Source organism: Micromesistius poutassou (assembly GCF_964030765.1).
Source record: "Micromesistius poutassou genome assembly, chromosome: 9".
Lineage (NCBI taxonomy): Eukaryota > Metazoa > Chordata > Actinopteri > Gadiformes > Gadidae > Micromesistius > Micromesistius poutassou.
Window position 1 is genome coordinate 19,699,511 of NC_140279.1, and position 142,500 is coordinate 19,842,010.

Consider the following 142,500-nt stretch of genomic DNA (forward strand, 5'->3'; position numbering starts at 1 on the left):
ATCGCTTTTCTGTTTTAATGAAATTAAAGCACAGAAGTATCTGTCTGATGTTTGCTAAAATATTCTTGTTTGTATCTTAGGGGACGTTGTAAACTAAGAAACACATGATAAAGAATAACACAATAACTTGGTTACAACCCAAAAAACATTCAGACTAAAACAAATCCCATGCTAATACTTTGTGAACAGCATCCCAGAGACTCCATTTGCAATGTAGATGTCCTTTCTCGCTCTCTCTCTATTTCGTTCTCTCTGTCTCTCCCTCCCTCTCTCTATTGAATTGTTTTCTTAATCACTTCCTTTGTGCCAAGAAGTAAAGAAAACAGATTGTGTCTGAAGACCATTGAAAGTACCTCTGACCCGGTCGGGAGGGCCAGCAGTGGATCAACAGAGCCAGGGGGTCAACTGCTCTGTCTCTCCATGAATGCTAACACCAACATTTTCTTAAAGGGCAGGGACATACAGCATGGACGCCCCTCTGAGCAGGGTGACATTTATTCAATTTCGGATTCAATTGCATCACTCCAACCCCGCACCGTGTCCTCACTTTAGGACTCATATGTAAACATTCACAATATCATTAAACATACTTCCTGCCCTTATGTTATAGAAATGATTAAAGTACAAATAAATCCCCCCGATGTGAGCAGTCTAACCTCAGGCTAACCTCAAACACAACGCCTCACACCAGAACCCACCGCAGAGTGCCTCAGATAAAGGCCTCTGTTAGATAGTAGATATGATACATCTGAGCCAGGCCTTACAGCGGGGATCTGTAGGCCTGACCGTCCATCCTAGCACCGCTGCTAGTCTAAAAACCTAATTGCCTTTCAAAACTCGGCAGCCACTCTCCCGGTATTAATCTACAAGCCTACCAATCGTGGGCATAATGGAAATCTCTTTTATAAATATGTATGCATTGGAGTCACAACATAATGGGGGCCGGGTGAAAAACAGGAGGCAGCCAGGAGGTTGAGGGATGAGGTGGAGGGGGGAGCCTGCAGAAACCAATGTTCCCCCAGCAGAAATTGGTTTAATTAATCGGACATTTTACATAATGATTACAGCATAATTGCGCCGACTAGCAGAGTGTCATTAAATATACCCTTGTTCCTTTACAACACCCTCCAGCTAAAGAGAATGAGTTCCATTGGAAATCACTATGCAACAGGTTCATAAATAACATTTAAGCCCATACAAGGCAAGTACTTATAAATAATAAATATTTGCCTTTTGTAATTGAAGGAAAAATGACTGCGTCTTTCCCTCCCTCCCTCCTGTCCTGCAGTAGACGTATAAAACATCTTCCCCCATTCCTTCTCCTGTTAGCGCTGAATAATTTATTTGTTTTCTAATAGTCAACACTGTCAACATGGGGTGGTAAAAATATATCTGTGTCCGGATAAATAGATTATAGCCGGCTTCCAGATATTTTGTTGGATTCAGTCCCTGTATACACTGCAGTAAATCACACTCTTCCAATTACCTCCCTCCATAAAACAAGGCTCATATTCAAATCAGAAGACAGACAGAGATGGGGACTTGCCTGGAGGGTGTGTGTGTGTGTGTGTGTGTGTGTGTGTGTGTGTGTGTGTGTGTGTGTGTGTGTGTGTGTGTGTGTGTGTGTGTGTGTGTGTGTGTGTGTGTGTGTGTGTGTGTGTGTGTGTGTGTGTGCATGTGTGTCTGTGTCTGTGTGTCTGACATGCATGTGTGGCTGTATGTGCGTCTTGTGTGTGACGTCCGTGTGTGTGTGTGTGTGTGTGTGTGTGTGTGTGTGTGTGTGTGTGTGTGTGTCCCTGTCTGCCTCTTTGTGTGTCTGTATGCAGATATAGACACATGTTTCAGTATTTACAGATTGGTTTGATTGAATGTCTTTCTTATGCATTTGTGTCTATGCGGAAATATGTCAGTTTTGCATAGTGTTTGTTTGTAGGATAGTTATCCCAATTTTGTTTGCGTGGCTTTGTATCTGTGTACAAAATGTGTCTGTGTGTTTTTTGCACATGTGCATATGCGTTTGTATGTATATGTTTATTCGTGAATTATTGTGTATGTGTGTGTGTGTGTGTGTGTGTGTGTGAGATGCATGCATGTAAATATTATTAGTCAATGATCACATATCAACACACATCAATGTGTGCTGTTAATAATTAGGAATAAATGGACAAAATTAAGATCTGAATTAATGCATTGTAGCAAAATTGCAACACATACAAACATTTAAAACAAAAAAATGTGTTTTCTGTTTGGTAGGAACGCTATACATTTCTTTTGAATAGCATCCAATACATAATGAGAGTGTTATATATGGCGCGATCATACGCCATGATTGCAGAATGAGCACAGCGGTGGTGTAATTGTGCTCAGGGGACTGTTGTGCGGTAAGTGGATCTATCCATCACCTTTATGAGCTGGCCCTTGGAGGCGTACTAAAGGATCCCTTGTTTATAGGTCATTTTGCGATGTCCAAAGGCAAGCTTTTCTATTTCAACAACATCAACCTTTAGGCGCTGACAAAACAGAATATTTAGCATTTCCTAGGCCAGTTTTTATGTGTTAAGAAGAGATTTTATGAATCAAAAGTTTAGGATTTCAAAGCAGTAAAAACATAGACATTTTTCAGTTGGTGCAACAAAGAGGGGTGACATTGAATGTTATGTGAGGCCGGTCACCTCTAGCCTGTGGTGTCTGGTCAACCATTACCAGAGCCACAGATTTCCCGGGGATCTTATGCTCATATCTGGGCATCAGATTATCTTTTGAGCCTCAGGATTATCAAGGCAAAGCTGTCTTGGCCTTAGTATAGCTAGGTGTGTGTGTGTGTGTGTGTGTGTTGCCATGATTAATGTTTGTTTGCATGTAATGTTTGTATTCCATTATCTGTACATACTGAAAACGTCATACATTTGTGGACATAAATCTAGCATTGATGTTGTGTATAAACGTTTGTATTTATGCAGAAATAAGTAAAATAAATGAAATAATTAAAATGTTTTTTTATGTGTGTGTGTGTGTGTGTGTGTGTGTGTGTGTGTATGCTTGCGTGTGTGTGTGTGTGTGTGTGTGTGTGTGTGTGTGTGTGTGTGTGTGTGTGTGCCTGTGCATGTGCTTGGGCTGTGTGTGCACGTTCACGTGCACGTGTGCAGAGCTGAGTAGAGTGTGTATGTGTCCATCCTCACGGAGCCTCCTCTGAACCACCCCGTCCTCACTGAGCCTCCTCTGAACCACCCCGTCCTCACTGAGCCTCCTCTGAACCACCCCGTCCTCCCTGAGCCTCCTCTGAACCACCCCGTCCTCACTGAGCCTCCTCTGAACCACCCCGTCCTCACTGAGCCTCCTCTGAACCACCCCGTCCTCACTGAGCCTCCTCTGAACCACCCCGTCCTCCCTGAGCCTCCTCTGAACCACCCCGTCCTCACTGAGCCTCCTCTGAACCACCCCGTCCTCCCTGAGCCTCCTCTGAACCACCCCGTCCTCCCTGAGCCTCCTCTGAACCACCCCGTCCTCACTGAGCCTCCTCTGAACCACCCCGTCCTCACTGAGCCTCCTCTGAACCACCCCGTCCTCCCTGAGCCTCCTCTGAACCGTTCCCATTCCCTTTGGATCAGCTTCTTGTGCAACGCTGGATAAAAAACATACAGGATCTTCTCCCTGCTGCTTGCCAGCGTCTCGAAGTGTATTAAACTGGAGTAAATGTCCCCCCCCCACCCTCCTCCCATCACCATCCTACACACACACACACACACACACACACACACACACACTCTCTCCCTACACCTCTAATCTGCCAACAAGACACCGTCAATGAATTGCATTTATGCAGAATGCATCAATAACCGGAAAACCTAAGAGGACTTGTCGGAGAGGTGGGGGGAGGGGGGGGGGGGGGGGAGAGGGTGGGGGAAGTTGTCACAGGCGTGAGCGAACCATTCTGCCCGGCACTCATCTGGAAGCTGCAATCAGAGCATAATCTGGATATACATCAGGCCTCGTCGACAATCTCCTGCTCCTCCGCTCCCGTTCTCCTGGCGCTCATCCCCGACCCAAAATGTATAAATAATTTTCATTCAAACGTATTAACAATGAAAATATCCGGAGCCATCACGGCCGACAGCGGGACGAGAAGCTCCCTTTCTGGAAGCAATCAGGGGGCTGCCTTGCGTGTGTTCTTTGTCTGTGGCAGGCTGAGAGACAGCGGCGCAGATTACATGCGCAAGATCTGCTTTGCATAATGGCCATTCCCCCTCGTCCCCCACACCCCCACTTGGCGCTTTTTAACTTTCCTACCGATCCATTACGTTTACCGAGAGCACATTCCTGGTTGTATTTAATCTCATGCTTCCCTGAGAAGGAGATGTGGACGGGGGTTAAAAGAGCCTTTTATGAAGGCTGGGGATGTGGGCCTCCATCCATCTTTACAAACCAGCAGACACGTTTATGTTCCATGGACAGGTTATGTCCCGCCATCTTAAAGAGCAAAAACTTGCCCCTTTTCTTTTTTACTGTATCGGCGAAAAAAGAGAATATGGAACATGGCGGAATCGAATCATCCTTTGCCTTGAAGCCGAGAACCAGATGTTGGGGTTTTTGACCGGGTGATTGACCAGGTGAAATTGCAATTAATTGACCTACATGAAAAGTAAATGAGCAAACCTGCTCTACGTGTTGTTCTACAGAGGAAACAACATGTTTAAACCCTGCAGGAATAAGCAGCCAGTCATCCAAGTGAGTCGTTCTGTTGCCGTAGGAATCCGACTTATTTGTTTGCCGTGTGAGAGTATAATGCGTTCAAGCACACTTAGATCTATAAAGATGTAATGCAGCATAATTCAGCCAGCCAACCATCTCATTAATGGACATGGAAATATACCTTTCCCTGCCAGGGAGAAAGAGAGGATATCATCACTATTCATAGGATGGGAAAATTAAAGGCAGTTTGAGCTGGGAAGCCAGCAGAGCTTGACAGGACACAGGCTGCGGTTTTATGTCATGTCGTTAATCTGCAGTTTGTATTTTCTATGACCGCATTGTCTCTTTGGAAAATACACAGGCTGTAAAAACAGCCACCCTCCTCAGCCTCGGCTTGTCTTATAAATGCTAATGTTTTTGTAACAGTTGCAACGCTTCTTAATGATCCACAAGCACATTTTTTCCACAAACCTATCTCTTTTTAATTTTGCTTCACTAACGTTCCCGAAAGCCATCCTATGCCGGGCCAGTCGGAGAGCAGACTTTAAGGAGGAATGAGAGAGTAAGGAAACATTGTAGATGAATGGGGGAAAGCTAGCGAAGGATGCCCCCGTTGGCCAGCGATAAAGCACAGTGAGGCAAGACGCATACCTATGGATCACAAGCCGTTTATACTGCAACATTTAACAACTGCAAGAGGGCCCCTAACTCACTGCTTTCTGCTGCCGATGCTAAATGAATAAAGCCAAACTCTGTTTAAGGATTATGATAACGCGCAACACAGGGGCTAATTAATGGCTTGGATCTCAGCTGCAAGAAAGCAGAAAACTGTGTGTGTGTGTGTGTGTGTGTGTGTGTGTGTGTGTGTGTGTGTGTGTGTGTGTGTGTGTGTGTGTGTGTGTGTGTGTGTGTGTGTGTGTAAATTCATTCTTGACCACTCTCAGTTGCAGAATGTGAGAAACCCAATATTGGCAATGATGTAAGAGACCATCATTTTCTATTCTCAGAGACAAGAATATATATTTTTTTTCATAATGCTAAGATATATATTTAGTGTATGAAATATAGAATGTTAAATGCATATGTTGTTCACATAGCACTGTGAGCAGGACATCGGGAGGTTGGGGCCGTTTCCCCCACGGCCCGACGCTTTCAGGCCGAGCCGGCCGGCGCTCATTTTTCAATTTAAGAAAAATAAAAAAAGTAGTGTAGGCCGTGACTTTGGCTGGTCTGCTGGATATTAGCATAGAGCGCAAAACGTAGCTCGGGCCTGGAGGTAGGATGGGGCCGATGTATAACTGTCAGTTTAGAAGGGGGGATAACTTTTAACTCCCACTTTTTTCATTCCACTAAAATACTTTTATCTTGCACTATTTGGAACCTTTTCACCCTTGATTTACCTTTCTAGGCACATGCCATTTCTAATATGTTGTACATGGACAAGATTGCCTATAAAATATTTACCTGTGATCTTCACAAAATTCTAACACATTGACATGTATTTGCAATGCACGTATGCATGGGTCAGAACTAGTTTCTATTATTTTACACAGTGGCAAAATTCTACACACGCTATTCCCACGCTCTCATTAAAGGCCTCTCCATCCCAGAGTCCCGGGGCAAGTCTTTGTCCCGGTCCATCCCTGACTGTCAGCTTCCACTGTGGGGAGTTCACCAGGGACCAGACGCGGCTGACGTCGGGCAGATGTGTGCACACCGTCGTCGTGTTTATAAAATGTAAAATCAGGATGTTCAACTGAAAAATGCTTTCTCATGTCACAGCCCTTTACTGAATATATTTTCCCCTGCTGCGGTTCCGGGCCCTTTAGTGTGCAAGGGCAGTAGGCGACTTATAGCTCAGCAAAGTGCACCGCCGGAAACCCCTGGAGATTCATAGACATTAGAAATGATAAAGTCTGGTGTGGGAGAAAGTGCTACTGGTGCAATAACAGCCGAAGAGGGTCACAATAAAGTTTAGTGTAATGACAAGAACAAATACCTTCAGCGTTTGGCCCTAGCCGGTGTTCCTGTCTGATACATCAGCGGGAGCAACTGGCCGTGACTGCCGGGGCAATTGTCCTCGCCGCGCCGCGGCTAGCGCTACACCCTGGCTCCCGCGGTGGCAGGTGTCCATTTTATAGAGTTATTCATTTGGAAACGCCGGACATTGGGCCAGGAATGTGGGGGAAAGGGACTGGTGGGATGGGCTGAGGCCAAGAGCCAGGTTCCCGGGTGCAGGAGAGGTCTGGCTACATTATTGTTACTGCACAGCCCACGCGTCCCGGCTTGTCGCTACGCTAATCTCCCCAGCTGCCCCCGGACGCAGGGCCCGGCCGCCAACTGCTGCTGCTAGCGCTTCAGCGGCCAGACGTTAGCTCACAGACAGCTAACGACAGGCAGCCTGAGAGGTGCTACAGCGGCTAGCCGAGCTTGGGCCGTGCACGGGAGGCCGGGCAGCATGCTGTCGCTAATGGCTTCTTAAACACAGCGCACAAGAGGAATTATGGGTCGCCAGCTGTTGGCCCATTTGCTCGGCTCTTGTGTGTCCACACGCGGCTACAGCTTGATCAGCCAACTTACATCAAAACTATTATGGGTGTAATGATTTAGCCTGCATCATGTTTCATAATAAATATTTATAAGGCCTTGTTATCAGGCGGCAGCGTTCTTTGTTCTTCTGTCAGCCCCTGTCAACGCGGTGGGCAGCTGAACGTCCGTTCTTTAAGACAGGAGGAAACATGATGCATGATGTGTTCATGAGAAGAATCTTGGATAGATAACAATATTCAATTTGCAGTAGCAGAACCTTCTGACAGCCTACTTAGCCGTGGTGAGTGATGACGTGGGGAGGGCCCTGAGGAGACGCTGACGGCTGCTTGGCAGCTGCTGGTCTGAGGAGGAAACCAAGGGGAGCACCCGGCGGCCATATTGTTGGGAGCAGCAGGGGAGGAGGCTGCTGGGGGAGGAGGAGGCTGGGGGAGGAGGAGGAGGCTGGGGGAGGAGGAGGCTGGGGGAGGAGGAGGAGGCTGGGGGAGGAGGAGGCTGGGAGAGGAGGCTCTGGAGGTTCTGGGGGAGGAGGCTCTGGGGGAGGAGGCTCTGGGGGCTCTGGGGGAGGAGGCTCTGGGGGCTCTGGGAGAGGAGGCTCTGGAGGAGGAGGCTGGAGGAGGAGACTCTGGAGGAGGAGGCTCTGGAGGAGGAGGCTCTGGAGGAGGAGGCTCTGGAGGCCGCTGGGGGGAGATGGAAGAGGGTCTGAAGGATGGAAGAGGGTCTGAAGGATGGAAGAGGGTCTGAAGGATGGAAGAGGGTCTGAAGGATGCGCTGCGAGGAGGACACATGTTCAGACACCTTGAAGAGGTGCCTTATGCGAGGCTACTTTACATTTAAATGTTCAAATGTTTACGTTTAAATGTTAGAAATAATGTCAAATGTAAACGTGAAAAAGCATGTCTCTAAGAAAAGCAAGCATTTTCAAACGACCAGGTATGAATAAAAAAAAAGCCATTGAGCCTTGTGATTCAAAGTGCACACCCCCTCAGGACGGTCATTTGCTACATGTTTCTAGTTTACACGGGCTGAATAGGCTCCTCAGAAGGCCCATTGTTCAGCACCGGGGCTGTATGCAGATACACTTGAGCGGCCATTATCCCCAGAGAATGCGGGAGACAAAGTGCAGACAGGTCCTGTGACAAATGATCAACCCCATAATAGTCTGCGAGACACACTTACCATGCTAACAACATGGCAGCCAGAGCGGACGTGCCCCCCATCAAGAGCTAACAATGCGCCGCCCATTCATCACCGCTGAGCCGCGCGCCGGTCGCGCCGACATCAACATGACAATGCAACATGCAGGGGCCGCGTTGGCCAGGATAGATTATTATCATAGAAAACACGGGGCCATCTCACAGCAGCCCAGGGGCGCAGGCTGGAACCGCCGAGCCCGTTCCCGTTGGGCGTTCACGGCTCTCTACCTCTGAGATGTTCTGGTTTAGGTTGGGCGAGGACGCGTGTGTGTGTGTGTGTGTGTGTGTGTGTGTGTGTGTGTGTCCCGGAGGGGGGCGGGGGGGGAGGCAGGGAGGTGAAGGCGTGCTAACCTTGTAGGTGAAATGTTGTGCTAATTCGAGTACAGGTTGGGCTAATGTTGAGCCTCCAGGGGCCTGATGGCTGATCACAGCTTCTTAATTAAGAGCAGCTTTGACACAGGCAAGCCCTCCCCCTCCCCCCCGCTCCTCTCCCACCACGGCTCCCACCCTCCCTCATCACCCACCGACACCCGCACCACCACTCTCAGAGCCCTCCATCACCACCCCCCGCCCCCCGCCCCCGCCCACCCCAGCCACCCATCTCGTAAAGTCCTCCAGGCCAATCCTCATCCTGTTTATGGCGATTCCTCCATTATCTCACAACAAAAAGAGTCAAGAGACCCCCCCCACGTTCCCCCCCCCCCCCCCCAACCGAGCCAGCTGCACGCCTACCGAGCCATGGAGCAATGTACACGCCCCCCCCCCCCCACACACACACACACACACACACACACACACACACAGCACCATCGCCTTCTCTCCAGCGACAATAAAAACCAAACTTGAGATTAAAACAAAAAAGCGGGAGCAAAAAAAAAAGGAAAAAGTTACCATATTTGCTCAGACTAACTATGATGAAAGGCAATGAAGACGAGAGGCTCCTGGTGTAGGTATCAATATAAATATTACTGGAAGGTCAATTAATATGTAAATTAACTCCTCCATTTAATTAGCTATTTAACTATTTTCCGAGGCATGGACATATTAAATCATGCTTAAAGACCCCTCTAACTAGCCTCCTGACAATACTGCCAGGGAGTCGCGGGCTCATAAACTACCGGCTTGACCTATAAAGAGCCCCGAGTCTGCTAATTCCATCTCAGCCTAATTTTATGACTTGCATAAAATAACCATAGTGCAGCTTTGTAGCTGTAAAGAGGATACGGGTAATAAAGCCGCGGCGCGGAAAGCATCAGAAATCCCCTCTTCTGTAGTGTCCTCATTTATTATTCTATTATTCTTTGCAGGGTACCGGGCCCGTGTGAAAGACAAATGACCTTATTATATTAAATAATTTGTGAGGATATTAACCGTTAATCACACATAAACAGCATTTAAAAGGTATTGATTTTCCGGCGCCCTCAACAGCTTGTTAAATTTATGTCCAATAACATGATAATGGATAATCATGAGGCTGAGGCCATCAGCAGGGGACAAAGGAAAGGTAATGTGGCATCCTCACCCAACGCTGACCTGGGCTCTCTATCGCTCTCTCTCTCGCTCTACTGTGTGACCTTCATGTGTTTGACTTTGGGGTTGGTACTCATATAAGTATGTAGTCTCACAAATCAGATTTTGAATTAATAAACCAAAATCTGATGGCAGATGAGCTTAAATCTGTATGATCAGAGCGTTTCACTCTCTTTTGCTTTATACTTTCAATTGCTTTGGTTGAGGCGGGGATCTGTAAGTGCTGTAATTGGTGAACACAAACTCGGCCAGCAGTAATAAATTATAACAAAAAGTGTATGTTAAAGTTTCTGATCAACACAGTGTAGACTGGCCACTGTAGAAATACACTTTCGAAAGCATCATTCACTCGTGTAAAGGAGTTTCCTCTGTGGAATACTCCCATAACTTAACAACAAACAAGGCGTTATTCCACCCCTTAAGTTTTTGTTTTTTGGCCACACAACACTTCATAAAGCAGGAAAGAATTACATAATTTTCTTTAAAGCTGCCCTTTAGGAAAATGTTAAAATACAAAATGATTCAAACTCACCATTATTGACATTATTGAATAATTTATTGATTGCTCATTAATTAAATATATGATATAAGTTATAGAAGTTAAACAGCCCAAAGTATTTAATTATCTTTGTTTGATGAGTAGCTTGGAAAAATGAGGGTGTTTATTTAACATTCAAACAATTTGCATCTGACCAATGGTATTTTCATTGGATATAGATAACCAAAATGATTCAGTAATAATCAAAACTACAATGAATTCAATTCCTATTTGAAAGCTTGAGCAAACCTAGATTGTATGTAATTGCAGGAAGGCAGGTTAGCAGGTAAGTGGTCTTCCTCAATCGGTTTGTGGAGAGCCTGTATTGTCTTTTAACTGTCTGTCTGTCTCTGTCCATCTGTCTGTCTGACTGTCGTCGGAGGCCAACTCAAGCAGAGAAGTTTCTAACCTTGTCTTTGTTTGTGACACAGTGGGGAGTACTTCATCAGCCGTAACACTCTGCTGTCAGAGACTCTGACAGCTCTATTCTGATCAGCCTGATTACTTTCTGATCTAAAATTTACAATCATTCAATGCTTCTGTGTGTGTTATGTGTGTGTGTGTGTGTGTGTGTGTGTGTGTGTGTGTGTGTGTGTGTGTGTGTGTGTGTGTGTGTGTGTGTGTGCGTGTGTGGGTGATCTCCAGACTGCCTGCAGATACCATTTAGATGTGGAGAGTGGTCCAGGTTGCTGTTGGGGGAGCTGGCGGGCCACAATAATACATCTGCAGCAGGGAGCAGCGAGTAGCGAAGGGCATGCAGATCTGTCTTGGTGTCCCCTGGGGCCCGAGGCGTTTGCAGGGGAGAGAAAATTAAGCCATGCTTCTCTCTCTCTCTCTCTCCCCCCCTCTCTCTCCCCCTTCTCTCTCCCCTAGTTCTCTCTCTCTCTCTCTCTCTCTCTCTCTCTCTCTCTCTCTCTCTCTCTCTCTCTCTCTCTCTATGAGCTGAAGTTAATCCCAGCAGGAGAGCGAGCACAGAGAACAGTGATTTAGGTTGCCGCTGCCTCCCCTGTATTAGAGATGGAGCTCTGGGTAAAGGTATAGACTCACACTGGGCCTCTTGATTCATTATGACAGGACAATCTTTTATTAGCCTGTGCCACGTATTCAAATCCTATCAAGAACAAAATAATAAAGTGTGGAAGACGAGTAAGAGAAGAAGCTGAATATATTATGGCCTTTCCTTTCCCAGCCACTGCACACCAACACCTATTGATATTATTAACGTGGTTCTGGTGCTCATCGAGTCCATTCACAGTAAGAGCATCTGTTCAAAGACAGATATGAGCTCACATGTACGTTAGGATTAGTATTAAGAATGGAAGCACTCAGAAGAGGCTCAATAAAGGCCTCAAATAGCCTACATTGAAATTGTATTATTATTATTATTATTATTATTATTATTATTAGAAGTTATTTTTACCTGAACTGCTAGTAAATATATAAATATTTATTTAAAAAATGTTAATACTAGACTGCATTAATTATTTTTATACTGAATTAATACCTGTTTGGCATGTATTTTCTTATAGTCTTATAGTCTCAAATCTCAAAGATCAATTCAAATCTACAGTAATTGTTGTTAACTGACGTATGTATCAGTGATTTCACGTAAATAAATGCAGATGATCAACAATAATATCATGTATAAGGAGAGTTTAAATATTTTGCAGTTGCCAATAAATAGTATCTGACCATGATACACGGATGCATGTGCATAAGCACACATATGCACCAATGATGTGGTAAATTAAATGTGTTTGAGTATTATTATTATATTCATCTTGTAGGTAATATCATCTGTAGCATTGGTACTTTATTTTTTTTTTGGGGGGGGGGGGGGGGGGGGAGAGGGGGGGGGGAGGAGGGTAAAGGGTTGAGGGAGGAGGAGGAGGAGGAGGAGGAGGAGGAGGTGGAGGAGGGGGGGGGGGGGGGGGGGGGGGGGTGGTAGGCTCTTCAGCACAAGTCAGCCTTGGGAATCAATCCCCTCAGGTTTACAGGCCATTTCACAGGCCTTTACCTGTAACATCACCGCTGTCAGTCCCATAAATAGACCTACATATATAATGGTTGAATTAGCATAACGGCTAAAGCTAACCGGCCCTTGTCCAGCTGTGGGCACTGAACCAAATGTCATGTTCTCTTAACTAAGGCAATGGCTGGTGATTAGCGGGTCTTTAGCGCTCGCAAACATCATCAAGGTTAAAGAGAATGCCTGACAACACCCCCCCCCCTTCTGTTTTCCCCGCCTTGTGTTAGAGATGGCCGCGGTAAACTGAATAGTGAAGAGAGGACCTGATCCGACCCCTGCTTCATCTGCAGTCAACATGTTTGCACAGCGTCCAAAAGGAAAAGGGCCACTCGCCTCCCCTCACTGAGATGGACTCTGACATCCTGACTGTCCAACTGGCTTGTACTGCTTAGACTATTAATCCATAGATTAAACCAAACACAATACCTTGAAGGCGGAATCATTGGAAGGAGTAGACACATTATCAAATATTTATTGTTTGTATATTGTAACTTCATTTGTTTTGGTTTATTTATTGCCCACCACAGAAAGGCTAGAGAAGAACTGTGTTGTAGAATATTGAAAATCAAAACAGAGAAACATCAGAAGAAAGGCCTTTAAATATAAACCAAAATCATCAACAACCCAAAAATGCAATAAAACAACAAGCAGCACATCAGTCCGTAGATATAAACATAAACATGATCTGTGTGGCGCGTTACACACTTAAGCACAGTAAGTTGTGTGTTCAGCCCTTTGCTAGCCTATAAAACCCGGAAGACATTGGTGTAGGCGTTAAGTAAAGGCCTTGAAGGTATCGCCACAAAAACTGCAGAGGCAAGCAAGGCCTCGCCACGGTGGTTTCATGACCACACATCATCCCCTCACAGAGGGAGAACATCCGGGGTGGGCTGACGCTCCGGCTGGATTGGCCAAGAACCCCGTGCTGTTCTCTTAAAAAGGTCATCAGACAATTTACAGAGCAGCAGCTCTGGGGCAGAGGAGTGGCCGGCAGAGGGCTGCACCAGCAGGGGAGGAGGCACCGCTGTGCACGTGATGGGGACATTGAAGGGTTTTCTGGGTTTAAGGGAAATGAAGAGACACTTACTTACTTACTCATATACTTGTCACAGCTGGATGGCCATACTAATGTTTTCAGTAGGGCTTTAAGAGATATACCATAAAGCTTTAAGTTATATGATGTATCTGCTCCTTCATCCAGCGGATATACAATACAAATTTGAACTAGTTAAAGATACAATATGTAACATTGACACCAAGCATTTAATCTTGGTGCTGCAGTCCGGATTCACAATATCAGAGAGGGGTGTCTCCACCCCCTCACCCCCGCCCAGACCTGGCAACCCAAGCTCACACGGGTTGCCAGGTTGAGGACACACAACAAAACACGAGGGCAAGAGGAGCCAAACCCGTCATTATGTTTGAGACGAGCCAAATTATTATATTATATAACAAGCAACGGCAGGTCGCAAATTGTAAGTTGATCAGCTAATGGATACGTTTTGAAGTTTTAATTGTTTGCAAATTGTTAACCAGCTCATGTGGCATCCGTCGTGAAGTCCTTGTGGGCTCAAAGCTGTCTCCAGCGTTCACATGCAGCTCTGTGTTTTAGCATGCTTTTATCATGGGGTTTCTGAGACAGGTCAAGGCTTTTAGGTGTAGAATAGTACAATCGCAGTTGATCCAGGTATCAATCCAGTTGTTGTCAGATAAGCCTGTATTTATTCTTAGCATTTGATCTCTGATGACATGATGGTCATTTTATGATTTATTACAGTAGATTTGTTAAATATTATAGCTTTAATAGCAATGATCTCAATAACTGAATAACCAACTGCCCATTTAACTACTTAGCTTTTTCATTGTATTTGTTTTTATTTGATACTAGTTATGCTATTCCAACTGTGAAGTCCCCAGTACAGTGAGGTACACTGAGGAACCCAAACGGGGGGCTGCCATTCGTTCTGTAGCTGACTGCAGTGTATGGTCAAACAAAACATAATTCTTCAGAGCACCATGTTTAAAATGCTACCCTGCATCCTCTCTCACAACACTTTCTTCCCATCCTTTATCCTAACAAACCAGCGTGGTAGTACCAGGTCTGCTCAGGCAGCGTTAGCCCGTGTGATTACTACCGCCATATTAGTGTATGGATTTCTACTTTCAGCGTTTACCTTTCACATAAACAGAATTGACAGATGTAATAACAGCCTATTCTTTTTTTTTTTTTTTTACCATATTAATAAGTTAGTGTTATAGTAGCCTATATATACAAATGATGATTGATGACAAAGACGGTTTTTTTCTCTCAATGAAAAAAAGCTGATCTGGTGCAATTCTCTTTTTTAAAGAAATGATTATACAGTCTTTGATAGAGCATGTACACTGGGTCACCCGGTGGATGTTGGGCTCACGTCTGCATCGGGATTCAGAACGTCTTCCGTCCTCTCAGCCCCCCCCCCCCCGGCTCTACCGTGTTGGGCTGAGCTCGGCGCCCGGCCGCCTCCCTGGACGATCCGTCACCCCAGCCAGCCAGTATTGATTGGGGCTCCCGGGGGCTCAGCGAGGAGGGAGGTGACTGATTGTGTTTTACAGGGAAGATTATCACTCGACGGGCAGCGGGTGAACGGGAGGGGACGACAGGTTTTCCTGGCGAAGGAAATGGAGAGGACCACCCGGCGCCACGGAGAGTCTATGAGTCTACGACTTGACTCAGTGAAGCGCTGCGTCCAATTTGAAAACCAAATTGTGGGGCTTAGAACAAAAGGGGGAATGGAAAGGAGACCAAAGAGATATGGTTAGAGGTTTCCCAGAGATTTTTCACTCTTGAGTGCTGACCGGTCCATGCGATGCAACCACTCTTTATTCTCATTCATTGCATTCTTTCTAAATTCATGATGAGTCTCTGAAGACGAATTGCCTTGTTCAGCATGTGCTTGAACATTTTTTTTTTCTCTCCAATCCACAAACATGCAGAGGGGCCCGCTTTGCTGCCGGTGGCATCCGCCTCATTCCATCCACCCTACTTTTATTACTGCGGAATATATATACGCTAGTCGGAGATGACTTTGTCAAAGGCTAGGAGACCACAGAGCTAGGTGATGCCATGCACTTTAAACCAGCCACAGATGGATAAATCTGTCTCTCATAGGAATTTAAATATTTTTTACAGTTTCATCTTAGTCTATTTGTTAGCAGGGGGAGATTTATGCCATGGGCCCTGGCAACGTGTTTTATCTATTCTGCCTGCAGATTAAATATGGATCAGGGACACAGACACTCCCCATGAATGCTATCATCCACAATTGAAGAGGATCTTGTCTCCTAAAAAATAGCCTCTAGACAACATTCCTCCCTCCTCTTCTGTTTTAACCTTGCTGTTACTCCCGCTGTGATTTCCCTTTCCTGTCTCTCCACTCTCGCTCTACTCTTTTCCCTTGTCTCCTATCTCTCTCCCTCTTTATTTTTCTTCCTCCTCCTTCAGCTGCCAATCTCTCCTTAGCGTTTTACCCAAAGCTGATTCCCCCCCCCCCCCCACCCCCCCCCCCGTCTTGTAATCAGGCTGAGCGTCATGAATCTAACAGACTCACAGGCGCTGCCCCATCAGCCAGCTGCATTCTGGGCCGCCACTGCCTAACAAGGTATTAAACCTTTTTCCACCGTACTGCTGCCGGAGCTTTAATTGATTGATGCTAAAAGTTTGGAAAATAAATCCGGGTGCGCCTAGCGCCGCACCGCCTCCCCGGCGGAGGGGCCCTCAGCCAGGGGCCCTCAGCAAAGGGCCCCTGGATTGGAAGTGGCAGCTCACATTTCCAGCGTCAGCCAACCCTGTCAATGTCAGCTCATTCAGAGGCAGGGGCTGTGTGTGTGTGCGTGTGTGTGTGTGTGTGTGTGTGTGTGTGTGTGTGTGTGTGTGTGTGTGTGTGTGTGTGTGCGTGCGTGCGTGTGTGAAAATGGTGTGAGCATTTGTACGTGTTACTGCATCCATATGTGTTTGTGTGGGTGTTTCTCTGCATGCATGCGTGTGTGAATGTATGAATGTGTGTCTATGAGCGTGTGTGTGCGTGTGTGAGGGCGGCGGGCTGGTTGAAAGAGGCATGTACTGTGGATCAATAAAACACTTAATGAACAATTAGGAGAGCAGCTGTAGGCCTGTCAGAGCCCCCTCTCTACACTGATACCTGCTCAAAGAGGAGAGAGAGAGAGAGAGAGAGAGAGATAGAGAGAGAGGGAGAGAGAGAGAGAGAGAGAGAGAGAGAGAGAGGGAAAGAGAGAGAGAGAGGGGGGAGAGAGAGAGAGGGAGAGAGAGAGAGAGAGAGAGAGAGCAAAAGAGGGAGAGAGAGAGAGCCATCTCGCTTAAGGACACATCCCAGCACCCCCACACTGAACTTCTCTTGCCCCCTACCTCCATCCCTCCGCCCCTCCCTCCCGCTTCCTTCCTAGGGCTCCTAGCAACAGTGACAGCCGGCCTTATTTGACTAACCAGACGTCCGTCGGCCTCCCTCCCTCGCCTTCCATTAGTGGCGGACGCCAGTAAAGATATGGAAATGGAAAAATGCATCCGTCAGACACGCGCCGAGGGAGGGGATCGATAAATTTGACAATCCATGGCATCTAATTAAAACAGGCGCCCCGAGCCAGGCGTTTGTTTTTTCTGTGTGGGAGCTCGCCCGGCGTTTATTGCTCAAATGAATACGTAAGTGTATTCATAAGCACTGGGCACATTAAATCCACCTTAGTCTTTTGGATGGGACGGGCATCATGAGGGGGAGGGAGGGGGGGAGGAGGGGGGAGGGGGGAGGGGGGGAGGGGGTTACAGGGGGGAGGCCCAAGCCTTCGAACTTTTAACGCTGAGCGAGCACCGTAGACAGGTGAATTAATATCTCCAGTTCTCCCCCCCTCTCTCCCCCTTCCCCACTCAAACACTGACTTTTTAACATAATTCTGACGCATAAAGAGATATCCACGCTGACAAATGAGTGTGGAGAGGAGGGCGGCGCCGGCGGGCGGTCTGACTCGCCGGTCCGCGGTGGTGGCCGACCTTACGTGCCAATCAGGGGGGAAGAATTGTCAACAGCAAACGTATATCCTGACAGCCGCCCGCAGAATGGATAGCTTCAACCTTGGTGTAGCCGGCGTTGGGCCTGCTGCGGGGGGCTGACTGACTGACTGGTGTATTATGGGTAACTAGACGCGGCCGGGGGGGCCAGGGGGAGGGAGCATGGAGTTTGCTAATTGACCTTGCGCAGCCTCTCTGCCGTTCTTTATTAAAACTTCATTTAAAGAAGAACAACGACGGGAGAGGCTGGATCCGCCGCCGCCACCGCCACCGCTCCCCGGGCCTAATGGATGAGAAGCCATTACACATTCTACACAAGGAGGAGGACAGAGAGACCTGCTTAAAACTATATTTTTAGTACTGAAAATTAATGCGTTCACACAAGCCACTGAATCATTTTAAATGTTCTTTTTTAGTATATTAGGTATATGTGTTGAGAAGACCTATATTTCAACAAGAAGCCGTAAGGCCCCGCCGAGAGTAATGGCCGTGTTAATTTATTCATGATTTTTTAGCTGTGCCGTAGCCATGTTGTTCCTCATGGGTTCCTCGTGTTGGGGGGGGGTCATTAGTGGAGCACTGGAGCCACGCGTCTGTTGTTTGTGGTGTGCTGTCGCTTCTCACCTTGATGCAGTCAAACTGCTTTTAACGCGTCGCAACGAGGGACGCGGCAGACCTGTGGGGTCAGTTCAGTCCCATTATTAATGAACGCACAGAGAAGGATTCACAAATGTATTTTGTGATTTATATATAAATTACTCTCTTCTCACAAATACATTTGAATACACACACAAATGGATTTCGGTATGTATAAATGTAAAATAAATCCATAAACAAAAATAAGTTTCACAAACACATTTCTGATCCACACACAAATGTGTCTTGTTTTAAATAAATATAATATAAATCATAAATATATAAATTAAAACAATATTTGCAATTTTCATCAAAAATGTATTTGGATGTTGTTACATTTATATACAAACTGTTAAACTTGAATTTACAAGACGCTTTTCATTTGTGAACTTGTTTCCATTTGTGTGTGAACTGGTCTGTATTTATACGTGGATTTTTGAGACTCTCCTGACGTGGCTGGATATAGGTCCATGGGCTGGATTCACAAATGCATTTTTTTCAACAAGGAACTCTCTGTAGCCAATCAGATGCCTCCCTCGTTTTCAGCCAATCACATGACTGCAGTCCCGACCTCTGAAGAATACGTCCCGCCTCCGAGGCTCCGGTTCCCTCGGTCAAATGTCTATGGGGAATAACATGGGCTTTATGAATGATCGTCCATAACAAACTCTGTAGGTGGCGAAGAAGTAAAAGCTGCGTCACGTTTTCACCTACACACTTTTTCCATCTGGTTTCCACTGGGTTTTGGATTGTCGGTGCCGTTAAAGTAGTTAACTATAATGAAGAAGCATTATGCTAACCCGGATCTGCGCAGACTTAAGACGTCATGACTCTCCGAGTCAAGGTTGCATAGCAACGGCAATGTTTCATAGTTTGTCTTCACCGAAATGGAGTTCAGTGGCACCAGAGCCCGCCTACGGAGGTGGCGCCAACGCTGCTCCTTCATGTGTGAAATCGATCAAATCGATCTAAATCTCAATAACAGCCAACAAACTCTTATCGGTCAAACCAAAAAGTCAAGTCGTGGAGATAAGAGGCTGAACCTCGCCAGTGAATAAGTTTTATAGACCACTGAAATCACGCGTGAAATGACCATCAGTTAGGTTGTGACTGGTGCGAGCACTCCCTCCTCCCTAACAAGTATGACGTATGAAGTCTGCTCAGATTGTAACTAGCTTCCAGTTAGCATTAATAATAGTTTACTACTTTAACGGCCTGACAATCCAAACCCCAGTGGAAACCAGATGGAAAAAGTGTGTAGTTTAAAACGTGATGCAGCTTTTACTTCTTCACCACCTACAGAGTTTGTTATGTACGATCATTCATAAAGCCCATGTTATTGCCCATAGACATTTGACCGAGGGAACCGGAGCCTCGGACGCTGGACGTATTCTTCAGAGGACTATTGGAAATAACATGTTTTTTTTGAATGATCGTAGTAACTAACAGTAACTGTTTGGTGGCGAAGAAGTAAAAGCTGCGTCACGTTTTGAACTACACACTTTTTCCATCTAGTTTCGACTGGCTTTTTGAATTGTCACTGCCGTTAAAGTAGCGTTAATAATCGTTTACTACTTTAACGGCACCGTCAATCCAAAACCTGGGACTGCAGTCATGTGATTGGCTGAAAATGAGGGAGGCATCTGATTGGCTAAAGAGAGTTCCTTGTTGAAAAAAATGCATTTGTTAATCCAGCCACGTCAGGAGAGTCTCAAAAGTCCACATCTAAATACAGCCCCTGATGAACTCTGTTCATGAAGGCGGAAACTCTCCCCTGCTGCTTTTATTGGGTGGAATAAGTGTTTCCCTATTGTATGGATTGAACCCCACCCCCTCCTCCCAATTCATTTGTAACTCAATCTGATGTGCTGGATTTGGAGTTGTGCAACTGACATTGACTGGTTACCACAAACACCTCCAGTCTAGGCAAGCATTTACATAGAGTTGGAGTCAATCCAGAAAGAACAACAGACTAAATAATGGCCCTGTGATAAAGAAAACAACATCACGACTCACAAATTCCATTGAGTGCAACTGTAAACAAGAAAAATGGCGTGCGGTCTTAGGGTATTACTTTCAAAAGTTGAAGTTCATGTACGGTCTTAAACTGGAATTTTCCATTTCTCAAATGGCAGGATAAAAGTAAATGGGAAATAATTATATTAATTACATCTAATTATATTTCTACTACTGGCCTCTCTTGCTCCAACACACACACACACACACACACACACACACACACACACACACACACACACACACACACACACACACACACACACACACACACACACACACACACACACACACAGCTTTAATATTTGCCTTGGACCACTCACTGTCCATTTAGAGTTTGGAAAAACTGAATGATGCGTATCATTTTTACAATTGTAATTTCTTGGGTATTAAAGGTTAGATCACAGCATCAGGTGGACTGTGAGCACAGGGGCTGATTAAGTTGATTCACTGAAGCAATTACAGCCAGATCCCCTTTAATTACTGTGGCTTTTATTGTGACTGCATGATAATGGAGAATAGGGCCTGAAGGAGGCTTAGATGGAGATGGGCTTGAACAGGATCACACACACACACACACACACGCACACACACACACACACAGAGGAAAGAAAGGAAAAGAGGAAAAGAAAAAAAACCTACTCATTCTCTCTTTTGTCTCAGTCAAAGGAAAAGGAAAACCACACACACCCACACACACACACACACACACACACACACACGTGCACAGACATGTTTTAGGTTTAAATATGTATGGAGGTAGACCTGCACAATGTCCAACACAAAGGACACTCTGATTTGCGAGAACTGAACTGAACTGGCTCCTATAAGACACGCCGCCACGTAAAGCCTGCAGGGTTGTCTCTATATGCATGGGGCCTCTGAAGCAGGCCGATGGAGGCACACATTAGGATCAATTCACTACGGCTTCCTGTGACACACCTGCCCACACCTACAACATATGGGCACCCAATTTATCCTTCCCGGCATGCACGCACGCACACACGCACGCACGCAGGCACGCACGCACGCAGGCACGCACGCAGGCACGCACGCACGCACGCAGGCACGCACGCACGCAGGCACGCACGCAGGCACGCACGCAGGCACGCACGCACGCACGCAGGCACGCACGCAAGCACGCAGGCACGCACGCACGCACGCACGCACGCACGCAGGCACGCAGGCACGCACACACGCACGCACGCACGCACGCACACACACAGGCACGCAGGCACGCACACACGCACACATCTTGACAGACACTTGACACATACACCACCCCCACCCTGCCGGGTTGCGCGGGACATGCATGGAGAGTGGAGCAGACAGCTACACAACAGGCAATATCCCCGCCCTTCAGGCGCCGGCGCCGCGCCCGCCGGACGTGTCCGCCTGACGGCGCCGACGGAGGGCTGGCCACGCCTCAGAGGAGAGCAATGAGGAGCCCCTCCGTGCTCCTCCGTATCACCCCGGAGATGCGTGGAAACGCTAGAGTCCCCCCTCTCACCTCGCCCTCCCTACAAATACACACACACACACACACACACACACAGACACACACAGATGCACGCTTCAAAAGGCGCGGGGGGGCGGGGGGGGGGGGGGGGCTGAAGATTTCCCTGTCACCGGGAAATGGAAATCGAAAGCGGCGCACACATCCGTTATCTAAATGTTAACTCCGGTGCCCTCCCGGTTGTCAACAGTGACGCCAGGTACAGCCAATAGCAGGCGAGCAGCTTTGCTTTGGGCTGCTGCCATGGTACACCAGCTCTGTGCTGATGAGAGGGGCAGAGGGGGAGGGGGGCGCACTGACACGGAAACAAGCCCGTCTCTACAGAAGGAGTTCCACACAGCCGAGCTGGTAGAACCACTGATGGGAACGTCGGGGCCTTGCTTCAGCGATGGTTTGCTCCATGTGCTTTCCAACTCCCGGGCACATGGTGCTGAAAGTTGAACAGTGTCAGAACAGTGACTTATTCCACAGATGAGTGAATGGGAACCGTCACTTAGTTATGGGGAACGGGGGCTGCATGTGTGTGGTAACCGTACCAACCCGCGCCTCTGTGCTGCTGCACTCTAGCCTAGTGTAATGCAACCCGTGGCAGCAGGGGGCCCATGTCCTCACAGTGAGCACAAAGACTCAGAGCAAGAGACACAGACAAAGAGATAGAGACATAGAAAGGGTAGGAGACTGGTGGAAGGACAAGAAGGACAAGGTGTAGACAAGAGACCGGAGACACTGGACGCGGTGTCCGTGCACATATTTACGTTCCGAGGGCCGTGGTGCGAGGGGCCGGATATATTAAGCCGCTGTAGACTCTTCAGCCCCAGGATGGGGTTTCAAAGTGAGGTACCTGTTTGAAGATGCATAGCATTTCACCAACCCCGCCCGTCCCTCTCTCTCGCCCAAGGGGATACATCCAGCACCCTCCGAACCACGGTGTGAAAGAGAAGGAGTGGGAGAGGAGGACCAGCCAGAGCTGCTTAATCCCCTGGACATCGCCACATGAAGTATTATAGACCTATATGATGAGACTACATCCCTCCCTACATATAGACTACATATTAATACAGGAACGAAGGGTAAACCAGGGAAGTAACTTTTTAAATGGGAGACACATAGTTTTGTATGTGCATGGATTTACACACAAGCACACACACACACACACACGCACACATACACACACACACACAAAAAGCGTGTTTGTCTCGCACTTTCCTCCCCAGTGCCTTTCTCTTCCTGTTAGGTTTAATTCCACTGATGTTCCCTCTGTCATCGATCATGCTCTGGTGTCGGCCGGGGCGCAGCCCGTTAGAGTAGTACAGCAGCTACTAAAGAACCCTCTGAACAACACACCTCTGAGAACTCTGGTGAGGTGATCTCTCCATGTTAATGAGCTCTTAATGTGTGCGTTTAAAAGGGTGTTAACGTGGACTAATTGCTAATTCTAAAATGAGCAATTTTAGAATTGCTAATTTTTTTCTGGTAACAAAATGTCTGATTTTGTTACCAGATTTTGGTAACAAAATGTCAGATTTTGTTACCAGCTTTATTTTGAAAGACTATTCTTGCTTTCATAATAGAAGTGTTTTTTTTTTTATCAACTTATAGCCAATCTCAAGTCCTTTTTATCCCAGAATGATCTTGAAATTCTCATACATGCCTTTATTACTTTCAGACTGGATTACTGCAATATTATATACACTGGTCTGACTCAATCCAACATTCACAGATTACAGATGGTCCAGCACGCAGCAGCCAGACTGCTTACTGGTACCAAAAAGACCACATCACACCAGTCCGGGCCCAGCTGCACTGGCTTCCTGTTCAATTCAGAATGTATTTTAAGACTTTACTTTTTGTTTTTAAAGCTCTAAATGGTTTAGCCCCCCTCCTATATTGCAGAAGTGTTTTCCCCGGTCGTCTTGGGCCCTTATCTGTCCCCGTACACGTCTCACAACAAAAGGCCACTGGGCATTCTCTGTTTCCACCCCATAAGTCCTCTGCCACCCTTGCCAGGTTTAAGTCTAATTTAAAAACCTACCTTTTTTCCCTTGCTTTCAACAACCCTTAACACCCCTCCTTTCCCCATTGCTGTTTTTTTTTTTTTAATCTTTGTTTGAATTCCTACTAGTTTTTATTTTGTTTACTCTATTTTACTTGCTCTTCTCTATTTTGCATGTAAAGCACTTTGGGTCAACTCCTGTTGTATTTAAATGTGCCATATAAATAAAAGTGACTTGACTTGACTTGATGATGTCAGATTGCGTTTATCGCCCATTTTGAATGAAAAAAAAAGGACAACAAAGGTGACCAATATTTATGTTATAATACAGTTTAAGGTTTTCGGTTTACGATTTTATTAACATTGTAGTTTCAAGAGATTAAGTGTACGATTGTATTAAAATACGGTTTTACATTACGTACATCATGTTCACTTTTGTGAATGAATCAGATTTGATGAAATACAAATCCAGAAATGTGAATCCATTTTCATCACTCCTTTCTTTTCAATGTAATTTGCTGATTGTTTTAATATCAAAAGTAGCTGCCATTGGTCGAACACTCTTCTACTTCTTCACTCTGATACGTTAAGGTGTCAGGGCGCCATGCATCAGTGTCTTCATTTGAGTTAAACAGCAAATCAAATCTTTATTAAGTGTCAGTGTTATGACCCCCCCGCCCCCCCGACTCCATTTCAACTCTACAACAGAGAGACGACTCTTATGGATTCCATTCAGAGGAATTTGCTTGGCTGCAGATTAGATTTTTAGGAATCCGCAAATGTCAATGCCGCTATCGCCAGCTGTGTTCAACAGGCCATGTTCTGTCCTTATTGTCCCCAACGGGAACGATGGCATGTGCTACAAAGCCGTGGTACACGAGTGACTCATTCAAATATTCATACATCCCTGTTAATACACAGCGGACCCTCACAGTGGCCTGTGCCCCCCAGCCCAAATGCCCTTTATGTCCCACGACAGAGAGAGAAAAATAAAGCCCCCCCCACCATCACTCTTTCCGCTGACTTCCAACATTCTCTCTCTCTCTCAAAATGTGAGTTCCCGCCAGTTGTGGAGTCCTTCTAAAAACAACCAGGGCTGAGAGCCTAAATGAGGCCTTTATGCCCCCCCCCGTGCTATGAAGGAACAGATGAGGGATTCTTCTTCTGTCCATTTGTCCTTCCGTCCATCCAGTCATCTATCCCTGACCTCTTGGCACAGAATTTGTAATGTACAGGAAAACAGACTGAGAGAGTGAGTGTGTGTGTGTGTGTGTGTGTGTGTGTGTGTGTGTCTGGGGTGTAGCACTGCACACAAGGATATTTTCTTTTCCTTCACAGGCGAACGCCATCGCCACCAGTGTCAGTGGGTCACATATTATCTGCTCCCTGGTTAATGGGCTGGAGAGACGGCCACCACGTCCGATTTGTTTTAATCTGCTGCTTTGGACCAGATGTGAAATGGAAGAGGTCCCGATGCTTTTCAACACACCACCAACGTTTGCACTCGGAAATGAGACAAACTATGTGTCTATTTATTGTTTTTCTTGCGGTGGAAAAGGATGCAGACCAATTATAGTGAAATGCAATGGTTTTCATCTAAAAGATTCAATATCTTAAAGATTGCAGTGTTATATATATGCTTTTCTTTTAATATTTTACTTTAGTAGCCATAACCTTTCAACCCAAGAAAGTGCCCAAAAACAGCCTTTTTCTCTCCATTGACACATCTTAGTTGTTTATCAATTTGATTTTACAGTTGTACCTTCAACCTGTGACAGCTATTGCATTGGTTCATATAGGTGTAGAGATGGATATTATCATCCAGTTGATAATTTCAAAAATAACTTAGAAAACACACTTACTTTCTATTTCAGGAAAATAAAGGGCTTGGTTCTATGTTAATTGTTAGTGTTAGACATGCCCTAAGAATGAAGGTTTACCCAAAGCTGCATCCGAAAAAGGAACATTTTGAAAATATTAGACATAGATCTTATTCAAAATTGACAAGTGAAAAGTGTTTTTATCTCTAGCGGCGTCTAGGAGTTGACTATATTGTACAACGTGTGTCCATCAGGAATGGGAAATAAATACGCTTGCAAACTATTCTGAACACTTATGCATAACCTGAGTCTACCATAGATGTGAAAAGTTCCCTCCATCTCAAAGAGGCATCGTTTTCAGACACCGTGCTTTGGATGGCGGACAGTTTGGCAAAGTCCCCTGACCTCTGGGGGCTCCGAGTGAAGTGCGTCTGGAGGTCCAGGCGGACCCGTCAGAGCAGGACAAAGTCGCCCACGCTGGTGGCTGCCCTGCGAGGGTCTCGGATAAACGGCCACTCCCTCTTCTCAGGTGTCAGGCTGCTAGACAGGTGGTAGTCCCGGCCGTGACCCGCCACCAAGGTGAACGCCGGGTACTTGTCCCGCGCAGACGGCCGCAGCAACTGCAATCAGAATCGGAAAGAGTTGTAGCCGGACAGAGAAAATGTTTCCCTCCACCACCTCGGGGGACTTACCTCTCCACTGCCCTATACGCCCTTCAGTGCACAAGCAGGAAAATTGACTTTTACCACATCAAAATGGAAACTTTACAATGGATTAAAGCATTCAGTGATCAAAGAGACCTTCCCCTTTTCATCCTGGCCTCGGAGCCAGTAAACTGGCAGAGTCGAGGCGATGACAAAGTACAATACGTGGCTAAAGGCTGCCACCTGCTGGTTCGTTTTGAGAATACTACAGCATGGTCCCACATGCGTGGAGATGTGATGAAGAGACCCACTTTGTTGTATCATTGTCATTTTCTTCATCCTCAGTCCATAGTTGAACATTATTTTGACAAAATGATGACATAGTGAGTGGAATAGCGTGTAAGCGCTGTCTTTGTGTCCTGGCCCTCACCTTGGAAAGCTCTTTGCTGATTCGGTCATAGTCCTGGACTGTCCTGGAGTAGAACCCTATGGTGCAACTCGGGTCCATGTTCGCAAACGGCATCTTCTTTGGCGACGGGCAGTGATAAGACTGTAAAAGAATCAATGAAAAACCACTTCAATATATTCATCACATATACATGCAGCGGGGAAACACGACGGGCGTCACCGCCACCGGCGTGTCAGATACACGGTTGTATTGTCATCATTTATCCTGTATTGATGTTTCCACTTGTCCGGCATGAGTCAAAAAAGCTCAATCCTAGTCTATGAGCCATTACAATATCCAGAAATGTACCCTACTAGGCACGTTGTCAAATTGCATCATTCAGCTGCACCCCGTGGTACCTGTGGTGGAGGCGCTGCTTTAATATGCGGCCCCTGAAATATTCAGGCTCCCTCTGCCGCTGCTCTCTGATTCGCCATATTTCTCTTAAGCGACGGCTACTCGCGTCGGAGCAGCGGCAAATAAATCAGCCGTCTGGCACTCGGTAATTGAGTGGAGGGCCGCTTTAAGATTCATACCCTTAAGTACTAACAGAAACTATTAAATTCACATTACCGCCACGGCCGCCCCGCACGCCCGCTCCCCAAGTCAGCTCGTCTGTGTAATTTCACATTACCTGCAGAGGAAAGGTGCTCTTGCTGACATCCACAAAAGACTGACAGTAATGAGGGTCCATGTAAATCAAGCTGTCGTCTGCAAGGGCAAAACAAAAGACAAGTTATTCAAAAACATTGGATGATTAGAAAAAAAACACATAAAAAACACTTTCTTTTGCAATTTCTATGCAGAGCAGCTCAAAGTCACCCATTCCGCAAACTGTTAGGATTCTTCCACATCAAATTTGCCTCCCGGAAGGTTGTTGCTTTTTACTACCCACCAGGGTGGATTCAATTCTGCATAATCACATGCGTTTGTACAAGCTCAGCCTTCACGTCGGCAGAAAAAAAAAAGCAAGTAAGTGAAAAGAAAAGAGAGGAAAAAGAAGAGGCGGCCGTTACATTTTTGTGCGAGGGGAATTACTTTTGCAAACACGCAATTATACCGCTGTGCCATTTGCATATGATGAATGCGGGCCGGAGCGGCGCGGTGGCAGGCAGAATGTATCGCTTGTCATTTAGACATCACGCCGCTCCGTGTTTCAAATTGGCAAAATGTAAATGGTGTAAATATTGACTGCCAAGATGTACAACTGGAGGTTTCTCCGGGCTGCTGAAGGTGATGAAGAGTGGTTCTCTTTGGATTCCACACTCCTCCCTCACTCACTCCTCCCTCACTACACCCTCCTCCACTCACTCCTCTCTGCCTCCACCACCACCAATACCACCGGCGCCGGGTCCCCATGAAATGTATGCGCACCACCTATGGAAATCAATTACATCCTTATAACTTGGGAGGTTTTTACTAGTGATGAATGGGGAGGCTCGGGAGGGGTCGTGGAAAATAGAGTGAGGCGGCCCCCCACACTTCTCAATCCGCTTTCCCCATGCAAACAGGAATGCATTAACTTAGCTCTGTCTCTTTAAACAAGGAAGGTAGCAGGGTATATTATGCAAAATAATATGCTATTCCTACCAATCCAATCTCTCTCACACACACACCAACCTTGAAATCCCACTAAATAGCGAGCCTGTTCGTGCTTCCCCCCAAGGACACCGATACAGAACTCCAAACTCAGAACGCTCTGTGAGCCGCCCAACACAAACACAAACACATGGACAGATGGGAAGACACATCAGACAAGATAGAAACACAATATAGACCACACAGACCAATTCAACCTGCAATAGTATGCACTTGGATAACTATGTGTACTCACATGCTCTAGGTCTTTGTTTCTAAAGTTATTCTAACTATTCTAACTATTCTAGTTTGAGACCTCAATTTTGCCTGATCAGTTGAGAACTGATGTGGTCTCACCTTGACAAAGTTGAAGTACTCTGGGTTGGTCTTATCCCCACCCAACCGCACTGGGACAAGGATAATGACAGCGCGGCTGTCCAATGGGATGGAGGCTGGGCCTTGGCTGTCCAATGGGATGGAGGCTGGGCCTTGGCTGTCCAATGGGATGGAGGCTGGGCCTTGGCTGTCCAATGGGATGGAGGCTGGGCCTTGGCTGTCCAATGGGATGGAGGCTGGGCCTTGGCTGTCCAATGGGATGGAGGCTGGGCCTTGGCTGTCCAATGGGGAAGGATTGCCTGAACTCTGAGCAGAGGACTTTGACCTGTGGATGTCAATGACATCTGCATTGTACACTGAGGAGGGTCAGAGACACAGAGAAACAATGACAATCCGATTAAAGGAAGAAGAAAACAATGTTCTAATAAAGTCCCGCCGAGATGAGGTGTAGAACAATAGAGTGGCGTCTTCAAAGCCATTATCAGTACCTGTGCAGTCTTGTGAGACGTAAGCAGTTATGCTGGCCAATCCAGGCTCTGTGGCCTGCTCTACAGCTCTTCTACAGGTGATATAAGGGAGTATACCGGAGTACACGAAGAAGAGAAGAAATGTGAATGAGGGAGAAAGAAAGAAAGAGATATGGAATGACATTAAAGAGGGAGAAAAACAAAATGCTTGTCATTAAGACTTTGTTTTGACAATTGAATGATGGCTGATAAACACCTGTCTTGTGTTTGAGGGTTCAACAAATGAGAATTTATAATATAAGAATCTGTACACCACAAATACATTTATGTTAATTTAAAGTAGTTTTACGTTTAATTTGTTTTATATTAAAAAATCGGACTCTTTCTGTTTTCTTCATAAAATTAGGATTTCTGTCATTTTACTGTAGTGATATTGTTTCTGTGTGTGTGCAGTGTGTCGTTGTATTGAAATGAATGGTCTCAATCAGAGTGGACGCTGTACTCTCAGTGTACTCTCACTGGAATCCCCGTACACTGCCAGACTTACTTCAAGATATGTGCCACCACGGCCGGCCCGTACCAGTCCCCAGCCTGCTTGCCCAGCTCCAGGCCTGAGCGGACCAGGCTGTGGAGGCCCAGCTGGGCCCCGGGGCTGTCTCCAAACCAGGACACCAACGTGCGGTGGTACAGCTCCCTCAGGTGGCCGTCCGTCTCCTCTGCAGCCCCCTGGCTCTGGGAGCCGCCCTGGGCCTGGAGCCGGGGCCCAGGAACAGGCCGGGGTCTTTTTGGCTCTTGGTAGCCAGGCAGAGAGGACTCAAGGGTGGCTACCAGGCGCTGGGCTGCCCTGGCCGTCCGTGTCTCTGTGTCCAAGGACTCCAGGTTCAGGGCCTCTGACCACGTCCAGTCTGAAGGGAGGCAGGATAGTGCTCAGCCTTTTCTGATGCAAATATTCCCCAAACTAAATATCTATTTCAGAATTATTCAGTCTAAATGGGATTTCTCAGTATTTCTTCCTGGAGTTATGGGATTTAGTCTCAGTTTGATATAATATAATATATTCTTGATTATATAATATAAGATCTAACTAGATGCATTTTATTAACTTATCCCAAACCTATTCTCGTCGATGTCTACAACCCTTGTAAACATATAAATAAATGGGAGTTAAGTGAAGACTCTATGTCCCCATGAAGACTTTGACTTCATGGTGTGCAATGGATTATAAGACCATTACGAATCATCACCCTATAAATGGAAGTGCATGAAATCGTATGGCTTGACTAGATGGCTGTTGAGCGCTGGATGAACTCTGATCTTCGAGTGCACCGAGCAACGCAGTCCTCGTCTCACCAAGGCCTCTCTCCCGAACAAGCCTTCTTTCACAACTTGAGAAATTAAACTTTTCACGTTTAATCTCCTCGCCTGTAACTGACGCGATCTAGCCCGCCGCAACGAGTACATGGGCACATTTTCTTTTTTAATCAGGAGCTCATTCAATTATAAGCCTGGAAATGTATCACTATATCACTTTTACACGGGCAGGTCCATACAAACAGGATGGGAGCCCAAGGAGGAGAGAAGGGGAGTGTCTGCAGCTATAAACACAAAGGCTGAGAGGAAGGGACTGGGGCACTCACATAATGACCTTGCTCCAAAGAGAATGACAGTGAAATTGATCAATAAATATCCCCCAAGTGGCCATTAGTCATTTTATAGAGAAAGAGTTCATTAATGACATATTTCCCAGTTGGAAGTTTTAAATATTGTTTTCTCAATGACTGCATTAAACTTGCGGGGGTCTTCTCCAACCCATCAATGGGCTGTATTGAAGAATGCCCCAGAGGATAGTTCTCGGAGATACGGAGACAACTTTCCTTGCTATCAAAGTCATTACATCAAACAAAGTCACCCTTTCCTTCTAGATTTAGAGATGGGACTAGTATGCTTTAGTAATAATAGTATACTATGACCAATAAAAGCATATGCTTAAGTTAAAGTTAAATGATCTCCGTCAGTACAATGACATACGCAGTACATTTACATAAACACATGTAAACGCCCTAGTTAGATTAAGCGTTTTAAATGCACTCATGGAGCACAATGTGATAAGGACACACTTGTGCTTCAGAGACATAAGGCCACATTTAAAGAATTTTGTCAATTAAAAAAGTTAAGACCATTTCAATGAAAGCCATACAACACGTTTTGGAAATGTGCGACCATGCCCTCAATAGAGACCCATACATTACCCACAATGCATTTCTGTATTATGTTGTTAAAGAGAGGTGGGCGAGATCTATTGGATTGCGTTTGTTTGTTCATGGTGTGTCACTCACCTCTGCCCAGGAAGTGCAGGATGAGGGCCTGAGCCAGCATCATCTGTCCAGTCCTCAGCATGCAGCCCCAGCCACAGTCAGAGGTCAGGGTAGAGCCAGGTAAGGGTGGGAACTCCTCCCTATAGGTCAGCCACACGCGTGACGCAAAGTCCCTGCGGAACGCCTCTGCGTTCCCCCGGTGCGGCTCTTCATGCCAGGCCTCACGGCTAGCTTCAGCCAGCGCGTCCTCCTCCTCTGTGCACAAAACAGGGAAGGACACATTTTTGGTTTGTGTAATCGTAATACCCTTCGGTTTGAAATTTGAAAACAATTAGGAGTTTTTCCAATATTAGTAACATTTCCGATACCAATCATTTTCCTTTGAAAGAGCCTTCAGCATCTTTGTTAACGTATTAATTTCCAGTCTATATACCAGTCCAAACACATACATCAATGACCTTCACAGCAATACTATCTCTTAGAATATGCTTAAAGGACCACAAAACCAGAAAAATGATGAGTAGGATTAAAAAGCAATTTCATAGTTACATGAGGATGTAAATGCATGCAAAGCATTCAATATATTTAATATATTCAAAGTCTCTGCAAAGTGCTGACCTGATCGAGACAAACACAGTAATGTGTGTGTGTGTGTGTGTGTGTGTGTGTGTGTGTGTGTGTGTGTGTGTGTGTGTGTGTGTGTGTACCTTCAGCCTTGAAATGGTAACACTTTCCCAACAGGAACACTGGAGAATTCCTACTGAATGAGGTCTTAGACTTCAGCGCCCAACCTACAACGTGTGAATTTATTTCAGTAGATTAACAGTAGATTGATTTAAAGACCTGACTCAACAGCTATCTCGATCAGTTTACATTGGACACAATTGAACATGGTCATATTCTATATTGCCATATTCACTGAATACATATGAGGCTACCTCGATGATGTATCTAGCGATATTTACTAGTGATTGACACCATGTGAATGTAAATTAATCAAGACGTTGCGAATAGACAACAATAAGTGTGCTGTGGTCTCAGGCAAATAAAGCTCACTTACTGTACTTCACATTGTGCCATGCCGACCTGAACTTTGTCTTTAGTTTTTCCACTTCCTCGTTTCTTTTATTTTCCATTTCACCACTTAGGAACAGAATCCATCCTAATAATAAGCCTACCCCTCCAACTGCAAGTCAATTTAGACACACAAACAAACGCATACACACACATATATACACTGTAGTCGGCTGCGTGTATGGCATCACTGAAATCAGACCTTATTCTGACACATTGTTACTGCGCAGGGTGCTCTATCGATCTAACGTATTTTAACAATTGTATTCTTTTCTTTAAAGAGATATTGCGAACGGAGTGACACTTATACTGCCAATGTTTACATCGCGAGGAAGTAGCCTACAACAAATGCAGTATCACTGCTTCTCGCGATTTTTCCACCGGGCCAAGAATAGAGGCTGAATGTTTTATTTTGCTACATACACCGAGATGGCGGGGTTTCGCCCACTTCCTGGTCATTTATAAACACTCGCACTAGTCCGCTCGCTTGAGCTACGCTGTACAACAAAACAGGCGCACACACTCAATAAACTCTGGCAGAGAAAATAAGGGAAAAGCAAAGCGCGCAGCTAAACTGTTCATTATAGGGATGGGTATTCCGAGCCTTCCCAAAAGGCCCTCTGTCTATTACAGTTTTTCTATACAAATCTTTTAATATTGGTTGTTTAATGTCACCCATTTAATGTAGCCTACTGATGAATAGTATAATCGTTATAATAGTAATTCTACCCATAATATGCTGGGTATAATTACAAATTGTTGGATGAAATTATACTGGACATAATTATAGTTATGTCTGGGGACGTTACGCTACAGCATTGCAATTGTACTAAAAAGTGCATTCCCAGCCACTGACTTCCCCACATCTTCAGATAGGTGAGTCGGTCCCATAGTGTCCTTTTTTCTGACAGTAGTTATTTTTTTCTGACACATGGACAATACTAATAAACGACACACGCGTTTCGGTTAGATTTAAACACGCCTCCTATTTATGTAAATGATTCTTCTCAAGTGGGTAGCGCCACACCTTTAGTCTTCTATCCTTTGTAATATTACCCCTATACATTTCACATGTAGCTATAACGCTACAGAACATTGCACTTTGTCATTCATCACTGCCATGGTGCATTTCATTAAGTAGCTGTGGGCGTGTGCCCTATACAACAAGGGTGTGTACTGTGTAGTTCTGCGCACAACTACTGCAATTACGGTAGCCCATTCCATTCTCCAGCGTTCCCCCAGGATAGCTGGCGATGAGTAGTGAGTGAGTGAGTGGAAAACGGAGCCTGCCTGCTTGGGAATCTAGCTAAAGCACATCAGCGGCCACTGCCATGGCTGAACGCCGCGCCTTCGCCCAAAAAATAAGCAGGTAAGAACTAGCGGGCTCCACCTCCATGCTTCTATAACAGTCCGTGTCGACGTACCGGTGGTTTAATAAGGTCGTCTGCAGCTGAGCACCGGGGGTTCATGTACCAGCGGAGGCCCAGCCGCCCGCAGAGCCTAGCATTTTCAAGCTAGTCTCCCTTTTAGCAATACGGGGAGAGATGCTGAGCAGTCCCACCCATACGCACACACAGCGACCCCAGTGACGTATCGTAATTGTTCCTTTGTTGTCGTTGTGTGTGTGGGGTGAAATTGTAGCAGAGGCACTCTGCAGGACACGGTAGGCGTGTTTCCTTAGAATCCGGCAAGGTAGAGTTGGTGTAATTTAAAGGGATTTAGGGCAATAAGCAACCCCCTTCAGCTAACGGTTGCTAGTTGGCTGTGGGTGCACTGATGTGGCATAACTTTGCTGTCTGTTTACCAATACCCAGTTGAGACGATAAAGCAGACCATTGTCATGGAGTGAGACTGGGATCAAAAGCCTCCCAATAGCCATCAAATAGTGATCTGCTATGTCCCGAGACGGATCAGACTAATCTCTTTAACAAAGGGCATTGTATGGGATTTGAAGATGTTCCCTTGCAAGTAAATACCGATTAACAATCTTTATGGGCTCACTGACAACAAAAAGTCTAGAGGATGTTATTTTTCTCTGGAATTAAAAGCTAGCAGACGTATAATTATATTTTTGAACGTTTCTAGAGAAACGGATACTTGAACTTTTCGTTTGACAGGTTATTAACTGGTGTTGCTATTGGAAGGAAGTCCCACATCCTTTTATTCTTTAGTCTTGCTTGAAGTAGGCTTACTATTGATACAATTTGCCTACTTTGACGTTGTATGTCTATATTATTTTCTTTTAAACAAGGACATAATTATGCCTACTTTTTTAACATCATATAACTGGTTTGATCTGTACCAGAGGCATACTGTACACTTCACAGACCAATTAATCCATATTGCTATCATACCCTTACAGGTAAAGCGGTTCACCACCAACACCCCACCATAGAGGCTGAACACAAGGCATGTAACGTACATGTGCTGCAGCTAAGGGTTGAGATAACATAAAATAGTATATAGCTTAAGAAGATAAGAAAGGTTTCAAATAAGTCATGGGCTTTTTTACTAACAGCCTCTTTTGTGGATTGTAGGGATCATGACATGATCACGATGTCCCTGTTCATGAATCTTTATGAACCGGGGTTCACAATTATGCTTTTCTCTTACAAACCGCGGCCCTGTATACTGTCAGGAATGGAATGCGCGGACTGCTGTTTGTTGAACTTGATTGTGGTCGTATTGCATAGGCCTAGGTGTCAAATGCTAGTGACTTTGCATTTTGGTGACTTCAACAGGGTCAGTTAAATCCTGTGACAGACGACAGTGCATTGTCTTTCGGTGTTTGATAACCCCATAGATCAGCAGTTGTTATTTGCTTATGAATTTGTCTGTGCTTTGCTTATCCCGCTAATTGTAAAATACAGTAAACTCCGCTGATAACCTGTGCTGTCGTCAGTGTTTTCTGTGGCTCAGAGGCGCAGCTCTTCCCTCGAGAAGGCCCTTATTGCGTAATGAAGTGATTTCCTGGTGTGCAGTTGAGGTGCACAAAAGCCCACCTCCAGATGGATGCAGCTGCCGGGGCGCGGGCACTGGAGTGTGATTCATCGGTGCATCACTCCGGCCCTCGTCCTTCTCCCAGAGTGTTGAGGCTTTAGAGGCCACCAGATCTCCACCTGTGTCATCGTGTCCTGCCCAGAGTTGGCCCTCTTGCTCAGTCTTTTCCCCGGTCTGCCTGTTATGCTGTTGTAATATTTGGTCTATTTTCCGTGTAGATTATATATAGGCTCAGTGTTACTGGGCCCTCCTTGGGTTGTTGTTATGCCGGCCTCAGCGCCCCCACAATTCTCTGACCTCTTGCTGCTCAGCGTTGCTTGGATGTATTATTATTTGTTGTGTGTTTAGGCCGAGGGGTGCATATGACGCGTTGTCATTCGGTTCAATGGAAACAGTTCAAGTGGTTTTCTTGCTTGATTTAGACTCAAAGGAAACCCTTCAACACCCTTCAATGTAGTGAGACCGTGTGTGTGTCATTGTTTGTGTGAGAGAGAGGGAATGTGTGTATATGCGTAAGTGAACCGTGTCTCCCAATGGAGGAAAAAAAACACAATACATAAAGTTGTTACGTCTATTTTCTGCAAGGGCCCAGCTCCCCAAGCCCTGCCTCTGGGCGCTCCGTCCTTTGGTGTTTATGCCTTGTGTCTTGTTGAGTGAGCCTATCTTTGGTCTTTATGCGTTGTGTCTTGTTGAGTGAGCCTATCTTTTTCCACTAGATTGAAGCTCTGTTTTTATTTTCAGTTGTATGCCCCTGCAGTGCAGTGATGAATGTTTGAATTCTTTAAATGTTTAAATATTGGAACAAGAGTATTTGTGGTACTTTAAGGGGGAATTAACCACACACAAGCAGCTTTGGAAGGAATAAGATAAGATAAGATAAGATTAAGTATTGACTGAATTGACTAGTATTGACTAGTAATTGCTGAATTGGGACTCATTATTTCTGTACTGTGTAGAGTACTGCACTATGTTTGGTTTTTTACTGTATTTGTGTGGGGTCTTCTGCTGTATTTGTACAAGGTTTTGAATGTATTTGTGTGGAGTAGTTCTTACAGATTTGGATAAGCTCTAGTATGGCCTAGAGAGCGTTCTAAAGCAGGCCAAGCTCTGATCAGTCAGATTAGTAAGAAGGTTATTATTATTTACTCAATGTGGTAATAGCAGACCCTTTTAATTAAATTACTAATGCTATTGAATTACTAAATTCAATTTATTTTTGTTATTTTCCACATGTTAAAGAACAAACACGTTTTGAGAAAAATCTATGAGTATATTACAGTTAAACTCTTTTACGAGACTCTTTCAGGAAAACTTTTTTCCTCACAGGATGTTTATCTTCTTCTTGTCCTCCCCTCCCCCGTCTGCCTACTTCTTACATATACCAAACTATTTGCGCTGGGCCGTTTGGTTGAAACCTCGTCTCTCCCCCACAGGACTGTGGCAGCAGAGGTCCGGAAACAGATCGCCGGTCAGTATGGCTCTCCACAGCTCCTCAAGAACCTCAACGTGGGAACGGCTTCAAGCAACACGGTAGGGTACACGCCCCTGTACCTTAGACATGGACCCATTCAGCATCCTACACTACAAACATCTTAATTCATACTTGCTATCTGCAAGCCTTCATTGAAATGGTGTATTGAATTTATTTAATTCAATACATTCTCAATACAAGGCTATTTCTACGTGCTATCTTTCCCATTGTTGAAGTGGATGGTTGTCAGTTTATTAAATCCATCCCATGTCACCTTTTTGTTTAGGCCAACAGCAACAGGCGATCAGATGCACACAAGTAGCAAATGCACCATCACAACAACTTCCCAATTAGGATGTAGCTTACGTTTAGACAGTGAGGGGATGTTTATCCACGTGTTCCTCTGGAGAGCAGGGTGTGTTTCAGAGCACCTGCCACTACCAGCATCCTCCGTTGCATCCTCTTTCGAAGTGATTTCCCCCTCTGGGGAAGTGCTTCATCGGGTGGCTTAGGAGAAACGTGCTTGCAGATGGTGCTTTGTCAGTTGAACTGCACCACCCTCCGGGGCTCTGCTGTGAAATCTGTTTGTATTCTGTCATAATCTATGATACTAATAAGAGATTTCAACTAAAGGTGTGAACACAGTATATGACCAGGGCTGTAACTATCAATTATTTTATGTTTATTAAAATGAATTCATTGATTGTTCATTGATTATTAATTAAGTCTACATATGAATTGTTAGCAATAAATTTGATAACTCTTTATTACAAACAACCCAGCCATGCTAAGCCTTCATCAAACAGAGGGGAAAGCCCCCCAAACATTTTCACTTTGTAAACCTAAGCAGCGAGTGTTTCCGAGCTGCGTCCGTCAGCCCTTATTGATGAGCGCTGCCGCCGCGCCCCCCCAGGTTCCCCTCACTGAGGCGGTGGAGCCCGTGGACTTTGAGGAGTACCTCTCCACCCACCCCCCGCTCATGGAGTCCGGGCCGCTCCGGGACCTGATCGAGTTCCCTCCGGACGACATTGAGGTCACCTACGTGCCGCGGGACTGTCGCACCGTGGCGCCCGCTCTCCCAGAGGAAGGGTAAGAGAGGGCGGGGGGCGGGGGGGGGGGTCGTGGAAGGCCCCCACGGCAGTTAGTCGCAGAGGACGAGCACGGACGTGTCTGTGCATTCATGTGTTGGATTTAGATAAATGATAAAGTGTATCTGCTGGAATCCATGTCGGACAAGCTTTTTCATTAAGTCAATAAAACGTTAGTGTGTGTGTGTGTGTGTGTGTGTGTGTGTGTGTGTGTGTGTGTGTGTGTGTGTGTGTGTGTGTGTGTGTGTGTGTGTGTGTGTGTGTGTGTGTGTGGCCATGCGTGCACGTGCAACGCTCGCTGGTGCACGAAATGTGAACATGAGCATGGGTCACTTGAGCACTCTGTACTTGGGGTCTGTACAAAAGGACACGTCTTCATGCCACTCTGTTCTAATGTTATTTATGTACCCTTCAAGATCTGACTGGACAAATTAATTTGTCATGGGTATTCAGTCCCCTTTTGACTGATTGCTGTGCCACATTTTTGGTGACTATCCTCATATGTTATGCAGTCTGTTACCTAGTGTTCATGAATTGACTTGATCACCCTTATCTGCCAAATGTGATCGTACGCCATTGTATTTCAGCTACACCACCATTTATCTCCTCATAAATCTCTCTATGCTGCATTAGATTATCTTAAACTGGATAACTATTGCCCGCACAATGTGTCTGATGGAATCCACTTACCATGTTTAATATTAATTGATATGCACTGTAGAGAAAGCACTGATGGTAGTCTAGCAAATGTCTTCCATTTGACCTGACCTTTATATCTGCTGACACACTGTGGGCGGTTCCCATCGCTTCAGTTAAACAATAGAGTGGCATTTTACTTAAAATCTAAATGTAGCCTAACTTTCACCTAGTCTGAATGGTAAGCACGGGTACCGTGTCGCTGGTTAAGGTGACCCACTTTAATGGACATGAAAGTGTTACTTCTGTATTTTTGCTTTGTTAATATATAGTATATAATATAAAGTAGTCCGGGATTATTCAACCACATACATACAATAAGAACAATTCTCTGAGCAAGTACATCATCAGACGGGTTTGTCGGTGTGTAGATCCTGACTATAGAGCCTACCCAGCTCTATGAGAAATCTGCTCAATGTGAACGATGCTGCTTGTTGAAAACCTTTGCTGTGAGACTTGCTGACTAGTTTGTGTGTGTGTGTGTGTGTGTGTGTGTGTGTGTGTGTGTGTGTGTGTGTGTGTGTGTGTGTGTGTGTGTGTGTGTGTGTGTGTGTGTGTGTGTGTGTGTGTGTGTGTGTGTGTGTGTGTGTGTGTGTGTACCAGGGACACGGATACACATGTCAGAGACTGCGTCAGGTCCTACACGGAGGACTGGGCCATCGTCAACAGAAAGTAAAAGGCCATTTCATTACATAGATGTTTGTGTTTTATTTTACTCTAATTCATTTATTGATTCATAGATTTAATTGTTTATGTTTTCCCCCTAATTATTTAATTGCTGGTGACATAAATGACCTCTTCTGGATGATATCAATAAAAAACATAAAATGACAGTCCATAAGCTTAAAGCACTCGCTAAGTATGAGATGTAGCATGACTGTCATGGATCCAAAACATGAAGACATCTTTATAGTGTGACGTGTGCTCCAGATACCACAAGCTGGGCACAGGCTTCAACCCCAACACCCTGGACAAGCAGAAGGAGCGGCAGAGGGGCCTTCCCAAGCAGCTCTTTGAAGCTGATGAGATCATAGACAGCACCAGTTACCAGGACGACCAGGTCAGACGCCTGCACCAATAGCAACCCCTGTGTGTGTGTGTGTGTGTGTGTGTGTGTGTGTGTGTGTGTGTGTGTGTGTGTGTGTGTGTGTGTGTGTGTGTGTGTGTGTGTGTGTGTGTGTGTGTGTGTGTGTGTGTGTGTGTGTGTGTGTGTTGTTCACACCTTGAAAAGCCTTTTTGGACATAAACAGAACTGGTTTCAGTCAATTAAATCTGTTGTTAGTTTACTTGGTAAGTATGACCAGACATCCCATCATTAAAAGACTGGTAGGATGTAATCCATGATATATTTGTAATGGAAAGAATTACGTTCTCCGTGAGGCTCCAGCAGAGTCAATTAAAAAATCTGTGAAAAGTGGAAGAGCTATATCTCCCAGAAACGAGCTTCCTTTGTCTGGTTCTGTTGTCTTTGTGTTGATTAGTTGTACCTATGCCTGTGTGTGTGACCAGGACGAGCTCAAGCGGCGCTCCATGTCCATTGACGACACGCCGCGCGGCAGCTGGGCGTGCAGCATCTTCGACCTGAAGAACTCCCTGCCCGACGCCCTGCTGCCGCGCCTCCTGGACCGCTCGCCCAACGAGGAGATCGACCGCAACAACGAGGACCAGCGCAAGGCCAACCGCCACCGCGAGCTGTTCGCCCTGCACCCGGCCCTCGACGAGGTGCCGCCCGGGCCCTGCCCCCCCCCCCCCGAGCTGGAGGGTCAGGCTGTTTATTCTCTTATGTATATCTTCCGTGGGGGTAACGGTCTGCGGTGTCTCTCTGCGTGTTGCTCCTGCAGGAGGAGCCAATCGAGCGCCACTGTGTTCCAGACGTGCCCAAAGAACACTTCGGCCAGAGGCTCCTCGTCAAGTGTCTGTCCCTGAAGTATGTGGTGGATAGAAAAATAACAACAATTACAAGAAACACTTTGCTCTGCACTTTTTTTTTTTTTTTTTCCCTCTCCATTAAACGCTGGGTTCTGCTGACCTCACTTCCTTCTGTTTTTGTTTTGCCCTTGAAGGTTTGAGATCGAAATTGAGCCCATTTTCGCTAGTTTGGCCTTATACGACGTAAAGGAAAAGAAAAAGGTAAGCTGGCCTTCAGGAGGTCAGGGTCACTCTCTGTAGATGTATAGTGGAGTAATGCCATAGGTCACGCTGTTTCCTTGACAAATTGGCTGCCCTTCTGTGAGTTTAGTGGGGGGAGCCATAAAGGTGACCCTGTTATAAACATTAAAACTCAAAAGATGAGGGCGCAAGGACACTTATGACCATGACCTGCGTGTTGTCGTCGCAAATACATGAATTTATATGTAGCTGCATGGTCACTGCTAGGACTCATTCACATGCAGTGTTTTTAGACATCTGCGTTTGTTAACATGGGCCCTAAAAAAAAATAAAGGGGGCCCCTCCGTACTTGTATTTGGAGTGGGATGCTAGAGCTGTGGATATGTTTTGGAACCCAATCACTTCTTTGGCTTCATTCTCCCATTAACGTTCATCTCGCTCTCGCTCTCTCGCTCTCCCTCTCGCTCTAATGCTCTCTCTCACTAATTTACAAGTTGATGGAATGACACAATTGGATAAACATGCAGGCACATATCGCCACACACACAAACAGATGAACTGCTACGTATTCTTCTACCATGATCGGACATTCAGATTCTCAGGTCATCACCGTGTCTGTCGTCCATAGACACGTTTGATAGTGCTCAAGGCCATAAGTAGAACTCAAGCAAATCATATTCCATTCACATCGTAGTGATGCTTCGTAGAAGTTCAAACATTAATGCCTCCGTTGTCTATGTTTTCATATTGTGTACGTTTGCCTCCATCAGATCTCGGAGAACTTCTTCTTTGACTTGAACTCGGAGCAGACCAAGGGCATGCTGCGTCCGCACATCCAGACGGCGGCCATCTCCACGCTGGCTCGCTCCGCCGTCTTCTCCATCACCCACCCCTCGCAGGACGTCTTCCTGGTGATTCAGGTCAGGACCCCTCCGTTCCTCTACCCCCCTCCCCTCTGCAAAACACAGGCGATGACTTCTGTTCACCCTTTTTATGTTCTTTATTCAAACTTTTTTTTATTTGTGGTGGTGCAAAGTGTTGGCCTACATTAGCTCTCCCATCCCAATATAGTATGATATCTACTGCATTCTCTTACTTTTAGAAAAATGTGTTATTAACACAGTTGATGATAGTAAAAGGATTGAAAGTTAAAACAGTAATTTCTAATTAGTTAGATTCGTCCTTAGAACTTTCTGCAAATCTGCTTTTAAAACAAGTGGTTGAGTAAAGTCGTAGATAAGTAATAACAGGTTTTGGAGCGCTAGACTTTATATGCAGAGTACAAACACACACGTGATGGCTCCAGCAGAGACGTGTGTGCAGCTCAGATGTGTTGTGTCCCCAGCTGGAGAAGGTGCTGCAGCAGGGAGACATCGGCGAGTGTGCCGAGCCCTACATGGTCTTCAAAGAGTCCGACGCAGCCAAGGTATGATCACTCCTTGGCTTCGTTCCCCGCTTGACCAATCTGTCGCCTCTGCGTTTTTGTACATTACTAATGGACAGATATGTCATGTTCTTTTTCCATGACTTGTTGGTGCTGGTGCTGCCCATATCAAGCGAGGAATTGTACAATCATACTATTCTAGTTAAAACATTGACCTGCTTGACGCTGACCTTTCAAAGGCTTGCCAATGATGATGTTGTTGTTGTATTTTATATATATATATATATATATATATTTAATTGTATTCTATTTACTTATTTTCTTTTTGAGTAACTTAAGTATTTCCTTTCCTTTATTACTATTACTTTTCTCTCGCTATGCATTTGTGGCTACCGATTTTCCATTTGGGGATTAATATTACATTCAAATAGGGTACTTATTGTAGTGTTCTTTAAGTTAAACTGCTAACAAAGGATTAGTTGAATTGGCAGTTTGTTCCATTAAACTCACTTAACTCATTTACATGGTACCTACCCTGTTCTCTGGTATATGCACAGTAATTAAATTCTATTTTACTCTTTCATCCTCTAATTATGCTTCTATGAATGTATGTACTGTATTGGGCTTTGTGTATAAGACTCAGACTTATTATTATTATTATTAAAGGACAATTCCGGTATTTTGTACTTTGAGCCCCCTTTCTGGGTTGTCTACGATGAAATAGAGTGGTTGACACTGACATGTTGACTATTGGTCCTGTCTCGGGTATTTGGCTCATTTAGAATCGCCCTGCCTGCTTCAGAATGGCTGGCTACGGGCAAACCTGTCCATAAAACAACCCTAAACGTTAGTTTTCAGAAATGTGCAACTCACCGAGTGGTTAGTGGTGTTGGTTGATGTTCTAAATCAAGTATCGTAGCGAAATACAGTTTCTGTTGTGTTTTATTTGTGCATTTTGTAAAACCCATTGAAACGGGAACCGGACCGGAAATGGGGCTGTTTACGTTTGGTTGTAGTCTTTTCGCTCGGTTCTCCTCATCAACAGTAGGGCTGGAACCGTGCGAAAAGACTACAACCAGCCCCTCTTTCCGTCTCCGGTCAACGAGCAATGAGTCTTCCAACAGAAATCAATGAATTTACAAAATGCCAAATAAAACACAACAGAAACTGTATTTCGCTACAATACTTGATTTGGAACATCAACGAACACCACTAACCACTCGGTGAGTTGCACATTTCTGAAAACAAATGTTTAGGGTTGTTTTAAGGACAGGTTTGTGAATGCCCGTAGCCAGCCATTCTGAAGCAGGCTGGGCGATTCTAAATGAGCCAAATACCAGAGACAGGACCAATAGTCAACATGTCGGTGTCAACCACTCAATTTCATCGTAGACAAACCAGAAAGGGGGCTCAATGTTCAAAATACCGGAATTGTCCTTTAAGAATAATAATTCTTAAAGTCTGATTTGCGTGGCTAGTATTGAAATGGCATACCTTATTTCTAGGCTCAGTGAATGACACGATGACCTAGGTGAGAGTTTAGGTTTTCAATATTTGGGTTTTGTGACGAATGTATGATCATAACTCGGGTCTTTTTTGCTGCAGAACAAGGAGAAGCTGGAAAAGCTTCGTGGCCAATCAGAGCAGTTCTGCCAGCGCCTGGGCCGCTACCGCATGCCGTTCGCCTGGACCGCCATCCACCTGATGAACATCGTCAACAGCGCCGGCAGCCTGGAGAGAGACACGGAGCTGGAGATAAGCCTATCAGGTCAGGGAGACCTTGAGGCCCCTTCAGGGAGGGTGCTGGTCTATGGAGAGGTTCTCGGCTCCGAGCCATGAGACCCTATAATCGTATAATCGATTTGAAATGGAAAAGCTAAAGCTAGTGTTGTATTCTGAGGCCATTAGAATGAGGAGATATGCCAGTGGGAAATATGTCCCTCTATGATTTCTTTATATTAAATGGAGGGGATAAATAGTTACAGCTGGATCATGACTTAAAATGCCTCATTCTTCAATGTTGGATTGAATGATAATATTGTCATACACATGTCCACCGTGTTATTCCCCTCTGTATAAATAAAGCCCACTATGTTTCTGATGGTATATGGCAGGGGTCAGTAAGTGGCGGCCCGCAAACTGTCCCAAATAAAAATCATGTACTCGGGATGCACCGAAATGAAAATTCTTGTCCGAAACCGAAAATAATGAAACGGTTAAATGTATCAATCAATTAAATCAATCAAATCAATTAATCACAGGTCATACCTGGGGTAATGGCAAACAAACCTAGTCTACCAGCCTACCCAGTGGACTGTAGCAAACGTTGCTCATCTATCCGTCACACATCTAGGTGGACATGCCCACCTGTGATGTCATAAGTGGCAGATTTTCAAAACGGCTTGTAACGGCTAATCACAGCACATCCGGTGGCGTGTCATGGGACCTTTAAACTGCTCTCCTAGATCTAATCACGGGTCATACCTGGGGTAATCAAACAAACCGTCCAGCCATATTGATCGCGGGTTTGCAACCTGGTGTGTGTGTGTGTGTAACCTTTCAGATCAGAGTCAGACCTCAAAAGGTCACACACGTCATTTGTATTTCTTTGTTTTCCAAAACGTTTTGTCATGTGACGCTGTTAACACCTCGCCGGGCTATCGTTGTCCTCGTGGGAAACAAAATAAAAAGATAACATTTCAAACATTTTGAATTGTGTGCGCGCAGAGAGGAAAGGCTCGTGGTCAGAGCGGCGGAACTCCAGCATCATGGGAAGGCGTTCCCTGGAGCGCACCACCAGCGGGGACGAGTGCTGCAGCCTGACCGGGTTCAGACCCGCCACGCTCACCGTCACCAACTTCTTCAAACAGGTGAGGGCAGAAGTCCCAGTCAGAGACCCTCGCATTGGAGCCACCGTCTGGCTGCTGGATGCCCCCGTCTGACAGAGTGGAACAAAGTCACCTGCTGTCTTTTCTAATTGATTTGTATTATTGTGTGTGTGTGTGTGTGTGTGTGTTAGGAAGGGGACCGGCTGAGTGATGAGGACCTCTATAAGTTCTTGGCGGACATGAGGAGGCCTTCCTCTGTGCTGAGGAGACTGAGACCGATCACAGGTACAGCGGGCCAGCCTGCTAAAGACCGTTGGCAGCAGTTCAGTTTGACCTGCTCTACCTTTGCTGAACACTGTCCTTTTCCTGGCCCTAAAGTATTTTAGCAAAAATGAACGAGCTATATACTCACTCCCCGATTCCCCTGGCCCAGAACATTAACCAATCACATCCGTGTATCTGATATAGGCGGGGCCAAAAACGTTGCTGTTTTACCGACCAGATACAGCGAGAGTCTAATCTATTGGTTAGCTTTGCTAGTAGCTTCTGGTATTCTTCTGATTGGTCGTAGTGTTATCCAATTGCGTGCAGTGATATTTTCATATGCATGCTTGGTGCCGCCCCTCAAGTTGGGCCGTTTTCATCACTCGTTGCCAGACCCTACAGCTTTCTAGATGTGGCTCTGGATTTTCAGGCTAATATATACTAGCACATAAGGAAAATAGTTTTTGCATGAGTAAAATGACGTGGTTGGACATGCATGCATACATACATACATACATACATTCACTAATTTGTGCATTCTTTTTCTATTTGTTTTTTGATTTGAGTGATTAATTGATTGATTCCCTCAACCACAGCCCAGTTGAAGCTGGACATCTCTCCAGCGCCAGAGAACCCCCACTACTGCTTGACCCCCGACCTCCAGCAGGTCAAACCCTACCCGGACAGCCGGGTCAGGCCCACCAGGGAGATCCTGGAGTTCCCTGCCAGGGACGTCTACGTACCCAACACCACGTACAGGTAAGGGCTGCAAAATCTGTTGGATATGAACCGAAATAGCGGTTTTGGCCATTACAATGTACATTGTACAACTTATTATGAAGTTGTACAATTATTTAAACATAAATAAATATGATTTTGTACGCCCTGTTACATTTTACGCCCTGTTACGAATTTCAAATTGTCAGCATTTGCTCTATTTATTTTTTCAATGCACACAGTTGGCTCCAAAGAATATGAATTGAAGCGATAATCTTTTAATCGTGATGAATAAACTGCGATCACAGAATTGGATAAAATAATCAGAATTATATATTTTGTCATGATTGTACAGCCCTAGTAGAGGTAAGACAAAACAGACAGCGGCAAGTCTACTGTGAGGCCACACACATCATGGTTTGGTTACCTGGGTGCATGACCTGGCTGGTGATGACACACTGCATCTGACCCCTTTCTAGTGTTGGCACCGGTCTGTAAGAGTGAGTGTTGATAACCCCTTTGCTTCGCTGCTATATCTGCCTACTGATAGCCTTCACCCAGGTCAGGCCTGATTGATCGACCACTTTCTGGTTCAGTACAGCAAACACTGGTGTTTGAATATTTGTACTATTCGATTTGTTACAGGGTTTGCTATAAGATAGGTTTTTATCTTTAACTTACCCTACATGCAGGCCAATTTTATCCAGGGCTTTATTTTGACCCCTTGTATTACGTTTCGGGGGCATTTTGGGTCACTTGGGCAATTTGCAGATGTTTTCTATGTTACATTACAGACCAATATTCAGTGACTCCAATGGAAATCTAAATATGGCCTGCTTGGCAAATACAGAAGTTAACTATTTATTAGCAGGTTGCGTTCAAAGCCCTCGGTCAATGTCAATGTTATGACCCTGACTTATGGTCATGTGTACAGAAGGGACACATCTGTGTTATGGTTTTAAGCAATGTCCATCTCATTAACCTTTTTAGAAGCATTATTCAATGATTTCAGCGCAGTTATTCCCATTAGTGCTTTGGACTAAGCACCCACCCACTCATTTTGTGGGGAAAAGGTATTATCTAATGGGTCTTCATTGTGGTAGCATTAGTCTGACCTGTTTAAGCCGCTGCTCAACTTTAGACTCTTATCACATTGAAATGATTCTTTCAGCTCTCCCCAACCACCTGAATATCTTAGTTTCAGAGTGCTGCCCCCATTGTGCCAGTCCTTTGTGTAAGCATTGTGTTGGATTTTTATTCAGAAGTTGTTATTCAATTGGGCCACATGGAAATTAACTCATTGTAAGTTATGGACCAGTGACTGACTGACTAAAGCAGTCATTATATTGAAATGCTGTTTATTTAAGCTTACCGGTTTGTTTCATAAATATGCTTCAACAGAACATGAATAGTACAGGTTGTTGAATGTAAAAAGTCAATATGACTCAGAAGGATAGGGCAATATATGGAAATTAAATACAATACAAACACATTTCCAAAGTGTATTGCATGGTTCAAAGATATCAATGTATATTATCATGTATAAAAAACCTTCAATCTGTGGATACGGGAATTTGCATCTCCATGAAATCTAATATTTCTAAACATGCTTACATGTGCAAATAATCCAGAATAATGAGATAATGAGCGTTATACAGGACATGCTGGTTTCTGTACAGTTCTTGGTTGATATAATATTCAGTCTATGGACATCAGTGGTTCTATTCTACTGGAGCATGCAGTACTACTTCAACAAACACTCAAAATATAATAAGTTCAACAAACAAAGCTGTCTTGATGCATCTCAGATGACCAAAATGGGCAGTGAAGCACTTTTTAGTCTGTTTGTCTGCAATTGCATCACCCCCCCTCCCCCGCACCCCTCTCCCACGGTTTCTCTTTTTTTGTGCGGACAGTGCTATAATGCAATGAGTCAACAGCAGCAGGCCCAGGTCAAAAGACCAATGACCTGCGCAAAGTGGTTGGGTCACTGCTGACAGCTCAGCAATTTACTCCTCTGTTCCAGATCGCCTCCTTTTAAAAAAAAATCTGCTGGCCAGCACAGCAACGGTGTCACACAGCAGTCCATTTAGGGCGGCAACGTGAATGTATGCCTGCTAAAAACATGGAACATGAAGTCCTAGGCTAAGTCACCTTCTGACTGCGCATGCACGCCATGACTTCACCCATTGTGGCGTAAGGACTAGACTCTTACGCCTCGTGCCCACTGTACACGTCCGTCGACGGATGGGGGCTTTTTGCCGCATCTATGTGTTTTCCCGGGTTGTATAACAAAGGTGATTTCATTGGACAGTGCACTTGCGTATATTTGGATAACGCGATCTGATTGGGTGACGGATCCGTTGCTGCCTGAAAAGTTAAACTTTTCTCAACTTTTGGACGCAAGAGACGGAGCCGACTTGACGGACGGACCCACAATGCATTTCGGGAGCGTCCCATGTAAAGTCAATGAGATCCGTCGACGGACGTGTACAGTGGGGTGTGGGGCAAGGGGTGTCAGTCGGCTGAGGGGAAGCCCACTGAGAGAGTCTTGGGGAAGGGTTGTAGTTTGCAGCGTTGAGGGGTCTCAGTTGAAGTGGTCGGTCCAGGGGGCCGGTCGTATTGAAAGGGTGGTTGTCTTCAGAGAGCTGAAGGCGCCCGTGCTAGACTTCCACTGGATCCCCCTGCGTCTGGACTGGCGCCCCCTGCCCCTTAGCCACACGTACCTCCCGTTCAGGTTGGTGTCCCCGCAGGCACTGAACCACCAGCCACCTGCCGAAAACATGTTCCACCACATCAGGAGTGTAGACGCACTCATGAATCAGCTTGGTTTCATCAAACCTCATCATCCACTTCCCTTGATAATTCTGTCTAGGGTATATGAATCCCCCCAGTCAGTATTAACCATTACTTTAGAGGTGCAAGCTAAGGTATATCTGTGATGTTGGGCAATGCAGGCAATCAAACAAGGCGGGTCCGTCCTTCTTACCTGTGTAGTTGCGAATACAGTCGACGTCCCTGAGGTTTTCTCTGTCTTTGGTGAAGAAGCTCATTCCAGTGTGATTGGCCATGGTGTCAGGCAGGTCCCCAGCCAGGCGTCTGATGTAGATAGCGTAATTGGTGGTGGGACCGCCCAGCAGGAACTGGTATTCCACCCAGCGCCTCTCGTTCCTGGAGTCCACCAGCTCCACATGCAGGACGGAGTTTCTCTGCATGGCCAAGCTGTGGATCTTTCTCAGGCCCAGCCAGTACTCATCTGCAAAACAAATGGGTCCTGATCAGCCTCTCGTCTCTGCATCTTTGTTGGGCTATTTCTGTTGATGTCAATCAGTTTATGTATTTTCTCTAGAACGTTGGACAAATTGAAATTTGGATATTGGAATATTTGAAAATGTATGTTCACTATTCCCTGGTGATGATGCTGTAGACTAACATTCAACTTAATGCTATAATAAGTAGGTAGTTATTGGTGGGAGAGAGACCGCCACTTATGAGTGCCTGAGCTGTTGACTCTTTGGAATGGGGAGTGACTCTCATTGGGTTGGTGTCCACGTCTAGTGAGCCTCAGGGGAGAAGAGACCTCAGACAACAGAGGAAGCCCTTCTGTCAACAAAGGCTGATATGCTTAGTTTATCGTTCTATTGTTGTACTTCTGACGGGAAGTACTTGAAAGATATTGCTATATTGTGTGCGTTTCCTGTCCCCCCAAGGGATTTGTAACAGGGCAGTATGGAGACAGAAAGTATGCCATAATTAGGTTTGGGAATTATTCTTGAGCGGCTTTTTGTCTACTTTTGAGTTTTCTAGTTTGCTCTTTCAAATTTTATTTGCATGTTTTCTTCATCCACTTACTTTCCAAATCTCCAAATCCAAACTCATACTTCTCCCATGTTTGGTCGAAGTCCACAGAGCCATCAACCCTATGCTGGATGACTGTTGAACCACCATCTGTAGAAAAAGAGTTGATGCTCATTACATGTAGCAAGTAACATCGTTTGACACACTCTACACAGCACTAACACCAATCAATGAAATGATCATCTCCTATAACATATGTGCTAGCCGAAAAAAGGTTGGGATTTCAAAAGTGAAATCTCAAGGGTTTTATTAATTTCTTGAGTTTCTCACCCACCTAGACTCATTTTGCAGTAAACGTTGAATGGCTCCGACCCATTTGGCATTATGGTATAGACTCCACTGTTTTTCTCCCCTTGGTTGAACAGTTCACTGCAGTCAGTGGGGATATCTTTAAGAGAGCATATCAATTGAATTGTAAGTTGGGACATGACCAGACATGTTTGCAACAAATACATTTTGCTCATATAAGAATACATTCGATTTATTTTTTTTGTACCTTTAGTTTCCATGACGGTTGAGTTTCCTGTCAGATAATCAAACATATCTGAATTGTCTAAGTCTGTATCCACATCCTTCTCAATTGTGTCTTGAAAGATGTCCGTGTTCATCTGTGATAGTAGGTACAAATCAAATATTATAAGACGATTAGAATTGGTTAAAAAATAATTTCCAGGGTGTTGAGGTTTATATCAGATTGTTGGAACTAAATGTATTATAATGGGCAAATGCTGTCGAGAGTAGTTTGTTCTTGTCGTACTTAGGGCATGGATTATGGCTTAGGTCTAATATGGTCTTGTAAGGCTTAGTGCTGCAGCCTACCTTCTCCTCTAGGTTTTTAATCTTGGTTTTCTGGTAGTCAAGCTGGTCGTGCTGCTCTCGCACGGCTACCAGCAGATCGGTGATGGTTCTCTCCTGAGAGTCAATCACTTCCTGAAACAGCCAGTGAAATGTTGAGTGCGTTCAAGCAGGTATCACTTTGAAGGTTTGCTGAAACCCACCAGTGACATCAGACAGGTATATCTGAGTTTTAAGAATAGCCACCACAACACCTCATGGTTCCTACCTTGAGTGACGCCATTTCCCTGAGCTGCTCAGGAGGAACCACGCTTTTTGACAGCCCCTGCAGCCGTTCCTCCAGAATCCCCACCTTGCTCTGCAGCTGCCCGCGCTCCTGCAGGATTCCATTTATCTTGGAGTTGATCTCCAGCGACAGGTTCTTAATTTCCTCATTGTTGGTCTTTAGAAAGTTGGTGGTCTTCTTCAGCTCCTCCTCTTCCTCCTTGATCTCAGAGGTGACTACCGAGAGCTGGTAGAAGGAGCGGTCGAAGATGTTGAGCTTCACGAAAATGTCGTTGATCTGAGACTTGGTCTTGTGCACAAACTCCCTGAGGCTCTGGCCGAGCTGCAGGAGGCCGTTGGCCAGCAGACGGACATCATCCAGCATGGCAAAGCGAGACTTTGCCTCGGTGGTGGTGGGTGCCTGGGTCAATACGCGGCTGGGCAGGGTAGGGTACTCTTCCATTCCTGAGGAGTCCTGATTGGGAAGAGAATAAGTGGAACTGACTAGCAGGGGAAGCAGTAAGAACAGACGTAACTTTGTCATCGTGGCACTCAAAACCGGTTCCTCTTTGCTGGCTTCCGATGTCTTTGCTACTGAACAAGTCTTAGGCGTCCTGTCCTCAAGCCTCTATCCCTCTCCCCTCCTGACTGCCTCTCTGTTAGAATGATGTGAGCGCGGCAGGCAGCCCTGTGTTATATACTGCCCCCTCAGTAGAGCAGGGAGGGGGGATTAGCTGATCATCAACCCAGCTATGTTTTAGCTGTTTATTCCCCCCGCCAGAGCCCCCTTCTCCTGAACAAACAAATCACAGCAGTGAGCAAATAGCCAATCAACCCCCTTCTCCACAACCCCCCTCCCCTCAAAAAAGGTCTGAACCCGGTCTATACCACACCCTGTCCTGCGCTCCAAACTGTGCTGTCGAGCTTTGGCTGATCAGCAGAAAGCCAACAATGGCCATCAGAGTGTTTTGATGGATCTGCTGGCCTGATCAATCCCATATCTTCATAGTTCTCACCCACCTTGCCCTGATTGATAATGTTTTGGGAAATTGATGTGCTCCGGTTTGATTTAGAATCCTGCTGAGAACCCCCCACATTTTTTTAATCAACTCCTCACTTACCTCTCTGTCGCTCTCGCTCTCTCGCTCTCTCTCTCCATGCCACTGACTATATTTCCCGGTGTGACAGGCAGGTAGCTTGGCTGCAGGTTTTGATGCATGTCATCCTGCACCAGGGTCATGGCTTGAGGGCTACATGATGTGTGGACAAAGTGTACTCATCTTCTATCATAAGCAATCTGCTTTTTTTTTAAAGAGATTTTATATGTGAATGTATAGTCCAGCAGACAAGTGATGTCTTGTATTTGCTGAATGGTTTGCAGAGCAGTTGGTGTACACGGATATGTAATACAATAACTTTTATGGTAAATACTCATTCAGTTGTTTTACGTGGTTGCAGACGTAAGCCTAAGTAACCCTATACCACTAGAGACCACCTAGGCAGATTTGAGTCATGCTCCTATGCAGATTTCTCCCAAGTTGTAAATGTAAGTTGTAGGATCTCAGGCTATAAAATGAACATTGTTATCGGCATTTCCCCTTGGGCATTACATTTTGCTCTGAACTTAGCTAATATTTATATAATGCTCCTCGTCATCAGTATGTTTTATGAATATTATTTTATGTGAATGTCTGATTTAGTGTATGGCAGTTAGCGCACACTAATTAAATGGAGGATCGCAGTTGTAAAAAGCAGAGGGGATTTTTTATTTTGTTCTGTTTGCTGAAGTGCACGACAAATGACTACATGTTAATTATATCCTTCTAGTAAGGAATGCTTCCAGAGTTCTTAGTAATAAGGTCTAGGTTTGTGAAATTACCACTGAGCATGTTTACTTCCATTTGTAGCGCAAAGGATGGTCTTGACTTTACCTGCAAAGTCTCTGGGAATATAATGTTGAGACCTTTTTATATTGGTTTCATAACGGTGAAACCTTGTAGAAGGGTCAATCATGTAGCCATGTGAATATTAACTAGATTAGTGTGCCTCCGCGCCTCATCGTATGAGCCGGTAAGATTGATTCTGACCATGACCGCTGGGTGACCTGTCCTGTAGCATAGCTACATGTGTTTGTTTTGCCTCATTGTTCTGCAAAGCTGTAAACATGGCACTACTTCTTGGCACTATTTTCTTAAAAAGGCGTTCTCTGTGGAGCGGTCTGCCCACGCTGGGCTCCTCTAGAACCATGGCGCTGCAACATGGCAGCCTCTGTAGAAGAGGACCCGCTCCCCTTGTAGATATAAAGGGCTCAAACTAAGGTAACGTAACTAATGTACGTTCTGTACACTGGACCTTTAATCTCTGTGTATGCTCGTCAAACAATGACTTAGACCTCCCAAAACAGGCACAAGGAGTTGAGTGGTAACTTACGGTAAGGGGCGGAAGGGGTGACTTGGCTTTTAAATCTTCCTGTTTACATTTTGTCATACACTACATTTTTATTTAGTCTTAGCAGAGGCTGCTATTTGAAGGCACTTCCATGGGGTCTGAGAACCATCAAAATCAATATTGATTGCAAAATTGTTTCAAAAACAATCAGATGCAAGGCAGAATAGCTGTGGGAAATATTTTAATTTCTTTGTCAATTGCTCATGACCTACTTAGATTATGCAGTGATATATATTTGATATTTGATACATACAGCAGTGCTATAACAATGATTGTTCCACACTGAGATGGGAGAGCAGATCCATTTGTTTCTGGATGCTGCTCCTGATTACAAAGGGTTAAAGGTTGATGACCTACTCTACTTTCCAGGGAAGTGAAAATCCCACAATTTCAGTGTGTTGTGGTTCCAGCTGTGGCCCAGTGGGAGACCCCCGCCCACCCTCCCCCGTCCAAAGAGTGTACTGCGTCACTGCGGTTTCTCACGTCGTCTGGGGCTGCTTGGTTCTTCCTGTTTGTGATTGCCCCCCCCCCCCCCCCCCCCCACATAACCAGATGGCAGAAAATGTTATTTGAAGATGTAGTTGTTTTTTGGGGTAAAATGCTATTTGTTATGTATATTTCTTGTGTATCTTTAATACTACAGAAAACATTGACTTTGAAATACACGCCAGAAAGACATTAGACGGATATAACCTACTCAATCTTGAATTTACGTTCTCTCTATTGGGATCAAATGAACAGTATAGAGATTATACTTTCTACTCTCTACTCTACTAGTAATTGGTTTTGTTAAAATCTACTATAAAATGGATTTACTCAAGGATTTGTGTTCACTTGGTAGATGTCCAGCATACCTTTTTATGACCTGCTTTTTACCGTCCACGGCCAGCTTTAGTAGTGCTGTCTCTCTCTGACCCAACTCATTTTCAGAGGATTTAGGTCACATCCGCCTCGCTGCAAATGATTGACAGGTCACTCTTCCTTCTGCCAATCAGAGGACAGAGGATTGAATGTACACACTGGCTGTGATGTAACCATTCCCTCTGACGCTAAACCAGAGCAGTTTCACTCCAAAAAGAGTTGGATGACCGAGGGAGAGCTATATTACACCCCATGATATTGCTTCTAGTAGTGAGACATTGGCTACATAATGACTGCATTCATACAGTCAAATGTTCCAGATTCAGCACAGTAATCACACTCTACTAAATACATGCATTTGTGTTTACAATATCGGAAGGGTCTACAAAAACGTCTATCTCTTGCAATTTCACACAGTGAGGATACTGTTTCAGTGAATATATTTTTTAATTGTTTTCCCTCCGATACCCTGTGTGTTCACATTAAACTAAACAAACGAAATGAGCTTTAATTAGCGATGCATTCAATCATTCACATAGGGCAACTTGGAAGTTAGAACAGCCAAAGTGTAGTGTGAAAATAACACTTATATTCATAATGGTTGCATTTCATTTAATGTTCTTTAAAAGCCGAATAGGCCATAGTGGATGAAAACTAAAGTTAGTTATATTCCAGAAGCTAACTGGATAAATGATTTTTCATATTGAGCCTTTTCAATATGGATTACCCAGGGCTATATATTTTTGCAGTTTATTTTACATAATTGGTATCGTTTTCTTTCATATAATTTTCTCTTCATGCTTCTCCCTCAGGAACCTGTTGTACGTGAATCCGCAGAGCCTGAATTTCGCCAATCGCCAAGGCTCTGCACGAAACATCACTGTGAAAGTGCAGTTCATGAACGGGGAGGATCCCAGTAATGCATTGTCGGTACGCCAACTGTGATTTGTATTTCTGGTTTATTTCTGTTGAGGTGGTGGTTGTAGCAGCTATCTTGCTAGTGTGCTTCACATGTTGTTTATGGGGATGATTTCAAGCTGTCCTCCGGCCTTCTGTCCTCTGTTTGACATCTTGATGTTTCTCATCCATAAGGTGATATTCGGCAAGTCCAGTTGTGCAGATTTCTATAAGGAGGCCTACACTTCTGTGGTCTACCATAACAGGTAAGTTCTTCATGTTTTAAAGGATGTGCTTTGTGACTAATCCTTTACATAACAATCTATTTGCTTTTGGACGACGCAGCTTTGGAAAGGTGTGTGAGCGCGGTCCTTTCTGTTCTCTCTGGCCTAACTTCATTGCCATGATCGGTCGGGCTATGAAACAATTCCTGTCTCATTGAATAATCCTCTTATTCAAGTCTTATTTGACAATGTGTTATGAGTTTATGCTGCTGTGGACAGTATTCCAAATGATCCTGGCTTACATTTCTGGGGAAATTGGTGTAGTGTGTGTAGAAAAATATCACGGCTACTGATGGCCAACAGCTTCTAACCAGATCAACCCCAAGAGTGAATTCTGTTCCTCACTCGCTCGTTTACCTCTAGTGTACTTCCTGCACCGCATCTCTCCAGGTTCACCCCGCCCGCCATGTCCTTGACTCCATCTTTTATATAGGGACTCAGGGCTCTGTAATATTTTATCACTTCTATTAGCTTTTTATTTTTTTTACGACACCCAGTGGCCTGCCATCCGTCACCCAAGGGTCAGACCTTGAAGGTTAAAGTTAATCAACCTGTTCTCTAGGAGTATGGTGTGACCAACCCGTCCCATTAGAAAGTGTTCTCCTCCTCCGGCCGCCCAGTCCACCGCTCCTGTTTCCTGTCCGTTATGGTCAACCGTTTGCCTCTGAATTGGCCCAATATTTCTCTTGGGCCATTTCCCCAGGCTAAACCTAAATCTTTTTGCCGGTAGGTAAAGGCCTGGGTTCTAGTGGTTGTCCGTGTGTTAAGGTTCTGTTAAAGTGTCACTGGTCCAGGATGACGGGCCATACCTATTGGATCCATACAGCTCAAGAAGAGAGAAAACACAGATCAAGTTAAATGAGGAATTGTTCGCTAAGAGTTGATAATTTAGAAATTGTTTAGAAATGTTCTCTGTCCAGCCAATAATCTGTTCTCTTTTCCATGGGACATGGGGGGGGAAGAAGGTTACTTGTGGTGTTCCTTTGAAAGATATTGTCCCCTTGAGGAAACTTACTTTCCTCTGCTCTTGTTCAAACTCTCATTTTTGAAGTCTCAAAGAGCTGCTTGTGACCTTGTTTGAAACTGAAGAAGAAAGAGAATCTTCTGTGTTTGTGTGCCTTGACCTGCGGACTGAGATGGTCTCTCTATGGGACCGTAGAACGGGTTATGTAATGCAGCTCTGACAGGCTGTAACAATAGCCATTTGCTCCGCTTTGTTGACTACAAATCCCATGTTATAAATAGAGCGGGCCATAAATGGATGCAATTGTTGGATATTTTTTGCTAACTTGTCTGTCGTCAACTGGCTGGGGAAACTTCATGTATTCTTGCCATGATGATAAAATGATCATGCAAATTTTGCCTGCAGTGAAAAAGTTCTGCTTGAGTACAAAGGTTGTATCCATTAGTTATATTTTATACTTTATTTACTAAAACACTAAATTAAATGCATCTCAATTAGCATCAGTGCACAATATAAACCCTCTGAATTGAGGAACACGTTTATTTTCTCCTCTGAAAATGTTTGGCAAAAGGAAACTCTGGTGGACTTGTCAGCTAAGCAGTGCAGCTGTCTGCATGTGCATCATGACGTAGACATGTACTTGTAGTCTAACAACCAAACCTCGTGTTTTAGGGTGGGGGCGTGTCACATATTTTTGCATTGGGGTAGACGGCTGAAAACACAATGGTCATATTTTCTGATGGCACCTCAGAATGTACAGTAGAACACTGTTTATGTGTATTGTGAAGGCAGGACCATTTGAAGTAACAACCTTTAGTAAAGAACAGAGTTTCCCCGTCCTATTCATGCTGATCCTAACCACCAGGTCCCCAGACTTCCACGACGAAATCAAGATCAAGCTGCCGGCGAGTCTGTCGGACCACCACCACATCCTCTTCACCTTCTATCACGTCAGCTGTCAGCAGAAGCAGAACACACCGCTGGAGACCCCCGTCGGATACACGGTAGGGGCCACAGCCCCCCGCTCACACCAAGCTAGCCCATGGGGCTCCCTGAATATGTGCTACTCACACTAGATAGATGGATCAGTGGACATGTAGGCAGCCACTAGCATACATCAAATAATAAACATCAGTACACCCAACATTATCTTTTCAAATAAAAGCCTGTATAATGGTAAATAGATAAATATATATGTATTACAATTATTGGCAACTACAATATGGCTGGGAATATGGCAACATAACTTGTAACTTGTATGTTGTATACTTTCTATGCCGCTATATTGCCTACTCATTTACCCCCTATGTGAGTTTGTATACGAGTTTACCTTTTTTTGTTGAATTTTGACCATTGCTGTCGTTTGCATTTGAATGTCAGGAGGTTTAATTGTGCTCCTCCTGTGACTGTTCCGTCCTCCCAGTGGATCCCCATGCTGCAGAGTGGGAGGCTGCGCACCGGACACTTCTGCCTGCCTGTGTCTCTGGAGAAGCCCCCGCAGTCCTACTCTGTCCTCTCCCCCGACGTAAGACGCGTGAAAGTTTAGTGGATATTAATCTGGCAGATATCTATTTGATATGTGGTGAACTGTATGTGGTGGTGAAGCTGTGTATGATATGCATCACGCTTCTCAATATAACCGACTTGTTTGTTTTGGTCTGGGGTCAAAAATCCCAAGAATAAAGTATAGCTGTCAGCAGTCACAATATTTCCATCCAAAAATACAAATTTTTCGTTCATTTTTCGAGGCTTCATTTGAGTTCTCTTTCGAGCCATACAAGTGGATCTCCGTTCTTACATCTTGTGTCCATGCCAGGTTGCACTGCCGGGGATGAAGTGGGTGGACAACCATCGTGGTGTGTTCAACGTGGAGGTGGTGGCGGTGTCTGCCATCCACACACAGGTAGTTCCCCTCTTCGCGTATCGGTTGTGCAACACAAATCTCCCTTCACTGAGGTTCAAGCTAGGACAACAGTTTTCTGGCAGTAGTTTCAGAAGAATGAATTTCCCTGCCATTTGCATTTTTTCATATGTGTACACGTTTGGTTTTCTCGTCGTTCTTCCCTTCTGCAGGGTCAGTATCAAGCGATTTTCACTATATTTTCCTGTCTAGCTAAACTGCTAGAGCTTGGAATTAACATTGCCAGGGTTAGCGATTCGATTCCCACTGGTGCCCCCCCTGCTCAAAATGTGTTTACCCACGTTTTCAAAGGGTCTACCAAATGGCCTATCTTCATATTTGAGGTCCCCACCGTCTATGTGGTGGAGCAGATGGACTGGATTCCTGTACACTTCCTGCATCTGGCCGCTTCTGCTGACCCGATGTAACCATGGCGATTAGCGTTGCTTTCGTTTCTACGTTTCGGAGATGCACAACTTTATTTTGTTCTGGTTAGTTCTTGTTAACATTAGGGTTCAGGTTTTTACAGGTCTGCCATTCTTTTTACATTCATGCGGTTGAACAGAACAGAACATAGTTGATTCAAATGACTACTGGAGAATACACTATAGTGCCCTCTGTAGGAGGCTACCATTATTAGATCGATTTTTGACTCAACCTGTTAATATAAGTATTATAGAAAATAATCTCTGTTCTAATATGAGTCAGATTTAGTTTTGGCCCGTCCCTGCTCTCACCCCGTCCTGACCCCCTCCGTCTGCCCCCCAGGACCAGTACCTGGACAAGTTCTTTGCGTTGGTGCACGCCCTGGACGAACACATGTTCCCGGTGAGGATCGGGGACATGCGCATCATGGAGAACAACCTGGAGGCGGAGCTTAAGAGCAGCATCGCGGCGCTCAGCTCCTCCCAGCTGGAGCCCGTTGTTCGATTCCTCCACCTGCTGCTGGACAAGCTGGTGCTGATGGTGGTGCGGCCGCCGGTGATCGCAGGGCAGATAGGTGATTAGTATTATTATAGTAATATAATTAGTATTGTATTCACTGAGGAGTGGGATTCAGTTTACACACAAGGGCAACAGAGGAAAGACAAACTATAATTCATTAAAAATAAAGTGCGATGATCACAGCGACCCATACGGTCCAGTCCCACGACCCTTTAAATCGTCTCAAATGTCCACAGGAAATAAAATAATTGTTCTTCCCGAAAGAAAATGTAAAAACAAACGAGAGTATCGATGGCGTGATGTAAAAGCCATCCAATTGAGAAGGACAAAACTGCTTACTGCTACTTATTTATTTGAATTAGTAATTGAGGGAAAACTCTAGGATCCTGAGCCCCTTAACTTCCGCCTGCCAGGTTGTGTGGTGAGCAAACCGCTACACAGAGCAGAGGAAACGCCCGCTCCTCAGCGCTGTGTTGACATTGTACGCCTCTAGGCCTGGCTAATGAAACGCTAACAGCCCCACGGCAATGACTAACATACTATTTCCATTTGTTGCCGGGTGTTAACTTAAATATGTTCACTAGATATGCCTAGATATATTTGTATGTCTGTGATTCCTCTCGTAATCTGGCCTCTGTCTGTCTGTCTGTCTGTCTGTCTGTCTGTCTGTCTGTGGTGCAGTGAACCTGGGCCAGGCTTCCTTCGAGGTCATGGCGTCAGTGGTCAACCGGCTCCATAAGTACCTGGACAGCAGCCAGGACATGCACGGCCGCAACAGCCTCCTGTCCTCCTACATCACCTACGTCTTCCGCCTGCCACACACAGACCCCAACTCACCCTCCCCGGGTAGGCTAGCCCCCGTCCCAACTGCCCACCCCCGACCACACCCTCCCCCTGCTCACATCCCGTTTATTTCCCTTCTGATGTCTTTTGATTTGGTTTCTCTCCACTCACTTGTCGCTCCCCGCGGCTCTGGGGTGCGTTTCCCAAAACAGTCAGGAAGTTAGCATTTTGACGACTTATTACTGAGCCCAGTTGTACGATGCAGCAGCCCAAGTACCAGTGTTTCCCAAAAGTCTCCAGCTAACATAGCAATACGTAGCTGACCTCCGTCCATAGTGAACAGATGTTTATCATCAGCTAATACACAGTGAACAGATGTTTATCATCAGCTAATACACAGTGAACAGATGTTTATCATCAGCTAATACACAGTGAACAGATGTTTATCATCAGCTAATACACAGTGAACAGATGTTTATCATCAGCTAATACACAGTGAACAGATGTTTATCATCAGCTAATACACAGTGAACAGATGTTTATCATCAGCTAATACACAGTGAACAGATGTTTATCATCAGCTAATACACAGTGAACAGATGTTTATCATCAGCTAATACACAGTGAACAGATGTTTATCATCAGCTAATACACAGTGAACAGATGTTTATCATCAGCTAATACACAGTGAACAGATGTTTATCATCAGCTAATACACAGTGAACAGATGTTTATCATCAGCTAATACACAGTGAACAGATGTTTATCATCAGCTAATACACAGTGAACAGATGTTTATCATCAGCTAATACACAGTGAACAGATGTTTATCATCAGCTAATACACAGTGAACAGATGTTTATCATCAGCTAATACACAGTGAACAGATGTTTATCATCAGCTAATACACAGTGAACAGATGTTTATCATCAGCTAATACACAGTGAACAGATGTTTATCATAAGCTAATACACAGTGAACAGATGTTTATCATCAGCTAATACACAGTGAACAGATGTTTATCATCAGCTAATACACAGTGAACAGATGTTTATCATCAGCTAATACACAGTGAACAGATGTTTATCATCAGCTAATACACAGTGAACAGATGTTTATCATCAGCTAATACACAGTGAACAGATGTTTATCATCAGCTAATACACAGTGAACAGATGTTTATCATCAGCTAATACACAGTGAACAGATGTTTATCATCAGCTAATACACAGTGAACAGATGTTTATCATCAGCTAATACACAGTGAACAGATGTTTATCATCAGCTAATACACAGTGAACAGATGTTTTCTGAAGGCAGAGTTCAGAGTTACTCTGAGGCATTCAATCATTCACAGGTGGAAGCCTCACAAACTTTGATATTTAGACTACATGCTTGTTATATAGTTGTGGTTAATATTCACCAACTTGATTGTGTCTAGCCTACCTATCCTTTGTATCAACATTAGAAACAATTTCGGAAATAATTGTTTGTTTGGAAAAAACGTCACACAAATTTTTAATGACACTGGCTCAAGCCCTGCCAGATGCGTCTTGTTTCCTCAGTTCTAATGACATATTTTAGATGTTTGAAGTCTGTCGATCTCTTAACAGTACCTATATTCCTATATTTGCCTCCTACAATATTTTGATAGCCTAGTCAGCCACAACACATCTTGTGTTGTTGCTGCAGTGGATGCTTGTTTCTTGATACAGGCCTAGTCTATTTTTTAATTTTATTTTAAATTTTAGGCTATCACTGAATCACTTCTCTAAAACAGGGTTGTTAAAGAAAATATTTGTGAGCCATTAAATGTCCAGTGATGTTCCACCCCCTAACATTTGGATGCGGTACTGCACTAACTCGGAATGCTAATGCCGTAAAAAAGACAAAGAAGACTGAAATCGGTCACGTGACCATGAATATCCAGGAAGCATGTGGCATAATATGGACCTACAACAGCCCTAGAGCCGTTAAATCATTTAGCTTTTCACTATGGGAGTAATAAGGACTCAGGCCAGACTATGTTGTGGGGAGTCAGGAAGCCTTACCTTACCTAGTACTATGGAGTTTAATAACTTCAGAGCTTCCTATGTAGGTGAAATGGTTTTGGGAAACACTTTCCTATGCTTTTGGGAAACGACCCCCAGGCTCGCCCCACAGCGCTCATGTTTCTTTCCTCATATTTATTTACTTCTCGTGTTCTTTTTTCCGTTTGTCGTTCTGTTTTTCCTTCTTTCTTTATTTCCCCACCCTCCTCCACTTGTTTTCCGCATAGCCAACACAGACACAAGCACCGACGCAACAGGTACCTTATACACCTCCCCCTTTATTGATCTTTATCCTGCTGCATTTCTAAATCATTGCTCCTCAGGTAAAGTGAGTATTATGTTGTTATAGTATTTCCAAATGTACTTGCGAGGTTATTGCTAGGGAAATCCATCAATGGTTAAATCATGTTTGAGATAAAAAGTAGACTCTCATCCGTCTGCGTCTCACTAACGCTATGATGTTAGATCAGCGAAATCAGGTTGACATGGGCGGCAAGGTAGCACAGTCCGCTAGTGCGCTAACCACGCAGGCAATACGCCTTGTAGCCACCCAGGTTCGAGTCCAACCTGCTATGGTCTCTCTTCACGGCCCTGGTCATAAAGGCACATTAAGCCCCTCAAAGCCCATATATATATATTTCACAATAGCGTTGATTGTGTTGGCTGTGAAATGTTTAGAGAACTGAAACGATCTGTCCTGCTGCGTCCTGGTCACCACGCGCCCTGTCGCCTCCTCTTGGTCGGCGCTCAGGGCCGGGGGCGCTCGGGGGCTCGGTCCACTACGCCACCATGGCCCGCTCGGCGGTCCGCCCGGCCAGCCTCAACCTCAACCGCTCCCGCAGCCTCAGCAACAGCAACCCGGACATCTCGGGCACGCCCACCTCCCCCGACGACGAGGTCCGCTCCATCATCGGCAGCAAGGTGGGCGTTCTTTACCCGGGTGGGCCGGCGGCCGGGTGCGTGCGCTCAGCCCTCGCTGGTGTTGCTTTAGGGAGTGGTAGGTCTTGTACTCAACACGCAGGGCGCAGGGCTGCAGTCAACCATTGTTTTCATAGTTGAGTCATCTGAACAATTATTTTTGTTTGATTCATCATTTAGTTGATAAAATGTCTGAAATGATAGCAAATGCTGTCCAAAGGTTGTCCCAAAAATGTCAAGCCAAGAAAATGATTTATTTATAATGATCCATGAAGCAAATACTTGAATTGAACTGCACCACAAAGCAGCAAATGTTTGTTATTTGTACTTGATAAATGTAAAACGATTAATGGACTGTTAAAATGAGATAGATGAATGTTCTCCCGTTCGACCGATGGGCCAATCAGCTGATGGTGGTCATCCGACGGGGGATTCCTATTGGACGTTGTTCCAATAGGAAGCCCGCTCTGTGTTGATTCTGGACCCCGGCCAACCACAGGCTACCTGAGTGCATTTCTCGGGGTGCTTTCAGGCCAACGCATTAAAATGCTGGCGTTAATATATTCCTGGATCTGATTGGGCTGAATTAGTGGATCCTAGCTATGTGTGCATTGCAAACATCCTTCCAGGCATTTATCGGATGCATGCATCACAAAGGCCATGGTGCCAAGTCTGAAGTCCAGCCCGGGCAAAGTCAGGGGTGGATGTACATAGTGAGGACGTGCAAGCCCTGTACTTCACAACGACAAACATCAGCCAGGACAGATTATCTTCCTAACCGCTGTTACAGCAACCTCACACACACACACACACACACACACACACACACACACACACACACACACACACACACACACACACACACACACACACACACACACACACACACACACACACACACACACACACACACACACACACAGCCAAGGAGGGGAGAGTATGCTAGTCAGAACTTTATTTGGTGGTGTTACAGTCAGCTTGTGCATTACATAATAAAGACAGTTTTATGCCTGTTCGATAAACAATCTGCCCAGGCTATGCATAGGCGAATATTTCTTCAAAATGCTGATTTTTGCATTCTGTCATATATTTTATTTTAATATTTTTCCTCCCAGAAGCACTTCTGTGTATCATGTATTTGACCTACTAACTACTGAATAACTACTAACTGATGCGTGGTGTGATAAGGGTCCTCCCTAACTTCTAACATCTAACCATCTAACTAGTGCCATGGCTGTCCCCTCTGCCTCTACTGCACTGAAACATGCCCTCTTCTACCCTTTCTGCGAGGCTGTGATTCACCACATAAGAGGGGGAACCAGGGCGATGCCCCCCCCCACCCGTACCCGTACCCTACCCTACCCTACCTCTCTTGTGATGATGGCCAGATCCTCTGAATCCACCATCGTTTGATGTTTCTAATGGAGCCCTGTACTGTCTGCCCTGAACACTGTGAATGTCTTATGATTTACCTTTCTTACCTGTGGTTGTTGTCCCCCCCCTCTCCTCTGTTCTGCTCGTTTGGTTCCCTTGCCTCTCTGCCTGTGACCTTTGACCCCCTGGCGCCCTGCCCACGCTAGGGCCTAGACCGCTCCAACTCTTGGGTGAACACCATGGGCTGTAAGGGGGCTCCCTGGGGAACCGGCCCTGGGTCCGCTCCAGAAACCATACAGGTTGTTCCACTAAATGCCCCCACCTGTCCTCCCTATACTTTAGTTGCTTAGCTACGCACACAAAACTCACGGCAGTCTCATTTAGGGGAAGGATACCGGGACATTTTCACATTTTGGTGACTCGCGGTCATGTCGTCACGCTCTCTCTGTAAACACTCAGCGACCCACATTCTGTCCTTGGCTAGGCAGCAATTTAATTCCAAATATGCGCAATGTTGTGCAAAAACTCCAGCCTGTCAGGGTAACATCTACGCTCTCTTCGCCCTGGTTGGCTACAGTTGGAAGAAAAACTAATTATAATCCAAAAATCCTTCTGTGCACATTTCTGTCAATCTTTTAACATCATTATTCTTTCCATTTCGGATACAAACTGTTTGCTCCATAGATTGCTACAGTTGGGCACCGCCATTGTTTTCCTAATGAGACGATGGCACTGCTTGTTTAGACATGAACTAAAACAGCTTTCTGCTCAGTGCACATTGATCCTCACAGAGTGTGAACCCACGGTATCAGGATGGTCCTGCTCAAGACAACCACAGGCCAAACCATGAGAACCAAAATGTGACAATGCCACCGCGTCTACACCCAAGAGCATAGCGCTCCCATGATCCCTCCATGAGCCCTCACATGATCCCTCAGGCCCCATGGGCGTCACAGCCGCCTCCATGACTTATCATCTGCTCACCTGTGGTGTGGTCACCTCCCACACTCGCCCCCCCCCCCCCCCTTCCCACCCAATATCATGTAGTCCACATCCATTCATCATAGTTTACATCATCCCTTCATCACTGCAAATGTCCTAGTCATGGATGAAAGTGTTCCATAACAGCATACTGTCGTTCTGGTTCTTCCTGCCATACTGTAACACATGAGGTAGTGGAGATGGTGCTTTAATGTCCTTCAGCGGCCATAGTCTTAGGTCATTTCAGCAGATCCCTTTCCCGTCTTCCTTTTACTGTTAACCAGCGTCACAGCTACCTTGTAACCCTGCATGATCTCCTCCTAGCATCATATGGCATGGAGTTCACACTGGCCGGAGGTGTGTGCGTGTGTGTGTGTATGTGTGCGTTGGCTCTTGTGTGCATGTGTTTGTGCCGTTTGCGTACTTCACTTGTCTTGTCTGTGAGTTGCATCGTGTGTATAACACCTATCTAGGAATGTCTTATCTAACATATAAGCAAACAAAAGCCATGTCAACACAGGGGTTCAGCGTACGGTGTAGCTCCGAGCATGAGTTTGCCAGCGAGACCCACTGCTGTGGTTGACATTTGCGGTTGTGTTGTTGTGTAAAGGAAGGCGGTGCTTTGGTAAAAGGACACCACCTGCCTCTTGTCACATTGAGTAAAAGGAGGCCTTGCCTTTCACTGGAATCAGTTCAACTTTTGGGTCGCACTGACGATGCCTTAAAGGGGAGCTGTCAATGCTTGCTGTTTACTATATATGGTCGTCATACGCGTGTTATAAAAATTCGGTCAGGACTCAAATGAACTAAACGTTAGAGCACCAGTGAAAATGTAGAAGCACCAGAATGGGAGGAGCAGTAACAATTTATGTGGATTTGTTTTTCTATATATATATTTTAAGTGTTAATTTAAGAAACTCTTTTTTTATCTTAAATTAACCCTTCAAATCTATTTTTTAAGTATAATAAAAACATTTAATCCCACAATAAAAAAATAACACAACATTTGCTGATGCGCCTATTGACTGAAAACTCAAGTATACGGTCCAACTGTGCACACAAGCGGTGCATGAAGTGGTACTACTATATTAGTAAACAGGTGATGGTCCCTGTGGGTGCAAACTGTAAATAGTAGCACCATGCCTTCAACCTTTCCATTGTCCTATGTGTTTGTCTGATTAATGGCAACGAGGTGTGTGTGTGTGTGTGTGTGTGTGTGTGTGTGTGTGTGTGTGTGTGTGTGTGTGTGTGTGTGTGTGTGTGTGTGTGTGTGTGTGTGTGTGTGTGTGTGTGTGTGTGTGTGTGTGTGTGTGTGTGTGTGTGTGTGTGTGTGTGACCCCAGCAGAAACACCACCAGGTATGCAGAGACCGTCCGCGGTCCTGCTGCTCCTCCACTAACCTTGTTGTTACCATCCATCCCACCCATAGGCCATGGAGCGCTCTGGCAATCGCATGTCTTCGCACACGGAGAGCGCCAGTTTCTTGCAGTCTTTAACAGGAAGATTGCCCACCAAAAAGGTAGAGCCCCCTTGCACCAGGGGAACGGAGCCGCCACCAGCCCCCGGCCCCCCTCCTGTCTGACCTGTGTCTGGTTTGTTTTCCCCTGCTTCCTCTGTCCCGTGCCTTGTCTGGGTCTGCCGTTGTGCGGGCTGATGTTGCGGTGTTCTTTGGTGATTGTGGCGTCTTGGTGATTGTTGCCAAAGGTCAATGCTCTGCTGCCTCTCGCTTTGAATGTGTGACTTGTAATTTGACAGTGCAATGTTTCTTTTTGATGTGATATAATGTCAACGTTTAAACCACTGATTGAATGTGAGCCTGCACACTAAACTGTATATGTATGTACTTCTGCATCCATTTGGGAAAGCTCGAAAGAAACCAAGAAAAAGCACTTTTCCTCTCTTCTGTGGAAATTTGCTTTGCAGATTATAAATTGCTTTGAAACTAAATCACAGATCTCAGAAGACGTATATAATTATGTTGTGAAGCAATTTCTTGAAGAGAATCGTGCATTTTAATGGTTTTGTTAAAGAATCTCGAAGTGCCATGAAAATTGTCCTCATGATTGTTGTGTTTCTTTGCGGTGTTATTGTGAACACTTTTTCAACTTGTTTTTGTCAAACATCTTTGATTGGTGTGAGGAGTCACAGTAGCATAACTATGGGATTAGAATCCTGTCATAATTCAAACCTGTAAAAATAGTTTCAAAGGCCTGTACATCTGTGTTTGAAAAGTCGACGCCTTGTAAAAAAGGTTTTGCCACATTGAAAAAAGAGATTATAGCCTGAAAAAAAGTTTCAAACATCTGCAAACATGATTTTGGGTTCTATTTTTCCTTCTTCATAATTTTCACATAATTCAACATAATCACATAATTTCATCTTTAATATTAAATCGTACAAGATGGTTATTCAGATTTTCAGATTCTAAACATGCTGCGTATCAACAGATGTAAGTGTTTATCGTACTTTTTGCTGCCGGTCAATCGTTGAAGGAACAACACACACCACTCAACATATCGATGGTTACATAACCTCAACAGAGCGATTGATTGACCATGGATGTGTTGTGGGGCAGGACGTCTGGCCTTACCCAGCACTCACCACCCCTCCCTCTTTCCTCCCTGTCCTCCGCTGGGTCCTGGGTCACCGCCGCCCCCTGCCCCTGCCTTCCGGGGCCCCAGCTGTTCCACGAGGAGCTGGCCCTGCAGTGGGTGGTGAGCAGCGGCAGCGTGCGCGAGGGGGCCCTACAGCAGGCCTGGTTCTTCTTTGAGCTCATGGTGAGTACTGGCCCCCAGACATGAGCAGGCTGGTATTACGCAGTAATGCTGACATCTCAGAGCGCTTTGTTCCGCTTGTACCACAGTTGCCAACAAAGTTATGACTTACTTTCATCTATTGCGTTATTCTTTTTTTATCTACTTAATCAGCTGAAAATGAAAATATTCTTTGCTGCGCTTTTAGGCTTTTTTTTTTTTTTCTCCGTTGTCAAGGAAACATATTGTTGATAGAAGTATTTTACCATTGGTTTTAATGTTGAATTTGTAGCGTATTGATTTAGGAACTGTTAATAGGCAGAGGTGTCCCGTTGTTGAAACATAATGCCCCAGTGGAGCGTTCTGGACTCCACTGGGGCATTCACCCGAGCCAATCAGAAACCGTAATCCCGTGCATCATGTGACCGCTGCTGTACCACTGCGGTGCACCGTTGGGGTCACCTGGTCTAGGCGTGCCCTCGCTCCAGCCCCGGGGCGGGGCGTACAGGACGGGCGTGTCTGACCGCAGCCTCTGTGGCCCCCAGGTGAAGAGCATCATCCACCACCTGTACTTCGCCCAGCGCCTGGAGTCGCCTAGGAAGAACCGCTTCCCCGAGCGCTTCATGGACGACATCACCGCGCTGGTCAGCACCATCGCCGGCGACATCGTCTCTCGCTACCAGAAGGTGACCCCTCACGCACGCTGACTGATGACTTCATACTTGTCTTTTGTTTGGGTGCGTTCTGCTGAGGCCCTCCCACCTGTGTGCTGGCTGGTCCTAGCGTTCTACTGAGGCCCTCCCACCTGTGTGCTGGCTGGTCCTAGCGTTCTGCTGAGGCCCTCCCACCTGTGTGCTGGCTGGTCCTTCTTCCCGTTTTTGGTAAAGGCTTTCTACGGAATCAAGGCCGGGCCGGTCTGCAGAGAGCAACAGAATTAACTTTCGGGATTGGGATGGTCTCACACTCACTCTCTCTCTCAAAAATCTGATAACGGACGGCATTCGGCCTATTGGAGACCACCTTGTGTGTGGGTGTGGGTGGAGTCAAGTTTCATATCAACACATCACAACCCGAAATAATGCAGTTGACCGTGTGCCCTGCCACCAGGACCTGGAGCTGGTGGAAAGGCTCAACACCAGCCTGGGCTTCTTCCTCAACGACCTGCTGTCCGTCATGGACCGCGGCTTCGTCTTCAGCCTCATCAAGACCTACTGGAAACAGGTGAGTGCTGCGGGGGTTCGCTTTGTGACTATAAAAGATTGACCATGATATCGATCCATGCAATATGTCTTATGAATCGAAGGCAATAGGTTTTCCAGCTCTCAATGTTGGTCTTATAATATTTTTCTATTTTGTAGCTTGTAGCTATGTTATTGTTGTTTTAATTGAGTATTATTCACTGTTCTGTACTTAGGATGAATGAAGTCCATCTTCTCTTATCTCAGGTGTCCACCAAGCTGTACGCCCAGCAGAACCCCACCCTGCAGTCGCTGCGGCTGGACTTCCTGAGGATCGTGTGCAGCCATGAGCACTACGTCACCCTGAACCTGCCCTGCAGCCTGCTCACCCCGCCCGCGTCCCCCTCCCCCTCCGTCTCCTCCGCCACCTCGCAGGTGATGGTGCAAAGATGGACGTTCATCAAGGGAGGCCTCAACAGCCCCTTGACTCGCTTTTCAACCGTCAATCGCGGTTCACGTAGCAACGTGTCTTAAAGCTGTACGCACACCGGCCCGACGAACAGCTGCACCGCACGGTGTTGAGTGGGCCAGCGCCACGTCAACATCTGCAACCACGCCCACCCGCACGGTGGCGTGTGCTGGTGTTTGTAAGGTCAATGTGCAAGCACCTTAAAACGTCTCTTCTCTTACATCGTGTTTTGTTTGTATTATTGGCGTCTTCACAGATTTCCTTTCCAAATCCAATATTTTTAAATACTTTAACCGTTGACACTCGTCCACCCAAACACCAAAAGCCACCCCCAAGTGTTCTTATTGGGGCTCAGGCAGCGAAGCTGCGAGACAACCGTTGTTTTAGTTGTTTCTTGACTTATTTGTTCTTATTCTTATTTCTTTTTTTACCTTCCAGAGCTCTGGTTTCTCAACGCACGTCCAGGACCAGAAGATAGCCAACATGTTTGAGCTGTCCATCCCGTTCCGGGAGCAGCACTTCATGGCTGGGCTGGTGCTGTCTGAGCTGTCTGTGATCCTGGAGCCCGACAACGAGGCGTGAGTAGCCCCCTGAGGCAGACCATGGAGGAGGGCCACACTACCTCCAGGGCTACAGCAAAGGGCGGGGTTCAGACGGCTGTCACTCTGACAAGCAAGACAATTGCGTTGAGCGATGGCTAGCACCTGCACGGTCGAGATAACAAGCTGAGGACACTGAAGCTGTCAACACCTTGTACACGTGGTCCACAACGGATCCACGCCTTTGTCTTTTGTTCCGGCTCATTTTATCTTCACGAGTCAAGCTGCCCAACGCTTTTGCCGTCCTGGTCGTCCTTCATTCTCTCCCCTTTCTCCCCCCCCCCTCCTCCTCCTCCCCAGCATGTTCGGACTGCACAAGAAGGTGGTGAACGTGGTGCACAACCTCCTGTCCAGCCACGACTCGGACCCGCGCTACGCCGACCCGGAGGTCAAGGCCCGGGTGGCCATGCTCTACCTGCCGCTCATCGGCATCGTCATGGAGGCGCTGCCGCAGCTCCACGACTTCACAGGTGCGGGGTTTACGGCGCTCTGACATTCATTTTAAAGACTTTTCAATTTAGTTCCCAAAGTCACCCGGAGCGCCGGAGCGCTCCGGGTGACTTTGGGAACTAAATTGAAAAGTCTTTAATGTCCCCAAAAATTTGGTTTACAAAACGTAGCCAACACATACAGTAGGTCACAGCAGCTCACAGCTCACAGTAGCGTTACATTAGCTCAGGAGGTGGTGCGGGTCGGCTGGTAACCGCAAGGTTGCTGGTTGGATCCCCGGCTCCTCCTAGCGGAGCGTCGTGGTGTCCCTGAGCGAGACGCCCTCACCCTGACTGCTCCTGACTGCTCCTGACTGCTCCTGACTGCTCCTGACCACGCAGGGCTGTCGCCCTGCGTGGTTGATTCCGCCGTCAGTGTGTGAATGTGTGCATGAATGGGTGAATGTCAGTCAACACTGTAAAGCGCTTTATAAATGAGGACCATTTACAAAAAGACACATAAAAACATGGAGTAATGAATAGATAAGAACATAAATACACATGTAGAACCACCATGCTACAGTACACTGTGCAAAAAAAAAAAATCAAGTGCTGTAACATCCTGTTAGAATAGTTGCACATAGTGTATAACGGAGTGCTCTTACTGTATCATTGTCACCGGGGTGTACAAATAAGGAGGAATGATTTTGGTTTGTGGTTTGTAGAAGAATAGGGCAATAGAGCCACCCACAATCAAAACCAGTCAGCGTTACCATCAGGGTCAGGAGGTCATCGGAGCCCTGCTGTGTGTTCATGTCTGTCTGTTCCTCTGAGCAGAGGCTCATGTCCAGTGGGGTCGCCCAGGCTGCCCACAGGGGGGCGCCGCAGGAGCCTCTGGCGAGGAGGCCGACGGCGACGCCTTGATCAGCCAGACGGTAGCCATGGCGATAGCCGGCACGTCCGCCGCCCCGCCGATGTCCCGGCCCAGCAGCTTCCTGCTAAACACGCAGGTAGTAGACGGAGTAACCACGTTTTTTGGTCCGTAGAGGAAATGAATAGAACAATGGACCAAAGCATATTTAAATTGAATTAACTTGAATGATCGTTGATTTAATTAAAAAAGAATTGAGGCTAGTAAATCTTTATTGTGTTAAATGAAGCCTCAGCACATTGGACCAGAGCAGAGAGAGGTGCGCTGACCCTCTGACCTCCTCCTCCTCCTCCTCCTCCTCCTCCTCCTCCTCCTCCTCCTCCCCAGACGGGCCGTCAGCACGGCACCTTCTCCGCCGAGTCCAGCCGCAGCCTGCTCATCTGCCTGCTGTGGGTGCTGAAGAACGCAGACGAGATGGTGCTGCAGAAGTGGTTCACAGACCTGTCGGTGTCCCAGCTCAACCGCCTGCTGGACCTGCTCTACCTCTGCGTGTCCTGCTTCGAGTACAAGGTAGGAGGGGACAGGTGGCCTCGCCGTGGCTCTGAGACGGGGTTCTGTGGGTGCTTGATCTGATCAGTTTGCTTGGGATTGCTGTGATCGGTTTTGCTGCACTGTAACTTCCACGCCGTCTCCTTTTTATACATTTAATCTAGAAAGGAGTTTTGTTAGCGCTATGCTATGCTGGTTCTCTCTGCGTATCCTCCTACTCACCTGCTTCGCTCGAGAGCTCTGCCGCCAAATAATCCTTTGCCGTGTTTTTTTCCCTCTGCACGCCCTACTGTCTGTCCGTCCATCTGTCGGTCTGTCTGTCTGTCTGTCTGTTTGTCTGTTTGTCTGTTTGTCTGCCCCCCCTCACCCCCCCCCCCCCCCCCCCCCCCCCCCCCCCCCCCCCCCCCCCCGCCCCTGCATCCTACTCCCTCCACCCATCGCTGTGTGTTGGAACCAAGGCCCATGTTGTGTTCACCATGCAGGGCAAGAAGGCCTTTGAGCGCATGAACAGCCTGACCTTTAAGAAGTCCAAGGACATGAAGGCCAAGCTGGAGGAGGCCATACTGGGCAGCATCGGGGCCCGGCAGGAGATGGTGCGACGCAGCCGCGGGCAGCTGGGTGAGCAGCCGGGGGCCGTGGGCGTGTGGGCGGATTAGTGGCGATAGTATGGGGAGGAAATGCACACAATGTCCTGTAGCTGAAGTAACATGGGATGTTGATCATTCAAAAGAACCCAATGTACAATTCGCTCCTCCCACGCCTAAACAGGAATGCTCAGACATTCAGTCCGTCCTCAGTGTCTTGGTAGAGCTTTAGGGGTTTTGTGTGTGTCTATGGTAAACCGTCAATGGTCTGTGTGTGTGTGTGTGTGTGACAGAGAGGAGTCCATCGGGCAGTGCGTTTGGTAGCCAGGAGAACCTTCGCTGGAGGAAGGACATGACCCACTGGAGACAGAACAGCGAGAAGATGGACAAGTACGCTGACTGGTTCTCATCTGTCTCCCGATACAAGCTCCTACACAACTCAGTTATTCACCGTTCATGCATTCGTTCGTTTCATGCATTTTTTTTCCCCCTGGTCTTGGATGTAACCTGAATTGCAACTTCACCGGAAACATGCTTTATACCTATTTTACGATGCTGACACAAGGGATCAACCTTCACTCTTTGAAAAGGTTTCTGGAGCCTTGAGTTCTCCTTCAAACACGAGGGCCTAGGTCACCCTAGAGTAGAGGAGTGTACGCCTTAAGCTCTCCTTCAAACACGAGGGCCTAGGTCACCCTAGAGTAGAGGAGTGTACGCCTTAAGCTCTCCTTCAAACACGCGGGCCTAGGTCACCCTAGAGTAGAGGAGTGTACGCCTTAAGCTCTCCTTCAAACACGAGGGCCTAGGTCACCCTAGAGGAGCAGTGTGTGCCTTAAGCTCTTAGAGGCCGGGCTGTGTGGAGTAACTTCACTTGGGTGAGCTCCAAGTGCAACTTTTCACAGAAAGGAAATCAAGAAGCACTATTTGTAGAGCGGAGATAAGTCTCCCTTATCTTTTCCAATTGTGTTTTACATTACAATGCGGAGTCGCACGTGATATTGAGTTTATTTCCCGTCAAAATATGTGTTTCCCGCTTTGGTTTAGAAACCATCCATCCAAACACAATCATTCCATGCATTACAGATAACTTATTTATCTTTCTTATTTTTCGGTTTTCCCTTCGGAGTGGTGATGGCTTATCATTTTATTAAGGCAACAAGGAATTGCTTGTTCTGATGACGTGTGTGTGTGTGTGTGTGTGTGTGTGTGTGTGTGTGTGTGTGTGTGTGTGTGTGTGTGTGTGTGTGTGTGTGTGTGTGTGTGTGTGTGTGTGTGTGTGTGTGTGTGTGTAGGAGCCACAGATCTATCAGGTATTGTATGGTAAACACAGTGTGCCCTGCTCCCCTTCCGCTTTTTTTAAACCTGCTGAAACGTGGTGCGTTCAATGGCATGTGGGACTTCAGGAGATCGAAAAGGGGGACGAAATCAATTCAACGCATTAGCCTTAAATTTATTGCACAGCCCACTATTTCCACTATTTTTGTCTTATTTCGCTAGGGCCTTACTTTTATATACTTTTTTTTAATACTGACTTCTATGTCCTAAACCTCAGCCCTCTCGGAAAGTGGTTTGACTTTTATGATCATATTCATTTCATCCCTCTTTCGGATTCCTTTCTAACTCCTCATGTACATGAATGTATATCCAGATCGTTTTCCCCATCCCTGGTTGTCCCTCCCTGGCCCTGCCCCTGTTACTGGTGTTTTGGGATTTGAGGTTGGGGTAGCATTGCGTTTGATTGGTTTGTTCTTGTTTTGGGGGCGTGTCTCTTCAGCCTGGGTCTGGTGTGCTGCTTCAGTAATGTGAAGGCTAACGTTGAGTCGTCGTGACCCATAGACAGAACTTCACTACTAAGTGAACTACTATGTGTTTCTCTCAACTGTCATAACATTAACTGCCTACTACTCAACTAAACTTTCCAGTCGTTGGTTATGATGGAAAATGACATTTTAGGGCTGTCTGTGTCTAAAATGCAGTGTGTGTTGCCTGTAGAAATGGTTTGCAATGTGGAGAACCTTACTTCTTTCAAAAGAAAACGCTTAAATACAACGTCAAAACACACCAATGCAGGGGCTTCTGCTGTTCCTCCCAGGAAGTTAGTCTCCTGAATCCTCTTCTGCTGCTGCTCCCTAACCCACCGTCACGGGGAAGTGGTGGCCCAGGGGTTGTTGTGTTGTTAAACCTATTGAGGACGTTGCAGGTTGAGAGACAGTGTCTTGCTGCGTAACAGCAGAGTTTCCCAAGAAGCCAGGTGTGTACACCAAGAGACACACGACTCACAACATGTTTGTTGGGGGGGGGCTCTGCATAAACGAGTGCAAAAGCTTTTGTCTGATTGCATATTCATAAATAATGAAAACCTAATCTATAGCCTCATCGAGAGTTTAACAAACAAACCTTTTTTGATACTGAAACCTAACCTGAGCCCTGAAGAGCCTGGGCCCTCTCTGCATATGGCTGGAGTGGTGTGGCCCAGGGCGTGTGTGAGATTCAGGGCTTCTCCTCAAGGTGAAGATGAGTAACGTCTGACAGCTACTTCCTTGACCCCGCCCCCGTTTCCCAGGACAAGAGCAGAGTTGGAACACGAAGCACTGATTGACGGTAACCTAGCAACGGAGGCCAATCTTACAATTCTGGATACTCTGGAGATCGTCGTGCAGGTATGTGTGCATATTGATGCGTTGAACACAAACAACTGTCTGTCTGTTATGTTTTTATGTCAATCTCAAACGAGAAAATTCCTTTCCTGTGCTGGTAATATTGTGTGTGTGTGTGTGTGTGTGTGTGTGTGTGTGTGTGTGTGTGTGTGTGTGTGTGTGTGTGTGTGTGTGTGTGTGTGTGTGTGTGTGTGTGTGTGTGTGTGTGTGTGTGTGTGTGTGTGTGTGTGTGCGCAGACGGCCTCTGTGACAGAGACCAAGGAGAGCATCCTGGGTGGGGTGCTGAAGGTGTTGCTCCACAGCATGGCCTGCAACCAGAGCGCCCTCTACCTGCAGCACTGCTTCGCTACACAGAGGGCCCTGGTGTCAAAGGTCTGGGCAGACTCCTCAGCCTCCTAACCATCACCTGTACAACTGTGTGTGGGGGTCTGTGGATATGTTTGGTGTGTGTGAATATCGGGGTGTGTATATATTCAAGTGTGTGTGTGTGTGTGTATTTTCTAATGTGTGTGTGTAGTTCCCAAAGCTGCAGTCGGAGGGCGTGTGTGTGTGTGTGTGTGTGTGTGTGTGTGTGTGTGTGCAGTTCCCAAAGCTGCAGTCGGAGGGTGTGTGTGTGTGTGTGTGTGTGTGTGTGTGTGTGTGTGTGTGTGTGTGTGTGTGTGTGTGTGTGTGTGTGTGTGTGTGTGTGTGTGTGTGTGTGTGTGTGTGTGTGTGTGTAATGTGTGTGTGTGTGTGTGTGTAATGTGTGTGTAATGTGTGTGTGTGCAGTTCCCAGAGCTGCTGTTCGAGGAGGAGACGGAGCAGTGTGCAGACCTGTGCCTGCGGCTGCTCAGGAGCTGTGGCAGCAGCATCAGCAGCATCCGCGCCCACGCCAGCGCCTCGCTCTACCTCCTCATGAGGCAGAACTTTGAGATCGGCAACGTACGCACGTTCACTTTGTCTCTCTCCCATGTTTCAAACGTCCTGTTTGATCATTTTAAGTCATGTCTTCTCTATAATAAGTCGATATCTTCATTTCATGACGATCAAATGTAATTCTTCCCCGGTCCTAGATGAAATATAGTATTGGCGAGATTTGGCATCAGACACATAAGCACACTGTTGTCATGCTCTGGAAATCCAGAGTTCTCGCGAGAGCACAATTAGAATTTGCTCTCTGAGTAAGGCGGGCCAAAAGCGTTGCTGTTTTACCGACCGGATACGGCTAGAGTCTTATCTATTGGTTAGCTCCGCTGGTCTGGATACGTCACCCCTTGTATTCTTCTGATTGGTCGTAGTGTTATCCAATTGCGTGCAGTGATATTTTCAAATGCATGCTTGGTGCCGCCCCTCGAGTTGGGCCGTTTTCATCACTCGTTGCCAGACCCTACAGCTTTCTAGATGTGGGTCTGGATTTTCAGGCTACTGTTGTCATTGAATGAACTAAAAACCGACACAAACTCATCTGCGTTCCTGTCTTTGGTCTTTGAATATCACTTGCCTGTTTGGTAAGATTTTTTAAATGTAAAATAGTTAAAAATGCTATTCAAAATATATTTTTCTCATAATGCAATCCTCCTCATTATTTTTACATCATGCAAGGGTTGTTCTGGTCTGGTGAGAGTCCTCTTCTCCCATTAGAGGGTCCTGTTTCCCCTTACTTCAAGGCCTGTTTCCTCCTCCTCCTCCTCCTCCTCCTCCTCCTCCTCCTCCTCCTCCTCCTCCTCCTCCTCCAGAACTTTGCCAGGGTGAAGATGCAGGTGACCATGTCTCTGTCGTCGCTTGTGGGAACCTCCCAGAACTTCAACGAGGAGTTCCTGCGGCGCTCCCTGAAGACCATCCTGACCTACGGCGAGGAGGACCTGGAGCTGCGCGAGACCACCTTCCCCGACCAGGTACCCCCGACAACCCCAATACATCAAGTAAAGAAATACATTATTAAAGAAAATATTCAAAACACAAGCAATCCTCATCCAATGCGATTTCAATCATCCCCTTGAACTTCTCATTGTGTATATATGTACAGTATCTATGTTTATATGTGTATATATATTTGTATTAGGGCTGGGCAACGATTAAAAGTTTTAATCGCATAGCATTGGTGGGTTAACTCGCAATTAATCACACTTTTAAAATGATATTTTAAATCCACTCCAATTTAAGTTAAATGAGATTATCAAATGGAATGACAAATTATCATTCATACCAAATGTACTTAATAAGCAAAAACCAGACCAAGTGATCTTGGGGGAGTTTTATTGACTCCCTCAGTGTGGGGTTAATATGAAACTTAGGGAACACCACAGATTAGTGAATCGTAAACAGGCAGTTAATTAGTACAATTGTAAACCAACAGTTACTACAAGTGTAGTTCAATTCAAATAAGTAGCACCACAGATTTGGGAATTGTAATCAGGCTGTTACTTACTGCAGGTGTAATTGAATGTAAAGTAAGTGGAACTAAAAACAAAAATTATTTCTGATGAATGTTGACATTCCAAGGGAAAAACCGTGTAAAAAAAAAAAAAGAATGTCCGTTAATGCGTCAAATTGTATTAATCGTGTTAAAATAAGATTGCATTAACTCGTAATTAATGCATTAACTTGCCCATGGTGTATAGTCAATGTACAAGTACGGCAAAATTTGGGAGAGCTCCCCCTGGTGCTTAAAAAGAGGACTGGGAAACAAAAATATAAAATATAAACACTATATACATTATACATTAAACATATTATTATTAAAACCTATTCTATAGGCTTAAAACTAACATAAATACACATAATATGAATACAACTAAAACTGAGTTAAAGTGCAGTTAAAGTGAGTTAAGCCTATACAATCTTTGGTTCACAGTGAGGTATTTATATTTATATGTATGTGTGTGCGCATGTGTGTGCGCACGTATCTGACGTGTGTGTGTTTGGTCCCCTCAGGTACAGGACCTCGTGTTCAACCTGCACATGATCCTGTCTGACACCGTGAAGATGAAAGAGCACCAGGAAGACCCGGAGATGCTCATAGACCTGATGTACAGGTACTATCACATCACAGACCTGATGTACAGGTACTATCACATCACAGACCTGATGTACAGGTACTATCACATCACAGACCTGATGTACAGGTACTATCACATCACAGACCTGATGTACAGGTACTATCACATCACAGACCTGATGTACAGGTACTATCACATCACAGACCTGATGTACAGGTACTATCACATCACAGACCTGATGTACAGGTACTATCACATCACAGACCTGATGTACAGGTACTATCACATCACAGACCTGATGTACAGGTACTATCACATCACAGACCTGATGTACAGGTACTATCACATCACAGACCTGATGTACAGGTACTATCACATCACAGACCTGATGTACAGGTACTATCACATCACAGACCAGGTTCTAGTCTGCACTGTGTGTGTGTGTGTGTGTGTGTGTGTGTGTGTGTGTGTGTGTGTGTGTGTGTGTGTGTGTGTGTGTGTGTGTGTGTGTGTGTGTGTGTGTGTGTGTGTGTGTGTGTGTGTGTGGCGGTATTGATTGATGTCTGACGGCCTTGCGCGTCCTCCCCAGGATCGCCAAGGGTTACCAGACGTCCCCGGACCTGCGTCTGACCTGGCTGCAGAACATGGCGGGGAAGCACACGGAGCGGACCAACCACGCGGAGGCGGCCCAGTGTCTGGTGCACAGCGCCGCCCTGGTGGCCGAGTACCTCAGCATGCTGGAGGACCGCAAGTACCTCCCCGTCGGCTGCGTCAGCTTCCAGGTGGGCCGTCTCTCCCGGGGGGACGTCCACTGTGCTCCCTCTGTGCCTCTGTCCTGTTCACCAGCCCTGTGGAGGGAGACGGCAGGAAATGATGTGTTCAGCACAGATTCTCAGAGGAGCAAAATCAGTTTTTTTATTAAGGGGGACATGTTATGGAAACAACACCTTTCCTGGGGTTTGGGGCGTTGTTTGGGTCTCTGGTGCTGCCACACGCATACACACTTAAATACACACTGAAATAAGTCTGTTCATGCTTTTTTGAGTGAGATATGCATTTCTGAAAGCACCCCGCCTACAGTCTCCAGATGAGCCAGTCCGTTTCGGCGCTGACTCTTACGTAGGAAGGAGGCACGTTTGAATATTACCACCCACTTCCCCATCCCCCTCCAATCAGAGCATAGATCAGATTGGGGGAGGGGGAGCGGCGGGGGGCTCCGGCAGCTCCCCGTTGTCTTGTCAAACATTGTCATGTTTCTCTTGCTCATTTTCTTTCCCTCCTGTCGCTTCCCGCCAGAACATGTCGTCCAACGTGCTGGAGGAGTCGGCGGTGTCTGACGACGTGGTCTCCCCCGACGAGGAGGGCATCTGCTCGGGGAAGTACTTCACCGAGGCGGGGCTGGTGGGGCTGCTGGAGCAGGCTGCCGCCTCCTTCTCCATGGTGAGTGGATGAATGAGTCTCATTCAGCCTCTCATGCTGTCCTACAGCAGCTTTACTCACGCACTGAGCGCAGGACATCTTAGATAGTATATATGTACGTCTTCCTTGATGTATGATCTTTAAATATGTGAATATATCATAAATATATATATATATATATATATATATATATATATATATATTTATGTTGATATGCATATGCGACACACAAATTGAAGCTATTATACATTATATTTCCCACAAATCAAACCTTAGCATAATATAAAATGATGAGCTCAAGTTTCACTTCCATTCATTTCTTATTTGTTTCAACGTATCGTATTGCTGCTGGTGGAATCTGTGAGCGCTTAATCTGTGAACTTCAAGCTCAAACTCGGCCAGAACTGGTAAACTCATGTTTCGGGTTTCAAATCAACACCGTGTAGACTTGCCACTGTCGGATCACACCTTTTGTAAAATTGTATTTCTACAAATCCGTAAGGAAACAGGAAACAAGGCGTGACTCCGCCCCTTCCAGTTCCTGGTTTCCAGCCCAGAATCTGTGCCGTCTCCCAACACCAGTTCTGCTATTATGCAGCAGGACCGCTGGCTCCCAGATTGTACTGTGGGTCAACCCACAACCAGAGTCATTTCATGCAGCATAGCAGCTCAGCACACCTGTCACATGCCCTAGCTGCGCGTGTGTTGTGAAGGTGACCCTCATGGCTACAGGGACTCACCTGGTGTCTCCCCCCTCCGTCCTCCTCTCCAGGCGGGGATGTACGAGGCGGTCAACGAGGTGTACAAGGTGCTCATCCCCGTCCACGAGGCCAACCGCGACGCCAAGAAGCTTGCTACCATACATGGTAAACTGCAGGAAGCCTTTGGCAAAATTGTCCACCAGGTAAATCCAGCATCTGCACCGCAGCACCCACACCCCCCCCCCCCACCCACCCCCCTTCTGAGTAACAGCACCCACACCCCCCCCCCCACCCCCCTTCTGAGTAACAGCACCCACACACCCCCCCCCACCCCCCTTCTGAGTAACAGCACCCCCCCCCCCTTCTGAGTAACAGCACCCACACACCCCCCCCCCCACCCACCTTATGAGTAAGAGCACCCACACACCCCCCCCCCCACCCCCCTTCTGAGTAACAGCACCCCCACCCCCCTTCTGAGTAACAGCACCCCCCCACCAGCGGTGGGGTAGCATTACAGTTCCCGTTGGAGGTGTATTCTAAGCCCACATAGCGACCGTCATCCTATTGGACTGTGTTCATGGGGTTTTAGTTTCTGCTGCGTTGACAAAGATCGGTGCTTGAACGCAAACTGTGACTTTGTTTGTGTATCAAACCCTCCATGGGCTCAAGTGTGAGCTTCATCTAAAGGGTATGATCAAATGACTTACATGAAGTGGAAACACTGTGGTTAAATGACAATTTGGTATTTTGAACATTGAGCCCCCTTCCTGGGTTGTCTACGATGAAATAGAGTGGTTGACACCGACATGTTGACTATTGGTCCTGTCTATCTGCTCAAGTCACTGCAAACGATATTTTTTATTCAACAATTTCTTGTATGTTTTACTGGGTTTGATTCAATAGAATATACAGTAACTCTTTGGGCTGCGACTTTCATTCGTTTTTTGGAAAGGAGTACATTAATCTTTGTCAAATGAGAAGTGTGTGTGTGTGTTCCCCTGCACAATGTATGCCGGCCCCTGTTGCAATTTAGGTTCTAAGAGCAGGTGCTGAAGAGTACTGTGTGTAGTGTGTGTTTGTGTGTAGGTGAAGAGTACTGTGTGTAGTGTGTGTTTGTGTGTAGGTGAAGAGTACCGTGTGTGTGTGTATGCGGTGGTGGTGGTTTGAGTGCGTCCAGGCGTTCACGTTTCTCCTGTATTCTCTTTGTCACACAGAGTACTGGCTGGGAGGTAGGTGGTTCCTGCAGTTCTCTGCTTGGCCTCAGCTCTTTGTCGTTTGGTTGTTCACTCATTCACTCTCTTTCTTTTTACGTTTCGGTTTGCTAGCAGCGGGCGCTCTGTCGCTTCCTTTGCTACGTCACATCCATACATCCATTAACACCTCTGCCCCCGACCCCCTGCACCCCAAACTCCACCCCCGCCCCCACCAACCCCAGGGACCCTGACGTGTACAGGGCCAACAAAGCCCCCCAGTATTAACTTGTGTGTGACCGTGCTTATGGGCCATGCATGGGAGCCATCGTGCCTGTGACACTAACGACAAACAGTCTCTCTCTTCTTCGGGGGGAAATACGTCATTTTTCCTCTCCCCCAAAAACTCCCGTAGCCTCTCAGTCCGGGCTGCCCCCCCCCCCCCCCCCACTCCATCGGGCCGTCCTCACCCTCTCACCCTCTCATCCTCTCACCTGCTCCAACCACAGGGTTTGAGTCCATTTTTGGTTTTGATTGGCGTTTCTTTTTTAGATGTGTGACATGTTAGCCGTAGGTTGGTCTTTCCACACACAATTAAAGCTCAGCCATGTCTTGTGAAGTCCAATTGGAGTCAAACCATTTATCCACAATTGGATCCAAATTCCATGATTATCATGATAAATAAGCCTTCACAAGTCACAGTAACCAACCAACCATTTATTCTCTTTTGGCCCATTTGATAATCCCTCCTTTTTGATTTTGCTTTAGGAAATTTGAAACCTAAATTAATCCCTGATATTCATTTTTTCATTGTTTTTTATTTTTTGCTATGAGGTACTTAACACGTGTTTCTGTGTTTTCTGCGTGTTGTTGCATGGAATGGACAGAGCACTCTTGGTTCCACCCCTTGAACAGCTTGTTTCTAGGGGCGATGGAACCTGTCCCCCACTCTGATTAGTTTTCTTGTTTGTTTCTTTACATTTTCCTTCTTTGCCTTGGCATGTTCCGGAACCTCCACACTAGCTTTGTGTTTTTCTTAGCCTCATCACCAAAAATGTGTTGCTTAGACTTCTTTTTTTTGGTCTTTGTCGTTGTTCTGTTGTTCTTTGGAGATAGGCGATCCTGATTAAAATGTGTTCTGTTTTCTCCTTTGTGTTTTTGTTCCTGGTTGCTGATCCTTCCCACTTTAATTAATTGTGTGTTGTGGTAAGTTCCGTAGTTTTGAAGGTTACCCACTGAGGGCTTGAGCGTGTAACACCATGTCATGGAAATGGAAATGACCTGTGATGCCCTAGTCCTCATGGAAAGTCAATCCAGAAATCCTGAAGATGGGGAGATAAATCAATCCGGCTTTTAGCCAGTTTTCCTTTCTTTGTTGGCACTTGTGAAATGGTTCGGTCCTTATCTTCCTACAATTCCTAAATATGAGGACTTATGCCAAGGGGATGTATGTTGCTGACAATGCATACTAATACGGAAAATATTATAGTTTGTGTGTCCTGCCAAATGCCTGACCCTATGTGCCCCAATTCCAAGGTTTTTTCCCCCTCCTCTATATTCAAACACACACATTTCCTCACCCAGAACTGTCGCAAAACTCTACCCTTTCAACTTTGACCTGACCTCAAAACTTCAACAGAAATAGCCTTACCCTAAGACCCTAAGACCCTAAGACTTCCTGTCTTCCACCAGTCCTGTCATAATCTATATCCTCTCAGCCCATTTGGATTTTGAAGCAAAAGGAAGAAGTACAAGTGTACCTGTATATACTAGTGAAGTTAAGTTGGTGAATGCTCCTCTGTCGAACACGTCCGCTAACTTGAGAGGAAACCTGTGTTGAAACCTGTTCCCACTCCCTGCCACCTCACCGCCGTAGCTCGGTAACATTTAAAGAGCTGGCGTGATGAAGCCTGGTCCCTCTAACTCGGACTGCTGGGACACTGAACCCCCACTTTATACATGGAGAGATGTTGGATACTTTGAACTGGACATGTTGAAGGAATGCATGTGTGCAAATTGTATGTAGAACATTTAGAGCTCTTTTGATGGACATGTGATATTGAGGGACTACATGTGAATAAGCACAAAGCTATAATGTGGTACATAGCATCAAATGGGGACATTAATGTTTGTACATTGCCCCCGTTAAATAAAATAGATAGATATATTATCTATAGTCAAGAGCTAGAAAGAAACCCTGGGTGTCAAAATAATTTTATTGACGTTTCACATTTTTACTTTATACATTTTTAAGACTTTGAAAGGAATCAAGTTAATCGTAGATTCAGAAATTGTTAATTTCTAAATCCAGATTTAATAATCCGAGGTCCTTTCACCATTTATCCTTACGTAATCTTCAAAATACTTTTACGCTATTATGTCATTTAAGCATGCTCTTATCATCTCTTGTGACCTTCTAATTGACTCACACTTCATCTCTCTTCAGCACGGAAAGAGAATGTTTGGTACATACTTCAGAGTCGGATTTTACGGTACCAAGTTTGGGGACTTGGATGAGCAGGAGTTTGTATACAAAGAGCCTGCCATCACCAAACTAGCAGAGATCTCTCACCGACTGGAGGTAAACATTCAAATCATCCTTCATGTCTTATGTCTGTTGGTTATTGGCCTCTGCCCACCGTATGTTCTGTGGTTATCTTCAGGGATTCTACGGGGAGCGTTTTGGCGAAGAGCAGGTGGAAGTCATTAAGGACTCCAACCCTGTAGACAAGTGCAAACTGGACCCCAACAAGGTTTGTGGGATGGCAAATGAAAAGGGCATGGTCCATATCCATTGACCTCTCTAAATGAGTTGAGGGATGGATGGTTCTCCAGAGTTGTAGTAAATTGATCCTGATAGACCAAGTTTTAGGGAAAGGGCTTAAGTGCAAATCCAATTTGATAATTTAGTGTCTGAAGTAAATGCAAGGGTGTTTGTGTCTTTTGGGTGGACATTTTTAACATTTTCCAATGACTTCCTCAGGCTTACGTCCAGATCACGTACGTGGAGCCCTTCTTCGACACGTACGAGATGAAGGACCGCATAACCTACTTTGACAAGAACTACAACCTGCGGCGCTTTGTCTACTGCACGCCCTTCACGCTGGACGGCCGCGCCCACGGCGACCTCCACGAGCAGTTCAAACGGAAGACCATCCTCACCACCTCGCATGCCTTCCCCTACATCAAGACCCGCATCAACATCATACACAAGGAGGAGGTAGGGCGGGGGGCCGTGTTTTTGAGAGCTCGTATCCCGTCTCCATTGGGGTTCTGCGTTGAGTTACCCCCACACTGTGTGTCCACCGAGCCGTTTGAGAGTCTGTATAATGAAAAGGCTACTGGTTAACAAAATGTTAACTTCCACCTTTCGTTCTTTATCAAAAGTGGATTATAGATTTGGATATTGGTGTTTGTATCGGCGGTGTTCACCATGCTCACTCACACTAGTACCAACACCGAACCAAATGTTTCTGGGCGTCTCAGATCATATCAATGCCCATGGAAGTAGCCATCGAGGACATGCAGAAGAAGACCCAGGAGCTAGCCTTCGCCACCCACCAGGACCCCTCCGACGCCAAGATGCTGCAGATGGTCCTGCAAGGCTCTGTGGGCACCACGGTCAACCAGGTAATCCATATCTCCACTTAGATTACTTTTTATTTATCGTTTGCATTGTCTTTTTTGAATGATATGAATGAACTACTGAATTTTTTTGGTGTAACGGTTAATAATATATTTGTATATATACTATGCAATATGCATTAGTAATGAGCCGGGTTTAATAAGGGCATTGATAGTTGGTGCTTTACAGTAGTGTGTCTGTGTGTATTTGTCAGGGCCCCCTGGAAGTGGCTCAGGTGTTCCTGTCGGAGATCCCCAGTGACCCCAAACTCTACCGACATCACAACAAGCTACGGCTCTGCTTCAAGGACTTCACCAAGAGGTGTGAACCCTGGACCATGAGACAGTAACCATCCAAAGCATCACACATGACAATAAGAATGAACCCTGGACCATGAGACAGTAACCATCCAAAGCATCACACATGACAATAAGAATTGTAACATGAAAACTAAATGTATTTCACATGGGTATCATCATCCTGCACTGAGCTCTAACCCAGGATCCCTTCAGACAGTAGTGCAGGACATGTTGTGATTCGTTGGTCCTGTCGCCGTCCCTCATCATGACTCCCGGTCTTCAGGTGTGAGGACGCGCTACGCAAGAACAAGAGCCTGATTGGTCCTGATCAGAAGGAGTACCAGAGGGAACTGGAGAGGAACTACCACCGCCTGAAGGAGGCGCTGCAGCCCCTCATCAACAGGAAGATACCCCAGCTCTACAAGCCTGTCCTGCAGGTCAACGCCCATAGGTAGGCCTCCCGCTGGGCTTAAGCCTGTACTGCAGGTCAACTCACACAGAGGCCTCCTGCTGGGCTTAAGCCTGTACTGCAGGTCAACTCACACAGAGAGGCCTCCTGCTGGGCTTAAGCCTGTACTGCAGGTCAACTCACACAGAGGCCTCCTGCTGGGCTTAAGCCTGTACTGCAGGTCAACTCACACACAGGCCTCCTGCACTGTGGTATGTGTTGGGGTCGATGAGCCAATCACATTTGCTATTGGAGATGGAGTCATGTGTTTGTCAAAGTTACTGCTGTGGGAAAGTGTGTGAGTGCGATATTATAAATGAATGAGCGTGGTGGCTAGTGAAAGCTGTGTGTTGGCTGATCAATCCTTTTTGTGCTTTTCGTGAAATCATGCAGCAAACGGACAGCTTGACAAGGTAGTTTGTTTTGTGGCTTTTTCCATTTGTCATGGTCAACCTTTGAGGCAGAGCTAAGTGTTCAACTAGACAGTACTCTACTGTGACTGCTCCATTCTTTTTTTATTGTCCAGTTGACTGTCCTAAGGAAGTACCGGAGACTGTCAACATTTCCATTTCTCCCTAGTGTCATTCAAATGACTCTAGAGATCAGATGTACACCCCAAGACTGTTGTGCTTGTTGTGCTGTTGTGTAAATCTCTTGTTCTATTTTCTTTGTTTCCTCAGAGATTCCTTCAGCAGAATAAGTCTTCGGAAGCTTGATTTTTGAAGATGAGGAAAAGAGAGCTGCAACATTAATTTATTCCCTAGTGTAAATACATTGTGTCTCCTTAATAGTCACTCCTCAACATAGTGGCCTGAAAGTGGCCTGGCTTGGTACGTCATTCCAGTGTCTTCATTTGTTTACAGAACAACTTGTTACGCATCGGTGGGACGATCAGGTGGATCTTACAGCGATACCTTGGCATTTTAAATTTTAGTTTTTTTTTGTCATGCAATGTTTTGTTTTACTGCACCATTGATGGTGTTTGGAGTTTTTATTTACCCAACATCAGTCATGTTGCTAACTTCAAAATGGCTCATTAGCATTGGGTTCATGTCTCGAAGTCAATGGATCTATAGCAGCCGTTAGCTATTGAGGCTAACAACTGTTAATAAGTTCCCCTGTCAAGTCAAGTGCCAACACAAAAAGCCACCAAAGGGTACTATTTAAAACAAGGTATCATTAAAAAATGTGTATAGTGTCAAATCTGTATTTAATTTAATTTGTGCACTTTCTTTATGGTGTAGCAATGCCTTTTACAACATGAAAGTTTACTATTTAATCCAAAAAAAAGGCATAAAAAAATTATCCAAAACATGAAAAATGCAACAAAAAAAATACTATTTATAAGGCTTTATCATTATTCATTTAAACTACATTGCAAGTTAAAGGGATTTGTTTTCAACTTTAATTGTTTGATTTATGTTCATATTTTACAAAATAAATATTTTAATTGTCCAAATGGTATCCTTTATTCTGTGATGAACCAAGGGTCTTTCAATTAATGGAAAGATAAAAACTTTATTGCTTATGGTCCGAAACGGTTGAGAGAAAGCGGTTTGTTTAGCATCAATGAGGTACGGCATTTATACATACCTGTCATGGCTGGTGTTGATGACATTTATAAACTAGAAAATGATGTAGACATATCTGGCTTAAAGTGAAAAAAAAACATTTTCAAACAAAGCTGCATTTCAAAGAGACAAATAAACATGACACTAAGATGACCTACAGAACGTCTCCACATGCCAGGCTCATCAGATGATGTGGCTCTATTACAGTGCAAGCAGGAATGGATACGATGGAGCCGTTTTTACATGGACTGGCCTTCTTATTTTAACTCCATTGGCCTCTGTCCCTGGTAATTAACATTGAATGGTGCCAACCGAAAAGGAAAAAAAAAAAAATTAGTTACAGCTACAAAGATCACTTTTATATCCTCTGTTAATGGTGGGTGACAGGTTTAATGCATCAATACACTTCCACACGAGATAATGGCAGCGTTGTCCATCAGCCATCCTTTTATAGGTTATGTGCCCTTACTGGAGTTCCGCTGGTGCTTTTTCCATATTAAAAAGCCATTCTCCCTTACAAGACCTTGAAACGTCGCTACAGGCAGCGCTTCAATGGGATTTAAATCATTAACCGAGGTATATATTGCCTCCTGATGTATAAATGCAATCCCATCAAAACGTTTACTTTCCCCCATTTGTGGCACGCTAACATGTGAGCTGAAAGCATGCGCCTCTCCTGCATAGACCAAGGAATGCAGCGTGTTAGATGTATGGTAATAAATGTTTATACAGAGACATTCGGTAGCCTGTTGGACCTGAATGAGGGACTCATGAAAAGATGTCCATGCAGATCTATATTCTCAATATACTTCCCTTGAGGCGTAGCATCCTTATCCTGGCAATAGAAAAACGTTATCTACAATTCATTATCATCTTAGCAATATTGGGAAAAGATGCAGTGTTGCCTATGGCCAATGAAAAGAAGATGACATATACAGCAATTTAACCTACTGGAATTTTAAGTGCCAAAGTGCTTAACATCGTTAAAACTACTTAATATATGGATAGACGCGAATCATTCCAACAGATCAGGAATAAGGGGAAAATGACACAAAAATAGGACAGCTCGGACAACAGGAAAAGCTTTATACTCATCAATAAAATGAGCAGGGGGGCATAAATTAAGATTTTAGTTACGCAAGCTTCCTCCCAAACCTGTTGGTATGAAAAGGCTCTAGTCATCATTGACCAGGTTGGAAGTGCCGCTGGTTTTCATAGACCATAGTTCATGTGGGTGCCAATATCACAAGCCTATTAGCTTAGGAGTATGCCTAGTACCAAACCCTGCAAGTTGAGCCATTCTAGAGGTCCCAAGTTTTCATGTGACCAATATGGATTCTGCCCTATTTGGAAAAAAGTGGAAAACGGACTTCGTTCAGCTTATAGAGATAAATCAACGTAAAAAAAAAAAAAAATAGGGTTCCTACAACCCTGACTGATGGCAGTGAATAGAGGGTCCATCTTTCCGTTGGACTCCGTCACCCCTGCGCGGAGCCTGTGCCTTGCAGTGGCGTCCTCTTGTAGAAAAGTAGGTAAGGCGTGGACGTGGAGCAGGTGTCCGGGGAGCAGGCTCGCAAGAAGTCCTCCTCTTCAAACAGACGCACCTCCGAGTCGTCGAAGAGCAGCCACTTGCCCTCGTAGTGCAGCAGGCTGCTCAGTGCCTCCCTCTCCTCCTTGACCCTCTTGCCCTCCTCCGCTTCCTGTGTCACCGGTCCGCTGGCGGCGGGCCTCCTCCTCGGGGCCTCCGCCACGCCGCTGGCGGGTGTCTTGTCGGCCTGTTTGCTGCTGGCGAGCTCGTAGCCGTTGCCGGCGCTCCTCTGTCCTCCCAGGAGTCCGACCACACCCTCCGTTTTCTTGCCCCGGTGGAGTCCCCTCGCACTGCCGAAGGACACCTCTCCGTCGTCGTAGTGCCCCTCCTCTTCCTCCTCCTCCTCCTGCTGCTGCTGCTGCTTGGTGCCGTCTCCCCCTCGCCTCTCCTCCTGCTCTTCCTCCTCTCTCTCTTTGTGCTGCTCCTCCTCCTCCCTGCTCTGTGGCTGCAGCCGCACGTCGTGCAGCTCCGACATGCGGACGTAGGCCGTGTAGTGGCCGCTGCTGATTGTGACGCCGCTGTGCATGACCACGGCGAAGAGCTGGTAGTGGCAGCGGTCCGGGGGCGCCGCGCTCGTGCACCACTCCTCCAGGGACAGGGAGAGCGGGGTCTGCAGCGGGGTGTTGACCTTGGACAGGCCCGCGTAGGGGTCCATGCTGGGGAGCCACAGACACAAGGTCCACGCGGTTAGACAACCCAAAGTCAACTCCAAATATACACACACGCTAGGGACATGAATTGTCAGGGACCTTGCGCTACGGTTTTCTGAGAGCCAATACGATATTTAGTGCGATTCTGTGAATATTGCGACTCTCAAGCTTTGTGATTTTATCTTTGTGTTATTTAACGTATGGGTAACCTTGGGATTGGGTTCTATAGCTCCGTCCGTGTCTGCCATAGTTGGCAGATGGCTGAAGAGAACACAACATAACACAACTATAGGCAAATACACTATAGCGCCCTCTGTAGAACGGTACCAATAATGCGTTTCAGCCAATATCACCTAGATATTTCTGGCTAATCTGTTCCCGACACTGGCTTAAAGCGATGCGCTCCCCCCAGGGCCACAGGAGACAGGGTTGACTCACTCGAGGCCGTTGGCGGAGAAGCACTTGAGGTGGATGGTGACGACCTCCGGGGTCTTGTCGAAGAGGAGGCTCCTCTCAGCCTCTGTGTAATGGTGGCACGTCTCGCAGAAGTATTTGTCCTCGCCGACGATGCGCTCCACTGACGCAAACTGGGAGATGGCCCACTTCAGAGTCTTCTGCTCGGGTTTAGGGTCTGGGGACACTGGGAGGAAGAGCGCACCACGTGGTTTAATATAGTGGAGACCAAGGTACGCCTCTTTAGATTCTATGGCTTGACTTAAAAACATACATCAAATAATACACAAGGCTTAACCTATAGAAAAATGAACCCCGTACAGCCATCATTTCAATATGCTGTAGACATGAGCAGCTCTATGACCCCTCACCCTCAGAGAGGTCGTCTGGGCTGCTGGGCTGGTCCTCCTGGACGGGAACGCTGATGTCTTGGAAGTCTTCCCTGCGCTCCGTGTAGCTCTCACACTCCAGGCAGCGCGTCCGCAGCACCAGCTTGCCCTGGAACAGCCGTTCCAGGACGTCCAGGCCGTCTGCTTAGGAGAGGGAGGGGCCGTCACTCACTCTCACCTCCATACCCTTTTTTTTTTTTTTACTCTGTCATCAATCATGGTCTCACCTTGGTTCTCCACAGCCTTCTGGTCCTGTGTGTTGCCAGTGGGGGGTTCCGGGGCGGTCTTATCCGTCTGAGTGGGTTCCTGCTTGGGTCCCCTATCTGCCTGGGCCGGTCCCGGCTCGGTCCCCTGCTCCGCCTGGTTCTTGGGGGCCATGATGGAGCTGATCTTGCCCATGCTGCGGAACTTGGAGAAGATGCTGGGCTGCTTGGAGGAAGGCCTCAGCCAGCTCAGCCTGGTTCTCTTCTTCCTCTTCCCCTCAGAAGCTTTAGGGGCACCCTCAGCCGTCCCCTTGCCCTCTTCCCCGCTACCCGCTACCTCTTCGTTTTCCTCCTTCCCCTCGTCCTCCACCTCCCGTTCCCCGGGGGCAGCGTCAGCAACTATCTCTCTGGAGGACCTCCTTTTGGAACGGGTGAAGGGCTTCTTCTCCGAGGGTTCATCAGCATCCAGCTTGTTGGCGTTGACCGACTTTGGCTTCTTCTTGACATTTCCCGCCTCTGTGTCGCTCTTCCTCTTTCCGTTGACCTGGCCGTCTTCCTCCTCTTCCTCAGAGCTGGCTGGCACCAGAGTGGCAGGGCTTTCGGGTGTGACCTCCCTCCTGCTCCCCCCATGTTGCTCCTTCCTGATGGTGTCGCAGGCCTCCTGGATGTAAGCCAGCAGGCACTGAAGCACCTCCTGGGCGTCGTGCTGGAGGTAGCCCTCGTACATAGGGTTCAGTTGCCTGGAAGGATGACCCGTTAGTGGTACTTCACAGCAAAAACTCTCCAAGATTATGATTGAATGAAATTGATTGATGCCACATTTGATTGGCCCAAGGCTTAAAGGCAAGGCTTCAAATGCAGTTTACAAAGCTAGTAGATTGTGGGCGTTAACATGGTTGCAGACGCAATTGCTCAAGCTTGGCTTTATGCTATGCAAGCAGACGACACCTATACACCTTCGTCAGTATTGCACAGTGGTAAACATGAGTGTCTAAATGGATTCTACAGGGATAAGGGGGCGTGGCCTCTCACCTGAGCGTGTGCAGTAGTTTGCGTGGCGGCGTGGCCAGCTCCCCCTCACTGTAGCCATCCGGGTTGAGCAGGAAGCCGGACTGCAGCTGCTCCACGGACGTGATGAGGCTGTTGAAACTCCCGAGGAGCTCCATGTGAGCTGGCACGCTCTCCTCCTGGGGAGCAGAGGACACAACACTGAGGACTGCTCAGCCATCAAAAGATGGGATGGGCACCAAACTTTGGGTTCCTTATAGGAAAATACAGAGCAGAAGTGGTAAGCAACAGGTTTGCAAACTTAGTACACAAACAAAAGTCAAAACTTCCTCAGCATTACGTCAGCTTGTAACAGACTATTGTCAGAAGTTATGGTAGAAGACAAGGTGTGACTCGTCTTTTCGGAAAAGACAGACCCTAACCCTATGCAGATTGATCATACTATGAACGCCTGAAAGTGAGACCCAACCAGCTACAAGCGCTGCTGCTAATGTTCTTTGCCACCACAGAAAGCTTTATGTTGAATATTTGAATAAGACTCCATGGAACATGTTATATTATGTTACACTATGGAGGATTGAAGCAGAAAATAAATAAATGAAAGTGAGACATGTCAAATGGTTATAATTAGATTGGAACTAAAACAGAAAATCTCAATCAAACGATGCCCGTCCCTTAGCAACAGAGAGACATATAGACAGTTTTGTACAGACCTCATCTTCACTTTTGACAATTTCTTCCTTGAGTTTGTCTCTGCTTTTGGATCGGCTGTATAAATTCTTGATGCCATCTCTGAGCCCAGGGCAGTAGTACAGCACCTATTGAACAACAAATAGTTAGAAAAAACGAAATTGCCGTTCTCCCATTCCAAGGAGGATTAAATGAACAGACTTGGAGGTTAATATGATAAGTGGTTCTAATGATAATCATACTGTACCTGTAAAACACTGTTCAGGTAGCAGGTGTTGCCCAGGTTATTAAGCCCGACAAACGGCAGCAGGGCCTCCACTTTCTCATAAGGTAGCAGAGGACCTGGGGAACCGGTGCACGGGGGCGGTCCAGGGACGACCTGGTCACCACTGTAGAGTCGTAACAATGATAATAAAGGAGGAACAGGTTTTTAATAAAAAATACATATTTAACAGAAGTTCTTTACGTCGATGGATAAAAATAAAAAGTTTTTATGTTAGTTACTATGATTTCGGAAAAGGTGCGATTTCCGTGACTTTGTACAGATACACACATAGATAGCCACCTTGCAATTGAATCCTCGGGTTCGGGTTCAGTTTTGGACTCATCTGCGGGAGGTTCGGAGAAGTCCAATGTCCGTTTAGCTTCTTTCTTCTGGAAGAATTTGAGGGAAAGTTTGCTCTTCTTGACGGGGCTCCCCAGGGAGGCCACCACGTTGTCCCCCTGCAGCCCTGGCATCTCCACTCGACACCGTGCAGACAGACGATCCGAGAGGCAACAGCGCGCCTCGCTGGCAGAACAACGAAACGGACACCCGATCAACACTCGGCCCGAGTTCACCCCGACGGAGCCCGACATGACAAACTAAACACTGCTCGCTTCATCGTGTGCACCTTTACGCATTACGTGACTTCTCAATGGAGCAGTTGGTCGATTATGCGTAACGCGTTAGCTATTGGACTGGCAGCCTGTTTCGCATTGACCACCCGGCATAAATATCACAAAGTGTGTTTGCGAAGTGAACTTAAGGTGAACTAACGTTAGCGTGAGAGATCCCCGCCGTGGGGAGGACACGGCCGAGTTAATCGTGTAACACTGAGCGCAATCCGGGAACACAAATATGGGTCACTTCGTTACGGAGCAGGGAATGTAGTGGGAGGAGTAGATCAAAAAAAGACAACATACGTTTTCTTACAGAACCGGAGAACACAGCGACACAACTACCACGTTAGATTAGGCTTTTTAAGCTTACCTTGCTAGTTCATTTCGAACACAAACAAATGAAAAATCCGCTGTAGACGCAATTCCCCAGAATAATAGCGTGCCGTTCAGGAGGAAGTTGGCGCTTTTTCCACCTCAAGACCCGTCGCCTCGCTGCCCAAACGAACACAAAATAATAATCATGTGGCATGTTAAGTAATACACTTATAAAATAATATATAGGTTTTAACAACTATATAACATTTTATCAAGCCAGTCGTGTTAGTTTGATACAATACATTGAAAACGCACGTTTTACATGTCAGGCTTTTTTTTTGACACCCATTTAAATTAGGACCAGCAGTGGTACTAGTATAGCGGCCATGTTTGTAAGGTCATTTTCTTATGCCCATTACGTCCTATTCTAAAAAGTAATATCTATAGACGTGACACATCTTCATGTCGTCCTTTTAACCATATCAAGGCGGGCTATTTTAGTATTTGGGGAAAATACACACAAAATACACACAGCAGCGTAACAAAAGATAAATACGCATGACACAAATAAATGTCCTCACCTGGGACCGAAACGTTACAGTTACAATGTAGCCTTTGTGCCAATAGGGGGAAACATTGAACACGAAAATATATGACCACTGACCAGCTCCACAAGACGAGAGCCTTCGCACCTCTGTAGAGCATCTTCCCCTGTCAGCAAGCAAGGCTAGCCCTGTCCGGACGTCAAGGTAAGGCACCACGCAACTCTGTTTTTTATCATTCCATTAATTCGTGTAGTGAAACATGTGGCACGCCTACTGGCGAAATTTGATGGCACATTTATACTATTATATACGAGTTATATCGCGTGTGTTGACGTCCTTTCTACAAACGATACATTGTGGGTGTTCTTATTTAAATTCGCATTACCACCCCGACGCTGCCCCGATATGACGAAGCACAGGTGTGTTATTTCAGCACAGAGGAATAATTCCCATAGGCACATACGACGATAGTGCATGCAGGGCAGACCTGCCCCTGCTGCATAGTGCCTGCTTGCTCAGCAGCCTGATGTATCGACTTTAGCTTTGCCTCTGCTTCGCGAATTTGCGCTTGTTTAGTTAAATTCACTGATGCTGTAAATCAGTTGGGTGCTGTAGTAGATAGGACGTCTTAAGAGGCTCAGTTGGGTCGGTCGCTCTATTGCTTTGAAGGATGGTCGCCAAAACCATATGAACCCTATATTGGAAGATGGACTGACAGCATATGAGACGCCTGTAGGCACCTCGGTAAACTCTTAGTGCATCACTGGCTTCTCTGGCCACATATCTTTGGTTGCATACTAAATTAAATAATGAATAGGGATATATTTAAATTAACCTCAACATTATTTCATTTAACAAGGACTCATAAACATGATAGTCACAAACATGATGGCCTAATATGTCAGATCATTTATATTGTTTATTATAAACAAGGAAGGAGGAAATGGTTTAAAATATATTACATCATTATAATGCCCCTGCTGAAATCAGGTGTTGCTATTATGGATTAAAAAGTCTATATACACTTGGGCCCAGTCCAAGAACACTTGGATTGAGTGCCCTTAGCTGCAAGTGAGCTACTGAGCTGGCTGGCGTTCAAGGGTTGATTTTAAGAGAAAAACAGCACTCCCCCTTGCTCCCTTAAGTATTGGACACCCTACCCCTTAGCGGGAATGCGCAAAATCTAGGGCTAGGGCTCAAATCTAGGGGAAAGGGGAGAATTGGGACAGAGCCTTAATCTGTTGGACACATCATATGTACTAGTCTGAACCACCTCAACATACAGAGCTATCATTGGAAATTACAGGGAACTTGTTATTTATTATGGTATTCTCTTTAATATTGGTGGCTGTATGTTTCCCTAAGTTTGAGCTCTTACACATTCCATTCAGAAACAGTCTTTGTTTTTAGATGGAAATTATCTGCTACAATATCAATGTTAATAACATTGAACCAAATTTGCTGGGGAAAACCAGTAAACTCACAATCGATCCACTTTGTTAATGTTGCAGAAACCTCCAGTGGTGAATACGAGATCAGATAAACTATGGATACATAACTTATGCCGGCCGTTGGGTGGTGCTCTGTGAATAGCCAGGGTTGGATTCAGTTTCTTATTTTTAACTTCTAGATTGGGAAAATCTACCCTGCCAAATGGTCAAATCTATTCTGCGTTTGGCTGGTGGCAAGTCTCACAAATGAGATTTAAGATCAATATCTAACATTTGATGGCAAACAAGCTCAAACCCGGTTGAGGCACCTCTGGAGGCGGTGATCTGTAAGGGCCTAATTGGTGAAACACAAACTCGGCCAGCACTATTGAACTATGAAAGTGTCTGCAAAGGTTTCAAATCAACTGGCCACTGTAAATCAAATCCTCTTCTAAAAGCTTCATCTACTTGCAAAAATTAGTTTTCTTCAGTAGAATGTCAACGTAATTGATTTCTGGCCCAGGCTCTGTGCCGTCTCAGCCCAGAAGTTCCGCTATAACACGGTACGACTGCTGGCGCTATGATCAGCTGGTGGCATGTGTTCATTTTTGTCCCTGTTTGGATTAATGTCCACTAGCTGAGAGACTGCGTACATACATGCTGCTTTGGAGAGCCGTGCCATTATCAAGGCTGCTGTCTTAGCTGGGTGGCATGGTAACCCATGATGGCTTCCTAGACAACCTCTCTTCCACCGCCATTTCCAGCCCTCCCCCTCACTCTGTCCCCCCAGATGTTTGTATGGAAGCAGAAATAGCTACGAGATAGGCTGCACGGTATACTCAGAGAATAGCAAAAATGTCCTAAATTCTGCTCTCCTATTGCCTGGCTAGCCCATCCCTTTTAAACACACACACACACACACACACATGCACACATATACAGACGCACACAGCCGCTGTCGTGCATTAACAGCCATGTGTTGTTGTTGTTTTTGCACATACATTTGTGCAGAGATCAAAAGAGATTTGAGCCCACTCATTTGATGTAGCCATAGCCTATATGTTAGTTAATCTGTCTTGCATTCCTGCCCTCTTTCTTTCTCTCCCTCTCAGATTTGTCCAGTAGTCTCAGTCTCTATTTCTCTCTCTCTTGCTCTCTTGCTCTCTCTCTTGCTCTCTCTTGCTCTCTCTCTCTCTCTCTTGCTCTCTCTCTCTCTCGCTCTCCTGCACTCTTGCTCTCTTTCTCTCCTGCTCTCTTACTTTCTCACTCTCTCTCTCTTCAAGCCTACAGACTTTCCTCTGTGGCCCTCATTGTCAAATGAACTACAGAGAATGCAGTGAAATAGTCTAAAGAGGCTAAAACTGATGAAAGCCAGAGACGAGGTCATGAGGGAATGCTGGTGTGGGTCTTCCAAGACGCAGGAAGATCGAATAAGCTATTTTTGTCAATGGCTTCACGTCTTTTCCTGTCTTTTTTTACATTGTTTTTCTGTGCTCTTTTTGAGTCACTGGCCATTCGACCTGTCAGATTCATGAGCATCCTAGCTAATGGCATACAAGGGCCAGGCTTTCTTTACCTGTCTCACTGTTTCACACTTCAAAGTCTTAACATGGACTGACTCTTGATTAGGAACCCATGGGAGCTCAGGAAAAAGCATGCAAGAACAATTGTGGAAAGATGTGTTCCTTTATCTATTTGATTATGGTCATCTGTGTGGTCTAAGTGCATCTGTACAGAGTCTGCTCTGCGATGGAGGAATTCCCTCTCTCTTTCTGTGGTGCTGCCCCCCTGACTAATGTCTGGAATGTTGTATGCAGTTGTACAACACACATAAACACACAGTAACACTATATGACCATAGAATAATTAGAATATAATGAGTTAGGGGTGGGGGTGGAGTCGTCACGCAGTATCAATGCATACACTCTATGCTTGAAGGCTCCTTCACGATTTGCATGCACATTCATTCATTGCGATATCCTTTTCATTCTACTATCGCTCTCTTTTGCCATGTTTCACTTGGTTCTTGTTCATCGATCCCTCTCTTCTCTTGCCCTGCCTCTTTCTGCCTCCCCACACATTCCCAAGGTTCTCTCTCTCTCTCTCTCTCTCTCTCTCTCTCTGTGTATTCCTCTCCCTCTCTGCAGCCTGCTTGTATTCACAATTCACAGATCTCAGTGACTGCTCCGCTGGCCTGTCAGAGAGTATTGTCCATGCTTGGCTGGCTAAGCACAGCTAGCATTCAAAAACAAGTTGAGGGCGGCGTTAACTTTCTTATGGAGGACATGTTTACAATGTCTCCAGCGTGGGTGTGTGGGTGTGTGTATAGATGGATGGAGAGTGATTGTGTGTTGGGTGGAGAGGAGAGTTGGTGTCGGCGAGGAGGAGCTTACACAGATGTATGATCCAGACATACACACACACACACACACACACACACACACACACACACACACACACACACACACACACACACACACACACACACACACACACACACACACACACACACCAACAGCACAGAGGATCAAATTTGTATCATAATCCCGGAGATGCGGCCCAACATTAGTGTGTGGAGTGCCCACACGTGTGTTTGTGTTTGTGTTTGTGTGTGTGTTTTTCAGGTGTATGTGTTGTGTCATATTAATGAGAGTGCCGGCGGCTGTAGCACTGGAGTCCATTACGATGAAGTGCGATTAGTAAATGATGTATTTGTTTTGTTTCGAACACCGAAGGACGACGTGTCTGCTGGCAGGACTTTGGGCTCATTAGCTTTCCTTCCGAATCACGGACGTGTCGGAAACGTGTGTGTGTGTGTGTGTGTGTGTGTGTGTGTGTGTGTGTGTGTGTGTGTGTGTGTGTGTGTGTGTGTGTGTGTGTGTGTGTGTGTGTGTGTGTGTGTGTGTGTGTGTGTGTGTGTGTGTGTGTGAGGTTGTGTGAGTGCACACCTTTAATCTAGCTGCAGGTGTACCTCCAGTGTATTACTGTTCACTACAGCAGAATTGATTAAATTAAAGAACACTCTTGACATCATCAGAAAGCAACTAAGCCTTCTGACCAACCGTGCCCAACAAGAAAATGTTATTGTTAAAGGTTCTTGCTATTGGTTATATTTTGTGCATTATATACAACAATACATTTGGGCATCTCCATAAGCATCAACCCTCTAGGATTGAATCATATCAACCTCTTCTCTCAACTGAAAATGTTAAGCAGGTAAAACGAAACGCTGGCTGGGTGTGACAGTTTGGCAGCGTAGCTGGCGTAGTGATGCTAATGCTAACTCTGATGCTAGCACTCACCGCAATGGCAACCCTAGATATGATCAAAATGTTTATTATCTTTGTTTCTTTCCTTTTTACCATCTCCTTTCACCGCCCAACGTGTTTGTTTTTGTTTGTTTTAATACCCTTTGAACAACGTCTGAGACGCCTTGGAGATCCTTATTGGTAAGTATGGCTATGCATGATGTGGATTTTGGTGGCAGAGACCTTAATAGATGAAAAACCATGGCTCAACAGGAGTTTATTATTGCAGTGATTTCCAGGGTGTAAGCTCCACGGTGACAAGGCTTCATAAGACTAAGCCTCCGTTTAGGCCTGCTGGGGGGGCTAAACTTGGCGGTGGTTGGAGAACGCAGGCTAACAGAGAGCACGCCTGAAGGTGTTATTTAGGGATTGACCCATATGGATTTTTTAGGGCCGATACCGATTTTCTTTCGTCAGCCTTAGCCGATGACCGATACGCTGATACAGATTTTCTTGAGACGATATTTGGAGCCGATACTACCCTGGAAATCCAGACTTCTCGTGAGAGCACAATTAGAATTTGCTCAGCGAGTCACTCTGGGAACGAGCAATATACTCACTCCCCGATTCCCCTGGCCCAGAACATTAACCAATCACATCTGTGTATCTGATATAGGCGGGGCCAAAAGCGTTGCTGTTTTACCGACCGGAAACGGCAAGAGTCTTATCTATTGGTTAGCTCCGCTGGTCTGGATACGTCACCCCTTGTATTCTTCTGATTGGTCGTAGTGTTATCCAATTGCATGCAGTGATATTTTCATATGCATGCTTGGTGCCGCCCCTCGAGTTGGGCCGTTTTCATCACTCGTTGCCAGACCCTACAGCTTTCGGATGTGGGTCTGGATTTCCAGGCTAAGCCGATACTGCTTTTGCTCCCTCAATTTACATCATTAAAATTACACAATAATGATAACAAATGTTACAAGTCTCAATTTAAAAAGTGAACATTTATTGAACTGTCTGTTAAGCATGCCGGGAATTTATTATTATTATTTTTGGCGTATTGGTGTAAAAAAACAAAACGCAAATATCAGCCGATATATCAGTCGATCACTAGTGCTGTTACTCTGGGTTCTATGGGAACGCCTCAAGGGCTTCATCAGATGGGGATGGAATTGGTACTTTTGTAGGCCCGGGTGCACATCCTGCAACACACACACACACACACACACACACACAGACGCACACACACACACACACACACAGAGACGCACACACACACACACAGACGCTCACACAAAGAGACGCTCACACACACACACACACACACAGAGACGCTCACACACACACACACACACATAGACGTTCACACACACACACACACACAGAGACGCTCACACAAACATACACACAGAGACGCTCACACACACATGCACGGAAACACACACATGAAGTAGTATACACAGCAATGCAGGGCATGTGGGGAATAAAACCCAGCCAATCGAGGAAGGACACAAAGGCTCCTTCTTAACAACCACCCTCTCTGCTCTAATTCATTCACTCATTCACTCACTCACTCTCACAAACACACACAGAAAAGCACACACACACACAAGCGTACAGAGTGCTTTTGTCAACTGAAAAATCTAACATGCCATGCGTTTGCTATTCATCCCACACGCAATGGGCAATTACACACACTTTCATTTGATGTGTGTGTGTGTGTGTGTATGTGTGTGTGTGTGAGAGAGAGACAGGACGATGGCATTCATTGCGTAACATCGAAACATTCTGACTCTGCTCATTTAAAATATGCCCCCAGCTGACTGTTGGGGGGGGGGGGGGGGATACGGTACGTCACAAATAGCAGCCGGTGTGTGTGTGTGTGTGTGTGTGTGTGTGTGTGCGGGGGGGGGGGGGGCATTTTCATCAGGTCATTTTTAAATCCTGTAATGGTTCCTATTGTTCACCTTATGACGTCTATTCCATTTTTCGTCTGTTTTAAAGTCGTAACGTACGCATTACTACTTCTTCAGGTACAGGTTACTTACCTGTCATCCCAATAAGCAGTTCCCATTGAGACCAGAGAAACATAAAGAGCTGTAGTGCTGAGAGTTGTTTAAGGATGGAGCTCATTAGAAGGGGTGGGATCGCACACAAAGTCGCACACATGTAAGATGTCAAAAATAAAGAAACAGATGGCCCCAGAATGAAAATCATATGTGTGTGTGTGTTTGTCTCTTTGTGTCTCTGTGTGTGAACCTCTATACTGTAGATATAAACAATACCAAATCTATACAAGCATTGATGCATAACTCATAGAAATATGTGCATGCACATATTTCTGTGAGTCATGCATCAATGCTTGTATAGATTTGGTATTGTTTATATCTACAGTATAGCGGTTGTAATATTGAAAAGCGGAGCTCATCCGTTCCCCTTTTAGTGAATATGCATTAGCAGCGTGTGTGTATGTGTGTGGATAAGCGTGTGTTTAAGGAGCTTTAGCACGTCTTAGCTCTCCTAGGGGAGGCAGAGCAACCGCCTCAACTCTCTGTATGTGCCAGTCCAGCCAACCAAACACTGCTCACTGAGAACACACACACACTCACACGGCCAAACGGAAACATGACCAAGGGGACAGAAAGGGACACACTCCATGAAAGAGCATAGTGTGTGTGTGGCACAGGGCAAAATGCAGACACACACACACACACACACACACACACACACACACACACACACACACACACACACACACACACACACACACACACACACACACACACGCTGGATACATCATCACATCTTTCACTTTCTCCTTCTGTCTCTCACTCTCAAGCGTGGAAGCCTGCAAGGGAGGGTCTCAAGCTCTGCTCATACACCAATGTTCCGTTAGTGCTGTATTATCTCCACTCACCACTCACACTCTCTCTCTCTCGCCGTTGGCAGGCCAGGCCTTACAGCCACACCCATTTGCTGTCCTATCAGTGTCATCAGAGGGCTGGGCTGGGGCAGGGCTCGCCCAGAGGTACTCACATGAGCTGATGTGTGGGGTTTGAGGTCAGAGGTGGATCGTGGCAGGGGAATCGTGGCATTGTGAACCACTACGGTTCACAATAAGCCTGTTTTTACTGGTTGGATTTTATGGCATGTTTTATTTTGTGGTTCTTTACTTTGGAAAACATGAGACTTTGCATCCTGTTGTTCTCCGTTGCTCCTACTGAATTGTTTGGGATTTTAAGTTTTGCTAAGTGTGTCATGTTTTGGTTGTGAGAATTAGCCTCAGGGTTATGATTAGGTCTGGGTGTATTATCTTTGAAGCCACTAGATCAACAGGTCTTTTATATTTCCTTGTTTGGAAGCTACAGGAAGTGGTGAGCGGATATTATTTTCCGCATCAACCTGGAACAACCATTGTTTTCATGGTGATGTTTAATCTTAACACCTGAAGTTGCACATTTTTTCTATATGGAATATTTTATATTACATGATTGGGATAAAATGAATCTGATGGATCATGGAATGACACTGACTGTAACCGTATTTGCATTATACTGTGTACAATGCAAATACATTTACCGATCAAAGTTGCAAACAAGGCACATCCATTATTGGGCAAATTCTGAATTAAATACATAAGGGTGGGTGTAAGAGTGGGTGATTAACGACCAGGGGTCGCTGATGTTGGCTTCAGAGGGTAGACCCCTGGGAAGGAGAATGGGCCGTATGGAGAAACCTCCTCAAAGCCCTCTTTTGTCCTTTGTCTACTTACCAGCAGAATGAACATCTTCCTTGGCCTTTTACTTTCAGGCCTAGCCATGACAAAAGAAAACATTATCGAACCAACACAACAATAGAAAACATTATAGAACAACCATGACAAAAGGAACATTATAGGAGAAAATTAAACATCATTGACAAAGAAATGTGCACATTTTTTGTAGATTGGAGTTTCCACCCTGATCGTTGGCATGTGTGTGCATGCAGAGATGTATAGTAACGAAATAGAACACTTCACTACTGTACTTAAGTACTAAAATGCCGTATCTGTACTTTACTGTGTATTACTGAGTATTATTTTTTTCTCCTACTTCCACTTTTACTTCACTACATATTTTTGATGAGTTTAATACTTTTACTCCAATACATTTTTCATGTGCTGAATCGTTACTCGTTACAATTATAAAAATGTTATCCCATTGATTTCTGTTGGAAGACTCATTGCTCGTTGGCCGGAAACGGAAAGGGGGCTGTTTACGTTTGGTTGTAGTCTTTTCGTTCGGTTCTCCGTCTCAACAGTAGGACTAAAACCAAACGAAAAGACTACAACCAAAAGTAAACAGCCCCCCTTTCCATTTCCGGCCAACAAGCAATGAGTCTTCCAACAGAAATCAATGGGATTTACAAAATGAGATAAAATAGCAATAATACACAACAGAAACTGTATTTCGCTACGATACTTGATTTGGAACATCAACGAACACCACTAACCACTCGGTGAGTTGCACATTTCTGAAAACGAACGTTTAGGGTTGTTTGAAGGACACGTCGGGAGCCATTCTGAAGCAGGCAGGGGCGATTCTAAATTAGTCAAATACCCGAGACAGGACCAATAGTCAAAATGTCAGTGTCAACCACTCTATTTCATCCTAGACAAACCAGAAAGGAGGCTCAATGTTCAAAATACTGGAATTGTCCTTCAACTTACCCATGTTTGTCACTTAGCCGTTTTCTTGAATACCCCTCTGGCCTTTGAGATGTTTTAGTTGTTTGTTTTTATATAAACACTTGTATGTGGCCTTTGACAGCTTTAAGACAGCTCTGTATGTATTCCTGTCCTTGTACTGCTGCTACAGCCAAAGGAATTGTGTGTCCTTCAGTTTAAATATTTGAGATAATATAAACAATATGATATTCAAACTTTTGACTGCTTTCTTACACAATACTTTTACTTTTACTTTCAGTACTTGAGTAGTACATTTTAAAATAAATTACTTGCAATACTTAAGTACAAAACATTTTGAATACTTTAGTACTTCCACTTAAGTGGGGTGTTTAAAGAACACTTCTACTTCTACTCAAGTCACTTTTTTGATACAGTACTTGTACTTTTACTTAAGTCAGGGTCTCTAGTACTTTATACATCTCTGCGTGCATGTGTGCCTGTCCTTTGGTGTGTGTGTCCTCTGTCGGCCTTGTACAGGTGAAACTTCCAACCAGAGCTTTCCTTTAAGACCGCCAGAAGACAGAAAGCAAGTAACACTGCCAGACATTTCCAAAGTGAGTCTTGAGAACAATGGGTTAAGTTCATCCTCACATTGTTTGCCTCTGACCAGACCCCCTGACACCGGCCCGCTGAAACGCTGGGTTCCTGGCATTAAAAGGAAAAAACAAACGTCTGTCGTGAGAGGACTGTAGAGTGCTAGAGGGAGCACGGGACTTCCCTAATGGAGCCTTCACCATTGAGTCGGTTGCTCTGATTGGCCAGCTTTCAAGATGCAGGAACGTCCCCTTTGTGGCCGTCCTTAGAAAAGAACACGTGTGTGTGTGTGTGTGTGTGTGTGTGTGTGTGTGTGTGTGCGTGTGTGTGTGTGTGCGTGTGCGTGTGTGCGTGTGTGTGTGTGCGAGTGTGTATTAGTGTGTATCTGTTGCTTGTTTGTGCCAAGATTTACAGATTTTCGAGGTGGAGTACGGATGAATTATAAAAAGACGTGAGTGTGAGTGTTGGCTGCAATGAGATGGAGTTTGTATGTATCACACGCACACACTCACACATGACTGTGGTTTACTATTGAGATTACATCCTGTCACTTTTGAGGGCAGGACGAGACGAGTGGGAGGCTGTGGAAAGACCTCAGCTATGTCTGTATCTAGGAGGGGATTGTATACTGGTGCCACAAGACCTGAACAATATGGTTAAAGTGATGGACAACATATATCTGTCATTTACTTCAAATTATTTTATTTAAGGATTATCAAGGTGTGCATTAAACATCAGAAAATGATGTTCCATGATATCCAAGGCAATCTCAAGTTATTTCCTAGCGATTTCCTTCTGTTCCTTCACGCCAATTGAAGGGGTGTAGTCCATTGTCCGTACACTCATGTTGCCAAAGCCAGTGACCAATTACTGTACACTCACAGTATGGCGGTGGTAGAGCTGAAGGAATCTACAGCGTTTCAGACTTTCTGGAAGTACAAACTACAAAAAGCACCTTAAGTGAGTTGATGAAAATAGGGCTGTGCTACTGGACGAGTGATTAAGGTTATCAAACTCACACCAATCTGTTGGGAGAAGGACTGCATGAAAGAATAGTTAGACACATGACCTGTTACAGCACGGAAATCAGATGCCATGTGTCGCGGCCCGTTAGCTTGTGGTCTTGCTACCCTCACAAGGAGACACATTTCAGTCTCTCAGATGCCCTCTCTCTAATGCAAGCTGTGTAGTTATTCTGCAGCCCTAGCCTGACATCCCCAGACAGAAGACATTCTTACACTGCCAAGCCGGTATGGTCGCAGCTTGGCACACCCCGCAATTTCACTGTGTTGCCTGTGTGAAACCGAGGGGTAAAATCCCCCTTCCTCAAGGAGCCGGCTTTCTTGGTTTGTTGGAGCAGCTGGGACTACGCACAGAGAGTAGACCTCTTTAGAATAATTTACATACTCTGAATGTTTTTATTTTTATTTTTTTATTCAAGCCACTCGCATGCAAGAATGAGTAGACGACTTCTGAGTGTAGGCTACAAACGCCATTAACTATGTACAAGTGCAAAAACGGCAACATATTCTTTATTTTGCTGACCACATATTTTTTATCCCGACGAAAGCCTCGTAAGGAAAGTTCCTCTGCTTCTTTCTCTTAGATCGCACCATGTTTCCCCTTCTTTGTTAAATGCGAACGCATCACCTTCTCTCCCATGATGATCAGCAGCTCGTGGATTTCACCGTCTCTCTAGTTAGAACAACTCATGTTGATGTCGCTGCGTTGTCTCTGTTGTAGCAACACCTCTACCCAAGTCCCGCCCCTGGTACCGCGATGCCAGACCAAAATGCCACTGGACGCAATTGGATAGATCTACAACCAATCAGACCAACGAAAAATGTGAAACATCAGGGGCGGCCATCTTGGTTGTTTATGAAATGAATATTGGCTAAACGGCTGTGATTGGCCCCACCCCAGGGCCACGTCTGCTGGAAATCTGTCTGAACGGGAGGGAGGCCAGAAGCATCCGCCAGAGAAAATAATACCTGAGTTGGCAGATTTGTCTGGTTCCCAGGCTAGTGCATTTGTGTCATAAAGGAGTAAGTAGGAGCGTAGAGTAATTTAGTTAAAGCAATAACGGTCAAAATGTTGAAATTCGAAACCTAAAATATATTTGAGGTGAGCTCCAGCTTGTATTCCTGTCCTTGGCCCCTCAGCTTGAGAGTGTTCATGTCCACTTGAAATGTCTAAATGCATCATAACATACCCCTCCAATCCGCCACTCGCCCCGGCTCTTCATCTCAGCCCTGCTCGACAACATGTCATGAGTCCCATCTGCAACCAGCAAAGAATTTCATATTCATGATCACTGCCATCTCTCACTTAAATATCCTGCTGTGCTCCCTCTCTCTCTCTCTCTCTCTCTCTCTCTCTCTCTCTCTCTCTCTCTCTCTCTCTCTCTCTCTCTCTCTCTCTCTCTCCTGCCCTAATTCTCTCTCTCGCTGCATCTCTTTTGCTCTCTATCCAACTATCGCTTTTCCACCCTCTGTCACACACACACACACACACACACTCAGAAGAAGCATGAAGATTTTGTCTGGGGTGTACAGGGAAGTGTGTGTGTGTGTGTGTGTGTGTGTGTGTTCGAGTGGGGAACACATCATGTACATTTTACTATCAATCCTCAGAGATTTTGAGGAGGTAGAGCAAGAAATGGTGTACGTGTGTGTGAGTGCGTGTGTGTGTGCGTGCGTTTGTACTACTGCCGGCATAACACATTTGAAGCTGGTCCTATCTCCAGCTAGCTGTGGTGAGATAAACCAAGGTAATGACGGAGCACGGAGCTCAGGAATGCATCTCAACCGACAGCCTGACTGCTCTATATCATTGTGTGTGTGTGTGTGTGTGTGTGTGTGTGTGTGTGTGTGTGTGTGTGTGTGTGTGTGTGTGTTCATCCATGTCAGCGAGAAAGATATTTATTGCAGTTCTGCAAGTTGATATAACAAACACACAGGCACGTGTCAACTAATGAACATGTTTTGTCTGTCAAGTGAACATATTCCCTGAATGTGTGTTCATTTGTGTCAAGCTGTGTGTGTATTCAACACTTTAATTAATGAATTAACAAATTAATGAAATGGATGAAAATAGAGTCATTGAGTCATCACTGCCTAGTATTTCATTCTACAATTCATACTCGTTACATATTATGAAGATAATGACATAATGGTTTATAAGCATTTGTTAAGGGTAAGTGGATGATGTGATTCACTATTTGGTACAACTTTATTACTGCTTTAAAGTTGCAGAGTTTCTAAAGTGCTACTGAATATCCATTTGTTGATTAAAAAAGTTTCAGACTTTGCGCCATTATCTCACTATTATCGACCCTCTGCTTGTTCTCCCCGGTAGCCATTTAAACGGACAGCCCTGCAGGCTAGCCAATCAGATAACCGAAAGCCCTCAGCAATCCCACTCATTCCAAGAGATGCCTTTCATCTCTTGGAATCAGATGAAATTCCACAAGACAGATCCAAAACTCTTTGTTTTATTATGGGGTGGATGATTGAGTGAGGGAGAGGATGAGGGAGATAGGAGAGAGAGAGAGAGAGAGAGAGGGGTAATTTTGATGTACTGTATTGTGGTCCGTCTGTATAGATGCATGCAAGGAACAGACAGCATGAACAGATTAAAAAGACAGACAAAAGGGGAACTGTGTGTGTGTGTACACAATTATGCACACATGCATAAGAGAGAAGGATTGTCGAAGACATTCACTGAATATAATGTGCACTTTAAAATGTGATAAGGAGGACTCAATTATGTCAAGGACAAGAGATGAGGATTGTATGTTAAGAATAATAATTAGAAGGGGCTGGTTAGCGAGAGCAAGAGGGGGAATTGCGGGAAGACAATTTACAAATGGATTGTTAAGACGGCACGCACAAAACAGCACGACTGGAGGCCGGTGAGATGAAAGGTCAGGGAGAAAAAATCTGTACCCTTCACATCTGTAAGCATCTTTCATCTTCTCAGAATCTCCCTCCAATGTCTGTGAGGTGAAAACATATACGAGGAAAAAAGAAAGAGAGGTATGTCAGAAACCCATCCACCCTCGCCCCAGATATCTCTCTCCACCTGGCGGTCAGTGGAATCTCTCTCTCTCTCTCTCTCTCTCTCTCTCTCTCTCTCTCTCTCTCTCTCTCTCTCTCTCTCTCTCTCTCTCTCTCTCTCTCTCTCTCTCTCTCTCTCTCTCTCTCTCTCTCTCTCTCTCTGTCGCTCTTATCTGTCTGTGTCTCTGTGTTTCTCTCACTGTCTGTCTCCCTCCCTCTCTCTCTGTCTGTCTGTTGGAAACAGCTGATCCGAGGCAGGTAGAGAGAGAGCTGGGGTTTTGAGAGAGAGACATCAGGGATGGGGGAGGTGTTGGAATCCTTTGTGTTGTTTATCTATGATCACAGTCTATAGGGACTTGTTCAGCCCATTGGCTAGATATAACATTGAGCGGCTTGGAAGTTAGTCAAGGTTGTACCGAACCTATGGTTCCTAAATCCCATACGCATGCATAGGAGTCGCTCCATTTTGTTCATTGTGCAGCAACCTACAAAAGTGGACCGTCTACTTGCCTTTGTGAGCATATTTTTTAGCATATTTTTAAGCATATTTTTAGAAATGATTACACTATACCTCAATGTATAAACAGAGCCGCTAGAATTAAAATGAAAATTGTAGCTTACATTTCACTTCTGCCCCTGGCGTTCCAACTCTTTGATAACATTCAGAGATGATGTGAAAGAAATTGTGAAAGAAATTACAATACCACCTTTTAATCACCATTTCTCTTCAGCTGGCACACTTATCCTAAGCCTGCATCGTGACACTGACACTGACACACACACACTCACAAATACACACTCAGGCGCATAGTCTCACACACATGCATATTGTGTGGTGTCTGCTGATTACGTGTATTATCTAGCATCTGTCCTAAGCCGCTTCAACCGTCTCTCTCTCTCCCCCTACCCCCCACCCGCCCGCCCACCCACAGCCAAAAGTTAGGCTGTGACATGAAATTCATTCTGTCTCTCTGTAACTCTACCAGCAGGAGACAAGTGGCCTGATTGGTCACTACTGGTTCCTGCAGATGTTTCCTAACCAGCACGCTCTTCTGCCTACTGAAGGAAATGGTTTAATTCACATATGCAGGGTTGAACAAATGTGAACCAATTCTAAAATCCGAAGCATCACAGCATCCATAATCTATTCCTGTCTACACTACACAACATTAGAATGCATGGTCACACGTGGCTTGGTCCATATGAAGCTCCCAGGTTGCAGCATCGTCACAATGAGGCTGAGCGGATTGCCTGGCTGCTGTGAAGGGTGGCTCAGGCCAGCACACCCACATGGAAGACCCCAATAGCCTTGACTTGGGCCAGACTGGCGCTCCTGAAATGCATGGCCAGAGGATTATCACATGGACCAGTGCTCTGGATAGATTGAAGTGTAATCCTAGTAGTGAATCAGGGTTGTCTGCCATGCACACACACTTATATATATAGATACACACACACACTCCCCCACTTTGTTTATATTTGTGTTTTCCCTTAAAACTAGGGTTCTCCATTTATTTGAGAAGCATTTTCTGACATATTTGTTTAAATTCTATCTAATTCTATCCTGACAGCAATCAATGCATTTATTGCTCTAACAAAAATGGGCGGACGCGATTGTTGACCGGGGAGGGGGGGGGGGGGGGGCGCCTTAACCATACAGCGCTGGGGGAAACACTGAACACTGGTATCTGTGGCTGTCATCGGTCATCGGCTAAGGCTGATGAAAAAAAATGGGTATCGGCCCTAAAAAAATCCATATGGGTCGATCCCTAGTTGATAGGAAAGGACAGCTCTACTTGTTGTGTAACCTATTGGTCATCTGAGATGGGTCGATCCCTAGTTGATAGAAAGGACAGCTCTACTTGTTGTGTAACCTATTGGTCATCTGAGATGCCAAGGAAAAGCTGGACCAACAGATCTCCAGCTCGGGTTGTTGGAAATTGGATGGATTGATTCTCATATATCCCAGTGTGTGTGCGTGTGTGTGTCAGTCAGGTTAGGTATGGATGGATGATAATCCTGCTGTTTTAAGTCATGTGAGTCTGATGGTTGGTTGGAGGCGGCAACATAATTGGACATGGCTTCTAGAAGTCTACAAGTTTCTAGATCCCCCTTCTCGCTAGGGTTAGGGCTAACCCTAACCCTCACCCTAACCATAATCCCATTTCACTTGAATGAAGCCGCGGTATTAAAAACATCAAAGGAACAGGGGCATCCAATAATACCTCACTCTAATCGGACAAGGTTGTATTTGAAGAGTAAAAAAAAAAGGAAATTACATTTCCTCAATGTTCACACTTTTGAATTGCTTTGAAATAACGGAGAAGGGCTTTAGGTGATATTTAATGCAAGCTTTTGTCCGTGTCTTGATTTCTGATTCTAACTATGATTTTTTGATTGCATTTTCATGACGGGGTGTTGTTGAGATCCACACCAACCGAGCAACATGTATAATAATGACACTTGAATTCATAGTGTGTAAAACTCCCCATAATGACTGTGATTATAAACTATTTTAACAGCTGCCTTTCACAGTCCATTGGTGGGCAGCCCTGATAGACCTGTAGGCTGGCCTGCTAGATAGACCTGTAGGCTGGCCTGCCTGATAGACCTGTAGGCTGGCCTGCTAGATAGACCTGTAGGCTGGCCTGCCTGATAGACCTGTAGGCTGGCCTGCCTGATAGACCTGTAGGTGAACAGGAACTCATTCCCTCCATGTTGCCATAGGACACTTCTATATGGTTATTTCTTTCTAACCCTGGTTGAAGTGTCCATTGAGAGAAGAGATGGTCGCTCTAGCTGGTACATGCCTTTTCCCTGAGCTCTCTCGCTCTCTCTTGATATATATATCTCTCTTTATCCCTCTATCACCCTCTTTCTTGCTCTCTCTCACTCTCTTGCTCTCTTGCTCTCTCTCCTCTATCTCTTATTATGGCCTACCCTCTCTCATTTCATGATGTGACTTAATTGGGCCCTCTTACACACGCACACCCACTCACACACTCACACACACTCACACACCCACACACAGTGTGCAGTGCAGGCCATCTGTACTCTATACGTCTCCGGCCATCTGCTCTGACGCCCTGCTCCTAGCGAGCTAAACGGGGCTAAACATCATGTAGGACTAGCAGAGGGGAGAGCCTGGTTCCCTTTTCAAAATAGAACATGTTTAGATCGGCTTTATGGGATGGATAAAGCGTCTCATTGTTTTATTGTATCTGTCGAGAGGGGGGTAGGGAGAGACACGTTCGGGGCGGCAGTGGCTCAGGAGGTAAAGCGGGTCGGCTGGTAACCGCAAGGTTGCTGGTTCGATCCCCGGCTCCTCCTAGCGGAGTGTGGAGGTGTCCCTGAGCGAGACGCCTCACCCTGACTGCTCCTGACCAGCTGGCCGTCGCCTTGCATGGTTGACTCCACCATCGGTGTGTGAATGTGTGCATGAATGGGTGAATGTGAGGCAATATTGTAAAGCGCTTTGAATAAAAGTGCTATATAAATGCAGTCCATTTACGTTCGGGCAAACATCAGTGTGTGTGTGTGTGTGTGTGTGTGTGTGTGTGTGTGTGTGTGTGTGTGTGTGTGTGTGTGTGTGTGTGTGTGTGTGTGTGTGTGTGTGTGTGTGTGTGTGTGTGTGTGTGTGTGTGTGTGTGTGTGTGTTTCAACTCAGAGGAGAACCTCTAGTGAGTGGTTGGCAGAGTGCCTATAGGTATTCCAGCTTCCACTCTGGGGTTTGATCACGACCAAACAGAAGGTTCTTTGATGAACGCTGAGTGCCAGAATCCACAGTGCACCACACTCACTCGACTACTTACACCTCAGATCATTTCACTTTCTGCTTTTAAATATACCCATATCCAAACCCAAAGATTCTACTTTGGTTTCAATGGCAGGCGGCACAAAATGGTGTGGACCATCTCAGGCCCATGTTGGGTACACTACACAACGTTAGTCCCTTTGGCTTTTTTCATATTCTTTCCATTTTTTTGATCATCCATGAGCATCCATCCATGAACTCCCCTTTCATTTCAGTGAATTGTCATCCTGAAATGCTCTCTTTTTACCCGCACCCTGCCAAGCTATTTCAATTCCCTCTTTTTACTTTAGTAAACAAGCAGTGGGTCTCAAAGGCCCGCTCCAACTCACTGTGACTTATTGTTCTGTGTGCCGGGATGCAATATTTCTGGGCTTAAATTAGGTCCCTCCAGGGCAAACGCAATTTATTTTTCTCATTTACTACGTGGACCATGCTGTTGGCTGATATCCCAATCCTTTCACCACTTGAACACAATTATTTTTTTGTGATATATATTTTGTTTTTTCTAAAAACCAAAATATATATCACATGTTGCTGCAATAGAGTAACGGCACTAGTCGAACTTTAAGGAAATCTATGAGTGTGTGTGTGTGTGTGTGTGATGTGTTTGACAGATCCAGCCCTACAACCTTTAACCTTGTGCCTTGCACTTCAATTTCCCATGATCTTATGCTCTTATGTGTGTTCGTGTAGGAGGGGTGTGTGTGTGTGTGTGTGTGTGCATGAGTGCACGTAATGGATGTGTTTATATTACGTCACTAGGCTAAATTTACCATGACAGTGAGATAGATTGTGAGACGATGCCGCCCTTTCAACATCTACAACTTCATACCAATTCTGACTGACTCTCCCTCTGTCTCTGTCTCTCTCTCTCGCGCTCTCCTCTGTCTGTTCCACTTCCTCCCACTGGGTCTACTATGTCTCCCCTTGCGTCTTCATTTATGTTCATTCCTCTCCTATGTTTGTGTCTGTGTGTGTGTGTGTGTGTGTGTGTCTGTGTGTGTGTGTGTGTGTGTGTGTGTGTGTGTGTGTGTGTGTGTGTGCGTGCATATCATAATATAATACAGACACGATTTATGTCTTCATCCCCAAAGGAGAAAAACCTCCCAGCAAGGACGTTGGATCCACGCTTTGCTCTAAGGGATATTTTAGGCTCTCGGATCACGTTGAGTTGCGGATTGCAATTATAAGACATGTATGGAACGGTCTTAGAAGCAAAGGTGAGAAGACAGTGTAAAGGCAGAGTAATTAAGGACCAGGCAAAAGAGAAACCCCAGAGGTGTGTGTGTGTGTGTGTGTGTGTGTGTGTGTGTGTGTGTGTGTGTGTGTGTGTGTGTGTGTGTGCGTGTGCGTGTGTGCGTGTGGGTGCGTGCGTGTGAAACATAGAGATTAGTCACACGCACGACCGCTTTACTGTGTAATTAGAGAGAGAGAGAGTATTTCGCTACAAGAGAAAGGCGGAGAAGGTGACCTTCCCCTTCCTCCTTCATGAGACAATGGGAGGAAGGGGGGGGAGTGAAAGGGAGACGTATAGCTATAGCCAGGAGCAGAGGAAGGTATTGAGGGATTTCATTTGATATGTCTCCTCCTGCCCAGAGAATACTCCCCATTTCCTCCATCCTCACCCGTCTCTTTCCGACATAATGGTATCAGACTATCTATGATCTGTTATCTCCATGTCGTTCTATCATATATAACTGGACATCGACTTTCCAGGGTTTCCCGCTGCACTTCCGGCTTAGGCGGCCGCCTGAGCAACACAGGTCTGCCGCCTTCACTAAGACCTGTTTTTTTTTGTGAATATTATACAGAAGTATAAAATAAACAAAAACCTGAATACACTCTCTGTGTATAGACCAGGCTGCAGGGCAACAGTCTAACAGCCTGCATGAAAATAAGCATAAATGGTCCACCTGTAAAATAGCGCAGCCACTTGCCATCTTATGACTCATTGTAACACACTATAACACAATATAACATATATAACATCTACCAATGAAGGAAAACACCATGCACTACCTGCTCCCCCCACCACGTGAAGGCACATTATGTAATGAGGTGTCCCCCCCCCCCCGAGACAAGCTACACTTTTTAATTACAATAATAATAACTTAATTCAATGACAAGCAACGACGGGTCCTACACTGTCATTTGATCTGCCAATGTTGCATTTGCAATTTAGTTTATTCTTTGCAAACTATAAATCAGTGTTTGAGCAGGGCTTTGCTCATGGAGCTTTTCTTAGGAGGACTTTTTAGGTCAGGTAGAATCAAGTAGAAGCTCAGGTGATCCCTTCTGTTTGCTCGCTTCCATGGCTGCAGCACAATATGTTTGTGTGCCAATTTATTTTATATCTGGCAACCCATATAGCTGGGTTGCATTTTGTACTGTGGAGAAAATTATCTATTATCTATTGTCATGTTCAGTTGAGATTAGCATTTGGAGACAAATTCTTACTCAACCAGCTGTGGTTAAACCTTTGCTCTATTGTTTTTCTTTCTCCCACACATCTCCTTAGCTCAGTCTCTGTATTCTGCCCTTTGGCAGCAATGGAATAATTTAGTAAATAAGGCACCTCAATCGTGAGTCACGAAGCATGAGAAATTAGAATACAAATGACAGAGAAAAAAGGACGATAGGAAATTGACTTTCCACTTGCTGCGGTAGAATCATCAGCCATGTACTCTGACACAGCCCTTTTAATTGCATTACTTAAATTGGTCAATGTGACCAGGATACGGCTCCAGCACGCTGTGTTTGAGTATAAAGCTGTTTCATAACAATAGTAATTGTTTATTGATCAACAACAACACTGAGCAGCAAACTACACCATCACCTCCAAGTCCTCCATTGTTGTGTTTTGTGTAGCCCCAAGCCAAGCCCTTGATGTGTCGCGTGGATAAGTACGTCACTGCAGTTTTGCGCATGTGCTACGACGACCCGTCTACGTTGAAGAGGTACTTTACTCTAGATGGAAACACGCCTGGAAGAACCAGACCAAGTCGTGGGTCAAGAGACCCATCTGTTAGCCTGTGTTTGTGATGCTAAAGCTGTGTGTGTGTGTGTTTGTGTGTGGTACTCAAGGATGGTCACGCACTGTGTGTGTGTTCTCAGTGAGTGTGGGGTTGGCTTGACTGACACAGACAGAGTTGAGGGGGTTGCTCTGCCTCCCCTAGGAGAGCTAAGATGTGCTTAAGCTCCTTATACACGCGCTTACGCACACTGCTGCTGCTGCTGTTAATTAAATAAAACAAAGGAATACATAGACTGGTGAGCGTTTGTGCAGATGGAGTGTATTTATGGTGCTTGGCCACGTGCGTCCTACATTACATTTCACGTGGGTATCTTTACACTTATATTTTGATGACTGCTGTCGGCTGTTTTCCATAATCAACCACGAGATGACATCACATCCTGTGGTTTGATAGTAAAACAAATGCTGCCCCAATTAGGGATTACTGGTTCCCTCTCCCAGACAGGAAATGCCTAAATGTGCCTTCAAATGTTTGACTATGTATTTTTTGATGGGTTTCTAAGACATGCACCAGGTATTAAGCTCTTTAATGAAAGTTGAGTGTTGAAATCCTTATGTCACTTCCACATACATAAGATTTCACGTCACATTTAAATAAATATATCTTTTTGACAAATTGTTGTATAGTTTCTTGGGCCAAGGGTTACAGTATGTAAAGAGCCCCATTATTCAGGCACCATATATTCCTTGCCTTAGGTGAAAGAATGAACATAGCAGAATGTGGAAGCCCCAAATGACGACAACACATCTACTCAAGAAACACACACACACACATGTGCACGCTTGCCCATTATCACACTATGACTCATTGATTAGGTTTATATTTGATTTTGAAACCCCTCAATACTTTATTCTTTATCATTTTGACACCGCCACTTCCTGACGACCCCCTCAATCAATCATGCTGTCAGTGAACACAGCCGCTGCCTCTTGTTATATGAACATCCCCTCGCCATTGGCCCTGATGTTTCATACGTTTCGTACGTCTGCCCCCGTGGCGGTGTCTGGTGGAGCACGGCTGTATTTACGCCTCTGCCGGGCATCCATCAGCGCGCTCCTCTCTCGGCGTGCTAACGACCCCGCGCCCACAGCACCGTGTTCCACAGCACCGCACGCGCCTTCAGGAGCTGCTACCTGCTATAAATCAGTGACTACGTCCACCCTCGTCTTCCTCGCCGTGATGGGAGAAAACGGTAGAAAAGTTGATACGTTGTTTTTCTCTTCTTGGTTTCCGATGGCCCTCGTGGAGTCTTTGTTTGTTGGGTAAGCAGGGTGGCGTGGTTAGAGGCTAGGGCGTTCCCGATCGATAGGGTGCTGTGTTTGATTCCCCAATGTCAGCACCCTACCTGTTGTCATCCATGAGCGTAGCCAGTTCCTTTTGAATTGGCTGTGAATCCGCAAAAGTGCTTAAATAGTCAAGTAATCACAAAGTAGAAGTGAGAGCGTATGAGTGATGAGACCAGGAGTGCCCACTGGCATCGTGGTCAAAGATAGATAGTCCTCAATCCCATATCCTGGATACATTGCCTAATTCGACTAATGCAAGTAAAATGGCTGTGGCCAAGTATGATCTCCCCGGCGTCGACACAGTCACGGGCCAGCACACACGCAGAAAAGGAAGGAGCTGAAGTGATCGATAAAGCTAACGCAGCAAGCGAGGGGACAATCTATTGCCTGTACCTGTGAGAGAACTTTTTTTTTCTCCATCATTTCTATTCTAATTTCTCCTGCTTGGTGATTCACGACTGAGGTTATTTACTGAATAATTCCATTGCTGCCAAAGAGCAGCAGACTGGGGCTGGGCTAAGCAGATGCTTGGGAAAAGGAAAAACAATTTAGCTGTGTGGACAAAAGCTTGAAGCATAGCCGGTTGAGTAATAATTTGTGTCCAAATTTGCTTATCTCAACTGAACATGAGAAAAGATAGCTAGTTAGAAGGGGAGACACAAATATGAAGGCTAATAGGGGTAGGCCAATAAAACATTTTATTTTAATCAGTATAGCTTTTATACACATTCTGTAGATTTGCACAAGAGCCCATATGTGAGTATGGGAGTGTGTGTGGATGATGGCTGGTCTTAGCTGCTCACCTGGCCCGTCAGACCGACTGGACTCTGGGTGAGGCTGCACACCTACCGGTTAAACCAGACTTCACCGCACACATTCAGAGATCTGCTGTATGGCAAGCTGGAGCACCAGGCCATCTAGCATGGTCTTCCAACACCCTGCGTCCTTGTCTGGAAGGAGCAGTTCTAGTCACCTATAGGTGGAGTGTAGCATGGCGTGTAGCATGCATTGTCATATTGCATTACTGAAATTCCCAGCAAACAAGCTTTCTTCAGCCCTTCAGACATAAATAAGTCATCATTGTCTCCGGCCGTGCATGGGTCCCTCTGTATCCTCACACCCAGCAGCACCCATATTTCTCCCCAGGTGGACCAATAAACAGTTCTCTGGTAATCATCTTGTCATATCATGGGAGTGGAACACAGGAGCCACCTCGGGGCAGCGTGGTGATGTATGGGGGGCCTTTAGCGCGTGATCTATGGGGGCCGGTGGAGCCTTTGGGTCCTGCTGCTGGGGTTTGGTAAAGCCGGCCCTACTGCGGCATTCTGTCACCCGTTGTCACGCTCACGTTCGCTCATCTCTGAGTGCCTTTCCCCCTGTCCGACACTCCTATTTCTCTTCCTGTAAACAACTTACTCGTCGGTGTGTCCACAGGGAAGAACGGGAGGAATTAAACAAATTATTACGATAAAGCCAATTTATTCCATGCCAGACTCCTTGGTGTGTCTTGAATCGCTGAATATGATATCAAATGATAACAAAGATGAAGATTAAGTTATCATGTAAGCCTCATTCATTTTTGAATGATGGCTGATGAAAAGCCATCTAAATGTCCTCGGATTATGCAATGTTTATGGTATCCTTTTAAGAGTTAATAATCATACTATAATCATTATAATCATAACATGACATTAAGGAGCAGGTAGAAGTTGCTCAGCAGTCTATACTGTAGGGGTGGGAATTGGCAAAAATGTGAGAATTCCATAGTATTGCGATATTTGAGCCAAGATTCTCGATTATTGCGTTTTTGCGATACAGAAAGTATTGCGATTCGATTCTGCAATATATATTGGATTCATGTCCCCCATATTATTCAAAGGCATTACAAAAAATTATGAAAATTAGACCGCTCAACTCACTTCAAATCAGTCACATTTAATTCTGTGGACAACATTATCTTCTACACATTAACTGTAAGTAATTATTCTCTGAAAAGGAGACACATAACTTAAAACTATTTAAATCCAATAGAATAACATAAAGCAGACATAATAGAGTATCATAAACTTGAGAATAATCATATAAATAAGAGTAACTTAAAGCTTCAATCAAATTGAGAAAAATAAACAAATGCACTGCTAGAGTCCAGTCCTGTTGGCTGCAAGGTCATCAACCAAAATGTTAAATTAATTTGGGAATATTGGCATTTTCATTCAGAAAAAGGACATGGTCAACATGTTTCATACTATCAGAGTATAAGCAAAAAAATAATAAAAAATGAATAAATATTTCAATACTTTGCGCCACTGTATCGATATAATTGCATGCGTAAAATATGGCGATACTGAACAGAGTCGATTTTTTTCCCCCACCACTACTATACAGGTGGACTGTGGACATTGGGTTTCAAACCAAAGCCTTTCGGCTTGGAGTCAAACTCCAATATCCAAGGTCACTGTCCACCATCCCGGCCTACCATGCTTCCCAAGCTATGTAACAAAAGACCAGCACTGCATTTCTGTGTAAATGTTATCCGCTGTGATACCAGAGGCTGGTTAAAGAAGAAGGTAGATTGCATTGGTTATGATTAATATTCATGCCCCATGAGATTATGAGTTGGTGTAGATTTGCTCACCGAATCCAAATGACCAGTAAGCTGTCCTAGAAAAAAACCACAGTCCTCTCTAGTTCGCCATCTCCATCTCCATGTCTTTCTTTCTGTCTCGCTCTCTCTCTCTCTATGTGTCGCTCTTGCTCTCTCTCATTGCCAGCTTGGTGTGTGTAGGTACACGATATTCAATTTTTTCCAAATTTTGGTTATGATGATATAACCGTATGATTTAACCGTTCCATCAATTGACAAATGCGTTTTACAAGTATGTCATGAGTGGCGGGGTGTGCACATATTTTCCATAAACATGCCCAAATAAATGGGAGTAGGCCTAGCTTAATTACATTTCAGTCACTAATTTAGAAATGTAAATCATGGAAGTAACTCGCCAGGCTTTCATTGTACGCAAGAACTGACTTCACACTCAGACACGGATTAACGCACAGGCTACCCTAGGCTGCAGCCTAGGGGCCCACGTCTGCAAGGGGCCCTGGATTGGCTAGACTATTTAAAAATGTTCTTAAAATAAATACGTGACCCCTATTGGCCCATAACAAGAAACATAAAAAAATGAAGCAGCTGATTGGGTAGATTTCTGGGTCATGTGGCTAGTTCTTAAAGTCAAATGTGTTGGCAGCATAGTGCCAAAATGTCGAAAAAGCAAAAAGCTCAAGTGTTTCCATTTGTTCATACAGCACTCATACAGATGTAGCGCACTTTTTCAAAATTGCTGCTAGTTGAAGATAGACTGAGATCCACAATTGGCCAAAACAGACTGAATCACCTTTCTCTGATCTGTCCATTGAAAGCGATATTCTGTGCAAATTGGATTTTACCAGCCTCATTAAGGAGTTCTCTATTAGAAAAACTTCTAAAGAGTAAGAATATGTATTTATGATTTTGCTGCTGTGGCATTATGCTGTTATTATGTCCTGCTACTGTGTTTATTTTATTTGTATTGGTTTTGTTTTATTTGAGTATTGCACAGCGGTTCGACTTGTGTCTCTGTAAGGATGTTGTGATTTTGCCTCAGTAAAACAGGGTGTTGTGTACTGTGTGAGCCGCGCGCTTTACCATACATACAACAGTATGCGCGCGGGCACATTTCAGTACCGTATATGACATACTGCTGCTGATGTTGTAGGCCTACCTCTTGGGTTAGAAAGCTAAAAGCTGTTACCAGCTTGCAGATGCCCTGTGCCCTTTTAGCTCGCTCTGTCGGTCGGTCCACAGAAATACGTGGTCGCGGCAGCTATAGCGAATTCGCACTTGTTTCTGTATCATTGCTGATTTGGTAGAGGCTGTCCCAATGGGTGTGTATGTATGCTAGTGTACTCCGAGTATGTGCGCGTGGGCCATGTAATATTCCTATATATAATGCTTTTACACATGCGCTAAATTATGCTTTTTTTGTTTAATGTAAGTTATTTTGCGTGATCAGTAAGAGGGCCTCACACAAATAGTTGCCTAGGGGCCAATGACCACCTTAATCCGCCACTGTTCACACTACTCACTCGCATCGTCCAGCGGGTGTTGTTCCCACCTGTCCAAACTGTTCCCACCTGCAGGCTTACGGAAAGAGTGAAACCATGCCAGTCATTTTGGTGACTCTCTGATTGTATTGATCAGCTCTTCGACTGTCTTCATCGCATCTCGGCATATGTTAACTTTTGAAACGGCATCTTGAAAGGCAAAGTTCATGTTGTTGGCATTACAATGCACGTACATCGCCTCTTCTTGTATGTCCTTGACGCACGCTTGTAAGCCTGACCTGCTCCCTGACATATTCGATCTGTCAATCATTTGGCACTCTGCCAACCATTGGTATGTCAGGAATGTTTCCATTGATGCTTTAGAACGATTGGTGGGGGAGATTGAGGGGGAGGGAGGTGGCGGGGTGCTATCACAGCGCAGCACAGTGTTCTATCACGCAGCGCAACATTCTATCACTCAGTGTTCTATCACTCAGCGTTCTATCGCTCAGCGTTCTATCACTCAGCACAGTGAGTAATCTGAATACCGAATTTCGATTACCTTTATATATTTTTTTCCAGAATCACAGTTTAAGTTCCACACTGGCTTCGTTTTCAGCTGTTGTTTTCTTTCATTGATCTACACAGAGGTTAGAGCGTAGAGGACGTGCAATCTGGAAGTGTTGCCAGATTGGGCGGTTTACCATCTGCGGCATTTTAGCAAGCACGCTCGCAGTTCGTTAGGAAGTGATTAGCAAACTCTGAGTAGCAAAGTCAGATGTATATATATATTTTTGAAAATCCTGCATGGAAATGTACATTAAAAAAATTGTTGAATTGAGATGCATCGATAATCGTTTTATAATCGAATCGTTGACCTCTGAATTGGAATCGAATCAAATCGTATCGAATCGTGAGGTGCCAAGAGATTCCCACCCCTAGTAGGCACACAGTTTCTTTGCGATGGCCTTCCCCAGAGACATCACATTGACACCTCAACACACTGTTTCAGGGGAGAGACCAAACTGTGTGAAATCTGTATGCACACATGACCGCATTCCAGCGCAAACTAGACCTGATCCTTCATAGAAGGATTCTCTTCCCTTCATCTCAATTTGGTACACTTTCCCTCTTGTGAGGAGATGCATAAAGATGTCCCCGGGAGCAAGAAACTATTTCAGAAGTCTAGGGTCGATATCGAAAAATTGCAGGAGAATTGTAACGATAGTTTCCAAGATTTTCACGTGATGCAACCACGAATTCACGACCCCCTCTCTGCTGCTGTCAGCAAGCAACCAACAGAATACACAGTCAGATCAGTTTTTCCAAGCAAAGCGCAATGAGAGGGGAATTTCATTTTGGAGACTGCTACGTTTTCCACTCCTCAGGGATTTTGCTTTCTCAATGGCCAGCATGTTTGGGAGCACTTACATTTGTGAGAGCAGTTTTTCAATAATAAAGCACATTAAGTCAAAAGAGAGGAACAGGCTTACGGATGACACTCTTTTTCATCTGATGCGGACTGGATGTGTCTATTGTGTCTATTGGATGTGTCTATTGTGCGCTAGCAGGCGAAACCACAAGCATCTCATTAAGAGAGACCCTGATTGGAGTGGGACCAAAAATGCACTGAATATGATGCTTGAGTTGTAGCAAATACAAAAATATGAAATTAATGTATGTTGGTTCAATAAACATACAGACAGATATATACAAATATTTTGTTCTTATTTTGAATTATTTTGTAGCTTCTCTCATATCCGATTAGTTGAAGTGCGCGGTCATGTGGCCCTCTGATGGTGATGATGAAAGATTGTGGCCCTCTTTATCATGAAAGTTGCCCATATCTTGGCTAGATCATTGATTGGGAGAAAATGGGGAGTTTGATGTATGTGGAGAGCAAGAACATGAAAACTCCATCTGGGGCAAGTTCAAAAAATAGAAAACAGAAGCATACAATTAACATGTCAGGGTGAAAGTTTGCATAATTTATTAGCATAACATAATTTGCATAATTGTTGTTGTGCACGATATTTTGCTGTAGTATAGCGAGTTACAGTCAGTGTTTGGTATAATTATGCCACACATAAGGTCAAAGTTTTCTCACACTAACCCTGTCAAAATGTGCGTGCTTTGTTTATTCTGGTTTAGAATGAAAAAGGTGTCAGGGCAGGCTGTCCACATTAGAATTGGGAACATGTACACGAGGACCCGTGTACTCACTGGTGACTTTATAATTGTTCAAAATAAAAACACAATACTCGTGCATATATGAACTAAAGGAATAAATCAAGAAAATCAATAGGCGTTGCTAAACGACCGCAGATATGGTTCTACAATATAAAGAAAATGATTAATTATATTGGATTAAACTACAACGTGTCATCGTCCATAGTCCAAATACACCAAAATGCTAAGGTTGTTGTATTTGTAAAAAGCTGTAACTATAACGTTTTTTAAATGTTTGTGTGGAGGGGAGACGCCAGCTGAAGCTTACCTACGGCACCTAAAGTTCTAGGTCCGGCCCTGCTCTCACAAACCATCCCATCGCAGCATATTGATATAACTGTATAACATACGTGGGGTGATATTTTGGATGTGTCCTACAGTAGAAAGGTCTGGAGAAGATAAGGGTGTGTGGTTGGCTAGGCGCTCCATGACCTCATATCTCTGGGCATGGTGGCCATAAAAGCTATTGTTTACTTTGGCTGACTGGGGTTGTGTGGAGTTGAATGCTGGGTAATTTCCTTGGTATTGTTCAGCCCCTTTTCCCCCCAAAGCAACCACACTCTCTATTGTTATTATGTGTTAGTTAATGGAAATCCTATTCAAGCACTATTTGATTTATGTGTTTCGCACACAGACCCCTCCCCTTCTCTCTCTCTCTCGCTCCGTCTTTTTTTTCTTTCTCTCTGTCTCTTTTGTTCTCTCTCTTTCTCCCTCTCCTTCTCTCTCATTATTATTCTTTCTATTAGAGAGCCCGAAGAATAAAAACAGATGAGTATATTGCGGGAGAGGGGGAGATCATTAGATAGCGGACAGTGACCCCGATAGGGCAGGTCTCTCGGGCCTCTCCCACAAACTACAGAGAAAGCACTGCTGGACAAACTTACAACAGAGTTTACACACACATACCTGCAACATCAGGAGAGAGAGAGACAGAGAGACAGAGACAGAGAGAGATAGAGAGTGAGACAGAGAGAGAGAGAGAGAATGTCGCAGAGTACTGTTGATTTGTGTTTTTCCCTAACCTACTCCCTCTTCTCTCGTTCATGTCTCTTATTGCTTCTTCGTTTATTTTCTCTGGTGAGCTATTGTTCTTGTGCAGATATGGTGCTCCCACTTCCCCGTTGTTTTGCCCTGACAGCTAATTAAGATGTTGTGGAGACAGAATGAGGTGAGCTGAACATGTCCAAAGGGGGGAGGAATAGGTGTGCTATGAAATTGAGATTTTGGTATTTTCTCCTTATCCTAGATCCTTCCTCTGTGAAAGAGATTGCTGTGAGGCTGTCCATGTTTTGTTTGTGTGTGTGTGTGTGTGTGTATGTGTGTGTACATGTGTGTGTGTTTATGCTTGTCCCTTGTGTATGTTCTCTGACTGGGAGCAGTTTAAACCAATCTGCAAGCACAGACTGTGCATTGAAACTGGGGATATGTGTGTGTGTGTGTGTGTGTGTGTGTGTGTGTGTGTGTGTGTGTGTGTGTCCCTCTCATACCTTTCCACCCATCTAATTTTCTATAATGGCATGTGATGTCCTCCTAATAGCTTTGACTGCTCTTATAGATACTAGTTTATTATATTGTCGTGCCTAAGATAAATATATACCGTCCCAGGACTACGGTCTCTGCTGTTGGTGCTTCCAATTTCGGCTCTTCTCAGTAATGCCTCTCTCTCTCCCCTCTTCCAGCCGGCCTGTCACTGTCACTGTCCCCTTATCTCCTGGCGAATGTAGCTGCTTCATAGTCACCTCCTCTCCATCCATCTTCCTCTTTCATTCCCACCTCATTCCCATCACAGTGTCTCCTTACCTCCCCCACCCCAGCCCACGCCCAATCAACCTCACCATTTCACTCTCTTTTCATCTCTCTATTTTGCTCTCTCTCTTGCACTTCACTCGCTGTTGCTCTCTCTTTACCTCTCTCCCTTTCTCCCTTTTTCTCTCTCTCTCTCTCTCTCTCTCCGTGCGCATGACTGAGTGCATGTTGCCTCTGTTTATCTCATAAACATGAAAAGCAAACAAAGAAACCGCAGCTGGTCTGAAACCCAAAAGCACACATATTAACCAGAGTATACCAGCAAGTTTTTTTGCACACACATGCCGCAAGTGAAGCAACCTGTTATGATAAGGAACTCAAGCTGTGCCTATTATTTGCACATGGTCAAACACTTGGCACATGCAAGATATGACGTCCATCTCCGAAAAACTTTTGTTTGTTTCGTCTTATTTCATTTTTACTATCTTGTCTTTGATACATTTCCCATACTTGAACATCCCATGGAACTAAATTGTATTGACTTGAAGAAATAAACTTGGGTGAACGGCCTGATGCAAATGTGAGATTGTGGAAAGGAAGAGAATTGAAAAGAGAGGCAAGTGAATGGTTTTTTTTAAAGACAGGAAATTGAGATTGTCCAGCAGGCTGACCGCAGCTGTGTCTTTTTGCTCTTCCCCTGCTGGCCTGGGGCTTCTGGGACTCAACCATGTATCACAGGTAGACCTCTATCCCCTTCCTGCTATTCATTCTCAAGATTGGCTTCACTGAGCTTCCGCAATCCGTCATTTCATTTACATTCTGATAGGAAACCTTCGAAGGTGTCAAGAAAGATGAGAGAAAGCTGAGGAGAAACCTTTGTTCTGTTTCCTCCACTCCTTTCGTTTGTCCCGGGAACCGAAGCCATTGGAAATGGATTGCATTCAAAGTTGAGTTGGAAAGATGACAACACTCTTTCTCGTGGTTGTCAGGGAATGATACCTTGTGGCATTCTTTTTTTCTGGCAATCTGGCAAGGTTCTGGCAATACTCACATTAAGTTCAAAATATATATACAGAACCACCATTTTACAATTTTTTACTTGCTTTAACAAAACACAAAAAAAAACACATACCACATACACAACCATATGGACATGTACATTCACATTGCATTAATCTCCAATAGTACAGGGCAAAGGTCAGACCAGAGGGGTCCACAATGTCCAAGACAGGCTGCCATATGTCAATAAAGCCCCCTACATTTTCATGAAGGGTGTATTTAGCTACCAGAATACACTCAAGGGGTGATAGCTCCAGGTAATATCCAATGAAAGCAACAATCTCATCCATCACATTCACCCAAAATGTTTGTATCTTTGTACATTTCCAATGCATATAATATACGTTCCAATATCTGATTTGTATTTAATACATTCAGGAGAGCCTTGACCCAGTCTGCTTGTTAACAATGTTGAACAATACAGTGCATGATTTTAAATTGTGTCTCTCTGTCAGTATTGCAGCTCATAATAGTGTGTGTTTTTTATAACTGATGCCCAGTTCGTCTATCTCACATTCTATATCAATCTGCTTATTCCATGTATTTAATGTGTTTAGAACAATGAAGTTGTTTTGAACTTCCAGTTTTGCTTTTTTATAGATCACAAAAAGGTAGTCCATTAGTACTGGTATAATACAATTTCTAGACTCCATATCAGTCCATGTATTTGTAACATCTTGGTTAACCTATTCATATATATATATATATATCGCATTTGTCCGAGACCCCCCTGATCCTTGCCTCTCTGTAGTTACTTATTTTCATTCTGACCTTTTTGGCCTTCCAGATGAACTGTGTGAACATTCTATCTAGATCTATAACAACACTGTTAGGGATTGATGTTGGCAACATCTGCAGGGGGTACAGTAACCTAGGCAGTATGTTCATTTTAAATACACTTATCCTGCCTAACCAGGACACAGGTAAAGTTCCCCATCTGTTTAGGTCCTCTTTAATGAGCCTTATTTTGGTTTGAGATTAAGATTAACCCGTTTTTCAAGTGAGGGGCCAATTTTAATTCCAAGATATGTTATCTGCTTAGTGGACCAATGGAAAGGAAAGCCAGTAGGTGGGACAGAACCCGCCAGTGCCCCAATTGGCATTGCCTCAGTTTTTCGATAGGTTCACCTTAAAACCTGATACATGTCCACATTTTTGTAGGCATTCCAGCAGACGAGGGATACCACTGTCTAGCTTGGATAAATACAGCAAGACGTCGTCAGCATAAAGTGAGATTTTATGCTCTCTACCTTTCACATTAAACCCCTTAATCGAAGACGTGGTTCTAATAAGCTCTGCTAAAGGCATGGAATGGAAAAGGATCTGAGCAGTACGAATTTGTAATAACAGCCACTTTAGGGGACAGATACAATAATTTCACCCAATTAATAAAGTTGGTGCCAATCGTAAACCTTTCCATAGCATAAAAGAAGAACGGCCATTCTAACCCATTCCTTTACTGAGTCCAGAGATACCACGAGATATCATCAGATACATCAGATATCTCCTGATGTTATTCAAAGAGCTCCTCCCCTTAATAAAGCTTGTTTGATCAGGCTTTACTAGTAATGATATTACTGAGTCTCAAGGCCAAAACCTTGGCCAGGATCTTTGCATCTACATTGATGAGTGAGATGGGTCTATAAGAAGCTGGATCTTCAGGGTCCTTACTTTTTTTCAAAATCAGACTGATGCTAGACAATGACATTGTTTCCGGCAAATGGTGGGCAGTGTTGTAACTGCATTCATAGGTTTTGACCAGGCGGGGACAGAGCTTGTTTCTGAAAGCTTAGTCGCATAGTATTGGTGAGTTAACTCACGATTAATCACACTTTTAAAATTCTATTTTAAATCCACTCCAATTGAAGTTAAATGAGATTATCAAATGGAATGACACATTATCATTTATACCAAATGTACTTAATAAGCAAAAACTAGACCAAGTGATCTTGAAAGGAGTTTTATTGACTCACTCAGTGTGAGTTGGATATGAAACTTACGGAACACCACCGATTTGGGAATTGTATACAGGCAGTTAATTAGTACTTATTATTAGTATTAATTGTAAACCAACAGTTACTACAAGTGTAGTTCAATTCAAATAAGTAGCGCCACAGATTTGGGAATTGTAAACAGGCTGTCACTTACTGCAAGTGTAATTGAATGTAAAGTAAATGGAACTAAAAACAAAAATGATTTCTGATATGAATGTTGACATTCCAAGGGCAAAACCTTTCAAAATCAAAGTTAAAAAAAAAAGTGTGTGATTTCGTTAACACGTTGACTTGCCCAGCCCTACTTTAAACTATTCAGTTGGAAACCCATCTGGGCCCGGGGATTTTCCACTGCACATTAGGCCTATGGCCTCCAGTGTTTCCCACACATAGGCCAATGTGTGGCGCAGCGCCACAGATTGAACAACGAGCGCCACAAATTGATTCCGCTTTTTTTTCTCCGCTTTTTTCTCCGCTTATTTATTTTTACTTGAACGCTATTTTTAAATGTAATCAACGATCCCCCCCACCCCCCCCCCCCCCCCCCCCCCCCCACAACCCAATTCCACCCCCATCAACAATTCCATCCGCGGTTATAACGTAAGTAGTATAAGCTGCGGCGGTTTTAGGCACGGGCGAAAAACTAGACACACAAGAAAGAAAATGATCCGCATTTTCTATTATCGATAAGTTAGTTAGTTCTGGTCATTTTTAAAAATAACTTGTCAAGTTCCTCTTAAGTGCTATTGTTATCAGATTTATATAATGATTTGTAGAATGATTCAAAAACGGAACTAATGTTTTTGCGGTCAAAGTGTCTTTTCCCACTCAAATCTCCAATCCCTGCTATGGTATTACAATTTTGTTTACTGTTTATAAGACGTGCTAAGTATTTGCTTGGTTTGTTCCCATATTCTTAAAGTCGCTGTTTTTGATAAAATAACGACCTGGAAGCCTTCTCATTTAGAATTTAGTTTAGTGCTGCTTTAATAGTCTGTACTTTAATGAGGTTTGTTTTAGTTGGGTTGGTCCCTTGCTGATGGATTAAAAGTCCTCCAGACATCTATCAGTGAGATGTCATCTAACATTTTAATTAGGGAAGCACCTGTATTTCTTTTTCTATTTGTATCTGTAGGGGTCTGTCTAGTTTATTGTTTAAACAACAGTTAAACTCCCCCCCCCCCAGCACTGTAAAACAACATTTATATTCCTCCAACACTGCTGCTATACCTGTCCAGAATGAAGGGGAAGGTGGATTAGGGGCATATATGTTCATCATAGTAACATGCACACCATAAATTGTGCCATGAACAAGGACATATCTGCCCTCTGGATCCTTTTTACATGTGTTGAGTACAAAAGGAATGGCCCTGTGGATCAAAATAGCAACCCACCTGCTGTTTGAAGAAAATGAGGAATAGTAAACCTGGTCTACCCAATCACACTTAAGTTTCATGAGTTCTTTATCCACTAAATGGGTTTCTTGGATATAAGCTATGTGTACCTTGTCTTTTTTGAGAAAGTTGAGTATTATCTTCCACTTTATAGGATGATGGATTTCTTTTACATTTAGTGTGCATAACTTTCTGGACATCTGTGGCCGCCCCCAGTCTAATACAATACAAAAAAGAACAAAAAACACCTAATAACGAGAAAACACTTAAGTACACATGCCCCTGCTGTAGCACTCACTTAGCTAAAGGGCACATGTGAGCCCTATTAAACTCTAACCTCTTTCCTGCCATTAACATCGAAAACAAACTTGTAGGATTGAACCGAGCTCCCCAGACTTTCTGCTTTATAAACACATCTTACAGGGATAGGTGCGGTTCACTGTACACCATTCTTTGGCGTTGGCCCCCTCTGTGCGTTCTGGCAGGTTGACGATCTTTATGTTGTTACATCTGGACCGGTTCTCCTGATCATCCAGCCTGTCGCTCAGCTGCTCCTCGGTGTTCTCAAGTTTAGATAGCAACTGAGTTACTGTGTCCGCCGTGTCGGAAATCCTCTGTTCTGCGACGTCCTCCCTCTTCTCGACAACTTTGACACTTTCACACCGAGCTCACTGATTTGGCAATCTGGTCGAGTTTAGTACCCAAGCTGGCGCTGAGCCTTGCAAACACTCCTTCACTGATCTTGGTGACCAAGTTATCTACTTCATCGCCGTCCACCATGTTGTCGGGAGCGCTGGTCTCTGAGCCAGACGGATTGCTTCGAGTTACTGGTCGCAAAATCCGTCCACTGTGTCCGGTGTCTTCGCCCAAAAATCATGCAGTGACATTACCCTTGTGGTTGACCTATTTTAACAGTGAAACTATCCCTAAATTGTTCAGAAAAGTGTTTAGTCTGGGAGCTCTGACCTGATGCTCCTACTCTCTTTGCATCATGTGACCCCTCTCTTGTGGCATTCTTAATCCCACATGGCATTATTTGATTCTAGTTTCAAAATTGATTTCAGCATTTTTTTTACATAGATTTGTGCGTAAATAAAATACAACTTAATATGGTGGCCCCAATGAACAACCTAGTCCTAATCCTCCATTTCTCAGAAGCCTTTGTGGTTTTCCCTGCCAGTGATCCTTCCACCCTACCTACAGGCACCAATGTTGAAATGCCACTTTTATCCAGCGCCCTCGTAACTGGTTACTGTCACACCAGGCTAACACCGCCTGCTCCACCTGTGGTGAGTCTCCTTACTCTTGATTGATGTCGGGAGTGATTCATGTTCGGACAAGGTCCCGAAGCCATGTAGTGTCTTCATTAAGAGAGACGAGAATCGAGGAGCAGAGGAGGGGTGAGGGATGGGAGGGATGGGGGGGGGGAGATGGTGTCAAGATTGCATTCTGCTTTCCAAATAGGCTCAGGTGTGCTTCATAATGAAAAACCCTTCTTTACGAGTAAGTCATCTTACCGCCCGTCTCACTCTGTGTGGCCGTCTGTCTTACTCTCTGACTGTCTGTCTGTCTTACTCTGTGTGTGGCCGTGGGTCTCACTTCTGTGTGGCTGTCTGTCCATCTGTCTCAGTCTCTGTCCGGTCTGTCACTGTCTGTCTCACTCTCTGTCTGTCCTTCTGTCTGGCCGCCGGTCTCACTCCATGTCTGGTCGTCTGTCTCACTCTCTCTGTCCTTCAGTCTCACCCTCTGTCTGACTTTTTATCTCACTCTCTGTTTTTCCGTCAGTGTTATTCCAATTCTGCAAAAGCAGGATTATCTCTATCTGATATCCCCCATAAAACCAAGTCTAGCGTAGAGCGTGAGTGAGAGTGATAGTGGGAGAGGGAAAAGTTGAGCCCCATAGTGTGAGAAGCAGATAAGGAGCCATAGGGGTGGAGGAGGGATGACGCGTAGGTGGAGCTAGGCTCAGAGTGGAGAAAATCTTCTGGACTTCTGTGAGAATGTGAAAAGGGTTGGACAGGGACGAAGAGAAGCTCAAATGTATGATTATGAAATTAGGAAAGAACAAAAGGATGGGTTGCAAAGCATAGGACTCCAGGGAGACGCCCGTGAGCAGGCATGAAAAGCATGCAAGACAAAGAGAGTTGTGGTTAAAGGTGGAGAGAACAGGAAGCACAAGACAGCCATTGTTCGTATTGTATTTCTCCTCCTCTCTTCCACACAACTCTACTCTTGACGCACAAAAGTCCCCTTATTGCAAAGACCAATACATTGCATTGTTATAGTTAACATTAACACACGCTAACACCCACAGATACATATACAGATTGGTATGTCCTTTAGCACCTCTGAACGGCTCTTGTTTTGCAATTCATGAGATGCGATTGTATGCATTTATCAACGGTAGGGACAGCAGAGATAATAGAAAGTGTTGCATGTTGGCTCCGACATAGCATCGACGCTTCCTGGTTGAAAACGTTAAATGCTGACACTTGCCTGAAAGGAAATACTCACTCATTACTGCAATGAAGGCCACTCCCATAAAACCCACACTCAAGCCGTTTCTCAATTTGCGTTCTCGTCTGTACTTGTGTACTTGCGTTCTCGTGAAACATCATCAGTCGTAGCCCAAGTACTGTTCCAATTCAAAGTACGCATCAAGTCAATTACAGTCTTAAAACCCGGAAGTGTTCTTGATGCGTTCTCGATGAGGCCGTTCCATCGAGGATGCATCGGAGGTGACTTGTGTGGACTTGGGACCGTTAAATATCCCAGGATGCATTTCGCATTCCCATGTCTTAAAATATTAGTATGTAAACTATAATAATCGGCTATATATAGGAACATTTTACATATATAACAAAAATGTCAGCCTATTCATTTAAAATATTGACATACTATCTTAAAATGAAAGAGGCTGGTGTTTTGTTTTATATAATTTGTTTATATTGTATAAGTCGCTGATAGAGGAAACCCATCGCAACGGCAACGAAAATCCTGGTCGGATCCATCCGATCGTGTGTGTGTTTCTATTCTAATCTGTGTAATTTCTCGCTCATTCGTAATTATTATATCAATAGCCTACTCTCCAACTACATAGGCAGTTAGGCACGCGCATCTGTACCCTACATATAAAAAGTCAAGCATATCTTTTCATTTATATTCATTCAAAATATTAACATACTATTTTAAAATGAAAGAGGCTGGGGTTTAGTTTAATATAATTTGTTTATATTGGTCAGTAGTATATGCCTACATGAGGCCGTAAAGCACAGTTAACAGAGCTGAGTTGTTGACGTCATCGAGTCCGCTACTGTTCCAATTGCAGGTGCGTACTCGCGTCCTCGGAAGTCTGTACTTGGAAGTCCGGACTTGCCAAGTACGCACTTCCAAGTCCGCGAGTCCGTAGTTTGCGTACTTGGTATTGAGAAACGGCCTCCGTCTCCCAGTCCCTTTCTATGTTCTGTCACTCATTGCATCCACTTCTGGTGTGGAAGCTCCCCTCACCCGAATGACTTGGCACTAACCAGTTAATCCTGGTTGTTTTTCTCTGAGCCCTCTGTGATGGGATGGGGGGGTTACCTTCCTCTCCTTCTTATGCACAGGTCATTGTTCTTGTGCTGGTCCTCTAATGGAGGTGTGTGTGTGTGTGGGGGGGGGAGGGGCTCAAGCTATAAACAAGTTTGTGTTCTTATCCACACCCGGCCCTTTCCTCAGGATGCTGTGCTCCTGGTCGTTGTTTAGCACTGAGGTTCACGTGCACACGTAAATGTGCACGCTGGAAGCACACACACACACACACACACACACACACACACACACACACACACACACACACACACACACACACACCTGTGTTTACACACATAAAGGAACATTAATAATGCTTAGTTTAAATGGAAAACAGGAACACAGTGTAAGTCTAATTCAACTCATTGTTATATCAATGGGTTTGACTGAATATTCAATGTGTCTTTATTAGATTTTTAATATAGACTTTTTAATGATTAGATATTTGAACAATGCAATGTATGGACGTTTTTTTTTAAAGTGTTTTCTTTAAAAATCTCCAAGCTGTTGGTTTGCATGTTTCTTCTTATGAGCTGTGACATTCGCTAGCCAGGTTTTGGAATTTCACACGTCCACCCACTCGGCACGTGTTTGGCCGATATTCTGGATTGACCAAACTTGGAATAAATATTTCCCACAGTACATGTTGTTTTTGAGACTGGCATCAAAGACCAAACATAGCTTAAACATATATATAGTCAGGACCTTCATTCCAATGATTGTTTAGCATAACTTTACTTACAAAAGTAGCTTCAATTGAAAAACAGGACAAAGTAAAGACAGAACCAAGACTCGATTTACATTTTTGTTCTATTCTGTATTCAAACCTAACACACTAAGTAATTGTTTAGACGCTGTAGAGCTCCTAACTGTGGGAGAGAGAATGCTGGTCTGAAACAGTCAGTGAACACAGTCTCACACACACACACACACACACACACACACACACACACACACACGTAGAGTGAGGTGATATATCCAAATATTTCAACATTTCAGTATAGCAATTAGCCTTTCTGACATTGCGCCTGGCAAAGGAAAATTGTTATTTATGCCAAATAATACACAAACTGGAGGCTGTGAGAGAAAGAGGGATAGAGAAAGAGAGAGAAAGGGGGGGGGGTTAAGACTGAGCTATTGTTTTTGCATGCATGATGAGTGCTCTGAAACAGACTGATTGACGGGTAGACTTAGTAGGCCTTTGCAACCCTCGCCCGTCACAACGTAGAAGACACCAGTTTTGAGACGATCCGTTTGACACTATTTTCCCCAACGAAGAAACCGAACCGTACCCCCCTTGAGGAGCTAAAAAATATGCAATAAAAATGACACCTCTGCGGTTTGCCTCACTTTGACATAGTCTTTGCCTTTTTAACTGAGAAATACAGCCTGTTTTCTCATGCAGCACACAGCACAGTCAGACACATGCAGGACTAGGTGTGTGTGTGTGTGTGTGTGTGTGTGTGTGTGTGTGTGTGTGTGTGTGTGTGTGTGTGTGTGTGTGTGTGTGTGTGTGTGTGTGTGTGAGTGAGAGTCTGTCTGGCTGGCTGGCTGGCTGGCGGGTGTGCGTGGGCGTGTGTAGCAACCGGTGGGGTGGGTGGAGGTGGGATCTGATGGCTGCTGACAGGAGAAGGATCATGTGATGGCCAGCCAGGAGGAGGGGGACTTTAGCTCTGCGGACCCCCCCCTCCCTGTCATTCTTCCTCTCACTCGTGTGCTTCACATGTAAAGGATGTGATGCTGTGCAGGGCCGTCACAAGTGTTTCTATAGAGGGGGATTCAGCTTGTGGTAGGGAGAAGGAATTCCAATAATGCGCTGTTGTTTTTCTGCCCCAAGTAGTTATTGTAGGACTTACTTGGCAACAGTTCATTTGATGGCGACATTTAAATCTGTTTCATTGTCTGTTGACTTAGACAACAAACAGGCCATTAAACTGGCTTAAAACACAATCCACATTTGTTCTATCTTACTTGGATGTGTTCCTTTGTAAAAAGGAAACTATTGACTAGTCAGACTGCTTACAGAAGAACTACAGACAAACTAACCAGGGGACTCACTCATAAGCTCACCCCTATCTGACATAGAATCCATATAGGTTAATAAAATCATTTAAATAAATATATATATGTTACGCGGCTCAACGCAACAAAGAAACAGGGCAGGAGACAGCGCGACAATCCACGTTTCTTAGTTTATTTCTCCGTGAAAAGCATGCAACACAAAAATGATCTCTGCAGTCGGTGCGTAACCGCAAATCAAATCTCCCGCCGCGTCTCTCGGAGGCCAGGCCCCTTTTATGCGGTTCCAGGGACACGCCCCGTACGCGGGCACACCCCCTGATCCTGGAACATGTGGGACCAGGCCTAGGAGAGAAACGAGAATAGGAGCAGCACACACAATATGACCCCTGAAAGGCCAAGGTGGCCGTAACAATATAGTTCAGAATTCTCCCCAATGGAAGGCATGTATAGAGGGTTAATGGTTTGTGGCATCCAGCTCCCCTAAGCAACACACACACACACACACACACACACACACACACACACACACACACACACACACACACACACACACACACACACACACACACACACACACACACACACATCCGTGTGAGCAAGACTAGAACTAATTATTTTAACAAGCTAATCAAAATGTATTTTCTACTTTTCAGTCAAATGAAAGGCCTTTGAAAGAAGGTGTAAAATACACTTCCAAAATATGCTTCTAAAAGTAATTAGCAAATCGTATTATTACCTTTTTAATCTGAGTGAGGCGATCACTAGATGTTAATGTGAGGAAGCTTATAGAACACAGCTGAGAAGCACAGATGTTTTAGGGCAAAGCATGAGGGGATTAACGCCACAATGGATGGGTTCTAAAGCCACATGACAGCACTGTCAAGGTGCCTCTCTGTCCCATAACCATGTTTTTATCAAATGATGAATCTTACCTATTATTATTCTATTATATGGCGAGAGAAAAATTGCTGGTTGATACAATAGCAGATGCCTTTCTCCTCTTTCCCATGTCATAAAGATATGTGTTGGGTGTCTTGCTCAAGGATGCATGACAGGTAGATTGTTAACTTTGGGGTTCAAACCGAGAACCTTTTAGCTGTCCAACACCCTATCCATCGTCTCTAGACTATCCTGCAATTAAGTTATTGCATGCACATATGCATATGCACATGCACACACACACACACACACACACACACACACACACACACACACACACACACACACACACACACACACACACACACACACATGCATACACATGCACACGCATTAGTCTTGGTCGAGGGGTTATTCTGGGATGGGCTGGGTGCTACAGTCGAGCCAGGTGATCCGTCATCCTTACCAGCTCTTCCCCTCTCCTCCCCCCTCCCCCCCCCTCCCTTTCTCTTTGTTTTCCTCACCCAGCTGTATCTGCACTTTCCTCACCCACCTTCTCTCGTTCTCTTTCTCTTTCTCTCTTTCTCTCTCTCTCTCTGTCTCTGTCTCTGTATCAAGTATGTATAAACGTTTTTACACTGCCAAACATGCCCGCTTATGCCCACCTTTTTCCCGGCATGGTCCGCACGTTTACACTGACTGAGGTAATATACCGGCTTGATTTCGCACCCCAATTTACGGTCCCGGACCCTACACATATTGGCGGTTTCATTAAAGTAAATGAATGTCAGTAAATGCCATTAGACGGCTTCGTGGTTCCAGGGGCGGGACTTGAGTAGAGGTGTTGCTGCGTTGTCTCTACAACAGAGACAACGCAGAGATATCAACATTCTAACTGCAGGGACAGTGAAATCCGTGAGCTGCTGATCATGTGAGAGAAGGTGATGCAGTCGCATTAAACAAAGACGGGGAAAGATGGCGCGATCTACGAGAAAGATGCAGAGGAACTTTCCTTACGAGGCTTTTGTCTGGATAACAAACAAGTGGTCAGCAAAATAAAGAATATGTTGGCGTTTTTGCACTTGTAAATAGTTAATCGCGTTTGTAGCCTACACTCAGATACACATTCAGATATACTCATTCTTGCATGCGGGTGTCTTCAATCACAAAAAAAGAAAAACATTCGGAGTATGCAAATTATTCTAAAGAGGTCTTCTCTCCTTGCATAGCCCCGCCTTCTCCAGTGAACCAAGAAAGTAAAATGCCTCTCTCTCTCTCTCTCTCTCTCTCTCTCTCTCTCTCTACACTGCCCAGCCGGTACGGTCGCGGCTCGGCACGCCGTGCAATTTCACCGTCTGTGTGAAACCCAGGGGGTAAAATCCCCCGTTCATCACAGCGCCGGCTTTCTTGGTTCACTGGAGAAGGCGGGGCTACGCACCGAGTCTAGACCTCTTTAGAATCATTTGCATACTCCCGAATGTTTACATTTTTTTATGAATGAAGACACCCGCATGCAAGACCCGCATCATTATCAGTGAGAGTGACGTGAGGAGGGTGTTCAAGGGCGTGAATGGTGAAAAGGGCTGCAGGGCCTGGCCAGATTCCTGGGAGGGTTCTAAAATCCTGTGCAAACCAACTAGTCCCAGTGTACACTACAATCTTTAACACATGCCTGGCCCAAGCTGTCGTTACATCCTGCTTCAAACATAACATGCTTTAAACATTAGTCTGTCATTATCCCTGTGCCAAAGAAAAGTACTCCATCATGCATGAACGATTATCGTCCAGTGGCCCTGACATCTAGACTGGGTAGCCCCGCCCATTCTGCCGGCAGGTTTGAGTTCGCTCTGCAGAAGCGTCCGGAGAAGAGCAATACATTTCTTTCTGGTTTCGATACGTTTCTGCAGGAGCCAATCACAAAGCTGGCTTTTCCCCCTGGCGCGCTATTGGCTGGTTCAAAACAATGACGACAGGGAAGCGATGGCAAGCAGCCAATTGTGTACAGAGTCAATTTAACATTGCCCGTTGATTACGCCTCTTGTGCTGAAGAAAATGGCAGCAACTTCCCCAGACCAACGTGCAATCTACGATTCAGCTTGGTCTGGCAGTAGCCAGGCTACCTGATATCAGCAGTGATGAAATGTTTTGAGAAGCTGATGAAGAACTACATCAGTACCTCCCAGCTCATTTCACACCCCCCAGTTTGCGTACAGGGAAAACAGGAGCAGGGGTGATACCACTGGCAGTCTTTTACACACCACTCTGACCCACCTGGATGAGGGGAGAGGGAATTATGTGAGAATGCTGTTTATAGATTTGGTGGGTGGGTGGAGGTGTAATGTCAGGACCTCTGATCCTCAACACAGCCACCCCCCAGGGGTGAGTCCACTGCTCTCCAACATCTACACGCATGACTGCAAAGCCTCCAGCAGGTGGTGCTGGGTCTTATCACCGACAACAACGAGCAGGGCTACCTGAACCAAGTGGCAGACCAACAACCTGGCCCTAAATGTCAACAAGACCAAGGAAATGGTGATGTATTTCGGGAGGAAGCAGGGCAGTGGGCTCACCCCACTCATCCTTGGTGGGGAATCTGTGGAGAGAGTCTCCAGGTTTAAGTACCTGGGGGTGCGCCTCACTCAGGACCTCTCATGGTCTCTGCACACAGAGCATTTGGTCTCCAAATCAACTGTACTTCCTCCGGCGGTTGAGGAAGTTCAAGGTCTCCCCCTCCCCCCCCCCCCGCCATCCTGAGGACCTTCTACTCTGCAGCTGTCCAGAGCCTCCTCACAGGTTGTATATCAGCACCGCACCAGACCAGGCTGCCCTGCAGAGTTGTGGTGCGCTCGGCAGAGCGAACCATGAGGTCATCCCTCGCCACCCTGGAGGATACATACAGCAGGAGGGTGAGGGCAAGAGCCAGGAAAATCAGGCAAGACGCCTCTCACCCAAATGCTGGCCTCTTCACCCTGCTGCAGTCGGGCAGACGGAGGCAGTTAGACTGCTCCGGTGGACTATAACTGGCACTTTTATGAACTCTTGCACAATTTTCTAGGCACTTTTATATTTATACACCATTTTTTTGTGACCGTTTTTATAACACCACCTCTTAAGGGAAGTATGTTTTTAAATACTATTATTGATTATTAATTCAGGTTCCAGTAACTCCAGCACTCTGTCATTGCACAAATGACAGAGTGATATCCCCTTTTTAATTTCACTGTATGTAAAATGTTAATTAAAAAACTTTGAACTTTGAGTTCACGTCTGAGTGTAGGCTACAAACGCGATTAACTATTCCAAAAACGCCATCATATTCTTTATTTTGCTGACCACTTATTTTTTATCCCGACAAAAGCCTCGTAAGGAAAGTTCCTCTGCAGCTTTCTCGTAGATCGCACCATCTTTCCCCGTCTTCGTTTAATGCTCATAACTCCTCATGTTGATGTCGCTGCGATGTCTCTGTTGTAGAGACAGCGCAGCAACACCTCTACCCAAGCCCCGCAGAACGTCTCATCTCATTTACATCAGAATGAAACCGCCAATGTGTGTAGGGTCCGGGAGGGTAAATTGGCGGCTCAAGCCGGCAATTTACCTCAGGCAGTGTAAACCCGCGGACCATGCCGGGAAAAAGGCGTGCATAAGACGGACATATTGGGCTCTCTTTCTCTGTCTCGTTTTCATTCTCTCGCTCTCGCCCTCTCTCTCACCTTTTCTCTTTGTTTTCCTCACCCAGCTCTAACTGCATAACACCTCACCATCACTCTCTCTCACTCTCTCTCACTCTCGCTTTTACTCTCTCTCTCTCTCTCTCTCTCTCTCTCTCTCTCTCTCTCTCTCTCTCTTTCATTCTCTCTTGCTCTCTCTCTCTCTCTCTCTCTCTCTCTCTCTCTCTCTCTCTCTCTCTCTCTCTCTCTCTCTTTCATTCTCTCTTGCTCTCTCTCTCTCTCTCTCTCCCTCTCTGTCTTTCATTCCGTCCCTCACACCTCTTCTCTTTGTTTTCTATCCTAATGTTGTGTTCTCGTCTGAAGTGAGACTGATGGTGCTATCCATTTGTCTGGTACGCCAGGACGTCCTAGTCGTAAGGTGTCAATCTCCCAGCTTTCTTGCGGCATTTCACGGCCCTTTTGGTCGCTTTCTGAGAGTAAAGTGAGTTCAGTGAGGCAGACCGTACGACTCGACAACAAAAATGGCTGGCTTTGTATTTGTACCACGTTGGTCGTTTTAATGTCGATTTTAAATGCTCTTAGATACGTTATTATATTGCTACTTTATTCCGGTCACCAATTTATGCATTGCAAGGTCTTGCTGGGCGTGCAATACAATGTAAAGTTGTGTTGTAGAAATCTAGGGGTTATCATGGATTCAGATTTACATTTTGACAGTCACAGCAAATCAGTTACAAAATCTGCATATTATCACCTTAAAAACGTAGCAAGACTTAGAGGGCTCATGTCTACCGAAGACTTACAAAAACTTGTACATGGCTTTATCACTAGCAAGCTCGATTACTGGTCTGGCTTGATCAATGGTCTCCTTACAGGTCTCCCAAAAAAAACTCTAAGGCAACTACAGCTTGTTCAGAATGCTGCTGCTAGAGTTCTAACAAAGACCAAAAGATTTGAACATATTACACCAATTCTTAAATCGTTATATTGGCTCCCTGTATGTCAGAGAATTGATTTTAAAATCATGTTGCTAACCTATAAATCCAATGTATCTAACCATAACAATGACTAGCCAATGAGAAACGGGAACGCTATAAGTGCTGCAAGCCAGGAAATGACATCACGTTCTCGCTAGAGCAGGTCGGACGTACCGGCGTACAAAATGGATAGCAGCATTAGCTACGATGATGGGTGGGGCGGTGTAATGAGAGCAGATTAACCGCCTTTCTTTTGTGTTTTTTCACATTACATATAGTCCCAGAGAGAGAGAGAGAGAGAGAGAGAGAGAGAGAGAGAGAGAGAGAGAGAGAGAGAGAGAGAGAGAGAGAGAGAGAGAGAGAGAGAGAGAGAGAGAGAGAGAGAGAGAGAGAGAGAGAGAGAGAGAGAGAGAGAGAGAGAGAGAGAGAGAGATAAGTAAAACATGTATTTAATTAGGCAGTGATTGGAGTGGGGCTACTTAAGGGCCACAGAAATAGCTGCCTGGTTGCACCTTCTCTGTGGGTGTCACGCACACGCGCAGAAGGTGTTTGTGTGTCAAATGTGTGTTTTCCCTCCATGTTCTATTTCCGATTGAATGGAGGCATGCGTCAGGGAGGGGTCCAGGGTTATTTATATCCTGTGTTTCTTTGAGAAGCGCTTCACGTGCCTGTTTGTCTGTGTGTGTGTGTGTGTGTGTGTGTGTGCAGCAGGCAGCGTAAATTAATCAGCTCTCTGGCTTTCTTTAGTGTGCATTTTCAGAACAATCCACACTCACACACACACACAAATTCACAAACCCCCTTCTGCATGACATTTCTTCCCTTTTAATTTTCTAATTTCCTCATCCTTTTCTTGGTCTCACCATGAACACTTCCCTCCTTTTTTCCTTCTCCTTCTCCTTTCTCGCTCTGTCTCTCTCTCTCTCTTTCTCTTTATCTCTCTCGTCCTCATGTTCCAGTCACCCTTCATCTGGTTCCCTAGATGTTTCCATCTCTCCTCTTTGTATTGCTCAACCTTCTGTAACATAATTATTACTCTTCATTTTTCAGGCTTTAGCAGCGACACCTAGTTAGAACAGGCGTTCGGGGTGTCCTCCGCTTCTCGGGTATGCATGTGTACTGAAAGAGAGAGAGGAAGAGAGGCTGAAGTGCTAAAGTGACTGCAATTGTAATGGCCTGGCCGGCAATAGTGATGAAAAATGGATGACGTTTCTGTCCTGGTGTATCGTCAAGGAGACAGGAAGCTGGTGCCGGTGCTGGAGGGACGAGGAGAGAGGGGCTGCTGGAACAGGGCCTGTGTGCCCGGGCTTCATGAAGATGCATAGAGATGTTTTGGTGGACGCAGATAAGAGGATAGAGCCAGGCCAGAAGATAGCAGAAGGGTTATAGAGTCATACAGACAGCAACAGGCAGACAACGATAGCAGTGAGATGATGACGATAAGCTTCTCCTGGTGTTTCCCAATGACCCACTTCCTCTCTTAAGCCTTTGTGAACCAGCCAATGACATTTGGTCTAGGTCCACTTCCATCTGCCTTTGTGGATGATCTGTAGTGGGGCCCTGTTGAAATTTCATCATCCAATGTGGTTGACCCTGACCTTGAGTTTACGAGAGTGATATGGACTCAAGGTGCTTGAGGATCATGTGTTCATCACTGCCATGCTGTCAATGTCTCTATGGCCCCCTCCTCCGTCCTGTCATCTCCATCCATGTCAAGTGTGTCAGACAGCATGGCTTTGATGGGAGATCCAGTGGTTCATATGGGACAAGATGGTGGTGTCTCTGGAGTTCAGCCATTTTAATAATTGGTTGTTATTTGTATGGTTGCTGGTGGGTGACATTTGGCTCGAGAAGACAATTTTCCATTGACGTCACTGGTGCTATACTAAGTTGCCAACATGTTTTTGCAGTTTTGTGGCACCGATATTCGATCATTAGATCACACTTTTAATTAGACTATGTGTGAGAGAGTGTCTTATTACCGTACCATTGCTATTTTGGACAGAGCAGGAGACACTGAGAAACCAACAGGGGGCCGGCGTTTACAGTGGAAGATCGTTTTGCACGCAAACAGCAAACAACAAGGAAAAAAACACTGTCTGCTCTTATTTCTGTTCAATTCATAAGTGCTGATCCTGGCGGAGAAGACAAAGAGGGATTGTCTCAACGTAAAACTTCCTACTGTTTAAATGATTGAGATTCACAACAATCACAAACAATTTTGCGTGACGGTCTGAAGTGCAGTGCGTGGGTGTTTGCAGTCATCTGAGATGTTATCATTAACATCAGCACTGGAAGGTCATGAGGGCCCCTGCTGCTAATTACCAACAGCCTCCCCACGTGCTTACAATACAGCACCACAGGGCGACTCTGGATTGTGTTTCACCATTTTT

General features: G+C 45.2%; 4 protein-coding genes across 14 annotated transcripts; 1 reads left to right on the forward strand and 3 right to left on the reverse strand.

Annotated features, from left to right (window-relative positions):
• Positions 1-25,384: 25,384 nt before the first annotated feature.
• atg4c (autophagy related 4C, cysteine peptidase) lies at positions 25,385-32,764 on the reverse strand. Its single transcript, XM_084472821.1, has 10 exons — positions 32,418-32,764; positions 32,065-32,148; positions 31,379-31,612; positions 29,590-29,947; positions 29,064-29,134; positions 28,597-28,931; positions 28,282-28,360; positions 27,296-27,372; positions 26,644-26,763; positions 25,385-26,189 (listed from the first exon to the last, which is right to left on the reverse strand). The coding sequence occupies exons 1-10, from the start codon at positions 32,491-32,493 to the stop codon at positions 26,022-26,024; spliced, it is 1,602 nt and encodes a 533-aa protein (XP_084328947.1). The 5' UTR covers positions 32,494-32,764; the 3' UTR covers positions 25,385-26,021.
• A 911-nt stretch (positions 32,765-33,675) lies between these two features.
• dock7 (dedicator of cytokinesis 7) lies at positions 33,676-87,452 on the forward strand. 10 transcript variants are annotated; one of them, XM_084472589.1, is made up of 51 exons: positions 33,676-33,800; positions 36,865-36,961; positions 37,816-37,991; positions 39,290-39,358; positions 39,617-39,746; positions 40,196-40,408; positions 40,528-40,613; positions 40,750-40,816; positions 41,566-41,715; positions 42,141-42,221; positions 43,785-43,947; positions 44,907-45,049; positions 45,199-45,292; positions 45,868-46,030; positions 55,027-55,144; positions 55,307-55,377; positions 57,225-57,363; positions 57,783-57,884; positions 58,176-58,262; positions 59,028-59,259; positions 59,886-60,050; positions 62,266-62,295; positions 62,790-62,959; positions 66,740-66,829; positions 67,992-68,087; positions 68,609-68,749; positions 69,171-69,284; positions 69,509-69,676; positions 70,149-70,288; positions 70,610-70,779; positions 71,575-71,747; positions 71,996-72,178; positions 72,616-72,775; positions 73,035-73,131; positions 74,034-74,051; positions 75,305-75,401; positions 75,636-75,770; positions 76,167-76,319; positions 77,114-77,272; positions 78,312-78,412; positions 78,966-79,158; positions 79,673-79,816; positions 80,568-80,699; positions 81,711-81,725; positions 84,142-84,267; positions 84,350-84,439; positions 84,670-84,906; positions 85,173-85,316; positions 85,526-85,632; positions 85,894-86,061; positions 86,739-87,452. In XM_084472589.1, the coding sequence occupies exons 1-51, from the start codon at positions 33,763-33,765 to the stop codon at positions 86,779-86,781; spliced, it is 6,378 nt and encodes a 2,125-aa protein (XP_084328715.1). In that variant the 5' UTR covers positions 33,676-33,762; the 3' UTR covers positions 86,782-87,452. The 10 variants fall into 10 exon arrangements, with proteins under 10 accessions (XP_084328715.1, XP_084328723.1, XP_084328719.1 ...); XM_084472597.1 differs by lacking the exon at positions 62,266-62,295 and adding an exon at positions 64,537-64,629; XM_084472593.1 differs by having other exon boundaries at positions 72,640-72,775; positions 86,739-87,451.
• angptl3 (angiopoietin-like 3) lies at positions 47,330-51,554 on the reverse strand. Its single transcript, XM_084472601.1, has 7 exons — positions 50,910-51,554; positions 50,666-50,776; positions 50,343-50,454; positions 50,121-50,234; positions 49,841-49,936; positions 48,978-49,244; positions 47,330-48,760 (listed from the first exon to the last, which is right to left on the reverse strand). The coding sequence occupies exons 1-7, from the start codon at positions 51,447-51,449 to the stop codon at positions 48,576-48,578; spliced, it is 1,425 nt and encodes a 474-aa protein (XP_084328727.1). The 5' UTR covers positions 51,450-51,554; the 3' UTR covers positions 47,330-48,575.
• A 102-nt stretch (positions 87,453-87,554) lies between the features above and the next one.
• Positions 87,555-93,955, reverse strand: usp1 (ubiquitin specific peptidase 1). Of its 2 annotated transcripts, none has more exons than XM_084472599.1 (9): positions 93,863-93,955; positions 93,176-93,400; positions 92,858-92,999; positions 92,634-92,738; positions 91,945-92,099; positions 90,937-91,652; positions 90,692-90,853; positions 90,306-90,507; positions 87,555-89,873 (listed from the first exon to the last, which is right to left on the reverse strand). In XM_084472599.1, exons 2-9 carry the CDS (start codon positions 93,346-93,348, stop codon positions 89,108-89,110), a joined length of 2,421 nt encoding a protein of 806 aa, XP_084328725.1. In that variant the 5' UTR covers positions 93,349-93,400; positions 93,863-93,955; the 3' UTR covers positions 87,555-89,107. The 2 variants fall into 2 exon arrangements, with proteins under 2 accessions (XP_084328725.1, XP_084328726.1); XM_084472600.1 differs by having other exon boundaries at positions 87,558-89,873; positions 90,692-90,850.
• Between the last annotated feature and the right edge of the window lie 48,545 nt (positions 93,956-142,500).

What these genes read in the sequence shown, in the direction of transcription:
- atg4c (XM_084472821.1), bottom strand. Translation starts at nt 32,493, where the DNA reads ATGGAAAATAAAAGAAACGAGGAAGTGGAAAAACTAAAGACAAAGTTC. An exon ending in ATGGCACAATGTGAAGTACA is followed by an intron (nt 32,149 to 32,417) that starts GTAAGTGAGCTT and finishes CACACGTTGTAG; the next exon opens with GTTGGGCGCTGAAGTCTAAG. An exon ending in CCTGCACTTCCTGGGCAGAG is followed by an intron (nt 29,948 to 31,378) that starts GTGAGTGACACA and finishes GCCTCCCTTCAG; the next exon opens with ACTGGACGTGGTCAGAGGCC.
- dock7 (XM_084472597.1), top strand. Translation starts at nt 33,763, where the DNA reads ATGGCTGAACGCCGCGCCTTCGCCCAAAAAATAAGCAG. An exon ending in AGACCCCCGTCGGATACACG is followed by an intron (nt 57,364 to 57,782) that starts GTAGGGGCCACA and finishes CCGTCCTCCCAG; the next exon opens with TGGATCCCCATGCTGCAGAG. An exon ending in GCTTCCTGCTAAACACGCAG is followed by an intron (nt 71,748 to 71,995) that starts GTAGTAGACGGA and finishes CCTCCTCCCCAG; the next exon opens with ACGGGCCGTCAGCACGGCAC.
- angptl3 (XM_084472601.1), bottom strand. Translation starts at nt 51,449, where the DNA reads ATGACAAAGTTACGTCTGTTCTTACTGCTTCCCCTGCTAGTCAGTTCC. An exon ending in TTAAAAACCTAGAGGAGAAG is followed by an intron (nt 50,455 to 50,665) that starts GTAGGCTGCAGC and finishes CTACTATCACAG; the next exon opens with ATGAACACGGACATCTTTCA. An exon ending in AACCGTCATGGAAACTAAAG is followed by an intron (nt 50,235 to 50,342) that starts GTACAAAAAAAA and finishes GCTCTCTTAAAG; the next exon opens with ATATCCCCACTGACTGCAGT.
- usp1 (XM_084472599.1), bottom strand. Translation starts at nt 93,348, where the DNA reads ATGCCAGGGCTGCAGGGGGACAACGTGGTGGCCTCCCTGGGGAGCCCC. An exon ending in ACCTGAACAGTGTTTTACAG is followed by an intron (nt 92,739 to 92,857) that starts GTACAGTATGAT and finishes GTTGTTCAATAG; the next exon opens with GTGCTGTACTACTGCCCTGG. An exon ending in TTCTCCGCCAACGGCCTCGA is followed by an intron (nt 89,874 to 90,305) that starts GTGAGTCAACCC and finishes GTGGCTCCCCAG; the next exon opens with CATGGACCCCTACGCGGGCC.